General features: G+C 37.2%; 4 protein-coding genes, 2 long non-coding RNA genes and 2 other non-coding genes across 15 annotated transcripts; 5 read left to right on the top strand and 3 right to left on the bottom strand.

The window, feature by feature from the left end:
- Nucleotides 1-73380: 73380 nt before the first annotated feature.
- On the top strand, nt 73381-94510 carry ncf1 (neutrophil cytosolic factor 1). Its single transcript, XM_044141603.1, has 13 exons — nt 73381-73503; nt 73728-73793; nt 83966-84046; nt 84185-84265; nt 84354-84429; nt 88164-88329; nt 88453-88511; nt 88860-88982; nt 90814-90921; nt 91002-91119; nt 91493-91600; nt 93627-93787; nt 93873-94510. The coding sequence occupies exons 1-13, from the start codon at nt 73468-73470 to the stop codon at nt 94034-94036; spliced, it is 1347 nt and encodes a 448-aa protein (XP_043997538.1). The 5' UTR covers nt 73381-73467; the 3' UTR covers nt 94037-94510.
- A 725-nt stretch (nt 94511-95235) lies between these two features.
- Nucleotides 95236-95307, bottom strand: trnaw-cca. Its single transcript has one exon. It is a non-coding gene; the product is annotated as a tRNA-Trp (tRNA).
- Nucleotides 95308-95814: 507 nt separating this feature from the next.
- Nucleotides 95815-95886, top strand: trnae-cuc. Its single transcript has one exon. It is a non-coding gene; the product is annotated as a tRNA-Glu (tRNA).
- Nucleotides 95887-97270: 1384 nt separating this feature from the next.
- st6gal1 (ST6 beta-galactosamide alpha-2,6-sialyltranferase 1) lies at nt 97271-119369 on the top strand. 4 transcript variants are annotated; one of them, XM_044141598.1, is made up of 9 exons: nt 97271-97574; nt 101083-101168; nt 105557-105763; nt 105920-106288; nt 106371-106638; nt 109457-109554; nt 111792-111893; nt 112153-112327; nt 113132-119369. In XM_044141598.1, the coding sequence occupies exons 2-9, from the start codon at nt 101157-101159 to the stop codon at nt 113395-113397; spliced, it is 1497 nt and encodes a 498-aa protein (XP_043997533.1). In that variant the 5' UTR covers nt 97271-97574; nt 101083-101156; the 3' UTR covers nt 113398-119369. The 4 variants fall into 4 exon arrangements, with proteins under 4 accessions (XP_043997533.1, XP_043997536.1, XP_043997534.1 ...); XM_044141601.1 differs by lacking the exons at nt 97271-97574; nt 101083-101168 and adding an exon at nt 103995-104400; XM_044141599.1 differs by lacking the exons at nt 97271-97574; nt 101083-101168 and adding an exon at nt 104407-104507.
- LOC122845363 lies at nt 106531-107304 on the bottom strand. Its single transcript, XR_006373018.1, has 3 exons — nt 107171-107304; nt 106695-106733; nt 106531-106622 (listed from the first exon to the last, which is right to left on the bottom strand). It is a non-coding gene; the product is annotated as an uncharacterized LOC122845363 (long non-coding RNA).
- LOC122845364 lies at nt 114334-119859 on the bottom strand. The gene is made up of 2 exons (XR_006373019.1): nt 119484-119859; nt 114334-114542 (listed from the first exon to the last, which is right to left on the bottom strand). It is a non-coding gene; the product is annotated as an uncharacterized LOC122845364 (long non-coding RNA).
- A 5025-nt stretch (nt 119860-124884) lies between these two features.
- LOC122845278 (gap junction beta-7 protein-like) lies at nt 124885-126013 on the top strand (the record flags this gene model as incomplete). The annotated part of the gene is made up of 1 exon (XM_044141485.1): nt 124885-126013. A coding segment is annotated over one exon (564 nt), but the record flags the coding sequence as incomplete, so codon positions are not given.
- A 2009-nt stretch (nt 126014-128022) lies between these two features.
- uimc1 (ubiquitin interaction motif containing 1) lies at nt 128023-141092 on the top strand. Of its 5 annotated transcripts, none has more exons than XM_044141597.1 (24): nt 128023-128118; nt 128421-128507; nt 130576-130694; nt 130808-130892; nt 131126-131244; nt 133206-133344; nt 133431-133597; nt 133706-133836; nt 133939-134293; nt 134987-135044; nt 135128-135228; nt 135326-135450; nt 136316-136499; nt 136689-136793; nt 137669-137724; nt 137920-138080; nt 138175-138236; nt 138362-138461; nt 138571-138876; nt 139053-139134; nt 139307-139403; nt 139499-139547; nt 139779-139812; nt 140731-141092. In XM_044141597.1, the coding sequence occupies exons 2-24, from the start codon at nt 128468-128470 to the stop codon at nt 140897-140899; spliced, it is 2844 nt and encodes a 947-aa protein (XP_043997532.1). In that variant the 5' UTR covers nt 128023-128118; nt 128421-128467; the 3' UTR covers nt 140900-141092. The 5 variants fall into 5 exon arrangements, with proteins under 5 accessions (XP_043997532.1, XP_043997531.1, XP_043997529.1 ...); XM_044141596.1 differs by having other exon boundaries at nt 138175-138254; XM_044141594.1 differs by having other exon boundaries at nt 133706-134293; nt 135131-135228; nt 138175-138254.
- The last annotated feature ends 3087 nt before the right edge of the window (nt 141093-144179 follow it).

Raw genomic sequence — 144179 nt, 5'->3', positions numbered from 1 at the left:
GCTGTACATAATCTAACAAGGTCTCTGGGTGTCCAGTGTTGTTTTAATGCGAGGTGAGCAAAGCAGCGGGGGTGTACGCCTCATTTAACTCCTCAGATCCTAATAGATGGAGGAGCCCCGACAGCGCATCTCAGCGCACTCTGAAAGCTTAATCAGCCGTGCACCTATGCGTGCTACAGCCCACGCAACGTCCTCCACATGTAAGAGTATATTTCCGAAATGACGAAAAGCTCAAATCATCCACAGATTTTCACCAAAGACTTTCAACTTCTACATAGTTCAGAATGAAAGCATCATCTGAAGGTTATGAAAGGCCAATATTAAAGAATGCCATGTAGAGAGAAGTGATGCAAAAATGAAATAGAAGCAATACATTGGATACAAAGCATCTACAAGGATAGAAGGTATCCAAACATGGGAAGAACTTGATCTAGAATTACTGTATATCAAGCAAATGAAAACAACAGAGCAACTGATCACTAAGAGAAGACTAGATCACTAGTGATCTAGTGAAATCACTTTCACTATATTTTGACACATATAGTGAAAGTGTGCTATTGCAGCTTAGAAGCAGCTAGGAAGAAGATGCCAAAGTGGAACATCACTTCAACCTAGTAAGTTATTCATTATTCTTGCTATTTTTTTAAAGCAAAAATAAACTCAAGTACCAGATATATAAAGGGTATTGTTCAAATGGGCAAGAGACATCAATTAACCAGAACGAGTACAAACCGAACAAATTTTTATCCCAAGGTAATAATTGCAAGTGCAGCACAATGAACTGTGGGTTCTGTTTTCAGATGTTTGACAGACGAGAACACTACTATGTTTCTTAATTTAGCTTTTAGTCATATTACAAATAAATCCCTCTGTCTGTATGTTTGATTTGATTTTTCTCTCTTCATTAATTTCATTCCAATCAAGACCATCAATTTTGAAAAACTATCAACATGACTGTGACTGGTATTTGTACAAAACAAACCTGTGCATAATTAAAGATTTAATGTTTTGGGAGTGAAAAAAGAAAAACTGTTCAAACCATCACTGGTCTTCTGTAAAAATAAAAACTGGAACATACCGCATTGAAGGACAGTCCCATCTTTTCTATTACCTCGCGTCCCTGGAACATTAATAAATCATCAAATGAGGTGATGAATAATTTCTGACAGGTCACCTAATGCTGCATCACCAAGTTTCTGTCATGCTGAACTTTCACATATGGATTTCAAAGACCAATTTCTTTCACAGCCTAAGTTTTGGATGTTACTGAAGAGATTAGGAGGTTGTCATGGAAAAATTACAATAAGGTCACATCCGCTAGTCATGTCATATGAAATGTTTAAGAACTCTCACCAAAAGAACTATTTGGGTTTCATGTAGAAGGTTGGGAGTTGTTTTCTACAGCTGCATCAGAACCAGACTGTCTCGTCCCTTGTTGTTAATTCTTTATCTTTGGTATAAAACTCATGTGTTGTCCCTGCCTGACAGAGCTTTGCGAGCTATTCAACCAGACCTGCTTCATTACTGATTGTCCTACAAGCTCTCTGTATTGTGCACAATATATGAGTAAACCTGACTGAGTGATTTCACCTGAACAGTGCTTTGAAACAGTATTTTTTTCCATGACAAGGTGAAGAGTGACTATATTTCTGCTTTCCCAAGTAGCAAGATCAACTCAAATGAGTTCAATTTGAGACTCTAAATACATTTCCCAGAATGGTTTTTTTTTAACTCAAAGATGTTTAAACACACTGGACAAAAATATTTGCTTTTAGTGTTGGAATGGCATCATGGTGAGTTGAACATTATTTGTACCAGTCAGTTAGATAATTTAAATGATATGTACACTGGAAAAAATGTTAAGGTGGTTTGACTTGAAAATGAAAGTTCTCCTGTTGCCTTGAAAATACAATTTAAGTCAACAAGAATATTCTTTCGGTTTTTTACTCAGAAATTAAAGTTTATGAAGTTGATTTAACAACAAGAGACGAGGTATCTAAACATTGTTTTTAAAGTTTATTAATCTTGAGTTGTGAGTGTAACCTATATTATGAATTGATATGAATTGTAACCTGTAACACACCATATTACTATTAGGTGGGAGTAAATAGCTTCAAAGAGCCTAAACCTACAGTGGTGCTACAGCAGTGGTCCCCAACCACCGGGCCGTGGACCGGTACCGGTCCGTTTACCAATTGGTACCGGTCCACTCAAGAAATAATTAAATATGTCCGTTCTACATATTGAGTCTGGAGGAGCTTTTATTTTGAAAATCCTAAACCGGATGCTGTCGGTTACGTCTTGTGCGCCAACATGCATGAATGAGTAAGAAACAATGAATTAGCATTGCTTACTATGGCTAACTCACAATGGCTATTCTGCTGATATTGCGCCTTTTCCTTCTGAAATACTGATACTAATAAAGTATATAATGACAGTTAGTCAGTGACATTCTGTCAGGAGAGACAGGTGAGGATTGCACAACTTCTCACTAACTGCGCTGGCTGCCATTTGATTGGAGCATGTTCTTCCTGTCTGTACGTCATCAATAAAATGGTTAAAAACATTTAATATATGAATGAATTTTCCATACCTTAGCTAACCTATGCAGTGTTTGTTGTCACCAATTGTGTATGTAATGTGTTTCGTGTGCTGAGGAGTGATAAACGGCAGAAAACAGATTCGAGTGAGGAGGGCGTTCATACTTGGTCTAGTGGCTCCATGTCTGCAGAATAAGAGACAGCGAGTTACCCATGCAGTAAATAAGTCAAGTGCAGCAATGTATTTATTGTTTTCTCCTCTCTTCTGAGGAGGAAGACCACATTTCTACACTTAAACAGTTTTCTAAAGTGGATATTCAATCGAAGCAGGAAATTATCCTAAAGGCTGACCAACACCAGAGCTCAAAGGTTTGCTTCAAATTATGAGATGGAAAGGTACTGCTCGTTTCACATGGAAAGAAAAGACATGGTTTGTTGATGTTCTGACTAGAAACTGTGTTTTCTGCCTTCCTTCCTTCTTCAACTTGTGGCACTGTGTGGACTCAGATGGAATTTTGTGACTTAAACCAAACGTGCGGTCGACCACTCATATTCAAAACCAGGCCGTATTAGAAATGTTTGGCATGTCGAGGATAGACTTGACTTTAGGTGAAAGGAAATTTATGTGCAGAATGAGCGGTGCAAAGACTTCATTTATAAGTAAAGGTAAGACGGCAATAACATTTTTTGTTTAGTTTATTAATGAAATGTGATTTTGTGAGCTATAGTTTGTATGTGTAAAGAATGCAGAAAAGAAACACAAACTGCTGTGTTAGATTAACTGATAGCAGCGGTAGCTCTGCCACAGTGATCACTTATTAAAAATCGCAAAATAAATGTTAAACCTAAAACCATATCACTGCAACAGACTGAATGTTCTGTCCTTTGTGTGGGAAACATTTGAGTGTTTTCTTTTTGTTGAATCTTGAAACAAAGTGGCGCTGTTGTCAGTTGTTATGGCAACAAGTCTGCGTATAGATTGGCGATACAGAGAGTGAGAAAGAAATAATTTTGAGTTGTACTTCAACGGTTTTCCCTTTGCTGTGGGAACTACACTAAATTAACTAGAAAAGTGTTGAAGAAATTTAAACAGGGCCTGCCAAAGTGTGCCCGTCGGTTGGAACCCAGTGTTCTGATGCTAAAAGTTAGCATCAATGCTAAAGTAAGCTACAGTCTACTTGATAGAATGTGGAGAGTCACAAGCATGTTGACTAACATGGACTTAGTCAGTCACTGTCCTCCCTATGCATTGCTATGGCAGGTCCTAATAATACCTACATGTCCAAGTTTCATATTTAACGGAATTATTCTACTGCGGCAGTGCGGCTATGGATGGCATGTAAAACAATTGTCTTTTTGCCCTCCAGCGTTGTCCACATGCGGGAAATTCCCATATGCAGACAACAACATGCAAGGGGGCTATATTTGTAAATCTGATTTTGATTAAGTCAGTGCCTCACCAGCCATGACAAGCCTCTTATGAAGCGTTTTGGGGAAATTGTAGTGACGATTTTACAGAAGAGCTATGGATTCAATATTTTAGAGAGAATAATTTTAATCAATGATGTTTCTAAATTTCAAATCTCAGAGAAAAACCTCCTTACTCATATTTTAGTGTAGAAATACTTTTTTTGCCTTCTTGCAATTTTTTAACAGTCTGACTGGAGGCTTATTGTGTGTGTGAGTGCTTGGGTGGGTGCATGTGTTATAACACACGTGGTTCTCTACCTGCAGCTCTCAGGTCACTATGTAACTGTGTTAATTGCTTTCCTCTCTCTGTAATTCTGTTTTATGTTGGCTCATTAACCTGCTTCAAACTAACACCTTCTGCTGCTGCCTTCTTCCTCTCCGCTTACTCTTGCTTTGCTCTCTTCTCCAAACTTTTACAGCTTCAACTTCTTTTTGTTTCAGAAGTTTGTGTTTTGTATTTCACCTACCCATCTGTCTACCCTGCTTTCTTACCATGACGATTGAAGTGTCTCATTTGTTTTAAAGGCTATAATCTGCAGTAAACCCAGCTCTCATTCCTATATCTCCTTCCCATCAATCTCTGAATTCCTTGACCCAAGCTGATTTTCATATGGCTCTTAATGTTCACTCTCTATGTCCAACCTCCACCTTCTGTAAAATTCATTCCTGTTTCTGGCTTACTGTTCTCTCAGGTTTCTTATTCCTTATTTATCTTTGTGAATAAAAAAACAAAAATAGAATGTAGGACAACCGTTGATGTCTTCTCATTTCACCTTCTCCCCTTCACAATAAGAGTATACATTTGGGTGTGAAATACTTTGATATTTCACACCCAAATGTGAAATATCAATTTGGGTTATTTCTCAAACCTACATAAAAAGAGAACCACAGACAATGTTTATGAGTTTTTCAACCAAGCTTCTGCAGAAGGAGAAGACACAGCAAACCTCTTCTCCAAGGTGTTTACCATGCTTTCTGACTCTCTGCATCAGAACTGGTCTTTTATTACAAAACAGAGCAGGAATGGAATGTTATTATGAATAGAGAAAGAAAAAAAAAATACAGAAACTAACATTCTACACACAGGCCATTTAGAAAGTATCCCAAGATAAGAAGCAGCTGCAGCTTCAAGGTTTAGGGAAAAAGCAAGTTTTGTCTTTCACGTGGTTTAACAAATTCCTCCTCTCTGGGGTGTGAATACTAAACCTATGAATGAAAAGCAAACTGGTAGCTACTTATGTAAGAATGATAACAAAACAATTATTCTAACATATTTACATTGTATCCGCCACACAGGCCCCCCCTGAACACATAGAATGTCACAAACAAAAAACCACATTACAACATCACAAGTATATAAAACAACACACACACAAAGAAAAAACTAAACAGCAGTGACAAACAAAACAATTGAAATACCTAACGGTAACAACTAGGGAGTTTAATAAGTCGGCTACCATGGCTTCTTTTCACAGGAAGTGGTTGAAATTGAAAGAGACTCCCCAGATCAACTGCTACCAAGCTGTTCACCTGCGAGGGACAAACCAGCTGCAAGGGAAGGACCCGGAAGAGTGGGTAAAAAAACTGGGGGACGACAACAGCAAGGTGGCTGAGCCAACTCAACTGGATCCCCTGGTAACACATGAGCAGGCTTCAAACGGTCCACCGAAACACTCTCCTGATTACCCCCCAACTCCACCAAAAAATTCTTAGGTCTCTTCTCCAAAACATGGAATGGACCAATGTAAGGAGGGTGAAATGGTGAGCGGTGTTAGTCATGGCGGATGAATACATACTCGGCAGACATTAGGTCCTTTGTCCATCACTACCTTCCACCTGTGGAAGGCATGTGCAAGATTCCCCATTTATAACTGTTCTACTCCCCTGGGAATTAACCAATCCTGGTGGACCAGGAATTCCCTTGGTACCATCAAAGGCTGGCCCAGGACCAACTCAGGTGAAGAAAATCGCAGGTTCTCTTTTGGAGCCGAACACAGGCCCAAGGCAGGCGATCTATCCAGCTATTATCCACTGTGTACAAGGCCCACAATGCAGCCTTCATTGTGCGGTGGAACCTCAAACAAAGACCAGTACCAGTGCGGATGGTAGGCAACAGTACGGTGGAGTTTAACCCCAAGGCTCTCTGCCACTGCACTCCACAACTCTGAAGTGAACTGGGGACCTCTGTCGGAGGTCAAGTCCCATGGCACACCAAACTGAGACACCCAGGAGGAGATAAATGCCTGAACCACATCAACCGAAGTGGTTGATGACAGCGGAACTGCCTCCGGCCACCAAGAAGTTCTGTTCACCATCATCAGCAGATAGGTAAAACCTCTGGAAGGTGGAAGTGGCCCCATTAAGTCCGCATGCACATGTTCAAACTTTCTTTGCGGAACAGGAAAGTACTTCAGTGGAGCCCTAGTGTGCTGTTGCACCTTGGCACGCTGGCAAGCCAAACAAGAAGCCCATGTCCGTACATCTTTACGGAGTCTAAGCCACACAAACTTTGTGTGAAATGGAATGAACTGCATCAAAAATCTGCCGACCAAAGGCTGAGGTTTGCCAGTCAAGATATCGCAAAGATGGGTTGCGCCACACTCATAAAAGGAGACTTCATCTAAATGCAAACTGGAATCAGCTGCTTTAAAGGCCAGAACATCCCAGTTGGTCAGTTGGTCTGTGGCCATGGCGAGGTAGTCCACAGTTAAATGCAGAGAAGCAAACTTCGCTCTGGACAGACAGTCAGCCACCAGATTACTCTTGCCAGCCACATGCTGAATGTCAGTGGTGAACTCAGAAATGGTAGACAAATGCTGATGTTGCAGAGCCGACCATAGTTCAGAAACTTTTGCTATAGCAAAAGTGAGAGGCTTGTGGTCAACAAAAGCAGTAAAGTCCCTGCCCTCCAACATAGAGCGGAAATAGCATGTTGCCAGAAAAAGTGCAAGCAGTTCCCTATCAAAGGTGCTAGATTGTTTTTGGCATCCCAGAGTTTCCTGCTAAAAAAGCAAGGGGTTGCCAGGCACCATCAACCCATTGCTCACAAACTGCCCCAACTGCATAGTCAGAAGCAATCAGTTGTTAGAGCAACTGGAGATGGATGGGCCAAAAGCGCAGCATTAGTCCAGGCATCATCGAATGCCTGGACTAATGCATTCGATGATGCACTAGTCATCATCAAATGACTATTGCCTAATGACTATTCGGGTCCAGGCATCATCGAATGCATTAGTTCAGGCATCAACGAATGCCTTGACCCTCTCAGGGACCCACTCTATCTGCTGGTCCCCTATTTTTACTCTAAATGCTTCACACAAAGAGTAGATGAGGTGAGCTGCCTGTGGGATGAAATGGTTCTAAAAGTTTACCATCCCCAAAAACTCCTGCAGGGGCTATACTAAGGGAGGGCAGGGAAAAGTAGAAAGTTCTCAACCTTTGCAGGTAGGGGAACCACCCCTTGAGAAGACACTTTGTGTCCCAAGAACTCAACAGCAGGCTGTCCAAACTGGCATTTGCCTGGGTTCATTATCAGGCCATGTTCATTAATTCTAACAAACAGCTGATGAAGGTGCACCATGTGTTCTTCTGCAGAGGGACTAGCCACCAATATGTTGTCCAAATAGATGAACAAAAACGGCATACCCTGCAGGACCAAATCCATAAGCTGCTGGAAAGTCTGCGCCGCTCTGTCGCCGCAGCCATGGCATCAACAGGCTCCAACTCTCCTTGCGTCACACCTAGTAGAAATGCATTCATAGTGAAGTGCCTGGAAGCCAACAAAATCCGGTCCGATTTTTCAGCCAGGGAGCAACGATCCTTTGTCTGGATCACCAGAGAGCTGGCCAGTGCAGTGAAAACAGGTGGAGGGAGCTGGCAACAGATGCGTAAGAAGGAAGGAAACATTTCCCAAGCCAAGTAATGCCAGCATGTTTTCCATCTGCTCGGAGGGATTGTGATCCCCCAAGCCATTCGGAGAGAGCAAGCAATCGGCCCACTCCGTGTCTGACAGTTGGTAGAGCCAAAGCAGATTCTCCTTGAATGCATTGTATTTGTTAGCGGTTCGTGGGTTCCTCAGCCGACCCATCAGATGGCGGGTGGAAACAAAATCCAACGCAGCAACTACATGGAAGTACTTGGTCTCTTTTGTGGTTATCCAACGGAAATTGAACTATGTTTCCACATGCTGGAACCATGGCTCTGGATCGTGCTGCCAGAACTCTAGAAGCTTGATAATGGCAGCAAAAACAGAAGCAGTGGTTGGAGTAATAGCTGCCTGGCAAGAAACTGGGTGCCAAACCACAGCTGATGGAGAACCAGCAGCAGCACATGGTGAGTTCTCGTTAAAAAACATGTTCAGATGTTCGGCGTCACCAATGTGGAAGTCAGCAAAAAAAAGACGAAAAAATAATTCTTAATTCTTAAATAAGTCTTGTTTTATTCTCAATGTCTTCCTATGAACACCCAAAATAGAAAATGTTGGACAACCGTTGGTGTCTTCTCACCTCACTTTTTTCTCTTCACAATAAGAGTGTACATTTGGGTGTGAAATCCAAAAGTTTGGACACACCTTCTCGGATTTACGCTTCAGGTAGACTAGTACCTAACAACAACACAACTTTCTATATCAGAATCCAGCACCAAAAACACATGGCCCTTAGCGGCTGGTTTACAGAGGAGTCTTGAAGCAGAGAAATAGTGCAGACCAACCAGGTGTTTATTCTCCAACATTTAACATGTAGACAATCCTGCTTACAACGGCCATGGGTCTCAGCAGCAGCCACACCTACCAACTTGCAATTTGGTAGTGATGTTACGTGATGTGCCGAGGCTTCGAGGCATGTGTCAAGTAATGGAGGGGGCGTTTCCGTAAAGCGCGTATCGAGGCTTGCTTCATTTAGGGGAGGAGCCGAAAACGATGACGTCCGAAGCCTCGCTCCCCGGCTGTACCACGTGACTGCTTCGGGAAGTGGCTCCGATTTTGGCGCGGGGTTTAGAAACCCCACAGACTTCATTCAAAATGTGGGTTGTTGTAGGCGAGTTGCGGTCAGTTGAGAGAGTGGATAGAGTTTTGATAGTGTGAATTGTGGTTATTTAGTTTGAGACAGGTAGGGAGAATATATATATATATATATATATATATATATATATATATATATATATATATATATATATATATATATATATATATATATATATATATATATATATATAAACACTACAACTTCCCCCACCCAATAGGGCAGTTTCACTAGGAAGTCATAGGAAAGCACGGGCCGCAGCACGTCGTCCACAACTCCTCGTCCTCTGAGAGAGAGAGAGAGAGAGACAGAAACAGAGACAGAGAGACACAGATACAGAAAGAGGGAGAGAAAAAAGACACAGGCAAAGAGAGAGAGAAAGATATATAGATCTAGAGATAGAGAGAAACAGAAAAATAAAAAATAGATATTTACAGAGAGAAAGAGATAGATACATACAGACAGAAAAAGAGAGAGAAAGAGAGAAAAAACAGAGACAAAGAGAGATAGAGAGAAAAAAAAAAAAAAATCCTATCCTGTCCCACAGCTATCCTATTTTTAATTTTAATTTTAATTCTAATATTAAGGATACGTGAATTTTCACCACTTGATTTAACTTGAGTTACCTTGAACTCCAATACCATCATCACACACATCATAAGCAGATTTGCTCTGGAATAAGCAAGGTATTGATCTAAATTAATTTTTTTCCCCTTCCCCCTTTCTTTATTTTTCTGGGATTAATATTTAATGTTTTTAGACTTTATTATTTCAGGACTTATAATTGGGTTATTTATTTAATTTGAGCTTTTTACTAATAATCTCACTATTATAAATAGGATTGGTTAGTTAGTTTTAAAGTTCTTAATTTTTATATTAGGATTTTTAAGATAGCTGTGGGACAGGATAGGATTTTTTTGTATATATATTTCTCTCTATCTCTATATATCTCTTTCTCTCTCTCTTTGTCTCTTTGTTTCTTCACCTTTTGTGAAGTCATTCCCCAAGAGCCATAATAGACAAAAATTCAATTCATCACACGCGTTAAGATACAGCTGGTTGTGATTATACACCTGGCCAGTAGGTGGTTTTCTGTGCACATGAAGCCTCAAGAAATGAACCCTTTCTCGAACCAGTCGGCTCAAGTGGTTCAATGCCTCATGAGGCTTCATCTCACCGTCACTACAATTTGGCCAACATGCAGGTTTTTATAGTCCCTGGCTGCTCCAATTAACAACCCCACCAAGAAACAGGGTAGGACAAAATACCTATACACAAACAATTTTGACAAAAACAAGAAAATATTCAACATAATAATAACACTCTTTATTTTTAAGCAGCTATTTCATTTCTAAAATACCTTTCTATAAATATAAATCCAATCATTAAACTTCTAAAATGCATAGTTCCATTGCTCCCCCTCTTCCATCTGCATTTAGTCTCTTCCGGAACTTTTATAAGGTGTTCAGGCCCCCGGGGAATCTTTTAGCCTGAACTCCCTGCAGAGGAAGAGAAAGAGGTAAGCCATATCTACAAACATTTCAGTGTATTTCAGACAGTTGCAAAAACCATCCATTTGTTTGCTCTATTTTAACAGGACACGATCAGTTCCAGCTGAGATGCCACTGCATAAAAGCACAAACAATAAAATACTTTAATCTGTATTTGTCTCTTTTCATTAAACCCCTTTTATGTGATTTTATACAAGTAATGAAGACCTTCATTACACCGTCACATAGAACAAAACATTCAGTCCGTTACAGTTTTTGGTTTTTAGGCTTGATGTGTATTTTGCGATTATTATTGAATGATTGCTGTGGTAGATTAGCTGCTGCTGCTATTAGCCACGCTAACACAGCAATTGTCGATTAATTTAAACGCCTGTTTTACTGATGATCTGTCAGTTTGTGTGTAGGTCACCATTTTTATTTTTAAGCTGAACCAAAACACACCTTATTCCACAGCACATCTATTTAAGTCTATTTGCTTGTCAAAGTCAAGCATAATTGACCTACTTCCCTCTCCCTCGCAATTTTTTTCCTTAGTTAAAACTTATTTCTCTCCTTGTTATCTAGTCATAGTGTCGACAGTTCATAGCAAAACACTGCATTCCTTTTTATATGAGCTTACATTTAAGTTTAGCAGGGAAATGGGCATGGGAACTTGCATGGCTGACATCATGCTGCAAGGAGTCTAGCTTAAAATAACATTGGACCTCATGTAAGTATATAGCTACCGTGTATTGTGACATGGCAAAATTATATCAGGACATTAGACTTTCCTCATATCCTCCAAGTCTTAGTTTGATTTCCTCGAAAAAAGAACGAAAACAATCCTTCACATAAATGGAACCATTACAAAAACCTCAACCTTTGCAGCAAAACCTTTTGATGTTACATTTCAATAAAGATATGTATATTTTTGCAAAATAAAATAAGACTAGCATGATTTCACAATAGTAACAAACTTGAACTCTAGAAAAATACATTTTTTGAACAACCACAAAAGATTCAGAATGTGTACATCTAACATTTTGAAGAAAGATAGCATAATTAATCAGATCTTTTAAAACATAATAACCACATATAATAGACATGGATGGAAAAATATTAGAAGTTATTCATACACTTGCAGTATCTTTGATTAACATTTTAACTGGGATTTTAATGTAATCTCACAAATTTTCTTGTGGGAAAAAAAAAAGTATTCATTTGAATTGTTCTTTTTTATTTATATTTACCTTTCCTGATCTTACGACAGCCTCATCGAGGACTACTGTCTCTTCATGTGGGTTGTTCTCTACCTCTGTGCCACGATAAGAATATAACAGAAAAAAATTGCAAGATGTTTACAAGTTAGGCCCTAATACTCTGATGTATGACAAAACCACAGGCATACATGTGTTTGTTAGAAGTAGCATGCAGGCGTCTGTGGTAGATTACAATGTACCTTTCCAGCCGGGAATTTGAAAATATGAGAATTCCCAAATTACACTGAGTTGTCTGCAATGACCCATGAATGTGATCATAAGATGTTTTTGACTTTTGCATGACATGAAAGTTTACTTTTCTGTTCAAACAGATGGAACCCCCACCCCTCTTCTTTCTGCAGACTGTCAACATCACACTGTGGGACACCTGAAACAGAATCTAGTTGGCTCTTCTACTTTTTCAGCTGACTGTTTCATTACAGTTAATCTTTGTTTAGAAATCTAAAAACACTGAAAGAAAGTGAAGGCACATAAAGAAATGAGACAGCTTTTAAACTGATTAAAGACTCTGTTAAAATAGATCCAGACATTTTATTTTGGGAAGCAGCTGTCTAAATTCTTGAAGCAACACACAAGTTCAAAGGACTTTTGTGTTGCTTGAGCCAAAGGAAACAATACTTTTTTTTTTTTTTTTTTTTTCCCAGGGAATCCTGAGAAGGCTTGTATAGTTGGCTCAGAGTGGTTGAAAGTGAGGCTGTCAAGTGAGCGTCCTCACATGACTGTCCTCTGGTCATCATGAAAAACGAGAAGTCAGCAAAAGAAACATCTGATGTTTTATCCCCCATCTGGTCTGTATCAAACACACATCTACAGTCATTCATCTTCACACCAACAACACACACACACCAATATACATGCATGCACTTGCTTATTCAGTCAGACATGCTCACAGATGCTCCTTCCGATACACATAGGCAGCTACTATTTGGTGAGTTGAATGAATCCCTGTTTTTATGTATCTGACCACACAGTAACGGGCCATAGTTATTTAAAGACTCTCAGGGGAAAAGGAGATCTGGACAGATATTGTTTCTTTTGTACATTTGTATTGGTAGATCTCCACTGCATTCTTTCAAAGAGAGACAGCAATACAACCATGACATTTATTTTAGGCAATTAATGATGCATTTGGACTTCTTTTTTCCAGCATGGAATGATCATAGAACTTTAACCTTTAATTACCTTCAAAAACAAGACATAATCAATTATTGCCAATTAAAGCTGTAAATACATTTTCAGAAACATGGACACACCCCTCTAGTAGTTGGTTAATGCTACAGTATATGACTTTTATGTAAAACAACAAAAAAAATACTACATATTTATTAAAACTGTCATTGTGCCATGAATGTATAGCATGAGAAAAATATGCTGTAAATAATCAAGCTCCCCTGCACTCTCCCAGTGCTTACTTCTTTTAAGTAAGCACTGGTTATTTTATTGGTCATTATCAATAAAATAAAACAAGTTATTTTTTTCCATTAACCAAATTTATTTTTGAAGAAAGATCATAATATAAGGCTTAGTTGCTTGATGAAATTCCCCACACATCTCAAAAACTGCACAGATAAATGCAGCACATGTGGCTTGTGTTTTCAATGGATCAATCATGTGATGTGAATGTGAATGGACAAAATGATGATAGTGGCATATTTATTACAGAAGCAATAAAAGGGGCTGTTTGACTTTTAAAAATTTCTGTCAATGTGACTGAACAAATGAGTCCTAATCTCAATGAACCATAAAACTTTTCGCCATATGGCATTTGGGTTGTTTGTAAGCTTAGCCACAGATTTGCAGATTTAATGCTGAACAATAGTGTCTGCTAGTCCTGTGTCCCATTTTGTATTACCCAGAATATTTTCACATTTACTGTTGGAACTGAAAGTGATATTCTACATTTTCAGGGAGAGGCTTCTTCTTTGATCTCTCAAATATATATTTTAAAAGAATTTGCATTTATGAAAAAAATGCATTTGTTTTGCTGGTGTCAGCTGCTTGACTTCAGATCATGGCACACCGCACCGAAGCAAAGCAGAATCCTCAGAGTTTGAATTAATAACAATATACATGTGTGTCATATCCGTTGAGTTTAATCTTTCTGTGGTTGTGGCATGATGGTTGTTCAGGAGGTTCCACTTCTGCTTTGGGGTCAAACATGTACGGTTTGCATCTGTTTGTAGCCATTTTCACATCTGAGTTAGGAGGAGGGCTCGGCCAGTAGTGGCTTATTTGCATAATTGTGATGTAGCTCTAAAACAGTTAATTCGTAAATTAGCTCAAAATAGGCAGAACTGATCAGGTGAAATTTCAATATCTGAGAATGTTTTCTTTTTTATAAATTAAGTCTAATTAACATGTTTTGTATAGCTCACAGACGTATCGTAACTTGTTCAAAGAAGTATAATAGTGGGCCTTTAAGATAAAAACAAAACAGCAAGAATGACTGACACAATAGATGATCAGTTTCTTTATTTCTACATTTTGTTGCAGAAGCAATCCTTTGTGCCAATCCTCTGAGCCGTCTTTGGCTGTCTGTCAGAATGCCTTTCTGCAGAGGAAAGCAGTAACTTCAAGGTACCAACATACTGATTAATGACAGACTGAGAGCAGGAAACTTGCAAAGCTGAACAAATGTTACATGAACCTGACATCTGGCTAGGCAGCATTATAAAGAGTGTGAATGAAAGTAGATGAGTGCTGCAAAAAAGAATAATCAAGTAACTAAATGTCCAACACAAAGTAGCTCTATTACACAGTGCAACTCAGATTAGATCTGAGAAAATTTCACTTGAAAAAGTGATGTCAAGAAAGATTTATCTGAACCTGGCTGTCAGTTGTTAGAGCGGAAATACTATTTATGGAGTTGTTTTGCTAAAGACTTTTGGCGTCAGAAGTCGAATTAGACCAAATATGACTGGGAAAGAATGCTGTTTGGACAGATAAGAACAACACCCTTGTTATTCGGCATGTCTGAAATGGAGCAGATCTTGAGGTCAAGAGGTCTCAAATTATTCCAGGAAGTCTAACTCACATCCAGTGTAAAATGGAGCCAGAATTTCTACGCAAATGAAGGGTAGTAACGCCATTGGTCGAAGCTTCCCAATACACACCAGTAGAGTTGAGACTATAAAAAACCGATGTCAGAAGCAGAAGTCAAGAGATTTTAGATTTCTGTAACAATGTAAATGTGACGTTTTGGTTCCAGAGATGTGCATTAAATCTCTTGCCGTTTTGGCTATGAGCAGAAGCAATTTGAGTCATGTGTATCATTTCTTAATTTATATTCCATGAGTTTAGGGACCTTTAAATTCCTCCATACAGTCAGGCAATGACAAAGTACAGATTCAGCCTGAACATGCTCAACTAAAATATGACAAATTCAGTTCACTCAATAAGATAATAGAGAAAGATTTAGAGGTGTAAAAGTAGAATGTGTTTAGGAGTCTGGTCAAGTCTAAAAAGTCTTGACTCTCTGAAGAGAAGCAAAGATTCTCCACTCAAGTTACAGAGCCAGGTAGAACAATCAACATGCATACTGCAAAAAAAGTTAATCCTTTTCTTCTGTCATGACAGTAGTGTAAGTCTCAAAGTTATTGTAGTTCCTTTCATGATGCCCTGTACACCATCATCAACTGTATCTTGCATCCACTGTTAATATACTGTCTCCACTAAGTCCTGTCCATGTCAGCATGAAGCAGCTTGTATAGTACCCTCCTCAGTCACTCTACCTTTTGGTTCTCGAGGGTTCCACCAGTTTCAGTTCGTAAAATGTCTGCATGAAAAACCTTCAGGTCATCTGCTTGTACTGATTCTCTCAGCCTTTAATAAATTTAGCATAGTGTAATTCCTCTGCCCAAACGTACTTCAGTCTTTATATTCAAGAACTGCTAACAGCATAATTCTTGCTGCTATTACATTAAGTGGCACCAAAACCATGCTTGACATCACAGTTGTTTATGTTTAGTTTATGAAATCAAGTTAGGCTTTAAGGTGTATTTCACTTCCCTCATGCCAAAAGCAGAGTAACTTTTATTTGGTTTGTTCACCTACTGAGGCAGAAATTCTACACCTGCTGATCTTTGAACATGTTTCCAATAAGCCCTCAGCCCTTGTCCCATTTCTGCTTTGTTAGGAATAAATTTAGATTAAAATAATTTCTCCTTCAGGATCTGAAATGTTTCTACGTTATTGTAACAGAACTGAGTTAGAATATTTCCACCATTTTTCTAGTCTAAATATTCCATGAAGTCACTTTGGGGGTCTGTTCTCTTGGATGTTTTTCCCTGCATAATATTCCAGTAGCAAACAGAGATGGGAGATTTGGTAATATGTATTCATTATTAACAAAACTGATTTATGTATGTTTGAGAATCTGATTTTCTGAATAGCATGAAATCCATCTTTGCTGGTGTATATCCTTATAGACCAGCAAAAGCTTTCCACAAAGCATTTGTCAGAGAAATTTAACAACTTCATACATAGCAATCTGGTAAAAGTGCAGAATTGAAACCAACAAACTAAGAACTTTCTATTGCAAGATAGCCAGTCCCTTAACTAAATGTACAGAACAGACAACACCTGCTTTGGTACTATGTGACTATAAAAAAAAATCATCAATAATTTTTAATACATGTTGCTCCTTTAATAAATATAAACAACTCATAGATTATCAGATTAAGGCTGGAATGTTCTCCTTTGAATCTTGGAGAAACTCTTACTTACAGTTTTATGACTATTAACAGGTATGCCTGTTTTCTAACTCTGCACCAGTTTTATTCTGATAGACTGCTTCTTTTTTCATTTAATTAGTTGATTGTCAGAAGGCTGGAGAGTAAATGTACCACATATGCACTGATTCTAAAATGAATCACAGGTGACAGATTGCACAAAGAATTACACCTGCTCCTTATGGCAGAAATAGTTAGACTAGATTTGCTGGGCTAAACGAAACACACATTAACATATATCACAGAATATTCACAGTGTTCCATTTGTGCATTGTTAAGCCACATAAGAACATATTTGAATTTACTTGTGGTTGCATAGCCACAATGACACATGGCATTGTAAATGCAAAAAAAAAATAAAAGTTTTATACCACATTAGGTAGCTTCTATTGTGGAAGTGACACCATTGAGTTTACTATTTTGTTTTAGAGACAAGTAATGGACACAAACATGGTGTGCATGACTCCATATTCATCAGCTGCATATCTACAAGATTGTTAGTAGGCGTAAATGTCTCCACCTGATGAATCTTCAGCCTTCTCCACCTCCTCTGGGAAATATGTGGCTCATTTTGTTTTGGTAAAATGTTCCACTGTGTTCATCAGCTCATCTCTAACATGCCTCTGGGATGTACAGTGGCGTTTTAGAGCCCTCCCTTTGAAAACAGCTGCCAGATGCAACTAAAGCAAAAGCAGGGTGAGTGAAGCTGCTGGCTGGCATCATTACCGGGAAAGGATACATGCTGTTAAATTTTCTTAAAGCAAAAAGACATCAGATTCCGGTGATAATTGCTTGGGATCATGTCATAACAGTCTCATTCAATATGCTTGACTAAATGTCTGAACAGCTCTAATTGTGTGGCACAGACCAGAACTTTTGTAATGTCAGTGGACTGGCAGACAGTAATATAAAGGTGGTAGTAACCTCCAAGCAGCAGAAGTGTTTAAGCTTGATCTGTTGTTGAAGTTCCTCTTTCAGGTTTCATGATGTTACAGAACTGAGCTTTGTTCACTGAGAGATGTTGACTTCAACAGCTACCAACTCTGCAAATCTTATTCCTCTTTTTTAGAGGAGATAATTTGCGCAAAGTCAACTAATTCTTTGCAAAAATCCCTCATTGTAATAAGTGTTGCCTTTTATGAAGAAAATGTTGAGTATGTTGTATATGACATTAGCTGTGCTACCGTTGACCATATAATCATGCAATTTGACATTTCAAAAATAAATTTGCTGTAAAATAGTTTTGTTTGGAAACATGCCAATTTCAAGAAAACTTGTTTTACAATAAAAGGTTTTTGTGCTAGATGAGGTGTTTTTTTTTTTGTTTTTTTTTACTGTATCAAAATGGATTATTTCACAAAACTGCAATGAAAACACTTTTTTTGTCCATCACACGAGCCACATGATCAACAACTAGATGTTGGCATTGGTACAAATGATGAGGAAGAATAAGAAAATAAGTAGTTGGAGGATCAGCAAATGAGAAATCATTAAATAACCTCTGCCAATGCTATTCTGTTTTGTCTGGTGGTATTTATTGGACTGAATGATAGGTTTGAAGAACCGATTTAACAAACAAAAGTGTATTGTCATTTTTTTTCTTGGTTTGTTCTCTTCATTTCATAAGACAGTTCCTAAAACCACATTTTTCTATTTTATTTGTTAATGTCTCTTAGAGTTATGGACCGTCACAAGGTGGTGTGGAGGCGGTGAGGTAAACGCAGCAGAACCAGATGTGTGGTGATGAGGAGTTTAATAATGGTCAAATCCAGAAACAAAGTCCACAGACCCTGGCAGCACTGCTGAGCGGAAGGCTAATGCTCACAACAGGTAGCAACAGGAAATTATGCGTGGCAAACCAAACAGGCAGACTGAATGACGCAACAAACTAAACAGACGTACCAAGACGTTAGCAGACGTAGGACCCGACAAACACACAGAGACACAGGTGACATTAAATACACAAGAGGTAATCAGGGAACGAGACACACCTGGGAACTAATCACAGGGAGACAGGACAACACAGAGACTCGGACACACAAGAAAACTAGAAATAAATACACAGAAAAACATGGAACCTGACATGGACAGAAAAACATATCCTGCCCCTTAACAGATCTGGTGTGTGCTACAATAGTGTCTAACCTTTGCCTTAGTGTATGATGTACTGTATAAGCATGTTTCCTCTTTAACACTCTACTGGTGCAAGGCAGGTTTAATATCAGCCTCACAGACTGAACAGAAAGGGAACTGAAGAGATTAAGTTCATACCTTTAGACACGGTTTAAGCTCTTTGACTCTGAGTGGTAAGAATGACCCTGGTTTCTGTATCTCAGACATTGAGCCTGGTGCCTATGCTGCACTGTGACCAATCTTTCCTACAGAAGGAAAGATGCTGAAGGACAGAGTCAACCATCTCAATACCCAACCACACTGATCTATTATTAACCTTATCCAGAAGGATCTTTTGTTGTCTTTTAACTACCAAAAAGACATCAAGATATGGGTAATGGCAGTAATCAATGCATTTTTCTGAAAACACAAGAGGCTTTTAAACTCGGTAAGAGTGAGTCACTAGAGCCTGCAAATCTGTCTGGAACACAAATCCTTCATGAAAGGCTCCTCACTCTTTGGTGCCAACCAGGTTGCCTCTCTTTGCTCTTGTGCATCATGCAGCCATTTAAACCTCCTGTTATGTTCTGGGTAAAATTGACCCGTTTTAAAGTTAAATTTTGTTTTTTAAATAGTTGAAAGTATTTTTTCTGCATGAAACTTTTTCTATTGGTCTTAATAGTTCCACTCAACATATAAATTGAAAATGGTTCATTTTATACATTCGCACCACCCCCTGCATCTACATGTTACATAGATAATGTTCGGGTCAATTTTGACCCAGCAGTCCATCCATCCATCCATTTTCTAACACCCTTTGTCCCTAATGGGGTCAGGAGGGTTGCTGGTGTCTATCTCCAGCTGCGTCCCGGGCGAGAGGCGGGGTTCACCCTGGACAGGTCGCCAGTCTGTCGCAGGGCAACACAGAGACAAACAAGACACACAATCATTCACACACACACTCACACCTAGGGAGAATTTATAGAGCCCAATTAACCTGACAGTCATGTTTTTGGACTGTGGGAGGAAGCCGGAGAACCCGGAGAGAACCCACCATGCACAGGGAGAACATGCAAACTCCATGCAGAAAGACCCCAGGCCGGGAATCGAACCCAGGACCTTCTTGCTGCAAGGCAACAGCTCTACCAACTGCACCACTGTGCAGCACCCAGCAGTCAAGTTGAATAATAAAAAGGGTCAAAAAATGTCAAATTCTAATGTCCAATTAAGAGTGCTAAAAATTATATTGATATCAATTCAGTGAATAATATTTTGTGATGTTTTGTTGAACTAAAAGACAAAAGTTATTTATCACAGCTGGAAATAATTTTATCTACATGGAGTGAGGAGATAAAATTTCACTGAAGTGACTTAGAATCGCATATAACTCTATAGTGAAAGATGTTTCTGCTACATGCAGGTTGTTATTTTTTGTGTGTGTGTTGAGAGACAACGCATGAAGAACGGCGAGCCAGGATCCACAAGACCGGATTCATATCGTGTCCACGACGATGCCAAAGAAGAACCTTCTTCTGTTCCATTGGATCGGTGGGATTGCACATATTAACACTACCCGGGTAGCTACAAAATAACATTCAGATCTGAAAACTGAACTGAACTGAAAACAAATCAAAGGAAAAGAAACTCTTGAACTTGACTGACTTGACTTAGGACTATTAAAAGGAAACATTGACTATTTTGTTCTGTTAGTGTTATTGTCAAAACGTGTAATAAGTGTTTTGTTCAACACATTGTTTCCCTTGCTCCTCCTGAGTTGAACCTAGTTCTGATACACTAATTGATTATAAAGATTCATAGTCACTGATCCCCTTGTTGCAGGTGACTTACCAGGTTAGTAGATCTTACATACATATATTTATTTTTGTGGTATTTCTGATTTTATTCATTGTGTGGCGTTTACTATTACTACATTAAGACATATTACTTGTGAGTTGTTAGGATTCACTGACATACATACACTGTGTTTATGTTCCTAAGATTTTATTTTGTTTTTCTATTAATTTCTGATTCAAAAAACAGTGGTTGAATAAAATTTACTTTCAATACTAATCTTCATGACTCATTTGTCTTGATTTTAATCACCAGGTCAATTTGACACAGAACAGAATGTATAAAGTTAAATTATAAAGATCACCCCGTGAAAAAAAAAAGAAAAATGTAATATAAAGAAATTTACAAAAATCAATTTGAAGGATAATTATTGCTTTTTTGTGTGTTTTTCACACAAAAAACAAATGAGTAAATTGTTGTCATAGATACTTTATTTGTGAGAAATAAAAAAACACCATTGCACAAATATTGATTGAAATAGTTAGTATTGGAGTTAAAAATCAGATACAAAAATGGTTTGGAGGATTTTTTTGGTTTCTGACACTATTGCATGATTTAACACTCCCTGGGTCAAATTGACCCACGAACATTATTGCTGTACCCTAGAAATGAAAATACTAGGAGGGTTGAAGTTTTATCTAAGTATTTAGAAAAAATGGTCAACTGTTTATATCACGATCTGTGTTTTTCTGTGTATTTATTTTGAGTTTCTGTCTCTGAGTCTTCCTGTTGTCCTGTTACCCCTTGATTGCTCCCTGGTGAATCCTGTGTCCTTTACACAGGGGATACCCTGTGTATTTAACCCCATCTGTGTTCCTTGTTCCTCGTCGGGTCCTTGTCTGAGTTAACGCCTAGTCAGCGTCATTTTCTGTCTAGCCTGTTGTTCTGTCCACCCGTTTATCCAGTTGCTACCAGCGTTGCGCCCTAGAATCTGCTCAGGTTGCCTGGGATTGGCGGACTGTTTTTGGACATTCTTTCATCATTAAACATTTTCTTTGCATTCCTACCTGGGTCTACAGCGTCTGCCTCACCACCAACACCTGCACTTCATCACAGTTTAAAGTCATAAAGATTTTTGTTGTTTTGCTATGTGTTCCATTTAGGGCTGAAACTATTTCTCAAATGATTCGAGTATCTCGATTATTAAAATTCCTCGAGGAAAATTTACCTGCCTCAAAGCTTCGTAAATTTATGTTTTATTATTTAGCGCACCATGTTCCGGCCGGGACATTATTTGCGTTACGCATAGCTCTAACTTCCGCCTCTGAGTTGTTAATGAAAGCTAAGTGTTATAGCGGCATTATGTCCAATTTTCAAGTTCGGCCCGTTGAGATTTTATTGATTAATGATAATGTCTGGGTTTTCATCATTTCTGGGGATGTCTGGGTTTTCATCATTTCTGGGGGACCAATAAGCATCTTTAAAATGACTGGCGCAATGCCTGGAGTACGGCAGCCTTTCTCTTCTGGGAGCTGCTGGTTGAAAGCGAACGGCGGGAAGAGAGCTGCTGGAGTATTTATACAGGTGAGCAGATAGACTGAACACGGCAGGCAACTGAGTAGTTGATGCTTACAATGTAAATGTAACTTTATGGATGAACCACAAAATAAATTTTATATCATCCCAGTCTCAACAAATGGGTTGCGGAGCGCATCATGGTGGTACATGGCTGGTAGATGAGTTTCTGAGTGTGACTAACGAAGGTGCCGTAAACATCCCCATATTTAAAAACTTTTTTTTTTTCCCCACCAGGGGGTCCATTTTGTGGGCTCTAGTGTCCCTTATACCAGAGTAGGCTGACAGGAAAGGGGGAAGACATGCGGCAAATGTCGTCGGGTCCAGGAATCGATCCTGCAACGGCCGCGTTGAGGACTGGGGGCCTCCAGGCGTGGGGCGCGCTACCCTCTACGCCACCGGAGCACGCCCCTTAAAAACATTTTTACAACTCAAATTATGTTTACCATCAAATAGAGAGGGTTCCTCTTATCTGACCTCACCTTCAAACAAAATTATTTTTCTCTCCAATGTTTCTGAACCAGCTGTGTTTGTGACTAAGGATCAGATTTAGTTTCTTCAGCAAGGGCAACTACTTAACTTCCTGAGTGTGTTTGAGCCATCTTGCGTCCTGGTTCTGATTGTTTCAGCACCTTACAAATTAAATTAACATCCTCCTCCCTGGTCTGCATGTAGACCAAATAATGTTAAAGTCAAATCATTCCTTCTGGGAGTTACTCTCGTTGCTTGTTCTTGAGAGTGAGTGCAGATTTTCCTACAGAATTAAAAAGGTCTAGTAAGACAAAAAGGCGACAGGCATTTGGTTGAGTATTTATTTATTTTTGCTCAATGTTTGGTCACAGATTTGAAAGCTAAAGGTGCCGGCGTCCTATATTAACTATAGCAAAATGTCATGAATCCCATGAGGAAGAGACAAGCAGAATGTGTCATTGATGCTACAGAGCCCACTAGAGGGACACACACAGGGACTCCCAGAACTCTTTTTCTGAGGATTACCTCCAAGACCAACTTGGTTTTTTAACCTGTTTGTTAAAATACTGGAGGTGTTTCAGGAGAATAAATATATGTGAAACAAACCAAAGAAAAACATTTGGAAAGTATTTTGTCTCACACTGAATCAAGTCCAAGCACAGATACACAGAACTGAGTCCGCACTCTGTTCTTTACACTTTCTGTTTACTCACACTTCTGTTGAACACATGCTCAGCAGATCAGAGTCAGACAGTTAATGTGTGGAAATAAATTTTCCCACCGGCAGTCAGATTCAGCTGTGCTCAGTCTTTGTTGTGTTCAGGCACTGACAATCCAGCTCTAAAAGCAATAATTGTTATCTGTATATGAGGACGTCAACATCAAACAGGAACACTATGAGCCAAACTAAAACAGGGTGTGAATTAATATTTTTTATAAATCTTAAATTTTATTATCTATTCTTAACCTTTGTTTTCTTATTTCATTTTTTATTGCCTGAAACTTTGCTAAATAATCCACATAAGTCATACCTCTTACTGGTGCGAGACCATACTTTTCACCTTGTTTTGTTGATCTACCAAATTTTAATTTCTCTAAAATTCATTATTTCCTTAAAACCTCAACTGAGCACCAGAAAACAATCTTTGGACACATGCTTATGTTATAAACATCAACAACTTCTGAAATAAAACATTCTCCTAAAGGTTTTGGGCATTGAGGACTCTGGATTTTATTTCAAATCTAGTCATATTTCACAACAGTGGAAATATGACTAAATTTACAATATACTGTCCAGTTTGTTTGCTAACATGTTTGATTTCACTGGATGCAAAACATTTTGATTAAAATCCAAGCAACAACAGGACTTACTAAATATGTGACTCCTTTACCCCCCCCCCCCCCCCCCCCCCTTTCACAGACAGTGGGACTGCATCTAACTTTTTTTGTCACTTAGAAAATAAGCTCAAAGAAAGGTAAGCTCCGTTGACGTGATGTTAGCAATGCTAACTGTACAGAGACACATATGTTGAATTTGTGATGAACAAAGTTGTCATTCACCGCTGAATTATTGTGCGGAGGTGTTGACTAATGTGTCACCTATATGGGACAACACTGTGACAAAAGTCTGCAATATAGTGAGTGATGTGACATTTATGAACAATCCGATTCTTGTGAACAGCTCTTTATAAAGTACTGGAGATTGACTGTGGTCCGTTCTTTGTTCTTGCAATGCTCTGCGTTTTTATATTATATCCTTGATGCGCAGTATCTGTGATTGGCCGATACTTATATGTGAAGCCAATCTTATCCCCTGGTCTTATCTACCTCAGCAAAGGTTTAAAAATCAGCCACTGTTCTCTTCTGCTCTACAGTGAGAGGTTTGACTGCATATTTGCAGTTAACAATGATGACTCCACTGTTGCCAACTCAGCTACTTTCTTGGTAGCTAAACTGATACAGGTACCCTGTTGCAACATTGGCACTCATTACAACTACCCCAATTTATTTGCTTAGTTCAGGATTTCAACACCCAAACCAGATTTGTTTTATTACAATTTTGTTGCTCATACTGGACTCATTTCTCTTCCATCTGTTGATTGCTCATTGGTACTCTTTCCCATATCCTCTTTTTCTAAAACCCAAGATGCTTACTGAGCACACTTAGCTGGAAGTACTTTGGATGAGATCATCTTAATATCTGAGAAATAGCAGATAAGGGTTAATAAGACACAGAGTATGACTGGAAATTGTATGTCTTCAGAATGTGATATTTTTTTAATCCTGTCTGACTTCTCAAACAATGAAGCCTACCAGGAAATGAATGTTTAAAACATTTCCAGTGAATTTGTTGCTTTATCAAATTAAAGCTAATTAATGTGGGAATTTAAATATTGTTTCTCAAAAAATGTTATCAACATTATATTTGTTGTTCCTTGAAGAAATATTTATAGTCCTTGAACCTTTCACATTTTCTTGCAGTATAACTACTAACATTGATGTTCTGATGAGATTTTACATAACAGACAAACAAACTACATTATAATTTCAAAGTGGAAGGAAAATTATCTTCAACTACAAAAATGAAATGTGTTTAAATAAAACATGAAAGAAAGATACATTTAAATAAATGTTGATATATCACACAGAAGAAGCCAAAGAACTTTCAAAAACTTCAGTATCTAGTAAGCAAAGCTGGTTGAAACGCTCACTGGGATGAATGAATCCTTAGACCAAATGTAAAAAGTAGCAATTATTTGTCTTGAACTTCAGAATCAAGCATTACTTTATATAGTTTAAGTCATTAAATCCCAATAAAATACTCAGGAACTGTGGCTAGTAGTAAATTTGTTTCTATCTTTTCTAAACCCCCTCCTATCAGTTGCAAGGTTTGATCAAACCTGCCACAAGTGCAAGCAGTGCACAAAATGATCAAGTTCATAGTGAAAATCAATGAAAGCAGAAAAATGTGATCATCAAAATTCATCTCCATAATTCAAAACCAAGATTAAACAATTGAGACTTTTAAATGGACTGGGATGGATTGCAGACTTTCTCCAGTGGTCTTGAGGTGAGAAGAGAGGATATGACTTGTAAAAAGTAGACAGGTGTCTTGTCCATCATAGGGCAACCAATCAAATACAGCCATACATGGTCACTCATGCTAGGTGGAGCCAGAGCAGCTGAGGAAAACCCAGACATTCACAGTGAGAACATGTTTGGGGTTTATTGGTTAAATTGTCCATTAACCTGATGGAAAAATATTATGTCTTCCTAATTAATAATCTTCCTGTTGTTAAAATTAACAACTCAAAGTAGAGTTTCAATTAAACTCACTTTTTTATTCTGGAGTTTCCTGGCTTTCTATGACATTGTCATTGTCGTCCCTGCTTCCTGCCCTTCCTTTTGCAGTAAAAAAGTGACAGTAGAAAAGCAGCTATATTAAGCACTGTTCTGGAGCAGTGACTTGAATTATTGTTTCCTGCATGATAACTGCTGTCATCTGTGAGGACACAGCGGTGGAAAATCGTTCCACGCCTGTCGACTTCACTGTTAACTTACAATGTGGGGGAAGAAAGAAAGGAAGCTGAAATGTTAAGAAAGCTTAACACAAAGGAATCTGCAGAATTAATCTCATATCTCCAAACAAAAAAAAAAAATTATTTGTTTAGCACAGATTGACAGTAAATGTTTATTGATAAAGCTGTGTCTTGATAAGTCAATAGACGTAATCAAGTTACAAATAGGTTCATGTAAAATAAAATTCTATTTAAATTTTAAAGATCGGGAAAAACTGTCAACTAGGTTTCAGGCATAGTAAAGAATTTTCTTTACTATGCCTGAAACCTAGTTGACAGTTTTTCCCGTCATATATTTGTCATATATTACATATTTATGTAATATATGACAAATTTTTATTTATATGACAAAATCCAGAAGACATGCAGGTAAAGCAACAGGAGGATGACAAATTTGCTTTGTCTTCCAATCAACAGTCAGATGTATAGATCATTCACACACCTGCTAAACGTATTGCATCTCTGTCAGTGAAGCACACTGTTCAGGAAGGGTTTGATTATGTTTTTTAGGTTTATTTAAAATAATTTTAGGATCCAGTTAAGAACAGATCCTTGTATGATACAAGGATCTGTTCTTAACTGGATCCTAAAATTATTGGTTTACATTGTTTCTATAATGTCAGCAAATACAAACTGAAGTAATGAAACACAAGAAACAGGTGTTTGGAAGAAACAGAAATCAATCCATGCAGTCTTGCTGTGCATGGATAGCAATGCAGTCCAGCAATGCTTTTCCTTTCCAAGATTTTAAAAAGACAGGAAGTCACAACCATGTACAATAAAACAAAATCCCAAAATACAGTTCACCTGTGATAAACCTTTCACTACCTGCATCAGTTTGCATTTACACTTTTTACTTTTTGCAACTTTCAAGCTGTCTTTAGGTATTAGTAGAGCTGCCTGGACTCCTTGACCACCAGCAAACTCAGCATGAAACCATTTCCTGAAGTATTCTTTGTTGTGTCCTGCAGTACTTTCCTCAGTAGCTGCCTATAAAAAGTATTCTAATTATTAAAATTTTTGTGGCTGTGGATGACTTTCTGATGGAGCCAAATAATAAATCCAGTCTCCTGCAGAAAACAGAATTTATTTTATTGCAGAAATTCCCAAAGGACAAAATTTATTCAAAAGAAGACTGATGAAATGGATTTCATTTAGCATAATTTTATGCATTGAACATCTAATGTAGAAGAAAATTAAACCTGCAGAGCTACAAGTAAACTCCTGAATATAGTCGGAATATTTAGGTCTGGGAGTTTGGACAAAGCCAATGTTGTCCACAGATATGTCAGCTTCATCCAATCTGCCAGTGTTTTGTGAAACCTCCCAGACAGCTGTCAGTTCATAGCAACTCCTCTCAATATGAAGCCCACAATATTATGTGCACTTGGTGAACCATCTTACCACCCAAATCTTCAATATCTCCTGCTGTCCTTTTCTGCAAACACATTCAGGATATTCATTTAGAAGCTTCTTGTTTATTATTTCTGCTTCAGACATATCACAAAAATAGTCTGTGTGTGGTGTGTGTGACAGTGTTCTGATTGGATGTTTAGAGTTTAGGTAAATGAATATCATTGAATCATTAAAACTTATGAGTATTTTGAGTTACTACACTGTTGTAAAGGTCTTTGTTATTTCTATACTTTTGGCACTATTGTTTGAATATTTTATTGAATTATAGTTACACAAAGAATCAAGCTGAAGCATTTTATTAAAGGTGTGATGCGTTGACAGTGACATGAAGAATTTATTGGTTTGTACTCCATTTCTGAAACAACAGGAAAAAGCCTCGCTGGTGTTGTTAAAGAAGTGCTGCACAGATTAAACCTACCAATGCATGGTTTATGAGGTCAAACTTATGACGAAGCAAATAAAATGTCTGGGATAAAGCAAAAGCAGCCACTAGCACTTCATGTTCATTGTGGAGCCCACTGTCCTAATTTAATTGCACAGAAAGCTTGCTTAGCCTTAGTTCTGATCAGAAACGCATTGGATTGGGTCAACCAGCTTGGAGTCCTTTTCTCACAGTCAGGGAAGTTTAAAACAATTCATGCAGCAATAGCACATGCAGAGAATCCATCATGTGCTGCAGTAAAACCCCTCTGCCCTACAAGATGGGCAGTACAGAGTAAAGCAATGACAGCTGTTTTGTCACAGTATGGGTCAATACCGCCTAGCTTGCAGGAGATGGCAATGAGGACTTCTGTGAAAGTTGTTCAGACCTCACTCAAGGCTAAAAGAAGAAATGAGGTAATTTTCAATAATTTGTTTGAAAAGGCAATGGCTGAGGTTTAGTCATTTGGTGTTAAACCCATCGCAATTCCACAAACCAGACCACCCTCAAAAAGCTTCACTGAAGGAGCTAATGCACATCAACCATGTTGTTCTACTGCTCAAAATTGGCATTGCTGAAGGATATTTGTCATCTATTTCATTATTATATTTTTTAAATCTTCCAAATACTTGACTTGTCATGATTTTTGTATAGTGCACATTTTAACTTGCAATAAGCAGGTGAGCAATTACTTAATAGTGTGTGTCTGACCTCTTTGATCACTTATGTCAGGCTGTACCTGTGTGTACCTTAAGATTTTCCTTTAAGCAAAAAAAAAAAAAAGAAAAAAATACAGTTATTGGATTGTTTATTATCTAACCCTCTTTACTATTAACAAAATTGTGGAGAAAAAAAAAGATCTTGTGTGTCAAAACATCTGTGTGAGTCTGTGGGGTCGAGCACGTGTTGCTCTATCACTGTATCACTGTGTCAACTATTTATGAGATCTGCCAGGGCCGTGCAGAGACTTATGGAGGGGCAGAGAGTCAAATTTTAAAAAGGGGCACATTAAGCAAAAACTCAATACAACAAGATAGCAACAACCCATACTAATCAAGAATCTAATTGGATCCTACTATATCATTGCCATTATGCAGGGAAATGCAAAGCAAATCTAGTCTATATTTTCCCCAACAGGCATAAAGTTTCTGTTTCTGCTGCTAACAGTCCTGGAGGGCTGAGTTGATCTGAGACTGTAGCTGTTAAACAGACCAGAGGAGAGAAGGTCTCTGTTTATAAAGTTATGAAATAAGCTAATTTGCTGCCATTTTACTAATAAAACCATAATAATATCTATTTAACCTCTAGAACAACCTGGCAGCAGACTGATTTATAGATCAAAAGCTCAAAGGAGTTAATTCTATATAATAGTTTGATGTTAAACCTCTAGATCTAGAATTATAAGACTGGAATGTCAAGGCAAAGAAAACTCAGTAGCTGCTGGTAGGGACCATTCAGGGGCCTCCAGACACTCAGGGACCGCTAGAAATGGTTTAATTATAACAGAGACCATACATCTTCTTCATACATTCCAGCCTTAATCTGATAATCTATGAGTTGTAGCATTAATTTATAGAGAATAAAAATGTTGTTAAATTTTATTCAATGCATTCAGCTGAGAAAAAAGTACATTTAGGATTTAATTAGGAAGTTTACTTTATGAAAGTTTAAAGATTCATCTTGATAGTTTGTTGTGTTACCATGGCTACAATATGGTGTAATCTTTGTGTTTGAATTAGGTTTGTTCACAAATACATCACAGCAAATAACCAATAATCAGTGATTGATTTTAAACTAGGCCAATAAACCTGGTCTCCCTCTCACAGATTCACCTTATTAATATTTAAACATGTTAGTGATGCTGAGGTTCTTAGTAGGACAGGGGGCAGGGGGGTTCTAGGTAAGAACCCCCCTGCCCCCTGAGGCCTTATGAACCCCCTGCGGCTGTTCATAAGGCCCCATATTACCTCGGCTGGCCCCACATGAACAGCCGCTGCGATGCATATCTCTGGAATCTACCTGGAATCCCCCAGTGGCCCCTGTCAGTCCATGGATGCTTAAGGCTTAAGGGACATTTTGATTCATTTCATTGTGGCATGTTTTCTCAATATTTTCTCTCATGTTCATTTTGTGAACTCTAAATGCTCTGGGCCGAATCTTCCTTTAACACTTGAGGTTCTGCAGTAACTTCTATTTACAGCCGCAAACCTCCAGCCCAGATCCCGTCAGCAGCGGCTTTAACCCGCCAGGTAGAAACGTTAAGGAGAAGCAGATCGAACAGTCAGCAGGTGGTACCACCTGGTACCACATGGTACTGGATGGTACTGGGGCTTTGAGCTGCGCTGCGACTCGCGGTGACAGTCTTATATCAGGATGTCTGATATAAATCAGATATTCTTTATATCTGTCGGTGGACCAACTCAGACTGCCTGTAGTGAACCAGGCTTTTAGCAGAATGATTAAGTTAAAGTCAGAAGTTTTTTCTGCAGCTGAAGCATTTCTGAGTTTAGGGGCGAGGCGGGTTTTATCCCGCTATTGCAAGGACGATTATGAAAATAGAAATAAAAAAAGTTTTTCTAATGTCAACATCAGACCTGTGTTTTTATTCACAAACCAGTGTATGAAAAAATATGCTTGCCCATAATTTGATAGTTAGGGGGCACAGATCCGTCCCCTCCTCCTCACCATGGACCCGGTGTGTGAACAACATGGAGGCTCTGAGAGTCATTATTAGACTGAGGGCAGCCAGACTAGTTTATTTTTACTGAATTATTATATTTAGCTAAATATTATTGTTGAGGGGCACAAACAGGCCTTCTGCCATACAGATTAAAAATAAAAAATACATTTGTTTGAAAAAAAAAGGGCACTAGGGGCATCAAGGATAAAAAGGGCAAGGGCTAAAACCCCCTTGACCCCTCTCCCCCCACTCCCCTCTGCACGTGCCTAAGATCTGCTGAAGGCATCTATCCAACTTTTAAATTTTTCCAAACTCCAGTTTTGAAAATGGAACAAATTCAATCCTGTCCTCTAAATCAGGGTTTAGATTTAGAGGAAAAGGATTGGGTCAGATATCAGGCTCAAAAGCTGTGGCGTTTGGATGAACAGTTTGAGCAGGACTGTAAAGCGGATTTTGCCATAAAAGAATGTCCTTATAAACGGCAGCTGGATAGGTAATTGGCTATTATCTGGCATAGTCTGATGCTGATAGACTGGTGGCAGATGAACATGACGCAGTGATTGGATGATACAGGTGAGGCTGGAGGATTTTCCAGCTTGAATTTACGCCTAGACTTCATTTTAGTCTAACGTCTTATATCAGAACCTTTACTGAACAGTTTCTCCAAATATTTCTATGAATTGAAACTTATTTCTGTTTTTATTTCTGATCCCTGAGGAGCTTCAGTTCAGAATTTAACCCCTACTTTCCCACACTCAGAAACGTTTCTAAGGCCTTTCCTTCTTAAAATGTGATGAGGCGAGACTGAGACTTAGTTGCTGAAAGAAATTTTGTTTCTCTTCTGTCTCCTTTCCTCCCCCTCATCCCTCTCTTTCCTTTATCTCTCCTCTTCTTTTTAAATGTAATTTTTTGTCCCGGGTTTTCCTCACTGCCGTTTCTTTGTAGTTTGCAGAGCTCAACTTTCTTGCAATTCCCTGCAGCGAGCTTTAATAAGACGTGATGATGCCGACATTTTTTGGCTGAGGTCATGTTGGCCTTCATCTCTCTTCCCTTTGTCCTCTTCCAGCTTTCTCATTCCCGGCACTAATATTTCATCCGATAGTTATGACATTTTCTTGGCCACAGAGCTGCTTTGAGAGAAACTCTTGAAACCAGACTTTACATGGAGATTTACATGCTTAGTAACTAATAGCTCCAAGTGTATGCACTTAATTGCTGAAAACCTCGCAACTATCTAGAGACAGCTCACCTTTAAAATTCCTACCATGACTTGCTTTAAATGTAAATGTGAAAGTATTTGCTCTGTTGTGATTCATGAATATTTAGCAGCACAGTTCTATGAGCCTTTGAGTTTCCTTTAAGACGCTATCCCAGGATTTATCTCTTTTTTTATGCGATGCAGCAAATGGAAAGTGGTATTTTATAGAGCAATGTATTTCAATTAAATGTTTGCTTGAAATTGTCATTCTTCTTTCAACTGACACTGATGTAGGTTTGAAGGAGTTTTATGAACAATTTGTGACAAACATTTTTAAAATATGTAAAAAAAACTATAATGTAGCAGAAAAGGATTTTGGATACATTTGATAAGATGTAGGTTTCTACTTTGCCACAAATCTGAAATAAAAGTTTTAACTGTTCAAAATAAATTCCGATGAAGGTGAATATTACTGTAAGTGCTAACTCTTCAAAACTTCAGGAAGACAAAACGGAAAACATATTGTAGAACTGATCTCCACAGGGCTGTCATTGTTTGGTTTTTTTAAATTCTTTTTTTAAACCGGCTTATGCATCTGCAGTTGATGCATCTGTATGCACCAAAAAAACCACAAAATCTTGCCAAACATTTTTGCTTAGTTTCTCATGTGAATATCTTCTTACTCTTGAATTAAGACAAAACTAACTTGCCAATAATTCCTTAACATTGATTAAAAAGTACTACTTCCACTGGTAGATTGTTTCATTTTTAACATGGAAAACATATGTGCAATAATCTGCAGGTGTAACTAGTACTTTTTCCATTAATATTAAGAAATGATTGACTTAAAACCAGCTCCTAAATCTTGCTAGTTAGTTTTGCCGTACATCAAGAATGGGGTGGTTGGACTAGAAACTAGACTAGCTAGACTAAAAATACTTGGTAAGATTTAGGTTTTTTCTAAATGTTTTTAGAGAAGGGGGTGTTTGAGTTTGACTCTTGAACTTGCTACCTTCCAATTTCCTTAGGTATTTGAATACCACAAAGAATAAATAGTCCCTAAAGTGGGTCTGCCCCTAGAGACTCTTCTTTGCAGAAAATTTTCCAAAGGTAGGATCATCATAAACAGATATGCTGGCTGACTTCAAGTCGACAAGTACTTCAGTTTGTCAGATTTAAATTGACAAAAAAATCAAGTAATTTTAAAATATGCATGTATGTTTTTTTAATTAGATACATTATTTTGTTTTTGTGAGCTTGGTAAATTAAGTTGCAAGTTCACATTTAAATGTAAAAGAGAATGGACAACAATTTTGAAAATACAGTTCTTTTGTACCTTTTCTAATTGTTGAGTGTTCTTTCCACCCTTTCGCCCAGTCCTGTCTTAAAACACTTAATGTAATGTAACTTAAAAAATGTTTTTGAATTAATGTAATTAAATCATGGAAAGGATTTCCACACGATTAAATAGCTTTCTTCCAGGATGAAGCATGTTTGTTGAGGTAACTTAATTTTCATGAGTTGGCTCAATTTAATTTATTAAGGTTGATTCAACTCTTTTACTATAGTTGGACCCAATGTAATTTAATAGAGCCAGCCCAACTAACTTAAAATGTTTCAGACCAAATAATTTACTTTACTTGATTAAGATTAATGCAAATTTAGTTGAAACCATCTTATGTTACAGTGATACCTTCACTCTACTTGTTAAGTTGATCCATGAAGATAATGAAGAGTTTTTTTCAGTGTGTTGGGATGTGGTGGCCATCCACCACCAATCCAGTACTGTGTCCATCTCGACCATCCAGGGTTGCACAGCAGTCATCAGTGAACAAGTTTGTTTGAAAATTAATCTTCATGTATGGCTGGGGCCCACTGTGACCATTTCTGCTTGTGAGCACTTCTTAGGGGTGGCCCAATAGTAGGTTCATGCACTAGCAGCTTCAAATAACTGTTTGCTAAGGGCATTTTAACAGCTGCTCTCTTAATCCGATGAATTTGTCTACCAGAAACCTTCCTCATTATGCCTTTATCTGTAGAAACCCATCTTTGTTCTGAGTCAGCCACAAATCTCTTCCCGTTGTGATAATGCTTCAGTTTTCATTAAATATCTAATGTTTTTATACCTTTCTCTTTCCCATATTACTTGAAACCTGTGGCCTGCTTAATAATGTGTAACAACCTTCTTAAGTAGATTTTCTTTAATTGAGCTCACCAGACAAACTAATCAACCAGCTCTCTGAAATTAATTATAGTGATTAAAGAGCCCTGACACACAATACCATCTATAAATTTAATAGCACAACAAAAAAAATAATCTTTGTGACACTTAAATCCTATTTGCATAATAATTTGGAACATGGTGTAGTTGAAATTCTACCAATAGGTAGTAATCATAAAGAAGATTAGAGATTGATTTTGCACACACTTCACTAAAAATCAGACAAATCTCCTACTTTTAACAAGTGGAATAAAGAAATACTTTGTGTTCCATTTGGAAACAGTAAGTTGCAGCAGAGGCAATCAGCATGAAAATTTTAAGACAACCTGGTCCTCATTTAAAGAATACGTCAAACATTTAAAAGTGATAATGAAGTGTGTGGTCTTGTCTTCCTGTTCAATAGGTGCATGATAGATGTTTGTGAACTGTGATTTATGATCAAATCTGAATGTTTGCATTTCTAGTTTATGATGTGAATTACTTGCTGCCATTGGCTGCAGCTATCTGTGGTTTGATGACGACGACAACGATGATGATTATTATTATTATTATTATTATTATTGTCTGCATGGTTACTATGTGTTATTACTCTGACAATGACATGTTGTCTTTTACAGTATATCTTCAGTTGGTGTTATCTGATTTATCCGAAAATGTCTAGCTAAAATACACAAATTGATTGTGGACAATATCTTGAGTGTTCACAGTTGACCTACTCATTTAATTTTCCCTAAACTATTTCGAAATTTGCTTATCGCAGATAATATATTTTTTGTGAACCGGTGTGGAAAACACACTAAATTGCAGACTTTAATATTGATTGCTAGTATGCAGGGTTTCTGAAATCTGCTTTTAAGGCTGATGAAGACATTCACAGTACATTAAATTTTTTCTCTAGGTTTCTAACATCAAGCTTCTCAGTTTGAATATTATAACTATTGTTACAGAAAAAGATGCAATTGATCTTGTGTTTCTAAACCACTACAATTGGAAATTAAATGATTTAGCAAATGTTCCTGATTTAGGAATAACTGCAGGTATTGACTTAGTGACTTGGACTTCAGATAGAAAGACCGGGTAAGATGAAATCCTCACCAGCTGCACAAACAAACACATTGTAAGAACTAGAACTTAGCCCTGGTAACAATCATTGAAGTTTCCCTGATCTAACACTCCTTTTAAATCTGATCATGTTTTAACTCTCAGTCAGGCATTTGTGGGACTGCAGATATTGATTTAGGTTTTGAACTTCTAATTTATCTTCATCATGATTGAATTAAGGGTAATAAAGTTAAACCATTATTTTTGCCAGCTTGCTTTGTCACTGTGGCAGGAGACACTGTAACAAGTCTCATACAAGAATAGATTATAGCCAAAAAACTAGCTAGAAAGACACAACACCACGGTGCGAAGAGCTGTGGATCTCATAAATGTTCACCTGCAATTCTGTCTTTTGTCTAATTGAGTGATCATATAAGGAACAAACCTAATTATGCTGCTTTTGTCTCTAAATGTTTTGGATTAACACCAACAAAAAAATTTAATTCAATTGACTCATTTGATCAAATTACAAAGTTTTACATCTCAAATGTGAAATTTTTGGAATAGAATTGAATAGAAACAAGTTTTACTATCTCGCAAAAAGTAAATTCAGGTATAAAAGCAGCAACAAATATGAAGGTTCACACTGAAAATTTTTCAAGTGTTAACAGCAATAAATAAAGAATAAGATTAACTATACCAAGTTTTTTTTTGCTAGTCAGCTGGCAGAGTTAATCACTAAAGCTACACTGAATAAAGTTCAGTACTTACTAAGGACTAATGCAGCCATAACCATTTGTGCTCTTATTTTGTTTTAGCCAGCGGCCTTGTGTTATTGCTCAAATTAGCAGCTAAAGTCAAACTTTTAAAACCAAAATTTGCGCATTTGTTTTAATTAAGAAGATACTCTATGGACTTTTATTTTTAAGAATAAAGCAAGATGGTACATGCTTAAACAAATCCCAAGTTCCAGGCTGAAGAAAAATATCCTAACCTCCATCTCTCAGCTTTACACCTTATACATCAAACAAGATTAAAATGGTGTGTTAGTTTCAAAGTTATTTTGTTCCTAATACACAGCATATGATCAATAGTATGACATAATAGTTCAATGTTCTACACAGATACTTCTTCAATAATGCATGTCATTATCAATTTGTGTTGACACTGTTCTGAAACATATGTATTAAAAGAACCATCTTCTCTGTGTGCTTGCTTGTACATGAGGGCAGGAATAGACAAGCCAGCTAGCTATCTGCTTAAGTTCTGTAAGTCACAGATAATTTCCCACATATTTCTGTCCTCTAAAACTGGAACTTAGAAAAGTATTGATAGCAGTCTACAGGTGTCTCCATTCTGAGTGGTAATCATTCTACCCTAACAAAGTCTTGGTCTTTGCAGTGTTTGGTCGCCAGCCAGCCAGACAGTGTTCACATAAACCTTTTTCTCCACATCTTTCAGTCTATGTTATATAATTATCTAAAAATTCCACCTCCTCTCATTGTATGCAAATATGCTTACTGTGCATGTAGAGTGACAGATCAATAGCTTTTGTTCTGCCAAAAATCCAGTTCTCAGGATCAAGATGAGTCCAAAATTGTAGGAACCCTGAGTCTACACATACATGCACGTGAGTGCACCCGCGTACACTCACAGGCATACATTTAGCAGATGGTACAATTGTCACCCCTCCTACACACCTCTTTGTGTGAAAATCAGATTAAGCCAAACATATTCCATGTGGCCCACATATCTGCAGTTGCTCTGTTTAAATTCTCATTTGTCAGCAGCTTTCTGCACCTCATCAAAGTGCAGACTGTCTGAAATGTCTTTGGGTTTTAGCTCCATGTTTGTTGATAAATGTTAAATTGACCCAGCTTCTTCATGAATCTAAACAAATCTTGTCTTCATTCCAATATTCTAAATCTTTTGGCTGGAATTTGCATGTTGGCCTTGTGCATCCACTGGTTATCTCCTGGGCCAAAAGCATGCAAGTTAGGTTTACTACATGCTTTAAGTTACTCTTAGGTCTCTGTGTGTATGTGTCTTGTCTATCTATGTTGCCCTGTAATGGACTGGTAACCTGTCCATGGTATACCTCGTTTCTTGCCCATTGACAGTTAGAAACAGCCCCTCCAATGACACTGAAAGGACTGAGAAGGTTCAGGAAATGGATGAATGGAAACAGAAATTTATGAATTAGAGGTTGACAGATCAACCTAAAAAGTGAAGGTTAAATATTAATTATAATGCTGAGGCTCCAGGTGTTTGCCAAAATTGTAAGGTGTGCATATAAATAATTTAGAATTTAACAATTCTATCTTAATGATTAATAAATGTACAGAAGTTAAAGATTTTAAAGGATGGATTTTTCTGCATCAAAAGATGATTTAATTTTTGAGGTTTTTTTCTTTGTGTTTATCAATGTTATCACAAAGAAAACTCCTAAATGCTGTCATAAAAATTGGCAACTTTTTTTTTTACTGTGGATCATCAAGTTTCCTCAAAAATGTTTTCATCTGTGATAGCTAAAATGTGTTTTAATGCTTCCACAACTTTGGTTAAAAGAAAAACTTGGCTCAGATCTGAGAAAATATAGTATGCCTCTCATGAATGCACTCTTTTATACCTTCCCAGCAGCATATAAATGCATTGTTATTGCTGCAGATTTTTAAGAGAGGCCTGTGTGTTGATTAAATTTGTTGGTTTATGTGATTTGGATAATACACAGAAAGAAAAGGACCCATTCCTGTATTCTGAAGGTTTCACAATGTCAAAATTCCACAGGATCTCCCTGTAGTTGTGTAGATTTTATTGTTCCAAAAATCAGATAGTCTCTGATATTCTTCATAGAGAAATATTTAATCTCCTGGTTCCATCATCACTCCACCAATGAAGTCTTTCTCATCTGGTACCAAACGCAGACTATCTGGAGGATACAAAGAAGCTAAAACCCTCTAAATTAGGTTGAACATTCTGTTCCACATCCTTTTTTAAACAGGACAAACAATTGAAATGAACATAAAAGTTCAAACTCTGTTAACTTCTGTAATTAAACTTTATCCAGAGTTACAAATAAATGTGTCACGAGAGAATTTGCATGTTCTACCTTCAGTGATTGAATATTTGTGCCATAAAAACACAAATAGGACCAATTTTTAAAATTTACATTAAATTAATTTCATATTTATTTGAAAATTGTAGCTACATTTACCTGATTTAAAAATAGGATTTGCAGTTATTCTAAAGTTGGAGATTCACATTTGGTTGCAATTAAATTAAACTTTATTAATTCTTGTCTTTTAAAAATGTGTCTATAATAATTTAAATTACACTTAGTTATTTTGACTTTTATTTAAAAAATGAACACCAAACAATATTTTCCTATGCTGATCTATCACAGGAATCCATAATAAAACACATTAAAAACTCTAATGTGCTTTGATTCTTTAGCAATGGAGACAATGTTCACATCTAATCATTATTATAATCTTTCATTAATTTATAGAGAGATTATAAATTATCTTTCATGTCATAGAATTGACAAATGGTACAGTTTAGCCCATAAAATAACTATTACTTGTTATGAGGTGGTGAGGCAAGATGCTGCGGGCCCAGGTTGAAATTAAAGAAACAATGATTTTAGTGTAAAATCGGCCAGTACTGGTCTGTGGACCAATTGGCACCGGGCTGCGCAAGAAATAATTAAATATGTCCGTTCTATGTATTGAGTCTGGAGGAGCTTTTATTTTGAAAAATAATATCAGGCCCAGTGGTTGGTGACCACTGCACTACAGGATGATCGGTTGCGAAATCGCAAGCGACAATCTTAAAACGATTAACATTCTAAGATTGTCAAGGGGGAAGTGTGTGAACTATTGCATCAGGTAGTCAGATGTTCTCTATTTAAATCTAATGATTACTGAAGGTTAATATGGTGTACGTACGTATGGTGTATAATCTGCACTCTTTTGGTTGAATGCAGTATTTATTTCCACTTTGGCTTTATGTTTTTATTCAAGTACGTTTTTTGTTAATGGAGACAGAGAATCAATTTTATTTTTGTGTTTGGTTGTTTTGTTTATTTTATCAGTTCCAGTGTTTAGTGTTCTTTTGAAAATAAAGTGTATCTATCTTTGGCAGGAAATTGCATGACAGATCTCGGCAAACGTGGAGTGGACCAGCGGAACAGGGTCGAAAGCAGGAACTGGATCTGGAGCTGTGGACTGCTGAACAGAGTTTTGCAAAAAGTTAGTCAACTCTGATAATTGCTGATTAGTTTCAGCTTGACAAGTGCTTAGTTCCCGAAGGCGGAATCACGGGACTGTATTAATGAATGCTGTTCTGATAAAGTTCTCCTGATAATGTCTGCAGGGTTTGACTGTTGGCCTGAGTGTTCTGTCATGATGGGTTCCAGTTTTTTAACCCACATGCAAAACACTACCGGGAGAATGGAAAATCAGATAAATAAAGTTTATTTAAACAATATGAAAAGGTTGATTGAGTGGGTCTGGTCCTTGCGGTAGGCAGACAGGATCATCTGCACACTGAAGAGCAGCAAAGGGAGATGGTGAATTCGAGGTTTTCTGAAATGGGAACTTTGAGCGAAATTAGACTTATCTGTTCAACTTGTGATGGCCTCATTATGCAGACAATTCATCTCCCCTTGTGAACATGCAGACTGAGTTTTATTTCAGCATGCCATCTTGGCAGAGCTACAGGCTTCAACTTGGTTGGCTCAGAATGGATGTATGATTACACAGGCAGAAACTGTGGTAATCGCTCTCTCTCCTGGCAGGTCATGGAAAGTGTTGAGTTGAGAGAGACATTTTGGGGATTTCTCAACACCACTGAGAGCTGTAACCATGGCAACAGACATAAAAGATAATAGCAAGTTGCTGTGCAGGTGATCATAGATACACATGTACATACATAATGTTACAAAGTAAAATTCTACTTAATCCAACCCTCAATAACTATTTTATGGCTATAAAACTTCTACTGTGGGTACAGCTGCAACACATATAAAAAAAGAATCAAAAATAACCACGTAAAATTGCAATATTATTTAGGAATATAGCGACATTTTACTCACCAAAAATCCTGATTATTTGTACACAGAATCCATCCTCCTTTCTTTCCTCAAGAAGATTTCAATTATTCTGTTGTGCAGATTATCCAGGCGTTTCAGTTCCATGAAGAAGTCCTTTTGGTTGAATGCAGTATTTATTTCCACTTTGGCTTTAGCTTTGCCATTGAAGCTAATGCTGAAAGTCGAGCCTGCCCTGTTGTATTTCTGGCATAAGTTTTAATTCGCTTAAGGGCTGAGAATGTCCATTCTACAGAAGCAGTAGACACAGGGATGGTCACCGCCAAACACACAAATGTGTATAGCTGCTTCACACTCTCATTCAGATTTTTCTGCTGAAGGATGTCAAGGAGATCAGTGGAAGATTTTCCTGTGAAATCATCCATGGCATACATTACAGTTAGTTCTGTTCTTAGCCAAGGAAGATCAAAAAGTGTTCCGCGGCTCTGTGCTAAGTTGGAAAAGGCTACATGCGGGAAATTTTTCTGGTATTCCCGAGACCTCTGGGGGTCGAGGAGGGTGACAAAGATCAGTTTTTTGTGGTCTTGAAATCTGGTCTGTGTCTGGCAAATAATATTGTCAAGAATCCTGCCGTGGAGTTGGTGGTAGTGCGCGCGAGGATCTCGCGCTGGACTTCTTTGTGCTCTCGGAGCGCCTGCGGTGCATTCAGTAGCCTCGTAGATTTCTACGTATCGGCTCCTCTCTCTTGCTCAACTGTGTCACAAAACTCCTTTACCCTTGCCAGACAAAACTGTACATCCAGTTTTTTGTCTTGTAGTATTCAAAAGAGCACATATGAGTGCTCAAAAATGCCATTAAATGTGTGAAGCAAAAAACTAAACTCAAAATCATCCAGACCTGCTTTAAATCCATCATCATAGTGCACAGAGTTCTCATCATACTCGTCATGATGCTCCAGAATGTGATGAAACAGTTCCTTTAGAGCATCTCTCTTCTCAAAGACTGTATTGACCACTCTGGATGTCTACTGCCACCGTGTTGGTGCCACATGAGGGAGACGTCGCTGGCAGATTTCGTCCAGTAGTTGCATGCACCAAGGCGATCTAGGAAAAAATGCAGCAAGGCCATTGAGGTGGGCGAAAAAGATCTTGCATTCTTTAAGCTTTGAGGCCCCCTGAGTCAATACTAAATTGAGCCAAAGTGCATAGCAGTGTATTAATAAAGCCAAAGGTGCTCTCTCCATAACTTTAGCCTGCACCCCATTTAATCGAGAAGACATGACCCCTGCGCTGTCAAAACACTGTGCTACAACTTTACCCAAACATTCATTTTCCACCAAAAATCGGATGATAAAATCCGCAATGTCATTGGCTCACTTCCCACTGGTTACATCTTCAAATCTGACAAGCCGCTCCCTAACACCTGTGTCCGTTACATAACGCAGAACCAGTGTGAGCTGCACTGCTTTACTCGCGTCTGTCGTCTCATCCACCATAACAGAGACAAACGGTGCTTTATTAACTTCCCTTCTGATCTCTTCCCCCATCACTTCAGCAATAGCACTGATCAGGTCATTTTGTATTTTGCCCGACGTCCCACTAAACACTTTATTAGTGGACAGGTGGTAATGTAAATCCGTGTTGCTTTCAGCAATGAGAGATGGTATGAGAGATCCACATAGTTTCCTCTGTTTTTGGATCAGCGCTTTCATTATGCCCCCGAAATGAAAGTTCCTGCTTGCCCAAAACATGACACAGTCTATCAGTCTTTTTAAGATTTCCATATTTTTCTTCAGCTTTTCATTGTGGAGCTCCGTTTCCCTGCGCACTTGCTCGCTCAGCTGTAGATCCACTCTGGTTTCCCCGAAAGGTTTGGAAAGCACCATTGCTTGTAAGTGTCCGGCAGTGCTTTGATGTGTCGTTGCTGGCTTGGTTAGGCAAGTCAAATTTACAAATCCAGTGTGGCTCCAAACACCATGTCGATCCATTTATTGACATGGTGTAAGGCATACATGTATGATAAATGTATGCCCTACAAATATGCAAAAACCGGAGAAGGTCTTCCAATTGATTCTAGATGTAGAGAGCTTCTTGTCATGTTTGTAAAGTTTTGCTATGCTCTCTGGTACAAAACCCAAACACTGAACTAACAGTTAGAAAGACATGTTTATTCAATAAGAAATGGATAAAAACTGTGGTTCACTTAGTGATATAAGTAGAGCCTGCAAAAGGGTGAGGAAACTTTGTGGGGTATACCCAACTTTGTGGGGTATATATATATATATATATATATACATATATATATATATATATATATATATATATATATATATATATACAGTGGGGTAAAAAGTATTTAGTCAGCCACCAATTGTGCAAGTTCTCCCACTTAAAAATACTTATTTTCCACCATATTTTGCAAATAAATTCTTTAAAAATCAGAATGTGAATTTCTGGATTTTTTTTCTCCTTTTGTCTCTCATAGTTGAGGTATATCTATAATGAAAATTACAGGCCTCTCTCATCTTTTTAAGTGGGAGAACTTGCACAATTGGTGGCTGACTACTTTTTTGCCCCACTGTATCTTAATTCAACACCAGTATTATGTGAACATCATATGGTTAAAACAAAAAATGGATTAAAGGTTTGGTTTGGAGTCTACTCCCATTTACATCTGGTATTTAAGTGGATAATCTGTAACATTCACCTTTTGTATTTAATCGACTTTACAGTGACTGCTTTTTAGGACACGGAAGACAGGAAATAGGTTGTCATTTCCACAAGTCCAAAGTATTCAAATAAAATACACTTCGAAATAACAAAAGGGAGAGTAATTTGCGTACAGAAAGCACAAATAAATGCTTTAATTTTTGAGTTTGACATTATGAACTAATTAACAAACACCTGTTTAAAAAAACTGCATAACTCCTTGTTTCCAAACTCTGACATTAACTTGGAGAGCATGTTTTTTTTTCAGAGGTGAAACTACATATTATGCAGTTTTTACACCCTCAATTAGCATACATCAGCCTGTGGCAGTGTTATGTGTATGTGGATGTGTATGTGCAGCCAGGTGTCCACATATCCCTGTCAGCCAGCTGCCACAGAGCAGCAAAAACACTCAGCAATAATTATAGGAGGAAAAGCAGAGGAGGAAATGTGTGTTTCTGCCAACAGCTGCAGACACACTTAATAGCTACATAAAATTCACACACACACACTTAGATTATTGGCAGAAAACTCATTTCTGGTGCCAGAAGAGGCACAGAACACCATTAAATCCCCGTACACACGTGCATTCACTTTAAAGATGCAACGTTTCAAAAAGACATGGAGACATTTGACAGGAATCAGTGGTGATAACTCCCTTGTTGGGAGTCAGTTTCTTTCTTACCTATAAAGCTCCACTTTGATCTGCAATAACGTTACATAAAATATAACACCGTCTGACAGTTTTAACCTGTTAAGAGTTCTGACTGATCTCTAACAGGTAAAGTAAATAGGAATCTCAAATGATTGTGCATTTGTTTGCATAATTTTTTTTCACAATTCATTTTTACGTTTTGTTTTTTTTTTTTTTTCAAATTAAATTTTGTTTCATGTTCAGTGAAAACACAACTCTCACTTATGATGCTGCTGTTTGTGGTTGGCTTTATATCAATTTGAAGATGCAAAAAATTTAGAATTTGCCAGGTTGGATAATGAAAGGAAGTTGCCCTGCAAAAACACAAAATCTAAGTATTTTTTATCTAGTTTTTAGTGCAAATATCTCACTACATTTGAAAACTAACTTACACGTAACAAAATATAGTAGCTTGTTTTAAGTTGTCTGTTTCTTACTATTGATAAAAAAGTACTAGTTCTATTGGCAGATTATTTCATGCATATTATGGGCAAAATGTATTGTTTTAATGAAATAGTTTAATATGTGAAATAGTTGAAAAGTTACTTATAAGTTTGTATTGTCTTATTTTGAGTGCAGTAAGATATTTGCACTAGAAACTAGACGAAATAATACTCTGTAAGATTTTGTGTTTTTGCAGTGTTTGTTTACAGAGTTCTTTATTCAAGTATATTAATGGAAAGTTGAGTAGAAGGAAAAAGTGAGGTAGAAAAAGAAACAGAAGCGCCAGGGATTGAAATGCTAAATTCTTTCAGGCTGCTGCTTTCTTTTTCTGTCCAACCAATGCTGACCCACAGACAATGTCAGAAGTGTCTTACCTGGGCTAAGGAGATAAAGAACTGGATTGCTACTCAGTTGTCCAAAGTCCTCTTTTCACATTAAAGCTAAGAATGTATTTATTTAGAAATCAAGGTCAAATGGTCTGCAGAAATAGGATTGTTTGAAGTCCAGTGTGAATTTCTCAATTCAGTTATTTATTTGGGGCATCATGTCATGTCCTGGTGTTGGTCCATTCTGTTTTCTAAGGTCCATGGTCAACACAGCCATATACCAGATAATTGTAGGGCCTCCATGCTTCCACCTACTGGCAGCTATATAGTGATGATGCTTTACTGTGACAAACGCCAACACACTTCACGTGCGCGCTTTGTCAATGGCACCTGCCAGTAACATTTTATAAGGTCAAATTTACTGACAAAGTTAGCAGAACCCACCTGGTCGACGCAATCATCCATTCTCGGCAACGGGAAACAATCTGGTTTTGTAACAGCGTTAAGCTTGCGAAAGTCTGAGCAGAAACGTAGAGTGTTATCAGACTTGGAGACCAGAATACAAGGCGATGCCCAACTGGACATACTTGGTTCTGCAATCCCATTTTGAAGCATGTAATCCACTTCTGCATCCAAGCGCTTGCGCTTCTCTAGATTCACCCTGTAAAACCGCTGCTTTATTGGTTTAGCGTCACCCACATCCACGTCGTGTTCAATCAAATGTGTACGACCAGGCGTGTTTGAAAATAGACATGTAAAATCCCTTATCAATTCTGCTAACTGTTTAGCACGACCTGCAGGTAAGTGAGCCAACAACGTGTCCAACTTGCCCAAAGTTTCATAGTTCTTAAGACGCCCATGAATCAGAGAGCTGTCCAATACATCCACATCATTGTCATTCCCCACAGGTGACAGTGCGCTGTCCGTGGTGCTGAAAGTCTCACTCCTCCCAACAAGGTTGTTTACGGCACATGCAGGCGTGGCAACATTACACTGTGACTGAAATAGATCATCACGAGCATAATATGGTTTTAATATGTTGACATGACACAACTGGATTTTCTTTCTCCGCTCTGGCATAGATATTAAATAATTCTGATCGGAAACCCGCTCCAGAACTATATATGGACCAGTGAATTTTGCCTGAAAAGGAGAAGTCATAATTGGACACAAAGCCAACACTTGGTCACCCGGCAGAAATGTGCGCACCTCTGCACGCCGATCAAACAAGCTTTTAATTTTTTCCTGTGCCACAGTCAACTTCTCTTTAACGAGTTCCCATGCCCGATACCAGTTAAAACCATTAACATAATCTACCAAGTTTTTTGGTGGAACAGGCTCTTTCAGCCCGTCCGCCACCACAGCCAACGGACCCTTCACGGAGTGTGCAAAAACCAGTTCATTTGGGCTAAACCCGGTGCTTTCCTGGGTTACCTCCCTGGCAGCCAGCATCAGCCCAGACAATCCTTCCTCCCAGTCACCTGCCAGTTCTGTACAGTAAGCGCGCAGGAGAGTCTTCAGAGTCTGGTGAAAGCGTTCTCAAGTAGGACATAGTACCTACCCACTCTGCTAAAGGTACCAAAAGCTGGTTCAATGGTTGTACAAGAAAACTGCTCTGACCTGAACTCCATATATAGTCTACAGAGTATTGTCAAGAGGAAGATGAGTAACAGAAAATCCAGCAATTAACTACAGACATGTATTAAATGCATAAAAATCTGGAGAGCTTCCTTCTTCTGGTTTTAATTCAGACAAAACAAACATTGTTGTTTTTAGACCAGAACATCTTGAGAACAAGCTGTTTATATAGTAATTTACTGGATGACATTAAATTGGCTTGCAATAAAAAAAAAACGTAGAGAAATTTGATGTTATATTAAAGAGGACAACCTTTTTAAACAAGATTCTAGGACACATATATTCTACTTGTGCAAGATTACCAAACTTATGAACATTAGGAACATTATATCTCAATTTGTGTTTTGTTTGTAATTATGGAGACTGAACAATTGTAGTTGTAATCTCAAAACCTCTAATGTCATAATTTATAATTATTATATGACTAGTTTTTCACAGTAGCTAATAACATTATTAGCTATTATTTCGTCATTCAGAACCATGATTGGAAGGAGAGATAGACATAAGGAATGAAAAAGAAGAACATTCATGATTTTTTAAATAAAAGATATTATTATTATTTCATATAGGTTCTAGTAAACTGAATTTACTTAAATGTAAGGGAACAATTCTCAAAAAAGGAAAAAAGGAGATTAGATCATGTTGAAGAGAAAAGGGATAAGAAGGAAAAAGAAAAATATGCTGAGAAAGAAGAAAACCGACAGAAGAAATTGATATTTTCAAATTGTGCTTTTTAATCAAATCCTCACAATCATCAGTTCATCACAGCTGACAGCAAAGACACACCATGAACCTGGTGATTACACAGCCAACATAAACTATGACAGGAGCACACACACCTGACTGAAAGTACACACCATCACACACACAAACCTACTGACAGCACAGTCCTAGGGCTGATCTTTGCTTTCATTTCCATTTGACAGAGTGATACACTGCCACTCAGCTCCTGCAGCATTACAGCAGCCGATTAAAGAAAACAAGGACTGAATTCACCCCTGTTACCATGACAACCAGAACAAAAACCAAGGATGCATCTTTGTGAAAATCAGGGCTGATGCCAATGCATTAAAGCTAAACAGTAGAGCTGCAATACATTTCAGTTTTCAAACCTTATAGTTGCAATGCTTTTCTGGCATTTGATGTGTAAAGGGTATTTTTATTTTGTAGTACATTGAAATCATGTTCGGTTGTGAGCTCTTTACAAAACTTATTAGTAATGCTTTCCTTAGTTGTAGTAGAAAGTTGTCAAAAAACGATTAGCTTGTTGGAAAAATAAATCTTCACACAGTGCATTAGATGTAAAACTTCATCAAACTGCCTCATCAACGGATTTGCTCCCTGTACAATAATAAGTCTGCAATGACAATTTTCAAAGAACTATGACTCCTGGACATATTACAATAACATATTACTGTATAACTGATGCAAAATACAAAAGTTTAGACGGTGGACTAATTAGTTGGAGCATACAGTATCTGCCAACTTGACATAAACAGTGGTCTCTAAATGAAGAACAGACATTGTTGGGTTTGACTTCACAATTCCAAACTGTTGCCAGCAGGCCTTGTCCAAGCCTCCTTGGGGCCCTCTGCTAACAACATGGACTTGCTGCAATCAGCTGCCTGATCTTTAGATTATTCACACACCTGCTATAACTTATTGCAACTCTGTCAGGGCTGTTTACATTATATACATGTATAAAAGGATATATTTATTGCTTGGCCAACTGATTTATCAACCAGTTGATTTCTGGGTGCCAATTTTCTTAATTTTGGGGAATCGTGATTCCCTGATACTTACACGTGAATCCCATCTCATCCTCTAACCTTATCTACGTTAGCAAAGGTTTAAAAATCAGTCTCTGTCCTATTGTGCTCTAGTGAGAGGTTTGACTGACAGACCGACCCACCAGGTCAAGTTTGTACGTTTGCAGTTAAGAATGTTTGCCCCACTGTTGCCAACTTAGTGACTTTCTTGCTATATTAAGTGACATTTCAGACAAAAAAAATGTATATCTGCCAAAATCAAAATCGGCAGGTCAGCCTTTTTAAAGATCGGTAACCAGGGATCGGCCAGAAAACTGCAATCAGTGCAGCCTTACTTAACATACACACATATTCATGACATTCTTTGATTAAATCAATTTCTCATAAGAGTTACTCCAATAGCTAAAAATGTAATTTATACCAGGTGAGTCTTTCTCCCCTGAGAATGTGGATTGATACTGGACTGATTCTGAGCCTTCAAATGATTTTAACAGAAGTTTCACATAACTTAGAAGTTGATGTAAAAATAATGTTTGTTTTAGCCACAAATGCTTACTTAACTTCTGACCGGAGCTTTCGACATTTGGATGTGCACTGCACATTGCACAGCAGCTCATGTTGCCGATGAAGTGTGCAATTCCTGCTAAAAAAAAAGTCAGCTCCACTGAGGGGGCCCCTTAGTGGCTGTGAGGGTTTTGCATAGACCAGCTGAAGAGTCGTAAAAGAATTTCAAAGAATAATCCCAGTTTATTGCAAAAAATATCCAAAAATAATTCAAAAATGACCAATTGGGCCCAAAAACTGAGGTCAACATAACAAAGTATAACTCAGGTGGTAACAAAAGGAACTCAAGCACAAACTGACCTAACAACAAGACATGAGGGGAACTTAAATAGTGGCTAATCAGACCACTGCCAACACACACAAGGGGGTAACTAAATACATAAGAACCTGACAAATACTGGTGAGAATATTATTAAATCTTTAAATTAAATAAATATCAAATTTAAACGAACTTTCAAAAAGAAGAAACAATAAATAAATGGTCAAAATAAAGCATAAGCCAAATGTCCCCTTCCCCTGGTGAACAAATTGACCGGCCTGCTGAGGAAGTCTGACAGCCATGAATGGACCTCAGTCAGCTGGAGCTCATCTGTAATTTCCAGGGGCAGGTCCAAAGGAAACTAATAACTCAAAGGGAAGAAATTAATTGTTTGTCTTTAACAAAAAATACAAAGAACTGACAAATAAAGTTAACTAAATGTGTGCACATCAAATAGTTAACTAAAAAGTCAGACTAATCAAAATAATTTCAAAGATAAAGATAAATCTAAACTAAGCACTAATTAATATGTAAAGTAACATTAAGGAAGAACAGAAAACCATTACCAATTCTGTGTGACAGCAGGGACAGCTGGTACCCTAGGTGGATGCTTAGTTTGCCGGCCATGGTTTCCAGACTCTTAAAATCTTTCAACATAGTGTTATTTCCCACAGCTACGAACAATTTCCTTTTTAGCTTTTTTAAAAGTCTAAAATCAGACTATGATATCCTATCAGCTTCCACTGCTTCAAGTATTTATTTACTTTTACTACAATTTCTTGGTGATATGCCAGTCTTCCATAGGCATCAGTTCCTCCATTTGCTGTGATGGAAAAACAGCCGTCATTTTGACAAATTACAATTCATATTCTTGATCACTTGGTGCAGACGCACAGATATTTTCAACTTTGCGCACAGAATACAAGTAAATAAATTAATCAAAAAATATTCCCATCAGAGCATTTGGTTCATTGCACCAAATGGTCTTTGGTGCATTGATGTACATTCATTCTTTATACTTAGTTACTGGAGCCTCAGTGAGATTATTGTAACTGTGGAGAAAAAGTTCCATGTATTCTGCTAGATGTGTCAAAGCACAATGTAAGTGCTATGTTTAGCTTATTCCAATTGAATATTAATTAAAATTATTTAACATTAAATACTACTGAATATGTCATTTTTATCATTTAAAAAAAATCAGTCAAGCAACAAAAAAGTCTTGTGTAACCTCTGACTATGGGTAAGGGAACAATTACCAATAACAACTCTATAGAAAATCCCTTTAAAATATCTGACCTAACCCTTTAATATTTCTTGTATGTGGATATGTATTTTTCTTCTAATGTAATTTTCAAGTTAAGGTGCAGGATAGCTGAGTTCTCATAATAGGATTCAGCTGGAAGAGTCAACCTTTTCTCCATACTGACTTGAAGCCAAAAGGAAGCGATAAGGTGATGAGTTCAATTAGAAATTCCATCAATTATTTACTAATGTAGATGGTGTGGTGGTGACCGTAACTGCCTCATGAGATTGAGAGCTTCTGCTGTCAAACCGCATTTGCAAGCAGTATTCCAAATGTTGTTAACAAAGTGTCTGAAACTGCAGCGTCAGTGGATTTATAGAAGTATCTACAGTACTTGCTGCTACATCAAAACTCACTGTCTTCACTTGAGAAAAACTCCCATTTCAACTTTGTCTTAAGGCTAATAACAAGAATCATTAGCCTAGTCTTCAGGCTAATGTCTTCTGGTTTAAGAAAAAAGCAATATCAATATCAGTTTGGAACAGACTACAACACTACCCTAAGAAAACCCAGAGAAAATGTTAGCATTGAGCTTTCGCTTAGGCTGTACTTTTCACTCACAATTTTATACTCTCTGTCTTATGGGGAAAAAAATGTTTGCATCTTAGACTAACTGAGTGTGTCACAATTTCTGGAGTTGTCTTCTCTTTGTAACATCACAAACCAACTGGCACTGCCCCTCACCAAGTAACAGCAGCATAGCTCAGGCCCGTTATACCTAGCAACCCAAGCTGAACTCAAGGTCTTACCGTTGTTTGCCCTATACATGGGCTGCTGGAAAAGATAAGTGTTTTGTTGACTTACCATTCAGAAACCACTTGCTGTATTCTTGTTGGTTGTGCAGGAGGCTCCACTTCTGCGTTTTAAAAATGTAGAGTTGTGTAATTGCGCAACTGTTTGCAGCTATTTTTGCATGTGAATGTAAACAATAGATTGGGATGCATTGTCAGCAGCAGCTTAATTGGATTTAAAGTGACAAGAGGCCTTAAAATAACTCATTCTGAAAGGACTGAATGATTCTATGCAAAACGTTTAATGAACATATTTTGTATAGCCCATAGACCTAGCCTAATCTTTTCAAGGAAGCATAAGGGGTCACCTTAAAAATATCTATTGTCAGATCAGAAATTCTGCATGAATGTATCACATGAAAACAGCTATACTTTGCTGTAGTTTTACCATATATAAAGGTTTACACAACCTTTAAACGATGTCAATTAATAAACAAAAACACAGAGAATATAGTTTGATATGACTTTAATTCCCTAGTGTAACGTCGCTCATTATGACTTACTTGTTTTAAGTGGGCAGCTGTCAAAAAGTGACAACAATGTCGCAGCTAAAAATACAACAAAGCTTTGTCAAAGAAAACATATTTTCAGGTGTGTTTGTGTTTACCATAATGCATCTCTCAACCATTTATGAGCCTGCGCAGTAAACAACTTTTCCGCTGCTCCTTAATGTTTGATAGGTGGGGAGTGGCAGCAGCTGCCTCATGTATTTTTAAAGGAAAAGTTACCCAGGCGTGTTTTTCATCCTTTGTTCTGTCTTTATGCTGCCCTACTTTAAACTTTCCTACAGCAGCCGCACAAAATCACGTCGACTCGACCTGCTGTCGGCAACAATATTTTCACACCTCTGAAGCATCCCTGTTCATCAGGAAAAATATATATATAAGTACAACTGCCACACTAATTAGATATTCTACTAACTTTAATTAGACTACCATTTTTGAAAAACCTTTTTGTCTGTTATTTTTCTAATGTCAGGCACTCTAGTTGCAGTTTACCTTAAATAGATAATGTTTGATTTGTTTCCAAGAGTCAATGTGAGTATCAAGGGGTTTGATATTTGCATAGTCATTTAAAACAAATTGTGTCTTGTCTCTTTACTGCATTTTAACAAGACATTTTCATGACAAGTGTGTTTTTTCCATTTGCTTCAGTATTACTGTTGGATTTTCAGTCTCTTTTAGATATAAACACACTGAAAAAAATAACTCTTTGGATGAACACATAAAAATCATGGAAAGGATGATTTCCTTTCCATGAGAGGAAATCTCATGGAACAGCAAAATAAGAGGATGATTTCCTCTTATTTTGCTGAAATAATGATTTCAGCATTATTTCAGCAAAGTAATGCTGAAATAAAGCATTACTTTGCTTTATTTCAGCACCATGTAATTCCGTTATTCCTATTTAAAGCAAATGTGTTAGGTCAACTTAATTAATTAAGGTTATTCCAATGTAAAGCAATTGTGTTGGCTCAACTTATGTTATTATGATTATTCTATGGTTGATTCTAAATCAAACGTGTTGACTGAACTTAATATATTATGGTTAATCCAATTTAAAGCAAATCTGTTGGCTCAATTTAATTTATCAAGGTTGATTCAACTCATTTACTGTAGTTGGACCCACTGTAATTTAAAAGAGCCAGCCCAACTACTTTGCAATACTTTGGACCAAATAATTTACTTGACTAAGATTAACAAATTTAGTAGGCAGACAGGGTGAGGACATGTGACAAAGGTTGCCAGGACCGGGAGTTGAATTTGTTACACACACAAAAACACATAGTATGAAAGTAGCTAAATTATATATCTTGTTTTTAAATTACTTTTTGTGTGATTTTCTACTGTGATAAATTATCCAGACGTGATACATAACCAGTCCAAGAACACATTGATTCAAACTTATGATCTGTCATGTGAACCTTTAATCCCTATAGCAAATTTTGTTCCTCTAATTCACAACTTCAGAAGCTCCCTCTCCGTAACATAGAAGCCCCACTGAGATATAAGCCTGGAGTTGTGATCATGTTTCTCTTTTGACTCAGGGTGATCTGGAGAACAATAAACCATGCCTGAATGAAGCTGCATGCCAGCCTGTGGGGTGATGGAGGAGGAAATGTAAGAATCAGCAGGATTGCAAGCGCTGAGATTCAGATATAAAAACGAGTGTTGTCAGTAATCTATAATGTAGGAAAAAGTCAAACAGCAAACTATGCCTACATAGAGATTGTAGCAACTGTGTTCATCAATGTGTGAGTCTGTTTCTGAAAACAGTAACACACGTGTAATAATATTAATTTATTTATGTGTTCCCACTTTTGTGATTAATGTGGCTATAAATCATTCAGCTATACAAATGTAAATGCATTAACTTGTGTCTTTTGTGTATAGTCAGCAAGTTTGTAACTTTACTGTTAATAACTTTGAGCCAGTTTTTGTTCCCAAGCATAAATTATTTAAACATAAAAACACACCTTTACAGCTTTGGGATTTTGAGTAATTCTCTGTATTTATTAATACTTCCACAGGTTAGCTGTGAATAGAGACTGTTTGATCCATACAGAACAATTATTCTTTATTGATCAGGTAATAAATAAAACAAATTGCATCCCGGGGTGCACGATTATGATAACTATTAAACCACAATATGTTTTTTGTTGTTATTTTGTAGGCATTTTTAAAGTTCTTTTTAAATGCAGATATTTGTGTCTTAAAAATGATGCACAAATTATTGCATTAATAATTTGCAATGATTATGTTTCCCTCATTTATGTTTCACTCAAATTAAGTCATAATTTTTTCAGATTTAAAATCTGCATAACATCCACTTAATCTATGTCTGAAAGAAATAGATCACATTATATTCTTTTTACAGGAATTTTTTTCTGAAGGTATTTAGATTAAAGTTTCCAGGGAGATAGCTTACCGAGGAAAACCACAGAGTCCCTGTTCCTTAAATCTAAAGTGAACTAAATTGGTACCAGAGTTTGACCAGGATGTGCCATGTTTTTCACGCTCCAAAAGATTGAGATCTAAATTTGAGCTGAGAACTCAGAGGAATAAAACAGCACTTTGTAAAAGTAATATATGTTGGAAATTTTCACTTCTGTACAAATGTCAGTGTATTTTGTGGCACTTAGTTATCAGACAATATATACTAGCACAGATATATCATATGGGATAAAAAGATCTGTGTTGTTAGTTTTTTTTTTTTCTTTTTAAAATTGAGATTTGAATATGTGAACCTCTCCCCCCAAGGTCAGTGATTAGCAAAAAAATATCTGTCACTATCACTGTACTGCTATTCTTTTCTTGTTTGTTTCTTCAAGCCTTCAACATCTAAGGAATGCAATTTTTATCAACTTCTCTCAACAAAATAATTTAAGCCATGAACACAAATGTTCAGGTCTTTCTATGCATTCTCAATTCTCAGCATTATGGTGCCACTACCATGGAGTTCAGAATAATGTGTAGTATTAGTTTTACACCACCCAAACTATTGTTATAATATTGCATTGCACCTCTATGTTAGGTCAAAACAGACTGCAAGCACTTTACTTTAAATTAAACTAAGATAAATTTTGTATTCAGTCAATACAGCTGAAGTGTAAACAAGTAAGCTATGCAGTTGTTTGAAAAACAGGTTTTGGTACTATAAAAAGCCACTGTTGGGTGTGTTAATAAAAGCCTACACAATAGGAGCTCCTATGAGTCCAATAGTAATGTTCAATTTAAAAACGACCTCTAGGGAGGAAGGTTTCTTATTATAATTTTAAAAAAACATTTCTAAACATAAACTGCTTACTAGAGATAGTTGTCTCATCTCATTGATTTACAGGTTTAATTATGCTCCTATTAAAACTGTCTGAAACCAGTTGCAATTAGCCATAAAAGCCATCATCACCTCTCTTAAACTGGTTTGGGAGTACAGATATCATAGTAGATGGAAAGTAATGAGAAAGAAATGACATTTACCAGAATATAATGTACTTTCTTTAAAGAATTGTGTAAAGTGCCTCACAATAACTAAACATAAACTGCTTACGAGAGATAGTTTATATATAGATAGATAGATAGATAGATAGATAGATAGATAGATAGATAGATAGATAGATAGATAGATAGATAGATAGATAGATAGATAGATAGATAGATAGATAGATAGATAGATAGATAGATAGATAGATAGATAGATAGATAGATAGATAGATAGATAGATAGAGATAGATAGATAGATAGATAGATGATAGATAGATAGATAGATAGATAGATAGATAGATAGATAGATAGATGAATGGATAGATATAGATAGATAGATAGATAGATAGATAGATGGATAGATAGATAGATAGATAGATAGATAGATAGATAGATAGATAGATAGATAGATAGATAGATAGATAGATAGATAGATAGATAGATAGATAGATAGATAGATAGATAGATAGATAGATAGATAGATAGATAGATAGATAGATAGATAGATAGATAGATAGATAGATAGATAGATAGATAGATAGATAGATAGATAGATAGATAGATTGATTATGTTGGGACTATGTTGTCTTCTGTTGAGTGAACAAAATCCTCCAAGATCAGAAGCTGTTAGTGAATAAAACAATAAAACAATAAAAATATGAGCGCGAGGAGAAGTTTTGAGTACAAGCGTTACAAGTTTTGAGAAGAAAGATATGAAGTCCTGCTTTCAAAATAAAAATGTAAGCAAAAGTATTAAAAGTTTTGAGAGCAAAAGACATGAAATCCTGTTTCAGACTGAAATGTGTGCTCTTTGATTATGGCAGGAAAATTCAACCAAGCGAGCAGAGTGTTTTGCAAGTGAAGATTTGCTCTGAGCAGAGACTAAGTGTGAGCATGAGCAGACGTTTTGAGTACAAACATTCCACATTTTAAGAAGAAATACATGAAGTCCTGCTTTCAGACTCAACATGTGTGCTCTTGGATTATGGCAGAAAAATTCCCCCATACAGTCCTGCTAATCGTGCAAGGACCCATGATTGTTCAATAATTGTCAGTTACAAAAATACTAAGATAAAATGCTTAGCTTAGAGTTAAAAGTAAAAATAAAAATGTTTCCCCCTATAGGGAAACATTTTCCTTTGTAGGGAGAAATAGAGCAAAGATAACTTTTCTCTATTTGTTGAGAGAGAGCAAAAATAAAACTTTTGAAATAAGTGAAATGAAAGTCATCCAAATTAGAAATCCGAGTAGAATTTAAATTCTGTGTGAACTGACCAATAGATTAATTCTTTAGTGTATTGCTTAAAACTCATAATGGATGTTGGGTACCACAGAGACAGCTCCCTGAAAGTGCTGTGAATGTACTTAACAAGAAGTGTGACTGAATATTTCATCACCTCTGCCCTCCAGTGTATTATTCCAGCTCCAAATGTTTGACTCTGCTGCTCAACGAGTCAGCTGACTGTTTAATCAAGCTCCTCCCATCATCTTGACACTTTTGTTTACCTGTCACCAGAATATTTGTGGGTCTCGGCGGGTGAGATGAAACAATTAAAGCAGTCGGGCATCCCTCTTAGCTGTTAAAGTAGGAATGTGCAGTGAAAGCAGCCCTAAATGGGAGCAAAACTCTTCTGGCAGTTTTTTTTTTCTTTTTGCTGATTGCAGCATATTTGCTGTAAGCACAACAAATTGTGTATTCCCTCTCCTACAAGTGATTTCCCTGACACACACTTTCTGAGGGCTTCACTGCTGAAAGTGCGGGTTTGTGAAGTAAAGCATTATATTAAGTGGGACACTGTATTGTGGTTTGGACAAAAGAAGTAAAAAGTATCAGTGAAGTAACTCCCTCTTTGCATTTAAAGTCATCACTAATGTAGAGGAATTGAGCAACCTTCTGGTATCCTGGTATTCAATGTATGGAGCCTGTACATATATGTAAAATGTAAATGTAAAATGTTCAATATTTCTACATAGCTATGAATTTAAACAGCATGTTATTGTTTGATGTGGGTCTTTAATGTAGAAAAATAACAAGGCATAAATATTTCATGCTGCCACTTCTTGGCTGGGCATGGTCAAAGATCACTCATCTTTAAGTGGGAAAAGTATGTGGACTTTTAGTTTTGATGCGGAAATAAGAGAATATTGACAATATTTTAACCTTTTCTTACACACAGAACAGGTGAACTCCAATGGCTGTCCACATTTTCTTAACTGAAATATATTACAACTTTTTAAAACTACACTTGCAACTGAATATTATGTTATCTACTCTGAAGCATCAAACCTATGAGACACCCAAAGACCTGTGAACACGCCTTAACGACGTGTATAAAAAGTGGAGATTCCAGAGAAGACAAAAGAGCAAATAGGAGATGTCGTAGTACTAAAGGAGTTTCTTAGAGTTCTCACTGTACTGAAGAGATGTGTGTGCTTTCTAAGGCAGCTGTGGAGGGGCATGTGACCGCTTCTTACCACTGTGCCACACGACCTTCGAACGATCTCAGTTGGTAGAGCAGTTGGTCCCCAACCCCCGGGCCGCGGACCGGACCACGTAGAGACCAAGCACCCTGTGCATAAGCAACACTTCGGGTGTCATTGTGTCTCATAGCTCCCAGATGGGACCGTCTCGTAGCAGAGAAACAAGCTTAGCCCACAAAAGGGCCAAGACAATGTTCAATATGCCCGATTTTAGATTGGGCATAACTGCCCAATATAACTGCCTGTAAATATCCATTATGTTTCCTTCATTTCCCAATATTCTTTTAAGACTCCATTCTTTTTCTGTCCTTCCAACCATTCTTCTAAATTTCTCTCTTTCAGGTTCATATGTCTTATAGGTCATCAGTACGTGTTCTACATTTTCTTTCTCTCCACATCTTTCACATTTATCATTATTTTTCCTCCCTATTAAATATAGAATGATATTTAAATAAGTATGACCTACTCTTTATCTAATAATTATTTCTTCCCTTCTGTTTCTCTCATTAATATTTCTAATTAGTACTTACTCTTGTACTTTATATAATCTTCTTCCTTTCTTATCTTCATTCCACCTTTTTTGCCATTTTTCAATTTCTTTACTCTTAATAAGTGATTTCACTTCCCCTTTCCCAAAAGGAATTGTAATCATTATTTCCCCTCTAAAACCCTTTTTGATCATTTATCTGTCTTTTCATTGCCTTTTACACATTCATGTGCTGGTACCCAACAAAACCAAATATCAATGACACCCCTATATAATCTAAGTAGACCGTGCTGAATTTCTAATACTAAATCTTTCCTATTATTTTCTTCTCCCTGAATACTTTCTAAAACTGTTTTGGAATCTGTGCACACCACCACCCTGTCTGGTTGAACCTCCTCCACCCACTGTAAGCTTAATATAACTGCCACCATTTCTGCTGTAAAAACAGGTAGTTGATCTGATATTCTTTAAGAAATAGATTTTTTAAACTCTGGTATATATATGTATATATATATATATATATATATATATATATATATATATATATATATATATATATCTATATATATATATATATTCCCACCTATCCTTTTAAATTCTTAGAACCATCTGAATATATTTTAAGGTAATTATAAGGTAATTATTTAATTCTTAAATATATATTAGTCTTTATCCCTATTTCATTTAAATTCCACTCATTTTTCATTTTAAGAAGTCTCATATCTACATTTACCTCAGGAAATAGCCATGGAGGAATAACACTAATCAGATTAAATTGAGCTATTTCCTTGTCCTGTAGTCCATACATTTTAATCAATTTTCTTACAATCCATCCAAATCCATTACTCTGGAACTTTGAATATTCCCAACAGATATGTAAATTGTTGAAGTTACATTTTCTTCTTTTCTACTTTTAAGTTTTTATAAATACACTAGAGCTAATTTTATTCTTCTCATTTCCAGAGCATTAATAGGTGTCGTTTTCACTGCTCCTGTACATATACGTAAAGCCCTACTCTGTAATCTATCTATCTTTTGTAGTGTTGTTTTAGCTGCTGCTCCATATATAAAACTGCCATAATCTATTATTGACCTCATGAGAGCCCTATATATGTTTAATAATGAATGTCTATCTGCACCCCAATTATTTCCATCCACAGCCTTTAGTAGATTTAAAACTTTCTTACATTTAGTTTCCAAGTTATCTATATGAGTTTTCCATGTGACCACTTCCTACAAGTGTTCTTTGTGCAGGACCTCCGATAGCTCAGTTGGTATAGCGGAGGATTGTAGAGTACAAAAGTGGACATCCTTAGGTTGCTGGTTCAACTCTGGCTCAAAGGACTCAATTTCTCTTTTCTCCTATGCTTCAGAGCAGAGATCTCCAATCATTGGTCCATGGACCAATTGGTACTGGGCTGCGCAAGAAATAAATAAATATGTCCGTTCTATGTACTGAGTCTGGAGGAGCTTTTATTTTTAAAACAGTAAACCGGAAGCTGTCCTTTACGTCTTGCGCACCAACATGCAGCAGAATGAGTAATAACCAAAGGCGTTGGTGTCGATCTTCAAACCCCCCCCCCCCCAGTGAGAAATAAGGGGAATGGCGCGCACCCCCCCTCCTGGTTCGCAGAAAATTTATGAAGGGTTGACCGGTCTGCTCCACTAATAAGGTTAGGGACCACTGCTCCAGAGGACAGGATTGATATGAGTAGCTGGCGAAAGATACCTACAAGTAAGAAGTCGTGATGGTATAGTGGTTAATACTCTGCATTGTGGCCGCAGCAACCCTGGTTCGTATGCGGGTTACGGCAATCGGGTGGGAAAGCAGAGTGGCGCAGCAGAAGCGTGCTGGGCCCATAACCCTGAGGTCGATGAATCAAAACCATCCTCTGCTATGCTGAACTTCTTATAATACATTCAATGTCAAGAAGCAAAAGAGTCTTCTCCAAAATATTTGTTCTGAGCTCCATCAAAACTTTTCTTGCAAATGGATCCTTCTAACATCTTTCTGAGCCACATAAATGATAAGTATTACTCCAACCTCTGCTCCTCCATTATTTACTTGACCCTTGGGGAATAAACAGGTCGGATCAAGTGGCCCTCCTATCAAGGGTTTGGGACAGAGATGAACCCAAGGACTCTGGACGGGCACGCAGCAGGTGTGGATGACAGAATAAAAGTTACTCGAGCTAGCCGGGAGTGGAACCTAGACTCTTCTGATCCGTAGTCACACACGTTATCCATTGCGCCACTAGCCCATTTTGCAGCTAAAATCTCCTTGTAATCGTGTAAGAACACGACTAACTGGTCAGAGCATGTGGAAAAAAATTTGAATTAATTAAAACACATGCCCCGTGTGAGGGTTGTACTCACGTCCTTCAGGTTAGGACATGCTGGCTACTGCGCCAATGAAACTCTGCAAAAGCTTAATGGAAGAGACCCAATTTGCTTGCCATTGCAGCTTTGTAGCGGTATGTGACCGCTTCCTACTGCATCTAGGACCTTTGATAGCTCAGTTGGTAGATCGGAGGACTGTAGAGTATAAAGGTGGACATCCTTAGGTCGCTGGATCAACTCAGGCTTGAAGGACTCCTTTTCTCTTTTCTCCCAAGCTTCAGAGGACAGGATCGTTAGGAGTAGCTGGCGAAAGAGACTTACAAGTAAGAAGCCGTGATCGTATAGTGGTTAGTACTCTGCGTTGTAGCCGCAGCAATCCAGGTTCGAATTCAGGTCACGACAAGCTGGGAAAAAGCAGAATGGCACAGCGGAAGCGTCCTGGGCCCATAACCCAGAGGTTGATGGATAGAAACCATCCTCTGCTATGCTAAACATTTTACAATACATTCAATGTGTCTGATTGACCTGCCCATCTCATTCCTCTTGTCTCTGTGCTCTTTTGTCAAGAAAAAAAAGAGTCTTTTCCAAAATCTTTATTCTAGGTTGCGTCAAAACATTTTTTATAAATGAATCCTTCTAACATCTTTCTGAAGTGTTCCAAATATTTGAGTCACATAAATGATGACTATTACTCCAACCTCTGCTCCTCCATTGTTTACTTGACCCTTGGGGAATAAATAGATCAGATCAAGCGGCCCTCCTTCTCAAGGGTTTGGGAGGGAAATGAACCCGAGGACTCTGGACGGGCACAGGGTAGGTGTAGATGACAGAATAAAAGTTACTAGAGTTAGCCAGTAATCAAAACTAGACTCTTCTGATTGATAGCCAGACGCATTAGCCATTATGCCACTAGCCCATCTCGTGGCAAGGATCTCTTTGTCATCGTGTCAGAACACGACTGACTGATCGAAGTGTGTGGAAAAATAATTGGATTAATCAAAACATGTGACTGATAACTCTTTGATATGCACAGGTGTTTTTTGGTGGCTCTTTGTCCACCTGGCTGGCATGGACATGTCTGTAGTTCCAAACAAAGTATTTCAACTATTGATCCGGCTTGGTTTTTAAAAAGTGCCTTTGGGCAAATGCACTCTCGTAGTCTTTGTACCATGCACCTGACAACTATGTGTTGAAAACCTTTGGCCCCAGTGGTCTGATGGATAAGGAGCTTGTCTCCTAACCCGGGGATTGTGTTTTTGATTCCCATTTGTGGCACAATCAGAGTGGGGCAGCAGAAGAGTGTTGCACTTTCAAACCAGAGGTGAATGGATCAAAACCATCCTCTGCTATGCTGACCTTTTGACAATGTTTTTGATTTAGCTGTCTTTCTCATTGCTCCTCTTCTTGTGTAAGGGCTTGTTAGCCCTTTGTTGTGTGACCTACGATAGCTCAGTTGGTAGAGTGGAGGACTGTAGAGACAAAATTGAGTCATCCTTAGCTTTAAACCTGATTTCAACCCCGACTTGAAGGACTCCTTTTCTTTTCTCTCAAAATCCAGGTTACTGCAGACTCCCCAACACAAAGGCGCTGGCTTTCTCTGCATGCTAATTAGAGAAGGTATGAAAATCCCAGGCAGGGGTCCTGTCCACATTTTATTGGAAGGTGTGTGGTCACAAGGCCGGCCATCTCACCGCTTCCTGAATACGCAATGCAAGTCTTCGTCTCTGCTGTTACTCGTTTTCATAAGAATGTCTCCCAAATTTGTGGGAAGTGAGAGCAATTGCAGAATCACGTCACAGCTCTCTTTATGCTTCGAGGAAAACGTAAAGGTTTCTAACCTCCTGCTACTTCACAACTTTTTCTGATAACACTTGGATATGCGCAGGTGTTCATATCAGTTAAAGACAGACAGGATGAAAAGGAAAGATTTAGTGGACAGACACTCTCTCTGACCTTTCTTCATTGTAGTTGTCCTCCTGTCTGTCTATTACAAATGGACAGAACAGATACAAAGAGACAGGCAGAGAAAAAGACAGACAGGGAGAAAGATGAAGTAAGAGAACTGATTGTGTATAAATGTGTAATTTTACCATTTTAAAAGTTCCAGTGGTTAATGAAAGAGAAGAATGGAGACATGCGGGTTCATTGCTGTGTTTTGCAGAAGTCGTCCTGTTGGTTGATGTCACTTTTACGTTTGCAGCTTTTGTTCTTCTTTCTGGGTTGAGGCCTATGAATCACCTAGAAACAAATGGGAGACAGTTTAAAATTACCCTTTTGTTTTTAAGTACATATTACATTTTTAGATTAGATGCCTGTGAACTACCAGATATGTTTTGTAAAGGCATTACTGAAATACTTCTCATAGTTCTCACCTATGAAACAATACTCTAGGTGCCAAAAGGAGCTGCTGGACCCGCTTGGGCCCTTGATGCTGTTTCCTGAAAAATAACAATGTTCCGTGATATTAGTTTTAATTTTAACTTAATACTCAGGTACACAGAGACATTTCCGTAGATACATACATTCCTCTGTTTCTATCCATATACTATGTTTGCAGACAGAGACACCTTCTGTACCTTCTGTGCCTCTATCTGTAGACCTAAGGTTGGCAAATACAGTGAGATGGCAATATCTCACTGTGTCTTCCATCCATTAGTCTATGGACAGAAGGATGGAAGTTACAGTGAGACACAGACAATTGGAGTATCTGGGGCGGTGAGAGGTGTGAAGGGTCGGTCTTGTCACCCCCACAAGATGCTGCCCTGCAGAATCTGGCACTGGCTGATTACTCATAATTAATCACTATGCCTAACTTTGTAGGCTTGAAATATAAATATGCACACAGCTGTGCAAACCCCTCTTGCTGCATGTCAACAATTTAAAAGGAGCCAACTGATAGATAAGATATATTTTATTAGATCTATTTTAATTTCTAGTTCTTGGATGCCCCACTCTCTTACAATATCATGAAGCTCGTATCAAACATACACATTTTCAAAAAATGTTTTGTCTCAAACCAACCATGTCTGAAGATTCTTAGTTTTACAGGTTTTTATATTCAGGAAGGTCTAGAGAAACTCACTTTGTTTTAAACGTTGGTTTATAAATGTTCCTCTGTATTCATTTCCTGTGACGAAGCAACACTATATTGTCTGTATTGCAGTTATCCTGGAAAAACAGACTCCAACTGCTTTCTGAGCCTGCAGCAGCCTGCGAAAATGCCAGAATTCATTTTAGAATATGCACGTTCTTAAGGAACTGACTGCTAGACAAAGTTTTAAGGTATACTTTCTCACATCCAAACATCTTAAAACTACTTTTTGTGACAAATTAATCATTATGTAGGACCAATACGTTTCTCTACTCACTTTCTCTGTTGACTGTTATAGTGGGACAATGCATTGTGGGATATCTTGCTGTCTCAACTCTGCAGAAGGATGCAATTGTGCATCTTCGTGAAAACTGACAGAGCAAGAACACATCTGAATACTTTGTACTTGCCTTGAATTGAACTGTTTTGAGAATCAATGGCGTTTGCATAAATACGAGTACTAGGGGTTGCATCAACTAGTCAACTTTTAGACTTTTCAATTCTTTGCTCTGCACAAACCTTTTACAATCAATCAACTAACCAGACTTTTGGAAGAACATAAAAGATGAAGAAGTAAGCCTGTTTGTCAGGTAGTTTGATCTGTTTAAAAATATTAAGCAATTTACCAAAGGTGTACGAACTCTGGCAAAAGCTACTGGAATAATGTGTGGCAGGTTGCATGTCGAGCTCTTTTTTTCATCCATCCAACTGATCAGTGTTACTATGAATGTTCTATCTTCGGAACTGACAGCCTTATGCTTTTATAAATGTTTTCTGACATCAGTTTTTTTGTGAGGGAAAAAAGCAGGAGTATCAATTTACATTTAAAAAAATATTTAATTTACGGTTTCAAATTTGAAACAAATTCAATTCAACTGAAAAATACATTAGTCATTATGTTTAGTTTTGAAGAGATGATAGATATAATTTCACAGAATGCTATCTTCAACAAATCAGTCGGACCCACTTTGCACCCCTCCACCCTACTGAGACAGATAAACAGTCAGCCGGCAGTCAGCTTGGATTTACTGATTAGCCTTCAGCTAACCTCTGGAAGACAGGATGCACTGGCTCATGTCTGTGTGGATTAAGGTTGCCTTTTAATTCAGCCTGTTGCTCCTGGCAAAATACCAACTGTAGAACACAGTCAGAAAAAATGAGACAGCAAATGGTGCATATGTATGTAGAATGAGTTCCAGTAATGCTCATATCTATTTATAGAAAATTGTTATTTTTGTGTCTCTTTTATTCAACATCGTCTTCTCTTTAGGTGTGTTTCAGGGAGGTTAACTCACATGAATACTCAGTCTGTCACAGAGCATTCACATAAAAATTAGTTATTGGTTGGATATTTTAGTAAAACTTCCACTGCAGCATGAAGTCTAGAGATAGGGGAAGTCTTTTGAATCAGTACATAGCTACATATATTACAATGTTATATTTTTTTTTTACGTGCCTCTTTTCGGTAGTGTAGCACTCATCATTATTGTCTGAATGTCAAGGAGAAGCCCAACAGATTTACTTTCACAAGTGGACCATTATGGCTTTCACTATAATGTGTCACTTGATAAAAAGATAAAAATAAATCTTTGTTAGAAATTGCTTTAAACCTGATTTGAAGTTTAACACTGTGAAATACGTAATAAGCTGAAAATTTGATGTCAAACATGCAACTAAGTTCTCAGTATTTAAATGAGAGTAAGAGTTTCCAGTACGTATAACTAAATGGGACCATTTCATAACACAATCAAGTAATAATATTACCTTCAGTTGTTAAGAAAATGCTGTATATATATAAAAGTAACTTGAAAGACCTCTGACTTAGCATCACAACTGTATCTGACCCCTACAAAGTGGCCTCTGTCTCCTTAAGAAGCTACTACCCTTTCTGACACTTTGCCTTCAGTGCCTCATCACAACAATGGTGCTTACAGCAATTCAAGTGTCAGACTGAGAAGCTCAGAGAGCAGAGTCTGCTGATAGGGTCAGCAGACTTAGTTCCAGTTCCACCAGATGCTTGCTAATTGCTGCTACTGCTAGTCTGAAGAAGCTGTACAGCAGAGACAGGATGCAAGGGGAGCTCAGCTGGGCTGAAGATCCAAGTTGGAGCTTTGGCTTCCCCAAATAGCTGCCATGGGATTCATTCAAAGATGCATAAATGAGTCAAAGCAACACTCTGGGTTTGCTTTGGATGAACACTATAGCATAATATAAAGCTAAAAAAATATTTTGACGTATTATTCTTCCTTTATTCATGGTACTAGTGAAACAGTCAAGATCTAGAAAAATGGCTATATCTGAAACCATCTTTCAACCACTTTCTATCTATTTACAAGGAAAATTTTAATATTTTATGACTATTTTTTAATCATTAATATCTGCACAGCAGGCAGCTCCACATATTACCCTTAGAAACACAAGTAGCTCTGTTCAAAGTGCTTTCATAATGCAAGAAGAACATGTAGGCGTGGAAGATTTGAGACACAAAGTACAGTTAAAATTGTGAATACTGAAAATAATTTAGTTATATATTCCAGCCGGACATAAATAATAAACAACAAAAGTAGAACTATTGCAAAAATCAGGTAAAAATAGTTAATAGATAAAAATACTAATTTCACAGCAAATTCTAGTCTATTTAAGCTTGATTTGCTTTGAGTTAAACTGCAGAAAATAAGTGAAAGTTAACTTGTAAAATGGTTGTAACTTGTAACAAAAGGACTGTTTTTTCCTTTATATTTATAACATCTAAGCTTTTCTGCTCAGTACTACAAATATCTGTAGTTTCAAAACAATAGGGGAAGTTTTTAAACTCCAATTATTCCTGTGTAAAATCTCTGTGTATTTGTCACACATTTTTTCTATTCTCACAGGACTGCTCATACAGGTCTAGATCTTCACTTTTCAGTACAGTCTCTAGTCTCAATGTAGCTTTCAATTTACCTGAAAGTCTGTAAATTACAACCGATAAATTCAGGTAATTGTCATCACTTTATATCGAGCTTGTCACCTTTAACAATGTGGTGGTGAGCACACCGGAAGTGCACACAATTTCAGCAGATGTTCGCTCTTTAATGATTTTTCTTCTGCAACATAAAAGGAGAATTAACAGAACAAACCCAACTGAATGTAAGATCACCCTTCCATATAACTACACTAAAACCTTTCTTTCTGTGCATGTTCGTGACAAACAAATGCATGTGTGTTGGCATGTGGCAGCCAGTTATCAGGTCTGTTCAGCTACTTCATGCACACTAAGCTCTTTACCAGCCGACACAGCAGACTTGGAATATCTCGTAAACACACTCATCTGTTAACCTTGAATCCATATAATAGCAATTTTCTGTTTCGGCTTTTTTCCTCAGTTTAACAGTTGTTGTTTTTTTGTTTTTTTTAACATGAGTTCAATATGTTGTTAACAAGTACAATCTTATGCTTTAAAGAATAAAAGTCATTAAAGTTTTATCTTAGTAAGAGTTTGAATTAAAAAACAAGTGGAAAAAAATAACCAGCTGTATTTTGATCTTAGGTTCAAGGAAAACATGTCTTGTTTTTCTGTTTGAATTAGAAAGTGACCAGTAAAAAAAGAGGTTAGGAGATGACGCCATTTGTTGTCCTCTCCTAACCTCTGGTCATTGATGTCATTGGAAATGTTCCACAGTTTGTACTCCGGGAGGAAACCAGAGGATGTACATTTACGTTTACATCCTTGACTGACCTCAGCTGTTAACTAATGTCTGTCATCTATATTCACGTATACTTGCAGTGTTACAATTTAAAGAAACCAATTAAGTCATTAGTCATGTTTTATGACTGTGGAAGAACTCTAAAGAACACAAGCATGCACAGGCAGAAGAAAGTCTGTTGGTTCTGGAATTTGAACCAAGTAAATATTTAAGAAAACATTTATGAAATATTTTTTTTATGTTGAAAATATTTAAGATACCAGGGCGGGCACTGGTAATGGATCTTTTAAAATGAGGGGAAATAGAATGAGTAGAATCCTAAAGAGGATTAATGCAAAGCATTGTGGGATTAATAGTTCTTATCCCAGCCTTCTGTAGTTCAGTCCCTCATGGATGGGGGCCAAACATGTTTTATTTTATCATATTTAAATGACAAAATGATGCTTTTGGCCACTTTCTCTTTGGTTTTGTAGTTTATACTACCTCATTACAAGCAATTGGGCAGCAGAAGCACCCATTGAAAAGGCAATCTAACTGAATCTCATATAGACAATATAATCTTTATGATATGGCTATAAAATATCATCAATATTATTGACATTTTTTTCTTTACAAATATGTTTCTACTATTTGCATCTTTCAAATATCAAATATAGATATCAAATATCTTTCAAATGTATAAAATACATCAAGAAAGGTTTTTTAACAAAAAAACCAGAAGTCCTAAAGTGTTACAGAAGTTTCCTCAGCCTCCATCATTTCACAACTGTGAAATGATGAGATGTGATGATGAGAAGCCCCTTTTCCTCGAGCAAAAAAAAGCCAATGAGCTAAGATCACAGCATGATAAACATCATCCATCTACCCATAACCACAGTAACTAGTAGCCCAGGGACAGAGAAGAACATTTAATGAGCTGTACCTTCAGATGGAAAACATGTTTTTTTTGCATGTATTTTTTTCTCTGTGAAATCTTCTGATTGTCTGCTGATACTGACCTCCTGACAAGCCACTCACCACACTGCTGATCAAGAAACTCCTGTCATATTATTGTAGATATCAGAGCTGCAGCCTCTGGAGGTCTGTCTGAGGCAATCTTCGATGGTGTAGCTGCAAACACTCATCTGCTGTGTCTGAATTCTGCATTGCTGGACTTTGTCAAAAAAAGAAAAATTAAATAAAATATTATTATTTTACTTTAAGGCTGCACAGTGGCGCAGTTGGTAACACTGTTGCCTTGTTGCAAGAAGGTCCTGGGTTCGATTCCCGGCCCGGGGTCTTTCTGCATGGAGTTTGCATGTTCTCCCTGTGCATGCGTGGATTTCTCTCCGGGTTCTCCGGCTTCCTCCCACAGTCCAAAAACATGACTGTCAGGTTAATTGGTCTCTCTAAATTCTAAATAATGTGTGTGTGAATGGTTGTGTGTCCTGTGTGTCTCTGTGTTGCCCTGCGATAGACTGGTGACCTGTCCAGGGTGACCCCGCTTCTCGCTCGGAACGTAGCTGGAGATAGACACCAGCAACCCTCCTGACCCCATTAGGGACAAGGGTGAACAGAACATGGATGGATGGATGGATGGATTTTTATTTTAAATTACACATTAGTTCAGGTTGGCATAAGGCTTCAAGAAATAAAACTTACACAGTGTAATGTAGATTTACTTTGCATACCATTTACCTTACATCAAACCAAATTAAATATTATTTGTATAGGACATTTCAGCAACAAGGCATTTCAAAGTGCTTTACATCATAAAAACACAAAAATACAAAGCCATGCAACACACAGTCAACAACTTTAAATTTCGAAATCATTACATATCAAATTATTTATTAATGTTTCATTGATTAAGTTTCAAAAGGAACTCTAAACAGCTGGGTTTTTAGTATTGATTTAAAGTAACTCAGTGTTTCAACTGTTATGCAATTTTCTTGACGTTTATTCTAGATATGTGGTGCAGACGGGGTCACCCTGGACAGGTTGCCAGTCTGTTGCACATTTTGTTTAGTTTCTAGAGCAAATGTCTCAGTATTCTTCAAATAAGACAAAAATAACTTGAAATGAGATATATTGTGAGAAACACCAAATATATTACCGGTAGTTTATTGGTTTATTTTACTGTTCATGGTTATTATAGTTCACAAGTACCCCACCCAATTTGTTTTGTTTATTATAATAAGTTCATTCATTCTTCATTGTAGCTTGTTTAGTCCTTCAGAACTTGATTTTGTGTCTGTCTTGTGCCTTGATCTTTGGTACTGATATTTCCTATATGTCATTGAATGCGACTGTTTTACCTGTGTTTTTCGAACATACCGTTTACGAGGCAGTGCACTGTTTTCGTTCTGCTGAGGAACATTAGGCACAGATTGTGACAAGCTGAGTTTGTATAATAAGGTAAATAAAAGCATTTTTTTATTCGCAACGACAACTATGGATGTCAACTGTGCCTGAGCCCAACAACATATACCAGCTTGTTTTAAGTAAATAATTCTTTAATATTGATGGGAAAAGTTCCACAATTTAAATTATAACATGGGGAAATGTCTTGCTATAAGTGAAATTATCTGCTAGTAGAACTATTACTTTATTAAATTTAAGAAATTATTTATTTAAAACAAGCTTCTGGGAGATTTGTGAAAAAGGTTTTAAGATCACTCACAGGTTGGAATGAATTTGAAGATTCATTCAAAACACCTTTCAGTAACACAAAAATATGATTGAAATGTTCTAAATTTGTGCTGGAGGAATAGTAATCAGATTGGGGATCATGTTCACATTTTCTGGGACTGCCCAGTACTGATTCCATTCTGGCAGGGGGTTCAGGCGGAAAGTAAAAAAAATATTTAAATCCAAGTTACCAATGAACCCACTCCATTCTATATTGGGTTTGACCTCAGGAGAAAATATTGGGAAAGGGAAGTCCAGTTACTACAGATTCTGCTACTGGTTGCAAGGAAAATAACTCTGTCCTGGCTCAAGGTTTTGCCTCCCACCCTTCAACAATGGGAAGAAAGATTGAAGAATGTGTAAATAATGGAAAAGATAAAGCAAAACTTCATCTAAAAATTGACATTTTTCTGTGTATGGACCCCAGCTATTTCCCACTTTGGATGGCCACACAATAAAGATGCTAAGGGTTATAAAAAGATGCATTAGTCCCCTTTGTATGTTTCTCTTTTAATGGAAGGTGCTGGATATGTACACCTCCCTTTCATGTGAGCCCATGAGGACCTTTCTAAGAAATGCTGAAATGGATTTAAACACCTTGTAGAGACCTTTGGAGGGGCAAAGGCTCAAAGTTGAAAAATAAGAACATATAAAAAATTGGCACATAAGATCTTAAAACACCATACAACCACATAGCAACAATCCATATTGATCAAGAATTTAATTTGATCCTACTATATCATTGCCCTCATGTGTGAACAATGCAAAGCAAATGTGGTATATTTTCCACAACAGGTATAAAGTTGCTGTTTCTGCTGCTAACAGTCCTGGAGGGCTGAGTTGATCTGAGACTGTAGCTGTTAAACAGACCAGAGGAGAGAAGGTAGCCAGTTATGACGTTGTGAAATAAGCAAATTTGCTGCCATTTTACTAATTAAGCCCTGATAATATCTATTTTACCTTTACAACAACTTAATTGCAGACTGCTTTATAGATCAAAAAAGCTCAAAGGGTTAACTCTTTATCATTTTTTGAGATCACCTCTGAGATCCAGAATTGTGAGACTGAGATATCAATCAAGGCAAAGAAAACTCAGTAGCTGCTGGTAGGGGCCCTCCAGACATTCAGGGGCCCTAGAGATGGTCTAATTGTAACACAGACCATAGATCTAAATCTGTAGCACCAGTTATAGAGAATGACAATGTTATTACATTTTATTTGATGCATTCAGCTGAGAAAAAAAAGGTGTACATTTAGGATTTAATTAGGAAGTTTACTTTGTAAAAGTTTAAAGAATCATCTTGATAGTTTGATTGTTGTGTTACCATGGCTATAATATGGTGTAATCTTTGTGTTTGTTCACAAATACATCACAGCAAATAACCAATAATCAGTGATTGATTTTAAACTAGGCGAATAAACCTGGTCTCCCTCTCACAGACTTCACCTTATCAATATTTAAACATGTTAGTGATGCTGAGGTTCTTAGTAGGACGGGTTCCAGGGGGTCTGGGGGGTTCTGTCTAAGGCCCCATTTTACCTTAGGCCAGCCCTGCCTGAACAGCTGCTGCGATGCTCATCTCTGGAATTTACCTGGAATCTACCTGGAATCCCCCGGTGGCCCCTATGTCAGTCCGTCGAAGCTTTGGGGACATTTTGATGCATTTAATTGTGGCATGTTTGGCTTTATGCTGCCGTTCTAATTATTGCTACAGTATTTTCTCTGATGTTTTTTTTTTTTTTTTGTGAACTCTAAATGCTCTGGGCTGAATCTTCCTTTAACACTTGAGGTTCTGCAATAATTTCTATTTACAGTCGCTCACCTCCAGCCCAGATCCCGTCAGCAGCAGCTTGAACCCACTTGGTAGTGACGTTAAGGAGAAGCAGAGCGAACAGTCAGCAGGTGGTATCGAGTGGTACCAGGTGGTACTGAGGCAATGAGATGTGTCACGACTCGCGGTGACAGTCGCAGTGTCTTATATCAGGATGTCTGATATAAAAACAGACATTCTTTCTATCTGTCGGTGGAACAGACTCAGACTAGAGAAATTTACTCCACTATACATGCATACAAGTGGTACCAAACTTGTTCAGGAGCCATCTGACAGATAAGATCTATTTTATTAGATCTATTTTAATTTCTAGTTCTTGGATGGCCCACTCTTTTATGATACCATGAAGCTCATATCAAACATACGCATTCTCAAAAAATATTTTGTCTCAAACCAACCATGTCTGAAGATTCTTAGCTTTCCAGGTTTTTATATTCAGGAAGGTTTATAGAAACTCAGTTTGTTTTAAACGTTGGTTTATAAATGTTCTTCTATATCAAGGGTGGCCACTCCTGGTCCTCGAGGGCCGGTCTCCTGTAACTTTTAGATGCATCTCTACTTCAACACACCCGAGTCAAATACTGAGGTCATTAGCAGGACTCTGGAGAACCTGACTGCACTTTGGAGGTGATTCAGCTATTAGATTCAGGTGTGATGGACCAGAGAGACATCTAAGTTGCAGGACATTGGCCCTCGAGGACCAGGAGTGCCCACCACTGCTCTATATTCATTTCCTGTGATGAAGCGACACTACATTGTCCTCATCCAGCCAGCAAAGACCAGTGTAATTCGTGCACTTGAAACTGCGAGCTAGTAAACTTGATGTGCACAACGTTTGCTGAAGACCCAACAGAAGAAAGTTGAAACTGTTCAGCTCTTGTTGAACAGTTTCAACAAGAGTTGAACTGTTTCAACTCTTGTTGTAAAATACTTTTTCTGTAGTCGTAGAAAAAGTATTTTGCTGTTCGTAGCTCCCTGTGTGTAATGTGTTGCTGTGAACTAGATACCACTCTGTGGGAGAGAGGCTCTGATCGTCTGATGTCAAAATAGATGATTCGATTGATCTGTGTTATGTAATATTAACGCATTAAAATGTTTTGGTTAATCGCGTGCGTTAACACGTTAATGTTGACATGAGCGAGAGAGAGAAAAAAATATATAACAGTTGAGACATCCCACCCTCAAACAATTTCCGCAAAAAGACCAGATTATAGCCATCTAAGTATTCTAGGTGAACCAAAAGCACTTGTGTTGCACACTTGTGTTAGCTGAGAAATAACCAAAGTTATCTTTAGCAAACAAGCTCAATATAACCACATAAAATATATTTTTGCACACAAAACTGCAATATAATATATTTTTTAAAAGTACTTACACGGTGAAAGTCATTGTTGGCCCACCCTCTAGCCTGTGAAGGTTCGCCTCCAGCCGGTAAAAATCCCACAATGCAACTGTACATTACAGATTTACAGTACATGTGTAAATTTCCGCACGTGATCCAGCAGTCCAAACACGTCCCATATACTTTCCATATGCATTTCAGATCACAATCAGTGGCGGAAAAGGTGGCTATGCAGTGTATGCAACGCATAGGGGCGCTGCACTAGAGGGGGCGCAAAAACGATGTGGGGATTTTTTTTTCTAGTCAGCATTTTATTTACTTAACAGCTGTTTGTGTATGAAATGATCAATAACAGAGGAACAGCACTGATTACGCGCCCCTCTCTCCTGCTAGCCGCTCTCCCCTGCAGGTAGCTTGAGCAGCGTTGTAATGCCTCGACAACAAGAAGCTAAAGATGGGGCGCAGAAAAAACTCCGGGGCACAAAACAGAAAATGGAAGAGGGGGGAAAATAAAGATGTTGGGAGAGATGAAGAAAAGCTTTTCAAAGTTGTTGAAAGACAATATGTAAGGAATGTCAGTGTATCAACAAGAGAGTTGTAAATATTCAGGCTAGCCTAAAATGACAGGTGGTTGTTGTTGTCTCCTCCCGTATTGAACCAATACGGGACGCGATTTATTCCGTATTGCTATAAATGTCTGATAGACACACCTACCACACACATCTCAACAATAAGTGTAATAATAATGACCAAAACAAAACACGGGAAAGGGTCAGCTAAATTGTTTTTGCAGGACCTAAATAGGACCCCACGAACTGACGCTGTTGTCATGGTTACCTAGAGATGGTGAAAGTCATTGTTGGCCCGGAGCTGCACAATATGAAGAAAACATTTAATTGCCAAAGTGATACTGAATAACCCTATGTCAATATTGATAATCTTTAACTTCACTGAGGTAGAAAGCTTTTGTTATTCTTATGCAAACAGATGTACTGGATTTACTCTCATCTGAAGTAAGTAATTGGATTAGTTACTTCTTCTATTAACAGAACATTTTAATAGAAATTGCAGGAGCAGGTATTGTTTGGCTTTATTGTTATGTGATGTCAAAATTTAATCTAATAAACCACCCCTAAGCAGAACATAACTGCATTTTTCTCCACATAAAGTAGTAAAATAAAAAGCTACTGTTGTGTTGTACCTTCTAACTCTCATGTTTTTATTTTTTTTTCCAAAGGGACAAACAGGATTCAACGCCACACTGCTGCAACATGATTGTATGAGCCATTGCAGTGATAAGCAGGTGAGTGTGTTCTCTAGTGGAAAAAACAGAGGTGTTATTGACCCAGATTTAACCTGCAGACATGACATGGCCTCACCTTCATGACAACACACTGCTACATGTGTGTGAGTTACAGTACAAACTGCCACAGCCAAGAATCAGTTCCCCCGGCAGAGGCACACTTCAACCCTCCCGCCCCCTCCAAGTGTCTCATCTGCACTGACATATGGACATACACACATCACCTCTCCAGTTGCTCTCCCATACACACACACACACACGCACGCACACGCCCACACACACACAGACATTTGAAGGATATGGTTTCTGTTCTAGGACCTCGTCCATTTATAACAACACACAAATCTGCTCGGAACTGAACAAAAACGAGAGAAGGAAATACATTAAACTAAAAGACATCCTTCCACAAAGCTTTTGCAGAAATGCTGCTATTTTTCCAGAGGTGCTTTAACTTTTAACAGCCTTCCTGAATCCCAGGCTCACATTAACAAAAGAATATCATGTACTTTTAACTAAATAATTTCATGTTTCAAACAAAAACGTGATGCAATCATGTTGGATAAACAAGAAATTCAACAACTTAACGTTTATGAAATTTAATTATGTTGAGATAACATGATTCATAATAGTCAGACTGATCTTTTGCTGAAGACGATGAGTGAGATCACGGGATGTCACCGGAGTTCATGCAAGATTTTGGGAAATCACGGGACATCATACAAGATCACATGCACATGTAAAAGAGAATGGACAACAATTTTGAAAATACAGTTCTTTTGTACCTTGGCTTATTGTTGAGTGTTCTTTCCACCCTTTTGCCCAGTCCTGTCTTAAAATATATTAATATATTAATATATATAGTTAATATATTAATATATTAATGCATTAATATATTAACCATAATAAATTAAGGTTTAAATTAGAATAACCATGAAATATTAAGTTGAGCCAACACATTTGGTTTAAATTAGAATAATCATAATAAATTAATTTGAGCCAACTCATTTTTTTAAAATTAGAATAACAATATATTAAGTTGAGCCAACACGTTTGATTTAGAATCAACCATAGAATAACCATCATAACATAAGTTGAGCCAACACAATTGCTTTACATGGGAATAACCTTAATAAATTAAGTTGACCTAACACACTTGCTTTAAATAGGAGTAACAGAATTACATGGTGCTGAAATAAAGCAAAGTAATCAGGTGAAAAACCTTTCCATGATTTTTTCATGTTCATCCAAAGAGGTATTTTTTTTAGTGCAGGGCAACCGTACTGTTGAGACGGGTGCCACAGTCATTGATGATGTGATTAGTAGTATTAGTCATGTGACATGAATACCGTAATTAGATGCTAATTATCACTACTGACAGAGTTGTTTAGCTGCTGGTATATTTCTATAGCTTGTTAATGTCTGTTTTATTCTTAATGTGTTTGATTTTTATTAAAACTATCTAGCATTTAACCATTAGTTTTGAGCTTTGACCAGTTAGACCGAGTTTTGCATCATTTAAATTTAAACAGCACTTACCCCAGAGGGAATTAATGCTGATGTTTTTTTACTTGATGAATTGTTATAGTTCCATTTTTTGCAATAGTATTTTTTTTTTCCCACCAGGGGATCTTTTTGTGGGCTCTAGTGTCCCTTATATGACAGCAGGCTGACAGAGGAGGGGGAAGACATGTGGCAATTGTCGGCCGCGTCCGGGAATCAAACCCGCGACGGCCGCGTCGACGACTAAAGCCCTCCAAATGTGGGTTGCGCTATCCCCTATACCACCACAGCACGCCCCTGCAATAGTAATTTTTAACCTTCATTTATTATTTCTGTATTTTCAGAAACTGCTTCGATTTATTTGCACCGTTGACATAATTCTTCAGTAAACCTATTTAATCACCTGATGACCAGCGTGCTTTCTGTAGTGGTCAGTAAACAGAATCCAGCAACAGAGGTCAAAATACTCAACAACGGAGATGTTTGTTTTCTCTTCATATTGAGCATGTCATCAAACAGGTGTTCCCTATTAAATATTTGACCAGCTTATCAAGCTGAAATGAAAAACAAAGAGGAGTACTAAGTTAGTTTCTATGGTAATTTTCTGGTAATGGCTTTGTACTTGTATAGCGCCTTATCAAGTCCTGAGAACCCCACAGGGCTTCACACTTCAGTCATTCACCCATTCACTCACACACTCACACGTTGATGGTGGCAAGCTACTGGATAGTAGCCAGAGCTGCCCTGGGGCAGTCTGACAGAAGCTATGAATGTTTTCCTTATGAAAAAATAGAACAATCCTGTATTATCCTACTGTGAGAAAATTCTGGTGTAACTACAACAAAGTGACAGGCAAACAAGGCATGTAGGTTAACCTACCGATAAAAGGATGGAATTATACAAAATATAAAAAAAATAAATCAAGCATGAACATACTGAAGAGCAAGAGAAAAATTACAACATGAGCAGGTATCATAAGTAGCATACAACAATCCATATATATATATATATATATATATCCATCCATCCATTTTCTTTACACCCTTCTTCCCTAAATGGGGTTGGGAGGGTTGCTGGTGCCTATCTCCAGCTGCGTCCCAGGCGAGAGGCGGGGTACACCCTGGACAGGTCGCCAGTCTGTCGCAGGGCAACACAAAGACATACAAGACAAACAACACACTCAGAGAATTTAGGGAGAATTTAGAGAGACCAATTAACCTGACAGTCATGTTTTTTTTGGACTGTGGGAGGAAGCCGGAGTACCCGGAGAGAACCCACGCATGCACAGGGAGAACATGCAAACTCCATGCAGAAAGATCCCCGGCCGGGAATCGAACCCAGGACCGTCTTGCTGCAAGGCAACAGCTCTACCAACTGCGCCACTGTGCAGCCCCTACATCTATCTATCTATCTATCTATCTATCTATCTATCTATCTATCTATATATATATATATATATATATATATATATATATATATATATATATATATATATATATATATATAGATAGATAGATAGATAGATATATTTTACTGTCTTGTGTGGCTGAAAACCTTTTGTTGTCACAAAAATTTCACAAGTTCTAGTTTTACCAACTGTCTCTGCAAATACAAATTATTTTTTTAGGATAAATAAGAGAACATAAGATTAACCATTGGAAATTTTGCCATATCTAGCAAAATTTTAAGACATTTGGATCCCTGCTTAACGCTGTCTTGTCAACGATGTAAAAGACGGGAATTTGGCCCCATCTAGTGGACACTCTGTATTTCTTGATATTGACTAAAACAAATGTAATAAGGCTGTAACGAACAACTGCTTTTAAATGATCCTAAAACTAATCCTTCAATCACTTAAACTTCACCCTGGATCATACAGGCTAATTTTGGTATGTATAAACATAAAATGTATCAATCTTGCCCCTTATTATCATATTTATATAGATAGATAGATAGATAGATAGATAGATAGATAGATAGATAGATAGATAGATAGATAGATAGATAGATAGATAGATAGATAGATAGATAGATAGATAGATAGATAGATAGATAGATAGATAGATAGATAGATAGATAGATAGATAGATAGATAGATAGATAGATAGATAGATAGATAGATAGATGAATAGATAGATAGATAGATAGATAGATAGATAGATAGATAGATAGATAGATAGATAGATAGATAGATAGATAGATAGATAGATAGATAGATAGATAGATAGATAGATAGATAGATAGATAGATAGATAGATAGATAGATAGATAGATAGATAGATAGATAGATAGATAGATACGTATATATGCTGTTCCATAGTTCTATATAACATTCTCCAAATCTCGGATAAGCCATTACAGTTAAATAAAACTAGTATGTTTGAAGGCTTTACTTTAATCAATCAAACCGATTTGCTCAGGAATACATTAAATACTTTAGCAAACCAAACATTTTATAACTAGATATTACCTGTCTGAATAATATAGGTGTTTAATTCCACTCATTGGGGAGCAAGAGTTTTTAAAACAATGTGCCAGGAGTGAGGCGTTCTCCTCTGGTATACCGAACCTGAATCGCCTGGCCAGCCGCCAGCTGGCGGGGCCTCTGGCTGTTAACGCAGCAGGCGCAGAGATGTCCGAAAATGTCAGAGCAGGTTATGTTTTGGTGAACCAAGCAGATATTTGAGACTTACACACTTACATTCTCACCTAAAAACCTTGTACAAAATCACATTGTGTCATTTAAAGTGTAATATAACCAAATAATTTGCCACTCTTCACTGCTATTGTGGCTCTGCCTGAATGCCCAGTTTGGACCCGCAATTAATTATGGCATATGGAGGGCCATGAAGGATACACTGGACCCATCCTTCAAATCTGGGTAAAAGGAGAACGTATTTGCAGGCCACATGTGAAGGAGTCTGCGAATTCGGACAGGCCTTGTCGCCACGCTATGACATAATCAGCCTACAAATCTGTCCTTCGAAGGATGCAGACCCTGAATTTGGACACAGCTTATGTCTGAGTGCGAGGAGAAGTCTTGAGTACAAGCATTACAAGTTTTGAGAAGAAAAACATGAAGTCCTGCTTTAAAAATAAAAACGTAAGCAAAAGCATTAAGAAGTTTGAGAACATTGTTGGTAACCTCTTGGCCAATAGAATGAAAGTGTTGTACTGCATGTGTTTATTTCTTTCTAATGGGGGTGCCTGTGTATGGGCGTCAAGTACACAAATTTTCTTTCAAAATGTCAACCGAACGCCATTGCACTCTGGCATTCAAAGTTTTTCAAAATGTAAATAAAAATGTGGGGATAAACTTACAGCCAAAAATACTCTGGGGACCGGGTCAGGGCTGGCTGACTTCATCTTCACCAGTGAGTGGCAACTTAGACTCCACCAATGAGTGTAGGTTAATGACAAGTTGTCATAAAGAAGAAATTTTGAATAATATCAACTTTGATATAACTTTGCAGATCACCTGTATGTCTGTTAACTTGGACTATTTCATCATTAAACTCCACCACTATTCATTTTACCTGGGTCTACAGCATCTTGCCTCACCACCACACCCCAACTTCATGACAAACTTAATATTTTAAATGTATGTCTTCAGACAGCCAAAAGTAAGTTCTGTGAAAATTGTGTTGTTGTTTTTTTTAAAAGATTAATGGCACAATACTTATACAAAAAAATAGGTTCAGAGACTGGTTCTAGACCAAATTTACCATGGGGGCAGTGATGTAGTCAGTATTTTTTCATGGGGGTAACTTAAAAAGAATGAAATAAAAACAGGCCAATATTTCATCATTTAATATGTAAGGGAACCAAAGAGCCACTTGAATCAGCTCCCGTCTAGAACCACCCATGGACTCCAAGTCTGTATCTGGTGCTCAATAGATATTTTTTTAAAGTCCAATGTTTTCCAATGTGTAAGGGAAAATATTAATGACACAATGTAATGGCCTCGTGAGGCCTGTGTGTGTGCGTGTGTGTGTGTGCGTGTGTGTGTATGTGTGTGTGTGTGTGTGTTATTACATTACCACATTCATAGGGTAATGTAATAAAACACAAAGATTCATAACTAAGTTTGATCATTAATGCCTGTAAAAACCTATTTACGACAGATGATGATTCTTTGTTAATGACAAGCTATCATAACAAATATATTTTAAACAATGTCAACTTTATATGCTTTATATGAAAAGTGTCATTATTTACCGAATGACATTTAATGATAACAGTCTTCTTCATGTTCATGACACATGCTATGTCATGTTTATGATAGTTCCGTGTAAGTATTATGCACACCCCTTCAAATAAAGTATCAGCAAATTTGTGGCTGTAACAAGAAAAAAGAATTAATAGGTCTATATAAATTTCAGGAAATCCAGTCCATATTTTAATGTTTGCAGTCTACTGCATATTATTCCTAAAAATACAAATTCATTGTGTAAATACAACAAGTAAGGAGCTTAATATGAGGTAATTCATACATTGGTAGATTAACATGGTCGCAACTGATTTTAATATATAAAATTTAATATATATATATATATATATATATATATATATATATATATATATATATATATATATATATATATATTTATATATTTAAATATATATGGGTTTGTTCCTCTTTCTGTTGCAGAAATTGTGGAAAACACAAGTTTAGTTCAAAGCCCACACAAGTGGCACACACAACAAGAGGACGCTGTGAAAGAAATGTGTTAAAGGCTTCCTGACAAATGACAACTTCAATTGGAAAATCCCCCACTTGCAGCATTCTTTGCATTATTGCTAAAAAACATAAAAACAGAAAACAAAAGCTACTCCAGCACCAAATGTTTATTGAAAAAAAATGTAATGTTGTGAGGCATTCCTGATTGTTTTTGAGTTTTTCTTTTTGTCTGAAGAAGTTTAACCTGAAAGGAGGGGTGAGAAGTACCAGTTAGCGAAAAATGTACTTTAATTTGAAAAGATTACATTTGGTTCAGGAATGGATTAATGATGAAATTGTGACAGCTGTAGCCCATTTTCTGTAAACGTCTGTATTTGTTGAACCTTGTAACATCGCTTCAAATGCCAGTCGAAGCCTTGCAAATCTCCCTTTAAATATTGATAGGTTGTGGCTGTGATGTTATTCTGACATATTTAGGTGAATCCTTAAGTACAGAAATGATCACTGATTGGGAAAATGAAGAAAAAATACACAAAAATCAAATAAAATTTTATTTGTATAGCACATTTCAGCAGCAAGGCATTTCAAAGTGCTTTACATCATATCAAACACAGAAACACAATGCAACATAGAATCAACAATCAAAACACAACATTAAGTCTGGTGCCATCAATAAATTTGTAATTGATTACGTTTCAAATACAACTCTAAACAAGTGGGTTTTTAGTCAAGATTTAAAAGAAGTCAGTTTTCAGCTGTTTTACAGTTTTCTGGAAGTTTGTTCCAAATTTGTGGTGCATAGAGGCTGAATTCTGCTTCTCCTCGTTTGGTTCTGGTTCTGGGGATGCAGAGCAGACCAGAACCAGAAGACCTGAGAGGTCTGTAAGGTTGATACAACAGCAGCAGATCTTTAATGTATTGTGGTGCCAAACCATTCAGTGATTTATAAACTAACAACAGTATTTTAAAGTCTATTCTTTGAGCCACAGGGAGCCATTGTAGGGACTTGAAAACTGGTATTATGTGCTCTATCTTCTTGGTTTTAGTGAGAACGTGAGCAGTAGCATTCTGGATCAGCTGCAGCTGGATGATTGATTTGTTGGACAGAGCTGTGAAGACGCTGTTGCAATAATCAATGCGACTGAAGATAAATGCATGGATGAGTTTCTTTAGATCTGCCTGAGACATTAGTCCTTTAATCCTGGAAATGTTCTTCGGGTGATAAAAGGCCTACTTTGTTACTGTCTTTATGTGGCTCTGGATTTTCAGGTCAGAGTCCATCACTACTCCCTGGTTTCGGGCCTGATCGCTAGTTTTTAGTTGTAATAACTGAAGGTGTGCACTGACTCTAGATCGTTCCTCTTTAGGTCCAAAAATAACCTCAGTTTTGTTTCTGTTCAGCTGGAGAACGTTTTGGCACATCCACACATTTTTCTGTTCTAAGCATCTGTTCAGTGATTGGATGGGTTCAGAGTGCCCTGGTGACATCATAATGTAGAGCTGTGTGTCATCTGCATAGTTATGGTAGCTAATATTATTTCCTGTTATAACCTGAGCTAGTGGGAGCATATAAATAATGAGTAAAAGGTGTCCTAGGATTGAACCTTGGGGTACCCCACATGTGATCTTTGACCTCTTTGATGAGAAGTTTCCAATTGAAACAAAGAAATCCCTGTTCTTTATGTAAGATTCAAACCAGTTAAGCACTGGACCGGAGAGTCCGACCCAACTCTCCAGTTGATTCAGTAATATATCATGGTCAACAGTGTCAAAAGCTGCACTGAGGTCCAACAGAACCAGAACTGTGGTTCTCCCACAGTCCGTATTTATATGGATATCATTGAACACTTTTACGAGGGCAGTCTCTGTGCTGTGGTCTGCAGTTGGTTAGTTGGTTATCATTAGGAAGCTATTTAACTGTTTACACACAACTTTTTCAATAACTTTGCTGATAAATGGGAGGTTGGAGATCGGCCTGTAATTCTGCAGTAGTGATTTGTCTACATTGTTCTTTTTTATCAGTGGTTTGATTACTGCCGATTTCAAAGCCTGGGGTAAACACCTGATGAGAGGAATGAGTTACTATTTGGATCAGATCAATAGCAACAACAGGCAGGACTTTCTTAAAGAAATGTGAGGGTAGAACATCCAGACAGCAGGAACTGGAGCTGAGTTGACTTATAATTTCCTCTAGGGTTTTATGATTAAGTAGTTGAAATTGGATCATTTTTCCTGTATTTGTTTTGGTTGGGCACAGCAATGGTACTGGCTTTAGAGTGGATGTGCAGATTAATCTTATGATTTTTAAAAATTTTCTCTGAAAAGAAGCTGGAAAACTGGTTGCAGGCGGCTTTGGATTGAAATTCAGGTGGTAACGTCATAGGAGGGTTTGTGAGCCTGTCAACTGTTGCAAATAAAACTTGAGCATTGTTAATGATTTTGTTTATGACATCTGCAAAGAAGGCCTGTCTTGCATTTTTGAGTGTTAAATGATAGTAATGTAGTGTTTCTTTATAGATGTCATAATGAACGTGAAGTTGAGTTTTACGCCATTTTCGTTCAGCCCTACGACAGAGTTGTCTTGCAGATCTAACTGTGCATTTCTCCATGGAGATTTCTTCTTACCAGACACAACCTTCATTTTAATTGGGGCAATGGAATCAATAATATCTGAAACTTTAGACTGGAAATCATTAACCATCTTATCTATGTCATTACAGCTTAAGGGTGAGGAAGAATAGATTTGATTAAATGTTTGTGCTGTGTTTTCTGTGAGAGAACGTTTTGTGATGGTTGCTGTTTGTCCAAGTGGGTTAAAAGATAAAGAACTTTCAAAGATAACAGCAAAGAGATCCGACAAGGCAACATCAGTTATAGAGACATTGGAAATATTCACACCCTTACTGATGTGTCCTTGAGTGTGTGTTGCTTGTTTGACATGTTGTGTTAGACCAAAAGTCTCTAAAATATTAGAGAACTTTTTTGCCCCTCTGTCTTGGGAGTTGTCAACATGAATGTTGAAATCACCGACAATTACTAAACAATCATAATCAATACATATGAGAGATAGAAGCTCATTCAAGTCAATAAAGAAATTTTCCACAAATGTTGGAGTATAGAGTTACTGTCAAAGTTTGTTTGTGGCCTTTAACCTCAATTCCACAATACTCAAAAGAGGTGAAGTGACCCGAAGATATTTTATTACTATTTATGGTATTCTTAAATATTGAAGCTACACCTCCTCCTTTTTTATGTTTTCAACTCTCACTTCAGAAATTGTAGTTATGAGGCGCAGATTCAATTAGTACGATTGCTTCATTATTGTCATTCAACCATATTTATGTCAGAAACACAACATCGATATTATGCTCAGTGATGAAATCATTAATTAATAGAGCTTTAGCACAGAGAGATCTGGTATTTAAAAGATCCAGTTTTAGTGACTTGGAGGCCAAAAGTCTAGACATCAATGATTAGTCAGGCTCATATATCATCCATGCCTGTAGGAGTTAACTTACTGAATAGACTTAATGTTAGTCATCATGATAAAGTTAGCATTTTTATCAGCTTTTTTTTTTTTTTTTTACTTGAAAAAGCAAAATGAAGTTAGTTGGTAACATTGTTGCCTTACATCAAGAAGGTCCTACGTTTAAATCCCAGCCTGGAGTGTTTGTATTGGGTTTGGGTCTTCTGCCTGTGATCTGTGATATGTACAGATTTTTTCTTTGGTACATTCTCTGGCTGCCTCTAATGGCTGTCCAAAACAACCATTAGATTGAGTTGCTATGCTTAATTTCCCCTAGGAATGAATGTGTGCATGTCTTGTTGGTCTCTAACTGGCCAGTAAATTGATTTTTTTTTCTTTCTGTGGGATATTAAGTTATGCCACGCCCAAACACAGACAAAGAGGAAGTGATTTCTTGTGGTGTGTTGACGACACACAGACTATTTAAGCAAAGTTCCTGCAACTCTTTTGACTTCAACTTTTCAGCCCTTCAGCATGGAGGAGATCTACGTCAGGCATGTGGAGCTGCTTGGCTTCGAGAAACGATTCTTTCCAAGTCAGCACTACGTGAGTCAATCTAAAACACAAAATGTGCCAAAAAAGACTTTATTAAATCTTGAAGTCAGGGTTTAAGGAAAAAAATGTTAGTCTTCAGCAAACATTTTTTTAAGGCATTCATTTTTTATGTGTTTAAATGTCATGCAGGTATACAGGCTGATGGTGAAATGGAGTGATGAGTCAGAGAAGCTGATCTACAGGACATATCCTGAGATCCACACTTTTCATGTCAGTTCCCCTGACGTTTGTTGCTAAAGCTCTCCCAAATTTAAAACATGCACAGCTTCTGAATGTTCCCTTTGGTTTTCCCTTGCAGAAATCTCTGAAGGAAATGTTTCCCATTGAAGCTGGACAAATAGATAAGAGGGACAGAGTAATCCCATCGCTGCCAGGTAAAAAACAACAAAACATAGTTTAAACATTTAAAGTTGTTAATTATACTTATTATAAATTATATGTCTTCTACTATTGGAGAATATCAAAATAAGTTTGCTGTATGTAAAACCCCCTCGTATTCTGCAATCCTCCTCCAGGAAGCACCTGCGATTAACAAACATGTGGCTGAATTCACTTCCCTTTTTCTTTCATGCACAACTGAGATGAACTAGATGAGCTGCAACTAATGTTTAAATTCACCCAGAAATGAGGGAAAATAATGCAGAATATAGCTCAAGGGAGTTTTAGTTCCTACATGAGTTGTTCATGTATAAAGCTGCACTTTTCTGAGGTCAGGGTGTTACAATAAACTGAATACCTCATATATCTTCAATATATTCTGGACGGTTTGGTTTCAGTCTTGATTTTGTTTTAGGGGCCAGTAGAAGTGAACTTTTTCTTCTGAAGGAATGTGAAATATTTTATTTTCACCCTCTGCAGCTGGCTATATTTAACAACTGATCAAAGTCACCATACAAATAAATAAATAAAATTTAGTATCATTTAAAGGGCCTGTTTATCTTAGAAATGAACAGCCGGTGATTTTTATTTATTTCTGAAATTTTAGAGTTTTTCTTCCCATTTTTTTCTTTTTTTGTTTTTACTTCAATAACCGTGTTTGTTAACCTCCTACGGATGAGTCCTTCATGAGTTCCTCTGTTTCTAATCAACAGTCATTCTGTTTAAGATGACTCATAGAGACTCATATAATCTTCTCAGAACAAGGCCATTTGTATTAAAAAATGTCTACTTTGATTAATGACTAATTTAGAATAGAATAGACCTTTATATCCTCTGAGGGAAAATTCTTGCATACAAGCAACAAAGTGACAAAAGTGAGATGAAGCATGTAAATTTACACAAAATTTACAATATAAAAATGAAAACAGAACATAATCCATAAAGTTGGCAAATGGACAGCATAGGAAAATACTGTCAATATTAAAAAACATGACAATATTGTTCATTTTTGGGTTCAAACATGAATTGGAATTTACCATTGCCAGAGATACATTTTTCACGATAAAGAGAAATATTATGATAAATGCCCATCCCTCCATTTTGCTGCAGTTATCCTCATTAATAATCCTCACCTTTGATGAAAATGTTGAACTAAAAGAGTTTCAAATGTATTATTCAAAATTTATTCGGCATTAGAACTAAACTGAAATAGTGTCATGTGAATCGGTATGAGGCAGACTCATTTAATGATGTCTGAAATATCCATCCATCCATCTTCTTACACCCTTGTCCCTAGAGGAATCGGGAGGGGTGCTGGTGCCTATCTCCAACTAACGTTCCAGGCGAGAGACAGGGTACATTTTGAACAGGTCACCAGTCTGTTGCAGGGCAATACCCGAAATCCAAAAATCCAAAATCCAGACAGCACAGATTGAGCAAGAAGGCTAAGGCTCAAAAACTGGTAGCAACTGGTCACACTAGACATCTGACGGCAGACAACTGTCTTGACTCAACAACTAGACAGCAAGACAGATTAGACAAGGGCCCGACAGAGAACAGGTATACACTTGTTGTTGGTGTATACCCACCCACAACCGGTGGGTGTAAATACACAGGGAGTAATCAAGGGAACTAGACACAGCTGAGATCAATCAAGGGTAGACAGGACAACACCGAAATTCAACTGACACAGAAAAACTCAAATCCTTACAAATAGAATAGTTTTAAAATTAACTATTCTATAGAACTATAGAATTAGAAACGAGACCATCACCCAGCAAATCTTGTGAATCCAGACTTCTTTCTTATGATTTCCAAAAAGGATACAAGTTAAATGAACATCTGGGTGTGATTTTTTAGTAATACTTGTTATATTTGATTCAGACTGAACACTGATGCCTCTGATGTTTGGTGAACTGATCTATTTCATACAGGAAGCTCTTTATGGCTGCAGGCAACTATAATGGCATAGCTCAGTACTTCTGTTTTCCATTTGCATCCTAACTGTCCTAAAAATTATTTGGGACATAGTGAAAACGGATTTATGTCATTATCTACTCAGAAATGCATATCTTTGGCTCCTTTCTTCTTCTATCTTGTTGTGTTTCTCTCCAATAAGGAGAGCAAAGCTGTCAATTGCCTCAAAATATAAAATTTTCTGTTTATGTATTCCATAATTATCAAGAGCTCTGACCATATTTGCAGTTATGAGCAAAATGCGTGATTGCTGCATCTAATCTTCTTAAATGACAAGAAAAGCGAATAGGGGACCCAATTATATGAGCTATTAAGATTTAGAGTAGGTCAAAATGTCTCGTCAACATGTTTAAATCCCACTTTTATTGCATTTTACTGAAGCAGTTTAACGTCATTCTGAGTCTATTGCAAAGGCTCAGAACCAGAGTCAGAATTAGATTGATAATGAATATTAAAGGCAACATTTGTATGTATTAGAAAGAAAATTAGAAGTTAAATGTTACATGTACAAGATTTATTGCACTGTTAAAATAGAGTAAAAGCAGAGTATAGTATAGTAGCTTTCTGCATATGGTTGTCAAGACGACAACCATATGCAGAAAGCTACTCCTGTATTGCTGCTCTCTTTAGAAAACATATTTCTTCTTTTGATACATTTTAATTTAAAGACAAAAAGAAATTAAAAAGAATTAAATGCAGGGATGATACTGAATTTGATAGAAAATAAATATCATGCTGTTGTAGTTAAACTGTAACCTTCCTCCCATCTCCTATCTTTTTTACTGCAGATAGAACAAAAAATAAATAAGAGAAGTGAAATTAACTGCTGAGCATAACAGAAAATATGCAGACTGTATTTCCATTCAGTATTTGTGAGCATTTCCCATGTTTCAGGTGTTGTAGTTTCAGTGTTTGTAGTTGCAGTGATAACCTGCACGTCTAGAAACGTGCAGGTTATCACTCTTTTCTTGGTTTTGAGTTCCTGTTTAAACATTCAGGACATTTTCTGGTTTAAAAAAACAGAACTAAACCTTTACACATTCCCGTTGAGAAATGTTACCAAACTTGTGGTTGCAGAAAGGAAAAGAAGAAGCAGAAAGAAAATTCAACCCTGGTGCAAACTGCAGCTTGCTGCTAACTTTTCATCACTCAGAACCTAAAGCAGCTGGAGAGTAATGTTTCAAATAGCTCTTTGTTTCTTTTGTTGCAACAGCCCTTTTTTTTAGAATTAAATAGAATTTGTTGGCTAATAGAAAATGCTGTTCAGGCTTTTGCAAGATTCTGGTCTTGAAAAGCATAGTTTCAGGTCTTATTTTATCTCATTTTTCCAGCAAACGTGTGTTCACTTAAAGCAATCTCTGAAGTTTCCTCATTAAAGCGGTCATCACAGAAGTGGAAAGGTGCTATGTCACTGAAGAAGCTATGTCACTATGTCCATACCCTCCTATCACAACCCAAATCGCTTTGGGTTGGGAAAGGCTTCAAATTTTCTAAGAAATATTTACAACATTGAATTATCTGAACATATGCCACATTTTAACTTGGATGCCCCTGAACTTCTTGCAAAGAGGCAAATATGACAAATCTTAATGCAGGTCTGTCTTATGAATCTAGCGTGCCCGAAATTTCTCCAGATTCCTTGTCTGGCTTAAAGTGCAACTCCATTCCAGTATTTCCTTGAGGAATATTGTTAATATGTTCAACTACAACTGGACAACTAAACCTCACCAGAGTGGTCTGTTTGTCACCTCAGCCCCACGATGGGTGGAAAGCCAGAAGTCCAGAGAAATCCGGAAGATCACCTTAGCCGAGTATTGTGAGTCTCTCATCAACTTGCCGGCTCACATCTCCCGCTGCAAACATCTGTCCTCCTTCTTCAAGGTCCGACCCGAGGACGAAAACCCACCTGCACCAAACACGTTAGTTTAAATCACTCACAGACACACATCAGCACCATAAAATGTTTTTTTGTTGTTGTTGTTGTTGTTCTTTTTTAATTTCGGGGAAAAAAACCCCATAAAAACAGAGTACTCTTCCTACAGAATGAAAAGAAATGACACATTTGTGGAGTCCAGGGAGCTCACCAGAGCCACTGCATCAGGTAGGTTTTGATTCAACTGCTTTAACAAAAATCCTTAGAAAGTTTCTGAATTACAACTTTTATTCACTTTTATTACTGACAGAAAAGTCTCAATTATTTTTAAAGGGTGAATCTGAGCATTTTTGCACGTCTGAAGTCAAACCACATGAAAACAAACTGACTAATTTATGACCAATCTCTTGATGACAACAGTTTTTTGGTTTAATGAAATAGGCCATTTAGTTGGAAAGACAATAATAATAAAATAAAAAAACACATGGAACTAGATGTTTTTTGGTCTCTCAAGTTAGTCAGATTTTGCAAGTGTAAGCCAACTAACTAGGGGAACCATAATCTTTCACCCTGCAGAAATTTCTGGACCCATCATCCTGGACACCTATAGAGTCATTGCAGACTTTGAAAAGACGTCGAAACATGAGCTCAACCTCTACACTGGAGACTTTGTGGAAATCGTGGAGAAAAATCAGAATGGTGAGAGAAGCATCAAAGTGTTTGAGTAGGATCAACTCTATATAATATCAAATATCAAACTACTAAATGTCAAAATTCATCTAAATACACTGAAATCTGATGACACTCAGTTAATTAGACTAAGAAGCATCAAATCCAATGTTTTTTTTCCCCAGGATTTTAATATTTTACTGTTTAAACATAAACGATGAAACTGAACCGCATTCATCCTAAGACAATAACATAACACGCAGACGAAAAAAGAAAATAAAAATAAAAAGATGTGAAAACTTCACTTGAATGTAAATAGTACTTTTCCTCAGTTTTTGTCTCATAAACATGTAACGCATCTTTATGAGGCGGAGCGCATCTGTGGGGTAATTTCATTCTCAATTTTAAAAAAAGAAAACAGATTGGATTTTTTTTTTCTTTAAAATGTATCATTTTTATTTTCGTGAGGTGACCTTGTGTCCTGAAAGCACATTTTACATAAAATATAGGATTATTATTATTATAAATATTTATACTTCTACAAACAAGGACGTTGCCATGATGGCAGATTTTCGGATATTTATACTAATTTAGATATGTATTTAAGGGTGGTGACAGGGCTGACGAGCAGCTGTGCTCTATTTCCCGCAAATTTATGATTTATAAAGGAAAGGTGCATAGCCACGTGCTTACACATGGCTTTATGCATTCGATTTTTTTGTGTACACCGCACGTTTCTAAATTTTTTTGTACGCCAAGTTTTAGTGTGAAAACTGCGCACTCTTTTATGCACAGTTTAAAAGAGTGCGCATAAAAGAGTGCACACTCTTTTATGCGCACTCCAGGTAAGGTAATATTGGCAAGAGACGGTTACACAGAGTATTAACAGCTATTATACTGTATCAACTACTGCTTCCATTTTTGTGTTTATAGGATTTCATGGGGGAAAGTCTTAAATCTGAGGATTTAAGACTCAGATTTTCACGTGTTTTCTGTGATAAACACGTGTATATTTATTAAGCTTTGTCATGAAAATTGCCTTTTTTCAGCCAAAACAAAAACACCACGTTATTTTGCCAAAATAACTTATTTAACATAATCAAATATTAAATAAGGTCATTATGGTTACTTAGATTTTTAGTAGATCCTGACCCGTAGATCTTAAATTTAAATTAAAGTGGTCTTAAAAATGACTTACCTAATCCCCTTTTAAAATACATATTTCTTATCAGTGGATTCTTCCCTCAATGAAAATGCTCAAATCAAATTAAACATTGGCTTAAAGAAAATTCAGTATGAGATAATTCTGCTGAATTAATAGATGACTGATTATTAAATAATGCTCTTTCTAAATGCAAAAGGACAAAATATTTTCTTGTAGACTGAAAAAGATGAGATTGCATATAAACTAAAAGGGCAGGTTCAAAGAAACCTTTTAAGTTCCTTCTCAGAACTTTACTTCAGTTCCACTTTTCTTGAGTCAGTCATCTGAATGCTGTTCTCCTATCAACTTATTTTATTTAATTTTAAAAGAGTAGTACATTTTCTTGAGCTCTTCTGCCCTAATTTTCATCTGTTACAATATGTAAACACATGACATTCACTGATATGTTCTCAGCTTCTTCAAAGAACAAATTTTACAAAAATAGACTTTTTAACTCCTTAAACTTCACCATTATAAACTAATCCAAGCAAGTTTTTAATAAGATTAACAGCAGTAAATGTGCTTAAATTAACATGATGTTTTTGTTCTTTTACCTCATTTACAGGTTGCAAAGAATATATTTGCAACTTCATGTCAATGAAGTGTTACTTGTAAGGTGGTTTTGGGTTGTTATGAAGTTGCTGCTGTTGGTTTCAGGTTGGTGGTTCTGCCAGTGTGAATCCAAACGAGGCTGGGTCCCTGCTTCCTACCTGGAACCCCTTGATGGACCGGAGGAGGCAGAGGAACCTGAACCGGACTATGAAGGTGAGAGATGTACGAACAGCCACAAACTGCATGGTGGACATTCAGAGTGCTTGTTTGCTGATAGATGTTCATCTCTACAGGAGAACTACATGTCATCATCCAAGCATACCAGGCAGAGGAGGAGGATGAGATTTCTCTGGAGGTGGGAGACAGTGTGGAGGTCATTCACAAGCTGCTGGATGGGTGGTGGGTCATCAGGTAAAATCTGAGCAAGCATTTTTTTGTAAACTGTTCTCGTTGTCTATTAGGTTTTTCATTCAGTTTTAGTCCAGACCTCAACATTTTCTCTCTATTGGTGTGCTAAGAAACTTTTTGAGATAGTTTTGAAGTTTTCCTTTCAACATTAGGCATGGTTTCTGCAATAAACCAGTCAGGATGTTGCTGATTTGTATATCAAACATCTTTTAGCTTCATATAATTAGCTGCAGATGCTTTTTAAATACCATACTTCTACTCCTTAGGAAAAGACAGTTAATGTATACCAGCATTTGTGTGGGGAGAGATTCTTGCATAAAATGTTTTTAGTTTGTTTACCCATTTTAAAATAACTTTTTTGTTGTTTATTTGCCAGAAAAGGAGAAGAGACTGGTCATTACCCTTCCATGTTCCTGCAGACGTCTGACAAGAAAAATGAAACACACAGGACAAGCCTACGAGGACAGAGACCTCCACCTCGCAGGTATGCAGATGGACATGTGTGTGTAAGCTGAACTTCATGGCGTAAGATTAGAATAATTTCTTTGAAATCCATTCTGAGAAATAAATTAATGAAGCTGCAACTCATTAAAACAGGAAGAGGAATGTTTGTTCATAATTTGTCTGTTGTCATCTGTGGCTTTTCTTATGCAACTTCTGAATAAAGGGAAGTGGCTTTCCTTTTACACTTCTCCACACACAACTTTTTCATCCATTAGACTGCAATAAATCTACTCAAGTTTTAGTACTTACTCGCTATATATCTAAGTGCATGGTTAAATGTTTGCAATAATTAGTCTTTGCCTGAAATCAAATAATCTAGATCAGGGGTGGTGAACCAGTTCAGCATTAAGAGCCAAATGAAGCTCATCATCACTGTAAAGAGCCACACAACAATTTCAAGATTGGCTTTGTAGCATGTTTCTAGTTGAAACAGCTTTTTCCTTAGTCCCTAATGCTTTAGTGGGACACCTGACAGTGTTCACTTTTTTTTCCAAGTGTCTAGATTTGGTTTGTACTCTGTTTTAGCTACTCAAAGCAACTCTTTCAGATGGATCAGTGAAAACAAGACAATGATTAGATTTGTTTAAATGTAGTAAAAATTTATTCACAGACACAGAAAACTTTTGAGCTCGGTCTGCCAAAGTGGCGGGTGTGGAAGTGTCTGATGCAGAACATTTTTGAAACATGTAGGACAATTTACTCGCATGGCTCAGATTTGTACCTATTTGAGGGAATTGTGGTGACCTCTACTATTTGCATATTTTATACTGTAGTTTAACAATTATTTTTGGTGTAGCAACCCAAGTACATCGCTACCCCCGTTTTAGCCCTCTTTAAAAAAATTCCTGGATTCACCCCTGCTCAGTAGTTTAAACCCTACTTAAAGATTGAACACAGTAGGTCTGACATACCATAATAAATATCGTTATTAATTTAATCTCTCATAGGAGTCTGTTTCTTACTGATTTTTCTCACTTTTGTTCTGCTTTTTTCCTGCAGTAAAAAAATTACGAATTATCTCAAATCCATGAATCTGCCACTCTGAGCATCACCGTGATGAACAGCATTGATTGTGTTCATCTGATCAGACTTAGTTTTTCCCCTATATGGCACCAGAACCTGCTGCGCATACTCTGATATGTTTGCTTCTATCTTATTACTTGTGCAACACCAGCTTGCTCTGCTTCACTCCCACCTCTGTGCCACAATTCTCTGAGCTTTATTGGAAACAGCGCAATAATGCAACCGACAGAAATACAGAGACCTGTTGAGGAAAGCGACCTGTCCAGTGTGCAACCCGCCTCTCACCCGGAATGTAGCTGGAGATACGCACCAGCAACCCTCCCGGCCCCACTAAGAGACAAGGGTGAACAGAAAATTGATGGATGGATGTTGAGGAAAGCTTTTATAATGGAAACAGATTTTATTCCTAAATGATTCAAGTCCTTCTATCACCTAAAGCACAGGTGTCAAACTCCAATCCTGGAGGGCCACTTGCCTGCTACTTTTAGATGTGGCTCTGCTGCACCACACCTGAATAGAATAAGTAGGTTATTAACAAGGCTCTGGATAAATTATCTATACAAGGAGGAGGTAATTAAACCATTTCATTCCAGTGTTTTGTAGCTGTGGCACATCTAAAGACTGCAGGATAGTGTCCTATGAGGACACTATTGACACCCCTGACCTAAAGTCTCTCCGCCTCTTGTAGGGCTAGCTTAAAATTTGACATCCTGCGCAGCACGTTACACTGCTTTTGTCAGCACTCACACTCATTGAAGGTAGCAACACCTCTTTTTTGAGATTTGAAATGATGGCCCGTTAGTATAGGCTTCTGTTACCTTTGATTACTCATAAAAGACACTCGAAATTCATTTTTGGATCAAAAACAGCCAGTCGAAAAAGTGGTACAACGGTACTGCGTCGAAGAGCTGTTTGCGGCTTGAGAGACGCAGGTTCGCCACCCCTGATCTAGACCTACCTCCTATCTTCTGTATCTATTTTAGGTCCACCATCAGAAATGCCAAAAGCATCCACAGCAAGTCCCGGCAGAAGCTAAGTCAGGACGCCTATCGCAGGAACAGTCGGCGTTACTTGCAGCAGAAAGGTGTCACCCCTCCAAAGCAGAACTCTGGGAAGGTGCCACTGAAGGAGAGGAAGAATGAGGGTAATAAAGAACAAGTTTTGATATTTGCAGCTGGTTCGATCTGAATGGCTCCACATAATCTCCGTCTTCTGTATTCATTCAACAGACAACATTCCCGAAGTGTCTGAATCCAGTTCAGAGAGTGAGCTGAAGAAGGAAGCTCCAGTCATCCCACCGCGGCCCAGCCCAGAGCTCATCCTGGAGCGCTGCACCGACAGCACTCGCAAGAAAATGAGTATTCATAAGTCGAGCTCCAGCTCTTCCAGCTAGCACCAGGATTATCAGGGAGGAGATCTTTCTTTTCAGTGCTTTAAGTCAAGATGTGGTGAACTGTTTGCTTCTCATCACAGCACTTCTGATGTTTTGGACTTTTCATTTTGTAGCTTCTAGCAAACATGTTTTCATAGGCAAACTTTTAGAGAAACTATAGCTTCACACTGATTACACTGTGGTGTTTTATTTTTTTTCTTACCCAAAACTTGTATATTTAGTTCTGCATCCCACAGACCTCATTCTAATTTTAAGTGGCCCAAATATACTTTTAGATTGCATGAGTTAATTAGGCCTACTTTCATTTTGGCACAGAAACAAACTCAGTGTTTAACTCCATTTTTTTTTTACTTTCAAGGCTAAAAAAACAAGCTAAGAAAATACATGGGCCAGTAAATGTTACTTGATCTTGTGTTTTTGTAAGCTCTGCTTTTATTTATTTGCTCAATAAATTTCTGAAACAATGAAACAAAGTAACATTGTAGAGTGTAAAATGGGGGAAAATTTGTGTTCAGTTCTTCAGTTTTCTTTATTTTCCAAATGCGAAATGAATGTTGGCATTAAGAATGACATATCGTAATTTATTGCAGAATCTTTATTATAAACAGAAAAAAAACTTTTGCTTAAAAACTTAAAAGATCTTGTCGTGGTTTTGGTTTCTTTTTTGTGGTTTAAAACTTAAATTGGCAAGAGGATAGGGAAAATAATTCTAGAATTCTAGAATTGCTGCTGGTCAAAAAAAAAAAACACATGTTGAAGTTGCTCTGTTATGTTAGTTCTCATTTTTTTCTGTTTTTAGACTTTTATCATTTTTTTTATTTTTTGGCTAAGGAATTTCATGCTTGGACCATTAGTCCCTCTGGTATTGGATGCTAATCCAGCTAGAAGAATATTTGCCATTACTTTTTTACTTTTGGACAGTAAAAAACTTTTACTTTTGGAAACTCAAGATTCACTGCATTTAATATACGTACTTGGATGATATAAGTAACGGCAACATTTCATTTCCCTTAGAGATAAGGTATTTTTGAATTTAATGAAATTTTTAAGAAAGTTATATAGTGTCTTATGCCTAATATGTTGTGCTTGGTTTTCCAACATTTATAATAAAATATACTAATGTAATATTTATCATTGTATAATAATTTATTTAATGTTTTTCAAAATATTAAAAGAGAAACAGATCAGAAGAAAAACATTGACCCCGACGTGATTTGAACACGCAACCTTCTGATCTGGAGTCAGACGCGCTACCGTTGCGCCACGAGGTCCTGTCCACAGTCTTTTCAGACATCTGTATATGAAGGAAAGCAGATCTTGTGGTTTCTGCAACGTCGTTTTGATTGTGTACATTGCTCCGTCTCTATTTGAAACGCTGGAAAATAATATTCGACATTCGCTGATTTAGACAACTTAAAACTGTCAGCATTCGCAAGTCAAAGAAACTAGTCATCTAAAGAAAGCTGAATTCTAACTGTCCGAGTATTATTGAATAATAATATTCAATAATTCAATAAGACAAGTAACAACAAATGCCTACTGGGGTTACTTTTTTTTAAACGGAAAAAAAAAAACAGGTACTTTTGGTCGTGAGTACATGCGCAGCCAATGAATGGTTAGCTTAACACGTAACCGTCCTCCAGTGTACATTTTAGGACATCCAGGAAAACATCTGTACTCAGCAGAACAGACGGCAGTCATCGCATAAACTATCAGAAACCGTTCAGATCTGAAAATATTTCTTCAGATATGGTTATTTCCGAGTCGGCGTATTGCAGTCCCTGGTGGTCTAGTGGTTAGGATTCGGCGCTCTCACCGCCGCGGCCCGGGTTCGATTCCCGGTCAGGGAACTTATTTTCACAACTTGAATGTAAGCTAAGAATTTGACTTTTTGAACTCAATATTTATGTATTTGCGTCAACTGTTTTAGTTTTTTTTTGTCATTAAGCATTATATGCTTAATTTCACTCACCGTCAAACAAAAGCTATGCAACTGCTGATGAATGGTCCACAGCTACATCAGAAACTGCTATTTAAATCTCGTTTTAGGAATCCCAAAACATTAACAGTTTTGAGGGAATTTATTCAAGCAAAAGCATGTGTGGACCAGTAACAGACATGCCAAATGTGAGAAGACAGATAATTCTCCTGTGTATCTCCATCCTCATCCATGTTCATGGAAGACCAACAAGCAGGGGGATTTAGAATAAGCCGGATGTGAAGTGATTGCTGAATCCCTTCAAAATAAAATAAAATTGGGTATATTGGTAAAAATGTACTTATGGTATAAATTTGCAAGACTGTCACCTCTATTTTCAGTCCACTATTTGCATTCATGTGCAGAAGCATAAATATTTTGTAATTTAAATTTAATTGGCTGAACCTAAGGTAAGCTACAAAAACATAGCCGATACATGACTGGAATTTATCCTTAATTAAATGCATTTCCTCTCACAGTGTGGTGTTCAGAATCCGAATCCTTAGCATTTTTCTTTCAAAGAAAATGTAGATGTGGATAGTGGGAGAGACAATCTTCACAAAGACTCCAGCAGATGTTCAAAACCAGGTGCTTCCTGCTGCAAACATCTGCATCACTCCACAGCCGAGGACAAGATTAAGTTAGCTGAGTTTGATAGAGTTGCTGGACTCAATCTTAAAAATCCTTTAATCTGGATGTCACCTCTTATTGGAAGTCTTCTGTGGACTTCTGTCATGTTGTCATGGATTTTCCTGATCCACATACAGAATCAGTGCAGGACACAGAAAAAAAAGATTTAAAGGAGTTTATTTACAATAAAATAAGAAAACATGCACAATGAAGGAAGGCTTCACAGTACATTCAGACATTCACCCATTCATTCAAACATTTTCATGCTGTTAATGGCAAGCTACTGGAGAGCTACTGGACAGCGAGGCACAGTTGCCTTGGAGTGGTCTGATGGATCAATGCCATGCACGGGCAGCACTGGGCCCTCTGGCCACCACCAGCAAGAGAGGTGAGGGAAGTTTCTTGCCCAAAGACACAACAATGGAGGCAGATGGAGCAGATGCTCTGTGATAACTGTTGCTGCTGTTACACAAATATGTTGAATGGTAATTGTTTTTCTGTTCATCCTTAAAATTAATGAATAGTTTAGATTTTCATTTTTTATAAAAACAATTTTCATTAGCCTGACTCTTTAAGGGTGCTGACTGAGAATAATTGCCAAAAATAATTTTATTCTGAAAATCCCCTGGGAAACAGACTCACTCCTTGCTTCTGCTTGCCACTCTGTCCTGCAGTAGCAGCAGGCAGTGCGGTAATACTGAAAGCTTGGAGGATAAGAACCCGACGTTCCCTCGGCCTCGTTCCTCTAAATGCCAACACCGGACACCGAGGGAGAACTCGGATAGCACGCCCGGACAGCGAGGCGGCAGGTCAGGACATTCAGCGGGAACATGGCGGCGGCGGCGACAACAACAACGACCTGCTCGGTCCCGTGGCGTCAATAAATCAAAAGGACCGCGCGGCATAACGGACGAGCATCTCTTAACCTGGGTCAGCGAAAAATAACACAACCTCTAATAGAATGATACTGATACTCATGATTTGTCTGTCTCCTTGTGTATTTAGATTTAATATCTAAAGCTTGTTTTACTGCATGTAAAAATTGTCCTAATTATTACCATATCACTGTTGCCTAGATATAATTTCTTATCCATCCTACTACCTCAGTAAATCCTTTACTGTGTCCTCGTCCGCAATTTAATTCACATCTTTGTAGATGAAATTGCCCACAAGAACCCTTCAATCTTGAAGTATGTCATATTTTGCATAGAAAAAATAGATGAAAGGAAATGACCTATTCTGAATGTATTATGAATCCCAATAATAAGATCGTATTTTCCTTTACCTCCAGGTTTGTAAAACATAATCTGAACAGTTAGCAGTTATCTGATTTGCTCACTTTTTTAATTTAATCTGACTATTCTGAATGGTGGTGAACTGCATCATCAGTATTGTTGACTACTTATATTTATACATTAATGCCCAGTTTTCACTCTCTGGAAAAAATGGGCATTAAGACTTCACATGCATTCTTGTAGATACTTCAGCAATCATAGTTCACATACTAAACTGAAATATTTTAGAGTAAACTTTATTGCATCATAAACGAGTGCTGGTTGTCAGGGATTTATGTCTCTTTCAGTGGTTTTCTCCTTTTCTCCTTTTGTTTCAACCACAGACCTGAATATATTTCATCCAGGCTTCTTCAGGAAAGCACCTACTTAAAGAAGTGAGATTCATATCAATAAACTGCAAACAGTAACTACATTTAAATATGTTTTTGAATTTACTGAAATTTATTCACGTTCTTGTGGGAAAAAAATAGCAGAGAAGACAATAAAAAAAAAAAATGTCCAAAAATACAGTCAGTTTTATTTTGTATTTAACATCATTAAATATTGTTGTTTCAAAATTTATCTAGACAACAATAAATCAAAATTCTCATCATAGTAAGACATTTTTCACAGTAAACGATGAACCATAAGATAAATACTATTGACTATTATCATCTTTCAAGTTTAGCTACAGACTCTCAATTAGATGTAGATTTAAACTAAGTCCTGGACCATTATAATAAGTGAATGGTCTTTTGTCTAAATCCTTCCATTGCCGTTCTTGCTGGATGTTTAAAGGTAAAGTTAATTTTATTTATATAGCACATTTTCTGCAACAAGGCAATACAAAATGCTTTACAGGAATTAAAAGTAAATACAAACAAAATAACAAACCAAAGGAAAGAGCAAAAGAAGAAAAATAATATAATGTTGATCTATAGTATGTAAACTAGGTGCTCCTGTTCAGGGTTGCTAAGAATCCTCTGGTCTAATTCCATTTATGGGTTGGAAGAACAGCAGTCTAAAAAGTAGACTAATAATGTTGATCCAAAGTATATAAATTAGATAAACTAGATTCTTCTATTCAGGGTTGGTAGATAAGTAAAAATAAGTATCCTATGGTCTAATTCCTTTTTTGGGTTGGGGGAATAAGAGTCAAACAAGTAGTTGCTAAGGTAGTTTTTCTGGTTTGGTTAAGTTCGTTCTTATCCTGATAACTATTGGGAGTAGTCCCTAACATTAATATGATCAGGCAGCATACTCATATACAGGTACTTCTCAAAATATTAGCATATTGTGATAAAGTTCATTATTTTCCATAATGCATAAACTGACAACCCGCCAGAACTGCACACGGTAAAATTCTCCACCGGGATCCAAAGCGCTCTTAGAACTACCGGAGGTTCAAACTCTGCTCATTCCTTTTTAGCTTACAGAAAATGCACCAAGCTGCCAAATAAACAAAAGCAAACTGACCAATAAGATTTGAGCTTTGGTGTGCTCTTTGACACCCGCAGACTCAGACGTGTGCTATGTACAAGATGTTTTGACACATAAGATCTTTTTTCTCGCCACAATTTTTTTAATTATAAAGAGGGTTCGGTAATAAAAATTTGAGAAATTATTATTATTTTTTTTTTACTTCAAGGAAAATCTTAAGGTAGGCAGAGTGGGTGCAGCTGTACAGCTGCAGGCGTCGGCTGCTCTCTGATAAAACCCTGCAGGCGTCTACGCAGTTCTGAATTTTAACTATAGAAAAGAGTTTTAGGCATAAAGCAATTTATTTTTAAAAATGTTTATAATTTACTTTTTTTTTAAAATCTAAGTACAAACAAATGTTATTAATTCAATGTAAAAAGATTAAATTAAATCATTTCTTTGGCAGTGCTCCCTAATGACAATGGCTATTTTTAGAACTTGCTCTGCGGTACTAAAAATCTGCTTTACAGTGTGCACGGTTTTGGGGGGGTCGCCGGTTTAGCTTTTTTTGTGGTTTTGCGAACTTAAAAGCTGACAGGTCACCTGTTGGCTTATACCAGCAGATGTCGAAATAAAAATGTCTCACATTTTTATTTCGGGCGACCGGGTCCCCTCGGACGACCGGGTGCCCGCGGGCACTGTGTTGGTGACCCCTGGTTTAGATATCGTCAAGGAGATTGGAAATATGCAGCCCTTCCAAGACATCACGGGAAAGCCAATTCAGATACAGGATGTCCTAGGTCGGGTAGATTATAAATTTCAATCTTTCCTAAAGTCTCTCCGATACAGCTCGGTCCCCAATTATCGAAATTAGTGTGGCCGTTCCACTGAGCTGAAACTAGCAACTTCTCCAAGATCGATTTGATTCTATTGGTGAGTTTTGGAGTCCTCAGCTGGGCTGCAAGTCTCAGCAAAACTCACATCCATCTTGCGTCTCTGTCCACACCAACAGTCTGAATGTTCACTAGTTTGGCCAAGTCCGACACAGATTTGTCAATAAGCCAGAAATCCTGTTAGGAAAAATCCAGGGGTAATCCCGCCGGGTGTGTTCCCACAGGACAAGAGGGCTCTACTGAGAAAAAGACAGGACAAAAACAGAGCAAGCAGGGCAGGCATGGGCAGGGAGGGAACAGAGGAAAAAGTGTCTGCCTTCACCGAGAGCAAGAAAGAAAAAATGGCATTAAACCATAATGCAAAACAAAGGTTTAGGGATATGTTGGTATCCATAATCCTTATTTTCATATAATAGATTGAACTGTGGGCTGAACTGTGTGTAGCACTATTGCCTTGCAGCAAGAAGGTTGATTCCCCACCCCCGGGTCTTTCTGCATGGAGTTTGTTCTCCCTGTGCATGAGTGGGTTCTCTCCGGGTACTCTGACTTCCTCCCACAGTCCCACAGAGAGGGACACAAATGTCTTTGCCCAAAATGTTAATTGTCACAGAGTGATGGAAACATAGAAGAGAAGAAATACTTAAATAGGGATTTGTTGCACCAGATATCACCATCACAAGGGTTTCTTTAAATATTCTGCTATCCTAAGTAAAACTTTAATTTACTGTTAGGAGGTTTAGAGATAGATATTCACCAATACCATTTTCTCAGCATAAATAGCCTTGTTATTTCCAATCCCCCCAAAACATTTGTATAACAAAACTGTTTTTTTGTGCTTTTTTCCATCTGCAGAGAAGATGAGGCAAGACCTGAAGGCTGCAGTGTGTTTCTAAGCAACAACAATACAGCGTTCGCTCAAATACACCATGGGCTACAAGGTAAAACCTTTGCCTCTTTGAACATTTAAAATAATCACACTAGTGTTTAAGATGAAGATGGTTTTCATTAATGGATTGTGTGAAAGCTTAGCTGGTTCAATGTGGATGAAGATCTGGCTGATTCACTGCAGTAGCAGATGCTACAGATGTCAGCTTGTTTCTTTGCTCTGCATACATGTGGTTGTATGAATCACTCAAGTTTAAATGGAAGAGTGCGGAAAATAGACAAATTATTTCATTTTATGTACAGTATGTTACAGAAGTCAAGAGGAGCTAAAGAATAGACCCTTTATTTTGTTTGCTTGCTTTATTATCAACAAGGAGAGAAGAGTGGAGAGGTACAGAATCTATTTTAGTAGAACTCTATTGGGAACCTTTCTCAGACATTGATGATTTGTGTCTCAGTCCTCTGGGTTTTAACAGCTCGGGAACAAGGCAGCATCCAAACACTTGATGCTTCCGCCTGTTGATAAGTTTATGGAAATTAAAGTGATATTTTCCAGCAGGACTTGGTACCTGGCCATACTGTCATGACAATGGTGTCAATGTGACTGGATGACCAGCAAATGGGTCTGACTTAAATCTAATAAAGACTTTATGGAGTATTGTTAATAGGAATAGGAGCAACACTAGAGCCAACAATTCTGCAATGATTCAGCCATTTCATATACTGTATTTTATTGGTCTTCAGCAATATTGTCATTTTCCAAGAAACTGATTTCTAACTTTTCTCCTGCTGTAAGCCACAATCAAAATTTTAAGTGGGGTTACACTGATAAATCAGCCTCAGTTTCCTTGACTTTGAGAACCCTATCTTATCCACTAATCTTATCTACCTCTGCAAAGGTCTGAAAGTCAGCCACAGTCTTCTTCTGCTCTGTTGTGAGAGAAGACTGAGAGACCCACCTACCAGGTCACATCTGCACATATACAGTTAACAGTCACGCCACTGTTGCTAACTTAGCAAATAAATATCATGTTGATTTAGTGGAAGACTGATTCTTCTAAATTGTACCACAGAAAGCGATTTCTATCTGTGGCAGTTGAATTGTACAGCTCCTCCCTTACTCTTTGACGACACTTAAATGTGTTTTTAAATTTTCTCTATGTCACATATTTGAATTATTATTTTTTACTTTACTCTTAATAATTTATGTCATGGTTGTCGTCTTATTATTTTTATATTCTATTCTTTTCACGGTTTTATTATGGCTTCAGCTGCAACATTCTGAATGTGATATTTAGTGACTTTTCAGAAAAAAAAAGTTGGTACTGTTAAAAATCAAAATTGATTTTTAACAAATTAATCAGGCTTTTAAAAATTGGCCAAAAAACTCTTATAATATGAAAAAATACAATTGAAACATATCACTGTTTGTAGCTAACCTATAGACATAAATATTTGTCTTAATACTTTATTTGCTGAAGCAAAAATCACAGTATCTGAAACTATCACAGTTTACTGTTTGAGTAATAAGCACATTCAGGAGAATAAGGCTACATTTGCAGAGCAATTTAGTGTAGATCATAGTTAAACGCATCATTTAACTACAATTTCAAGTAACAGTTGAAATATTTAACTTCATGAAATCCTGTGCTGGAAATGTTCACATATTAACCAGGTTCATTTAAATCATCCTGTATCCTGTTGAACTCCAGTTTCACAGTTTCATAGGGTGTAAAAAAAAAAAAAAGAAAGAAAGAAACGATGCGCAAAACTCTGAAACAGGAACGGAGCAATGGACTAAATGTGACTCAGGATCAGAGAATCTGGCAGTGAATAGTGAAAAATCAATATGAGTGGTAAATCAGGTGGAACACATGACGATTAAGTGGCGCAGCAGGTGAATGGCGTGATGATGAGTGAAGGTTACTGGTAGTGAGCGTCAATACAAACGATAAAATAAAACTAGCAACAGGAAAGAAACTAAAGAGGACATAACAATAAACCAAGAGAGGATAATACTAATCAAAGATTAGTTGTTTGTCCATTCGTTGCCTCCAGTTGCTACCAGTGCTGAGCGCTGGCTTTCTGCTCTGCCGTGCTGCCTGGTTGTTGGACTTTTGTGCTTTATTATATACAAGAAATCATCATTTTCTTACATCTACCTGGATCCTCAGCATCTGCCTCACCACCTCACACCGCACTTCATAACAATAACACTTTCAATCTGACTCATTAGGATTTCATTAAGAGCCTGCTTTGGTCTTTGAAATTTCTGTTCAGTAAAACTATTAATCTATAAATCAATAAAGTTTATAAAAATATATAATCCATGTTTTTGTCCCATATTTGTATGGCATTGAAAGGAATCTGGAATTTTTGTTTTTCCAATGAAAGCACTGGTTTGCACAGTAAATGCTGTGTGGGTGAAATTTTATGAATGATACTTTGATCTCTCATTGTCCTGAAGGCAGCACAGGGCTGCCCCACCAGAAGCTGACAGAAACACTGTAGAGAAGAAGTTCTAATTGTATAGTTGCAGTTCTACCCATGTTTTAATGTTGCAGAGCACTGTCTTTTTGAAAATAGTTTAAACTTTAAACTGGCATTGTTGTACATCTTTTATCTGGTCATTTTGAGAAAGATTTAACAACTAAAATGGCACAGAACAAGAATATGTTTTCCACTCTGATTGGCTGCTGTTAGGTCTACCAATTTTAAGTTGAATGTCAATTGTATTTTTTATAGATGCCTGTAAAAATAATTTCTAATCACATGGCTTTTTTGTTCTCTGGTAAATATTTTTTTATGATAAATACATAAATAACCATAAAAATCAAAACATCAACAATAGTGATAGTAGTATTAAGAATATAATACTATTCAGTCCAAAGTAGCCTACAAATTCTTTGATGGGGGTGGTGAGGGACCTAGATAATGGATAGGGGGCGCTGACCCAAAAAAGGTTGAGAAACACACCTTCAGCATGTTGTTCCTGTGTCCCATGGTTCCCTCCCTAATGGGCATTACTGGAGAGTCTCTATGGGGAGGTGTTGCTATAATAGTAGCCTGATTGTGTTTTCAATGAACAGTGTTCTGAATAGAAAACAATTAATCACGAGGCAGCTCAGTCAAAGACGAAACTAAGAGTGGCTAACCAAATCTATGTAGTATAGCCAAGAACCAACAGTGTTACCACGGAAACGGAGAATAGAGTTGATCAGCCAAGAGGAACAAGTCGAGTCTTTCTTGTTTTTAAATGCTGTCCACAACCCAGCAAGATTTCCTGTGAGACTTTAGAGACTTCACAGCATATAAACCATATTTTCCACTTTCAGAGAGACCCTTCACTGGAACAACATGCAAAAGAAACTTCTGAATACATTGCCATGGTGGTCTGTAAAAAACCTCTTTTTAAATTAGGTAGCCACGAGCAGACAAATAATGAGAGTTTTTACATGTTTTTACATGTTTATATGACACTGGATATAAACAATGTCATATAAACACTGTTTATATCCAGTGTTTGTTATTCTTTTACTATAAAAGTAAAAGAATATTTTACTTGCTGTATTTACAGCAAGTTGGAATATAACATAGAGCTATTACATCCCTATTAATTTGTCAGCCACAAAGGCACATGCAAAGTACCGAGCTATAATGAAATTGATGCATTAATTTTTATTTTTATTCTATATTTAGAAAACGGTATCAACATTATTTATTAAAAAATATGCATAACATTTTATTTTCCATCATATGATCATTAAATAGAATCTATTTGTTTACTCCGACTGTCAATCAAAATGAATCATTTCATCTTAAATTTCATATTTAAGCCGATTTTACATTTTTGACCATCAAATGTCACTATAGAGTATTGAGTTGAGAAGCTTTGAGTCATGAACTTTTTTGATACAAGCTTTAAATGCTTCAGAAAGCTTTGTTTCTGTTTGGGATTGTTTATTCTTTCCCTCGGCTCTTTTTCTCTTGCAGTTTATTAGGTTTTATTTAGTCTTAGAGTTTCTTTAGTATTAGAAGTACTTTCAGCTCACTGGCGTTTCTCCCCTTTGTATTTTCCAGGATATTTTCTTAGCTTCCTTGTGCCGCCTTCTCCCCGTCTTTCAGCTAGCTCCTGTGCCACAATTTGAAATTTTTAATGGTTATTCAAAACTGCAACATTCATTTTATTTATGTAATGGTTCAATTTTAGTTTTTTTTAAGTCTCTAAAGTCTTTTTAACCAATTTCTAGAACAATTGGAATTGGGAAAAAATATCTGAAACAAGAAATGTTGTCAGTTGGTGTTGATATTATTCAAATGTGATGTAAAAGAAATTTCTTTGTTGTTTTTATGGGCATATCCTTTATGAAAAATTCTCTTACAAAAAATGTAGTTTCTCTTCATACAATTTACTTTCTGTTAAGTGATATTTGTTGTTTAGATTCCCGGAGCAGCGATGGACAGGGTCAGCTTGCTGTGGCGTCTGAGGCGTCGCGCTCGCCGTGGAGCCATCTGCATGACCTTCTTCTGCATCTCCATGGCTCTTCTTTATGCCCTGTGTGCTGAAAACAGTGTGCCTGTCACAGACGCCATCTTTGGAGTGAGGGCACGTACCAGGGCTCAGCCTCGTACACACTCAGTCGTCAAGGTTTGTTGCCATTCTTTATTCTCGCTGATATTAAAGCTCCATGTCTCCATGGAATATAATAAAAACTCTGAGGAAAAACTTACAAATAATCAAGTATTTTTGGATAAACTACCTTTATTTGCTTGAAGTTTGTCCTCATTACTGTGACCTGCTCAGGTGCTGCGAGGCGGAGCAAAATCAATCTACGCAGACCCTCAGAAGCACCCGGGTATAATTGCAGGTGACCCTCATCGCCCAATCCCTGTCTTGTCTTCATCCAACCACACCAACGAGGACTGGGAGTCTCCTCCGAAACGAGCAGCAAAAATGAAAGAGTCCTCAGGTTTTTTCTCTCACCTGCTGCCAGGCCCTTTCACACGGGCACTGGAGACTCTATTTGTAGGCCGCCGTAAAGGAGAGCTAAGCGGCAAATCGGGCGACTCTGAATTCTTTGGTTCTAAAGGGATTTTAGGGGATGTGTGGAATGACGAGATGTCCAGCAGCATGCTGGGAAACAGGCTGAAGAAGGTGGTGCAGAACTATCAGGTGAGTTAATGCTGCCTCTACACTTATCAGATGAACTTATTTCTTTGCGATTGCTTGCAATAATTTGTGGATGTTCTACCAGGCGATGAATAAATACGGCGTAAAGGTGTCCGGACCTGGTGGCACCTCCAACCGGCCAAAACTAAGCGGCAGGGAGCTGCTCTGCCAGCTCAAGGAGAAGGTAGAGGTCACCACTTTGACTTCTGATCATCAGCCTTTCCCTGCATTGGCCTGGGCTCCCCTGCTGCTACCCTCACAACAGCTGACCTCTGACCTCGGGCCATACAAAAGCTGTGCAGTGGTGTCGTCTGCAGGGTCGCTTCGTAACTCCGGACTAGGCAAGGAGATTGGTGAGCTGTCTCATTGTAACAACAAATTGAAAATTCTAACCTGAAATTAGGATTACCAACGTGTCTTCCAGGCAGCAGCTGAACCGGGTGCTCCACTGTTGAAAGAAGAAAGAACCCAATTCATTTAAAACTATTGAATCAAAAAATTACACAGAGTTCTGGTCCATTTCCTAAGGCTTGAATATTCAGACCTCTAAAGCCTACTGAGAAAAATGTCTACATTATGTCCAGTATATACATTGACATGGTTTCCAGTTGGTCTCTGTTGGGGTTTTTAAAGCATGTTTTTATTTTTTTTCTTGTTTGATGAACTGTTGTGTCAAAGTTAAAAGCACCCTGCCCAAACAGTTCCACTCAGATGAACAAAGTTTGTGTTGCAGAGCAACTCAGAAACCACCAAGGATTGATTCTGAAATAGAAACTACATGATTGCCATTGTTGCAGCTTTCATTAAAATGAATTTAGAACGGGATTGTTATGCTAAACCTACTTTAAGGTGTATATTATGTTATATTATTCATCAAAAACATACCCAGAGTGTTGATTTGATTCTTTCATGCATGTTTTAGGAATCCTCGAATTTCATTTGCAATAACTCAGAAGAATCTCTAATACAAGTTATATTATTGTTTAGAAAATATAAGTTATTTTGAAATACTGCTTATGTGCTTAGACAACAAATTTAGAGTTGGTAAACTTTGAAAAACTAAAATATCTAATGTTTACATTGTGGCCCTTGGTTACCAGAAAATACTGTCATCTCTTAGCAACTGCTTAACAACAAGTATTGTTATTGTTCAAAAAACATAAGATTTCTTCTGCACTTTTGAAATACTACGTATCTTATAATACTTAAGAATCGTCACTTTGGTGAATTTTACAGAAAAGTTAGTTAGTTTTGTTTTTTTTATCATTGATGGTAGATATACTATAAAACAGTAATTGAACATAAAAGTAAAAATCTGATTTATGCTTCGTGACAGCATATTACCAGAAAAAGAAAAAAACGCTCATTTCTTAGCACCAAATTCATAAGTAATATTATTGTTTATAAAATATAAGTTATTTTTAAATATTGCTTATATGCTTACAAAACAAATTTAGAGTTGGTAAACTTTGAAAAACTAAAATATGTAATGTTTACATTGTGGCCCTTGGTTACCAGAAAATGCTGTCATCTCTTAGCAACAGCTTAACAACAGATATTGTTATTGTTCAAAAAACATAAGGTTTCCTCTGCTCTTTTAAAATACTACTCATCTCATTCTACTTAAGAATTGTCAAGTTGGTGAATTTTGGAGAAAAGTGAACATGTTTTATTTACCATTAATGGTACACAGACATTGAACACAAAAGTAAAAATCTGATTTATACTTTGTGGCAGTTTACCAGAAAAAGAAAAAAACGCTCATTTCTTAGCACCAAATTAATTAGTAATATTATTGTTTATAGAATATAAGTTATTTTTAAATGCTGCTTATATACTTAGACAACAGATTTAGAGTTGGTAAACATTGAAAAACTAAAATATCTAATGTTTACATTGTGGCCCTTGGTTACCAGAAATCGCTGTCATCTCTTAGCAACAGCTTAACAACAAATATTGTTATTGTTCAAAGAACATAAGATTTCCTCTGCTCTTTTAAAATACTACTCATCTCATTCTACTTAAGAATTGTCAAGTTGGTGAATTTTGGAGAAAAGTGAAAATGTTTTTTATACCATTAATGGTACACAGAAATTGAATACAAAAGTAAAAATCTGATTTATGCTTCGTGACAGCTTATTACCAGAAAAAGAAAAAAACGCTCATTTCTTAGCACCAAATTAATAAGTAATATTATTGTTTATACAATATAAGTTCTTTTTAAATACTGCTTATATGCTTAGACAAAAAATTTAGAATTGGTAAACTTTGCAAAATTAATTTGGTTAATTTAATTTATGAGTTTCACTTATGGACTATAATAATAAAAAGTTCCAGTATTTGTCACCTGGATAACAAATTGTGTTTAATGCATTGGCAATGTTATATGTTACTTTAGTTATGTAGCATATAAATGTAGCATATGTAGTATATAAAGTGGAACTATTTACTCGAGCAAAACCACTCCCCTAGCTTAGCTCGAGGTTATCCACCAGCGCATTTATATGTAACCCGTGAGACAAAAAGTCACGTTCTTTTCCTTAACACCGAGTTGAATCCTTTATTTAAATATACTATGTTGGAGTAAAGACACAACAACCTGAATATTTACAACTCTCTTGTTGATGCACTGACATTACTTACATATTGTCTTTCAACCACTTTGAAAAGCTTTTCTTCGTCTCTCCAACATCTTTATCCTTCCCCCTCTTCAGTTTTGTGTTTTGTGCCCCAGAGTTTTTTCTGCGCCCCATCTTTAGCTCCCTGTTGTTGAGGCATTACCACAAATTTAAAAGAAAAAAAACTTGCCTCAGCGCTACCTGTATGGGAGGGAAGAGCGGCTGGCAGGAGGGGAGGAAACAGTACTTAAAATGCTGACTAGAAAAAAAATCCCCCTCATCGTTTTTTGCGCCCCCTCTAGTGCAGCGCCCCTAGGCGTTGCATACACTGCATAGCCACCTTTTGCTCCACTGTCCGAACCAGCAACATAAATGTTTGCTCAGACAAAATGGCTACATGTTGACTCTTTCTGAAGAATCACAAGACATTGTGTGACATGAAACCACATTGTGGTTCCTGTTTTTGCTATATCTGAATACAAAATTAATGTGTTGCATCACTAACTCCTGAAGTTTACTTCCTCTGAAACTGTCTGTTGTGATTAAACCCCAGACACTCATGACGCGGTACTACGGTTCAACGCCGCTCCCACCAGCGGCTTTGAGAATGATGTTGGCTCCAAAACAACTGTCCGTCTCATTAACTCACAGGTAAGCCTCCAAATGGTGGCCGGTACATGAAAGATGTGCCCATGTTTACTACTTCATTACTTTCAATTATAGTAAATCTGCGGCTGAACGTATTCACACTCGGTGCAAAAACTGGTCATAGCCAAAATATTTATCCAGACATGTTTCAGCCTTTGTATCTTCAGTTTCAGATTAGATGCAGACTGAATGCAAAGAATTTTTGTTGCCTACATTGAGTCATGAGGCAAGGTGACGCTGTAAAAGATTCCACCTATCCATTGATTCATTTATTGTGATAAATTTCTTAAAAGAATTTAGTTGTTATTGTAACGATAAATTCCAATTGACGTTCAAAACACCCCAAAACTGTCTGGATTGTTACTGTACTATTTTATTGACTTCTTGTTCGATGAGTATTAATAGATTTAAAAATATGTGTGCAATTTAGTTACACAGATCACATTTCTTTATATGACTGATGCCCTAAAGAATTGTATTACAAATGGTTGTTTTTCAAGAGCAGTATTTATTTGGGGAGATATTAATACTCTGACATATAGTCACAGCCAAAAAGAAGTAATAAAATCCCTATTTTCCAAAAATTTTATCTGCAAAAACAGAAATATTGCCCCATTGTTCCTCTTTCTGTATGTTGGTCACAGAAGACCTCAGATAATATTACAACTCATAAATCTGACTGGTTCCTATAGGAGCATTCAGATACTTCCTCTGTTTACTTGATCAGCATAAGAGCACAAAATTTTAACCTAATACAGCATAAATGAGCTGCTGTTGTTTTTTTAAAACGTTTGGACTTTTGGGTTTGAAGAGACTCGTGTAGGTGTTTGGTTTGTGGGCGTTAAACTGCAGAGAGGATCTCGCCTTGAGTATTTTTAGCTGACACAAGAAAAAGCTTAGGTGCATGAATCCTCTCAAACAGTAAAACTTTATGGTTACAGTGAAACAGCTGCAAGTTTTACTTTACATATAATCACATATGGGTTATGGGCTTGTGCATGCGTGTAAATATTTGCATTTCCTGTTTTGTTCACTAAAGCACAAAAACATTTTGTTTTCCCCAAGTCTTTAATATTTATTTTTCCATCACAGAAAATCAAATTTTTTCATACAAAGAGATTATAGTAAATAGAAACAGATTTCTTTGCATCTGATGATTTAAATAAAGAGGAACTCAAAATTAAATTCATATTTATTTTTGTCACACAGCTTAAACCTTTTGTCAAGTTACAACCAAACTTAAAGGTGTTATATGTTATATGGCACAATGTTTGACAATCATGACCCACAGTTTGTGCTGAGTGTTTATTTTTGCCAACTTTTTATTTGTGAAAGGACAGAAATGGCAATTGCACAACAAAAATAATTATCACATTGTGATAATTACGCAAATAACTTTTTTTTTAAATCTGAGTACTCATGAAATAAACTTGCATAAAGCAAAAAAAAAAACTTAGCCGAGAGAGATTGCAAGCTATATAAAAGAAAATGCATATTGTACTCCTTACTGGGTGAAAAAGGAACAAAGAAAAAATACATACAAACAGCACGGACAAGACATTGTCTAATCATCCAGTTCCTTCTTATAAGCCTCAGTATTTAGAGATAAAGAAGAAACTCACTTCACTCTCAAAGGAGTGGGAAGAAGACTTGTTTATTACTATTTCTTTAAATCTGACTTCGTTGCCCTTCGACATAAAAAATATTCATGGCTTTCTGTTGATCTATGAAATATATATCAATTAAATAATTTACTGTACCTATGGAGTTGCAACAAGAACCAATGTCAGCGTTCAGGTTAACAATGTTATGAAATCTTAAAACACTAAATTAGCCAGTTTAATAAAAATATTTTATTCCTGATTCATCCCTCACTTTTTAATGTCTATTTGATTTCACAATTGTTTTCACTGTAGCATGTGGACATCTTTATCATTTGTATTTTTTTAACTGGAAAGAGGTGAATCTTTTCTTACTGTATTGGAGGTCTCGGTGTAGTTTGTAGTACCATCTTGAACATGCTGATATTACTCATTTAGGTGAAGTTTGTTTGCACTTTGCACAAACCTATTTATTTTAAAACTTATTTATTTTATTTATTTCATAAATAAATTTTATAAATAAAATAAATAAACTTATTTTATTTATAAGTCAAAATACGTTCACTTATTTTGTGGTAGAAAAAGCCTCTGCCCTCAGCAGGAAGTGAAGAGGATTTTAGCAAAGTTTGTGTCTTCCAGGTGATGGCATCTGATGACCATCGCTTCCTGTCCAGTTCTCTGTACAGCTCAGGTGTTCTGGTGGCCTGGGACCCTGCCCCTTTTTCTTCCAACCTCAGTCAGGTGATTTAAAAAAAAAAAAGTTTTGTCAGTTTTCTCTTCATTCTCCTTTTCATTTAACCCTTATTGACATCCGGCCTGTAGTTGTTTCCTCTGGCAGTTTTACTTTTTATTATTTGTTTATTTCATGATTAACAGTTTAAATTAACATGTTACATGCTGACACGAAGAAAAGTTTTGAATAAGAAGGAGTGGTTTGAATAAGAAAATCTGGCAGAATCTGTCTAAACTTTTCTCCATGTACTGTTCCTCCCTCCTGCAGTGGTACAACCACACAGATTATCCCATCTTCAATCAGTATCAGAGATATAGGAGGCTTCACCCGCAGCAGCCCTTCTACATCCTGCATCCTCGCTTTGAGTGGCAGCTGTGGCAGCGGATTCAGGACAACATGGCTGAACCTATACAGAAGAACCCACCCTCCTCTGGTCTGCTTGGTATGGGAACCACCAGCTGTCTTGCCATTTCCTGCTTATGTTCTGTCCACTTTGATTCTGACATGTTAGATAAAAATAACTTCCTCATCACAAATAAATGTGGTATGAAACCTCAACATGCAAACAGAATCTCTAGCTCTAAAAGTGACCATTTTTGAGAGTCTAAGTCTGGGCTAATGACCATTTCGATATAATACTGGAGTCTATTTAGTTTCATTTCTTGCGGTTTCTGTGAGGGCACAAGCAAGGTCAGGAATCATAATAGTAACAAAACAATCTTTTCAGTTCTAGTTCAGTTGTGATGGGTCAGTGATTACCAATGAAACTAATGAAAAGAGCACAACTAATGGACTTGGTGTCTAGAGGAGCATTGCGTCCAACTTCTGTAAAGTGGTTTGTTGGGATGTGTAGTCAGAACCAAGAATGGTGGCATTATCATGTAATGCACCTCAGTTGAACAGTCCTCATTAGTAATTTTACAACTGTCATTGTTTACATCTGGTCTGGCTTCTTCTGGTGCAGAACTATGATCCATGTCTCATGGGGTGAAAAGATCAGAATTGAGTCTGAGTTGCATTTGAGCAAAAAGAAAAAATCTGATTTCGGTCACATTTGCTTGCATTATAAACATTTTCTCTATTGGCTTGAGATCTGGGAAAGTTGGAAGTCAAATCAGCACCACAGTGACTAGCATTTCATCCCTCACAAACATCTTGGTCACCTAAGCCCTCGTGACCCTTTCTTAGGCCATTTTTGATGTACATTTTCTCAAGTTCCAAGAGAAATCTCCTTTTGTCTGTGCAGGCACCATCCTGATGATGTCACTGTGTGAGGTGGTGCACGTCTACGAGTTTCTGCCGTCTCGCCGGAAGACGCCACTCTGTCACTACTATCAGCGTTTCTATGATGCCGCCTGCACATTCGGGGCTTACCACCCACTGCTGTACGAGAAGAACCTGGTCAAGCGCATGAACCAGGGCTCCAATCGGGACATCTACAACCACGGGCGCGTCACGCTGCCTGGGTTCAGTGCCATGAATTGCACAGCAGAAGCGGTGCAGGAGCACTGAGTGAAACGTGCATGACAAGTGAGGATGGACGCATGTCAACCTCATATTTGCTGCTTTTCTTTATGTTGATATTAAATGACGATCACACAGAAAACACTGGTGTAAGATGATAAAATCTAGCACTAGCATTTATATGTAAGTAATCTGTTCCAAACTAAGAATCAAAACCTAAACCTCTGCACATTCCTTACTGCTGTTTTACAAAATTTGAGAATCCTTTATAGTACTAAGAAACATTAGCTAAACATATAGAGATATCAAATTATTTTAAAAAGTACCTGCAAATTCTTTCACTCTAAAATCAGGATTTTTGTCTGTAAAGAAATTGGACACTGTGTCCTAAAAACTAAAATGATATACCATGTAATAAGTCCATTTTTATGGAGAACATAAAACCTACCTCCAAAGCAAAGGGTCGTGAATAACAAAAATCAAACTTGATCCTCTAAGCTCAACCTGATTTAGTTTCTACTTTTTAAATGGTAACTACATTTGGTCCAGTTTTTGACTAACCTGGGTTAAAACATTCTCAGAAATTAGCAAGTTAGTCTTCACTTGACTAATTGTCGTTTTAAGCCAGATGTTCGTTTCCTGTAACTACCTGACCCTCTTTTCTTTGAAGTTGCTTATTTTCCACAAGCATGAACCTTAATGGAAAATAGATCAATTTAGGATAAAATTGAAATATGACTTGTCTCCTAAACAAAATGCTACACACAAATATAAACTTCCAAGTTCTGTTCATACCTATAAAATTATATTAGTTTTATCTGACCTTTCCGATTTCTTCTGTGTCAGCTGCTTTTGTTTAAAACAAAAGGACTAATTTTTGTTTTTCGGTTAATTTGAGCATTTCTGAAGTTAAAAAAGGCAAAGTGTCAACTGTAACGTAAAAGCAAACTCAGCCAGAACCCAAAACGCAGCCAAGACAAGATGATGAGTCACCAAAAGTTTATTTACAAAAATAATGGTGTAGAAGCGTGTGGTCACAACGGTGGGTCAGGGATGGGGGATCCACAGGGGTCAGGCGTCCAGCCGGGGAGCTCAGAGGACAACCAGAAGACAGGGACAAAATCCACCATCCAGAAGCTGAGTCGAGAAACGGTCCAGGGTCATGCATGGGAGGTTCTTACGCAATGAAAATCCTGTAACCAGAAGGCAGGAGGCAGGGTCAGAGGCAGGCAGGGTTCAGCAACAAGACTTCCAACAGCAAAAGGATTAGGCAAAGATCTGTGGTCAAAAACAGGCAGGATCAGAAAATCAGAAAACTCTGTGGAACATGAGACAAAGCTTGAAAGCTGTGACAGCGGCAACAGATGATCTCACACTGAGCTGGTGAAGAGCAGCTGTTTAAATAGGGACCAGCTCAGTGCAGGTGAGGGCAAAGAGCAATCAGCCCAATCAAGGACTGAAATCATGACAGTCAACATCTGACTGGGTGCCATCACTCGGCTCAGTTTACAGCTAATTTTACACATGTACATGTAACTTTCTTGAGCTTTATTATTGTTTCATTGCTCATTTATCTCTTGGGCATTATTGTTTGGGGAGTTTAACTGCCCTTCTTGCCAAGGCTCAGGGAGTCCCACTGTCCAAGTGACGGAATAAAAATGTAGAATGTGGCCTGTTAACTGACTGCAAATAAAAGTTCATTATCTCTGAAAAACACTGAAAAATTCTATTGCCCTCAGAATAGAAGTTAGTGTTGCTTTGATTTATTTATTTATTTTTTCCATGCATGTTTGAGAAATCATTGAATCTCCCTTGGCAACTATTCAGCTGTGCAAAATGGTTGGGTGGGCTGAGGAAGAGGTTCCTCTTCAGAGCTGCAATTTTCCAGCTCCCATCTCAGAGAAGCCCTCCCCTTTGACTCCTACATTCAGCTCCTTCAGACCAGCCAGCAGCAACTTTAAAGCACTTAGTGGAACTTCACATCAGCTGAGCTCATTATACAAACTACTTCTTAGTGCAATGCCTGTAAAAATGCTGTTAAAGGCTTGATAGAGAAGAAGGGTTCCTTCTTCCTGAAGCCGGCGTGTCACAGCAGGAGTTTGGAGAGAGAGAGAGAGGCCCAATTTCAAGGCGTTAAATTACAAAGTCAAATTAATTTTAAATTATATTTGATACATATAACATTGTTATAATGAATGAACTAAAGTCAATAATTACTCAAATGTGCTACAAAATAACCATGTGTGGCTAGGAAACACAATACTGCCTCTTTAAGAGCATGTAGAAAAATTGCCAATTGCCGTTTTGCAGATATATTCAGCAACGTAAATCCGAATAACCAATGTAAAGCAGAATAACCGATGTAAATTACACATTTTTAGGGGATGTGGTGAATCATTGTTCAATTGGAAAAGGTAAAAATAACTTAGTATTAAAAATACTTCATTTAAAAAAAAAAAAAAGGTAAACAACTGAAACTAATTTAACAAAAGCTAAGTTTGAGTCTAGTTGGATTCTTAATGGTTTTGTTTTTAAAGCAGTTTTAAGTATTGTTGGCATACAATCTCCAAAAAATCCATTTGAAAAATACCTATGGAACTCAGCAAGATGCTTCTGTTTTTCGAATCCCAGACTGTCAATGGTACGATCTGTCAATGGTACGATTTGGAGGGGATACCATAGCATTTATATTGGACAGTGAGACAATTATGTTTTGCATTAAAAAACTAACTTCAGACTTTCAACCAGCATTATCGACTTGGTGCACAACTCAGATGAGTGTGTGTTCCTGCCCAGCTAAGAGGACTAAACCAGGAGGAAGTGCAGAGCATACACATGTCTGCTTTCTGAAGTAAATCCACAGTATTCACACTGCTCTATCCAGTGCTACCATCTAATGATTGGTAAAAGACCAAACTTAAGTTATACTAAAATAGCATCTTTATCTGCGTCATGGTAGCATCCAGAACATATAGCAGCTATACCCAAAAATAACTTACTACGCAAATCTCTTGTGGCATCCATCTCTTTGTTTCTTGGGATACATTTGTTGTCTAAACATGGAGTATGAGATTGTGAGTCTGGTTAGGAAGAAAGACTTCAGCACCATGCATGTTTATAAGCATTTAAAATGTACCAGTTTTACAGTCCTGTAACAAACTGCTTGCCCTTATTCTTTTTAAGTATTCTTGCACCCTATGGAGCTAGAAGAACAGGGAGGAAAGTGTCTGATTCTTGGCTATGCAAAGAAAAAGGGAGTTTAAGTTTCAAAAAGGGTTGTTTTACAGAAAATGCCTGAATTTCATTTATGAATGATTCTTTTAGGCCTTAGTGTATACAAGGTGTATTACATTGATGGTATAAAAAAATTAAGTTAAAAGCCAAACGATGGCACACAAGATTTTGTTTAATGCCGAATAGAATTTTGGATGTTTGCAGATGTACAGGCTTCCTGCTTACTTTCTTTAAGCTTACTACAACCATAGTAAGTTTAGCTTTTCATAAAAATTGGATTAGTATTTTATACATTCTTTAAGATCATTTTAGCCAGTAAGCCAGCACTGATTGGCGCAACAAATTGTGTCCTTAAGGTCACAATTTCCTAATTTGTAAGCTTATTAGACCGCCTAGAGATGAAGCTGCAATGAAGATAAATGTGTGTAAATGTGAAAGTTTCCACTCCTGTAGTGATAGAACAGTGAAGTGTCACATTTGCAGCACAGGAACTAAGGTCTAAAAACGTCTGACCCTTAACTTCAGACCAGTTTAGACTGGTCGCATTATATTCTTACCTTTCTGTCTCTGAGAGGCATTCCTAAGTATTTAGCAAATCTGCTGTTTACATTTTTTTGTGCATGTGTGAGCATTCATAGCATACCTCTGCTTTAGTTTGTAGAAATCACAATAACTATTGCAGCTTTTCGCTGGGAACTAAAATTTCTGTTAACCTGGCTATGTTTTACTGTGAACAGCCACCCAGTTGTACTTTCACCTTCTGTGCATGTGGAATGTGTAAAACGTTTCTCGGAGGTTGTTTTTTTTACAAGGAAAAGCATGTTACAGCATGGCAGCTTATGCAGCTCTTTTTTTTTTTTCTTGTTGCCATGAAAACTGACAGTAAGAACCTGCACAGAGCTCCTTGAACTTTAAACAGCATGTCTACTTAACTGGACTGCAAAGTGAGGCTCAAACTCAAGGCAAACACACAATTGTTCTGAGAAAGTAGCCATTTTCTTCTGGCTACTTTTTAGGATATTTTTATCCTAAAAATACATCTTTACACATCTCACATCAAAAGTCATTTTGTATTTCAGTTTTACACTGAAATACAAAATGACTGAGTTTCTCACTGGAGTCCTTGAAACCCACCCCCCAATACTTTCACCAGTATCTGACTGGTAAATTTTTTGAAGCGTCTCATAGTGTGCACCACTGATGATTCTTTTGTTACTTAGTAGAAACAAGATGGTGGGTCGACCACCATATTGTGAATGGAAACCAATAAAAGTATGGCTGGAAATGGTCTTCCTTTAATAAAGAGTCCATCATTATTGGACTAAGGAGATTAAAAGTAGTAGTGGTAAAGATATGTTAAGTCTGGCTGATATTTCATTTCTTTCCTGTATAATATTAAACAGATTAACTTTGTGCTACTAATTCACAGTATCATAGCAGACCACGCAGCTGGCCCTAACCTTATTTAGAACTTTTCATGCTGTTGTGCAAACATGAACATAGGACCCCCATTGCTGATGTACCATCTTTTATATTCAGACCCTGTAGCACAGTGGTTCCTGACAGGTTAGGTTAAGAACATTTCATTTAATACTATATCTGTTAAAATGAAAAAATAAGTTAAATTAGACAGAAATTATATTTATCATTGATCACATTTGCACTGTGGTTCCTTTGTTTATTTTACCTACTTAATGTTGATTGAATCAACAGTCTGGGTCTCTTCCTTAAAATTCGGGTATCACCAGTGTAGCATGTATAAATTTAATAAATAACTTTAATTAAATGTTTGGTCTATAAATGGTTTCCAAATGCAAAAGAATAGCATGCAATTAGAGTGCATACCGTTAACCTCAGAAGTTTATAACTGGACCTGGGAATTATAATTGTCTTCTTCAGTTACAAATGAAAGACCTGGGAGATTTTGCTAAGAATTATACAATACATTTTCTTGTGTTTTTCCCATTTAACCTATGTAGAAACATGTTTATCTGTAGATCATCAAAAGTGCAAATACTACTATGTTGAATATAAGCAGTCAACTTCGCTGGTGATTAACCTTCAACTGTCCAAGTTAGTAGTATGACTTTACAGAGCGCTCAAGTTGATCTTTTTTCTGTATTTATAACTTGGAATTTGGAAATACCAACCTTTGAGTCCAACTGGAATGCACTATTAATTGTAGCAGAAGCTGCCTCCCCAGTGAACTCTGCCTAGCCATGTAGCTGCTACTGCAGTCTGATTGACATGCTGCATTGTTGTTGGTTTATAAAACTACTGATTTCTGCAACAAAATGTTACGTTTAAAAAAAACTATGTAGTTTTTTTCATGAACTATCAGCTAAGAGAATGCTGGCTTAAATTTTTGTGTTATTTTTGTTTTTACCCAATACATAGATCTTTTTGTTGGTAAAATTAAAAACATTTCCTATGCAGTTGCACTAATGTCTTTAGTTAACATGTGTCAGAAGATTTTGTTGTTTCAACTAACCGATGTACATTCATTTCTACTCTGACTTTATACTTTGAGATTCTGAGAGGCTTGGTTGGACATATTTAAGTGTTTTTTATGTGTTTTTCCTCTTCTGTGTCCTCTTGCTACCAAGTTGCAAAGTAAAATATAAAATACAATTGATTTATGTTTAGCATTGAAGAACATTGTCACAAACATTTTTTAACCTCATTTTGCTGTTTTTGATGACAGATCTGCAAAAAGTAGTTTCCGGCACCTGATTCTGTTCTTTTTTTTTTTTCTGAAGTGTAAATATAGACTGCTTGAAATCAAAGCCTGAGTTCAGTTGTACATTTTTACTAGATTGTAATTATCAATGCATTTGCATAGTTCTCCCTCAGCAGGCCAGAATATCATTAATACCAGTCAAGGAAAAAATTCAACTCACCTGCTGACGGATATAGATCAAGAATTTCTATGAGAATCTTGCTGCTTCAAGCTTTGTGTGCAAAGAAGCCAAATGCTGACCACAGCCCATTTCTTTAGGCTCTGAGGCATGACAGATGGACATGGATCAAATGGGTGAGTATCCAGCATCTTTCAACAAAACTGAAGCTGGAAAGGAAAGAGGCAACAAGGTCATCAATGATTATTCATAGTGTAAGCAGTGTCTTCTGCAAAGATAATTTTCACTTCTGTGATGGTCCAGCAGAGATTTATGAGCAACTTATGCTGTCTAAGTATCTTAATGACAACCTAAGAGAATATTTTGGAACTTTTTGGACGTTTTTTAATTAGATTTTCATATTTACCATTTTATGCACTCATGCCACAAGAGGGCATCAGTGATTCCATGACTGGTTCACATCTAGACCAAATAGGGCTGTTTCTTGGAGCTGGGTTTTTTATTTTTTTTTATTTTTTTATTTTTTTTAGCATGAAGCCATTTTTTGTATAAACAGTGTTAGTAACAGAACTTACACCTGCCTGAAAAGGTTTGCTTTTAAACTCGAGAACACTCACAACTGCTTTGAGCTCTAAATATGTTTTTTTCTCCAACACCTGGAGGACTTCTGCCAACCAAAGCCAAACTAAAGGTGCTGCAGAAAAAGAGAAGCAAGCAAAAGATAAATTTAGCTGAAATAGAAAAATGTGCTAAACATTCTTAAAGCATACTACCAGAATCTAGAAAAGAGGGGAGTGAAAATACAGGTGCACAGAGAAAGGGGCGAAATCAGATTTAGTTTTAATGTTGAAAAACAGAACATTTAACAAGAAAAAATATTTCACATTTTCTTTTTTACAGCACAGGAAGGAAAGGAAGGAAGTGTAATTCAGTTGTAACAATAGGGTCAGTATTATGTATTTTCCAGGCATGTAGTGCCATTTTAGAGCACAATCAAGTAACTATGTTTTCACCAATTGTTATAAAAATATATATCAGAAATGACTTTTAAAAAATTTTACTTTGTAAATTAATGCTTTGAAATTTGTTTAAAATCTCCTGCTCTTTCAGGAATTCTTCCCTAATGAAGTCATTACAGCATCACTGCTCTATTAACCCTTTAACAAAGTTTTTATCAGCATTGCACTGAGAAGTATATATAATGAGCTCCACCAGGTGTCTTCCTATTGCAGCTGGCTAGTCTGAAGGTGCTGAGTGAGGGAGTTACAGGGGCAGAGTGTTCTGTGAGGTGGAATCTTTTGAAGACGGAATAACATTATAGGATGATGTAAAGCTCAAAAAGGTCAATTTTATATAGTATTGTCCCTTTTATAGCCAACTTCTTTATCAATGGCCTTTTGTTGCTCACCTTCTTTGTGGAGGGAGTCAGTGTCTGTTAGCTGTATCTGTTTAGGAAGGCAATGTTGGGATATAGCAAAACCTAGTGAGGACATTAGTGGCAGGAATCCATGACAAAAATGGGCATAAAACAACATGAAGTCAGAAATAAACCAAAACTGAACCAAGTCAGAAACAGACTTATTTGATTCATTAGGTGCTGACTGGTTCTTCATTGCTAATAAATCATTTATTTATAAATGTTTAACTTAATTTAATTAGGACAGTGCCCATTAATCAACATCACCACAATTTGTGGCAGTGTAAATATGCAGGACTTGGCACAATAGTTAAATTTCATCCTTTGTTCCAGGACAAGTAAGCACAAAAAACTTAACGCCTCACTATACAGAACACAATACACTTCCATTAAAAGAAGCAAAAAAAAAAACAAAACAAAAAAAAATCAAGTGTGCAGGACCATAGAGGACCCATGGACAGTGCATTATTGCCTCAGATACGATGTCCATATTTTTTATCAGTTTACAGCCAAACTCCAACAGATGAGCAACAGGACGACTCTGACCCGAGGAGGTGACATGTATAATTTACTCATCAGCAGAGAAACACGATCCCTGTGTCATCAACCAGCAGCAGGTAGGTAAAGGAGGAATGAAAGCACAACCCACCTGGACTGGTGTGGCCATGAATGAATTTTATTTGCATTACTGATGTTGTCTTTGTTCACACCCACAGAATTTCCAGCAGGTGAAGCGCTCAGGTGATATGCTGTGAGGGGACTGCTGGCCACATTTTACAGGAAAGGCAGAGTGCTGTAAAGAAAACAGAACAGAAAGCAGACTGATGTGAGTCTGATATAAAGCTGCTGCATACAGGAGTCTGCTTGGATCAGGTGTGGCTTGCAGAAGAAACCCAAACCATCTGGGTCTAAGGATAAACCTCTCCCTTTGGACATAACTGGTAAGTTCTAGTCTCTGTCTACTTCATAACATGGCTTTAGACTTTCAGACTGATACAGAAGAAGCAACAAGAAATCTAGTTTGCATTATGTTATTAATTTTGTAGAACATTCTGAAATTCCAACACACCAGAAAATCATGTGATATAAAAAATTACTTTCCAAAGATGTTAATTTCTGTAACTTTATTGTTTTGTTTCACTGGGCATGGTTTTCTGTCTGTATCTGTGTGACTTGTAGCCTGGAAATCTGGCCTCAGGCTGAATAACCAGATCAGCAAGTCAAGCCATTTGATTATTTGCAAATTTGATTCCACAGAGATCCATATCCCCAAACTCAAATAACTTATATATAATGTACGTTGGAGTAAAAACCAAATAACATAAACACATAGATTTTACTCTGTTCAATGAGATCAGGTAGTTATTGATGGAGTTAAGGAAGATCTCAATGTACACCCTCATCCAGCAAGATCTTTACTAATAATCTATCATCTCCCTAATCTGCTTCGATTTATAAAGATCTGCATTTATAAAGATCTACATACATTTGCACCCAGAAAGACAAGCCCTCTTCTTCTTCTGGCCATTTGTGAATTTCAAATCAAGATGACATAACTGAATGAAAACAAGAGGCATTGAGGTAAACTCTTCAGGGTCACAACAGTGTTGTCCGGAAATGAGAGGTAAATAGCCCCCATTCTAAAGGGTTTAACAAATTCGTTCAGTTTTCAAATATTAAACTTCCACAGAAGAAGGAATTTTGCCACACGACAAACACATCTCATATTGGTAATTGATTATTGCTATACCTCACCAGTCCAGCTGTATTTTTCATAGTTTGGTCTCGCAAACGTTTTTATATTTCTCCATCACAAATGGTGTTGAGTGGCTGACTCCCACTTACACAAGTTGGAAATGAGACTCACATGGGAGCTCAGATAAACAACCACTTTAATCTGAATTCTAAAATCCTGGGCTTAAGTGTTTTGTGAAGGTGAGTAATTACTGTAATTCCTTCAGCTACAAAATGAGATTAAATCCTAACTCTTCCACTACCGTGTTTTACAGTTAGTATGATGTGTTACTACTTATGTGCTGTGTTAGCTGTTCTTCAGACAGGAAACTGTGGAATATGGTCAAACGTCTCACCTAAATCAAAGTTTAGATGAGACCAAAAAAGTCATACTTGTTCAGGTGTTTTGTCATTTTCTGCCATGAAACTAAACGTTTTTGGAGGTATAGGTTTTATACATTATTTTTATGAAGCAATTTGATATATTAAACTGTCATCCCTGACATTACATTTTAGGCAGCAATGAAGAACAATATTTTTTTCTCAAAAAGTTGAAGGACTAAAATATAGTGCTATATAGAAATATAGCATTAAAATTGGGTTTTAGCGCTATGTTTCATTGAAACAAACTGGGATATACTCAAAAATTAATTTAGAAATACTGCTTATTTCATAAAAGTAAGCTCCCTCAGGTTTGGAGAGCCTGACATTGGATTACTTCTAGCTTGTCTAAACATGCTAATTTGGCAACAATTCTGACAAAGCATCTAAGTGAAGACTGTTCCTGCCTAACAGTCTTATGACAGTCATGGGATGCTAACAGCTCAGTTGTCAAGCAGTAGAAACAATATTTTACAATATCATGTCCTGTATGACACCATCAGTAGTTAGCAAATACTGCTAATCCACCTGGTTTGCTTTTGCTGCTCCACTTTGAATCTCTGTCTGGTTGTATGGTTAGAGAGCTATGGTGAGATGTTAGAGTAGGGGATTTGATCCTTTGCTCTTTGGTCCTGGGCCAGAGAGACATTGAAGAATTCCAAAATATAGTCTTAATTTATTACAAAAAAAAGTCCAAAAATAATTCAAAAATGATAAATTGGGCCCAAACTGTGCTCAACATAACAAAGTATGTTGACCTCAGTTTGGGAGGTCACAAACTGACCTCCCAAACAAGACATGAGGGGAACTTAGAATAGTGGCTGATCAGACCACTAACACACAAGGGGGTAATTAAACACACAAGAAACTAAAAAATACTGGTCAGAATATTACTAAATCTGTAAATTAAATAAATATCAGAACTGAACTAACTTTCAAAAAGAAGAAACATTAAATAAATGGTAAAAATAAACTATGAACCAAATTTCCCTTTCCCCTGACAAACAAATGGAACGAAAGTTTGACAGCCATTTATGGATATCCGTCAGCTGGAGCTCATTTGTGTAATTTTCAGGAGCAGGTCCAGAGGAAACTGGTAATTCAAAAGGAAGAAATTAATTGGTTGCCTTTAACAAAAAGTATAAAGAACTGACAAATAAAGTTAACTAAATTTAGTTAACTAGAAAGTTAACTATTTGACTAATGAAAACAATTTAAAAGATAAAAATCTAAATTAATCTCTAATTAATATTTAAAGTAATATTAAGGAAGAACTGAAAACCATTACCATTACTGTCTCGGTGTGACAGTAGGGACAGCTGTCACAGTCTGGCTGCTCTAATCCATGATGCCTCCTTTTCACAAACATCATGCTATTACTTGAATTTTTGAGTTACTAATCAGCTGCTTCCAGTTTTAAAAGTACCTTATTGTCTTGGTTGTGCATCATAACAACTGTGCAAAAGTAACAAAGTGAGACAAAACAATATTTTTGACTGGACAGCATCCAAAACAGATGAAACATTCAATGCCTGGGTCAAAAAATGTTATTGCAAGCTACCCAACATGCTGCCACTATTCTGGAATATGTAATTAATTGATCATTGCCTGCTTAATTGAATGTGACCAGGGGCTGCACAGTGGCGCAGTTGGTAGAGCTGTTGCCTTGCAGCAAGAAGGTCCTTGGTTCGATTCCCGGCCCGGGGTCTTTCTGTATGGAGTTTGCATGTTCTCCCTGTGCATATGTGAGTTCTCTCCGGCTTCCTCCCACAGTCCAAGAAAAACATGACCGTCAGGTTAATTGGTCACTCTAAATTCTCCCTAGGTGTAAGTGTGTGTGTGAATAGTTGTGTGTCCTGTATGTCTCTGTGTTGCCCTGCGACAGACTGGTTGCCCTGTCCAGGGTGACCCTGCCTCATCATGGTGTCCACACCATCCCTAATGGTGGCCCTTCATGTGGGCTACAGGGAGCACCGGGAGGCCAAGCACAAGAGAAAGTTCTACAAGGACAAAGGGAGCATTGATGGTGGTCTTTTCTGTACCTATGTCCTCAGTTTGATATTTAAGACGGGCTTTGAAGTGGGGTTCTTACTGGCTTTTTACTACTTGTACAGTGGTTTTGAGGTGCCCATCCTCATGCAGTGCACACAGAAACCCTGCCCCAACACTGTAGACTGCTACATAGCCCGAGCCATGGAGAAGAAGATTTTCCTCTACATCATGGGCTGCACCTCTATTTTGTGTATAGCTCTCAACTTCTCAGAGCTCCTTTACATTGTGTGGAAGAAGTTGTGGAGACACTTCAGCAGGCGATATGTTCCTGTGGAGCAGCAGAGTTTGAAAAACAGCCAGCTTCATGTTTCAGCTGACAAAAGATTCACATCGTCTGAGCAGCTTGAAAACATAAAGGTCTCCACACCAGAACCCGCAGCTGATGCAGTCAAAAAACCCGCCAGTCCAGTTCTGCAGAGCTGAGAGGAACCGGGCAAAGACAAATGCAGCCTCTTTTTGGCCTGAAATATAACCGACAATAAATGTTTTTTTAAACATATCATTGGATCTATAAAATTTTTTTTTTAAATCTCTTCAGAGAATCATTGAAACTTATTAAAATATCTGTTGAATTGTTGACGTCTTGAATGGAAATATGTTACACAGCAATATAACTGCCTCTTATAGATAACATCCTTTTTTGTTCCAGCTTGCTTGTATGATGGTACACTGCTCTGGTTTTGTACTTTGAGATTTCTTTCTCTCTATTTCAGTAATATGTGTTGTGTCTAGTGAATTTGTTTAAAAACTCTTGGTTCTTCCAGCACCACCAAACAGTCCAGAAACAGGTAACACTAGAGCTTAATGTTTTCATTGCTCAGGGCCTCAGGGCAGCTTTTTGTATCCTTGAGTGTTTATTTCTTTTTCAGTGTTTTAGTATTATATAGATTTTAATGTGACCTTTATTAACTGTCTTCAAAGAATGTGATTGGAAATTTTATGTAATTTCCGATCACAAAAAATATGTGATCGGAAATGCCACCTTTGACATTCCAGCTTACTTACATTTGTTTGTTTGATCTGTAAAATGTTACATAAAGTTGATTTCTGAGATTGCATCATGTATCATTAAGTTTAGGTGTGATGGAATTAGGATTATAACTTTGAGATTGATTTATTTAAACAGCTTTACTATATGCATAAATTGTAAATTATGTAAATAAATTATATTTTCTCATAAAAAAATAAAGTCATGTTCTGCTTTCTCTTTACCAGACAATTTAAAATGAGGTCTGAATAGCTTTACAGTAACACAGAGAGCTGATATGTCCCAGGGCGTGAAAAAAAACCCAAAATAAAAATATTACAAAAACAGACTTTATTTTTCTTTAAGTTTCTGCTACATTTAGAGGCCAAAGGGTCAGCAGCATGTTCCAATAAGAGTGTGTCTCTATCATTGAGACTTAAAGCTGTGAGATTCTATAAACAGAGAAACTGTGATTTTAAAAAGAAGAGTAAATGATTTGAAAATGATTTGTTTAAGTGGAGTCTACGGTGTCACGTCATTCACTGCCACCTACTGTCCAACCAATGTAAGTACACAAAAAAAGTGCTGAAATTGACATGACCAACAGTCATGCAGCTAAAATGCTGAGCAAGCTGAGAATTTGCCATCAGGCAAAGTTACCATCATTGGTGGTTCTTGAGGGTGAGTCTCTTATTCTGAATGTAACCAGGTTCTGCTTCACTCCACTGTACCAGGCCGGCCCAAGTAACCCCTCAACTTTGCGTTGTGTAGATTTTTAATGAAGACAAGGAGTTTCTGGGTGATCAGGCAGTTTATTTCCTGAATGAGAACATATTGGGGGTTAGAATCAGTGCAACGGCTCAGCTTCATTCAGCACACTCTCGTGCAGCTTTCACAGACTGGCCGTAATTACAGTAAAACATTCATATTTACAATGTACAATGAAGAATACAATAATAAATGATGTACCTGAATGAGAACATATTGGGGGTTCACATCAGTGCAACGTCTCAGCTTCACTCAGCACACTACAACAGAGCGTTATGTTAGCTTTTTACTTAGCACAAGAAGTGTTTTACAATATTAACAAAACTGAAAGTACAGAAATTGGTGCCAGGCACACATCTAGTAAACAGTCATTATACACTATTTGTCTAAGTTGGTAAAAATTATGTTTTATTATGTTGCTAACACTTTTCTACTGTGTGCTGAAGAATGCAACTCACCTCTCATGCAGCTTTCACAGACTGGCACTGAGTGCAGGGGCCAGCAACATATAACCAGCCACACAGAGAGGGGGGCGCTATTTCCCCTTTGCACTGATAAATATAAAGCAAGTGGGATTCTACAACTTAAACCTAAACACTGTTACATGTGGATCCATTGATTGTTCTCAAAATAATTCCCAAACATTTTGAGAATCTGTGTTCAGAATGATCATCTTCAGCCCTGGTCAATCTAAGTGTTAACACATTACAGTAAGCAAAATAAAACTCAAAAAAGGGAACAACATACATCCATGATTTATTGTTATTTTTTCTAATTAAGTATTTGTGCCGCCCTTGATAAAATTGTGCTCTGGGCATTGAGCTACATAGTCTGCATCAAAACCCACCACTGGCTTAGGAATAAAATGAACAAAAAACAAAACAAAAACAGACTCTAATATCTGAAGTTCTAAAACAATACGATTCAGTATTTAAACGTGATAGTGTTCTTTAGTACAGTAACATGATTGCAATTAAATTTATAAATCACTGTGGTAATGTAGGACTCGAATCAGAGTTATTTATAAATCTTATGACTTTACTGCAAAAAGGAATCCCCTTTTAGGGTAAAGTCATAAACGCTCTTTTAGGAAAGGATTTTTAAAATACTCTTTTGGCCATAGATGAGTCTAAAACCATAAAAGAAAAAAGTAGTCAAAAAGGTATTCACACATAAAATTATTTAATGCAATTCTAAAGAAGCGCAATATAGAACTGTGTTGTCTTTCGCTGTGTATAGTAGTTATTTGACGAAATGAGACTTTGGATTGGAGCGTGACATACGTCTTACGTGGACATCACGTGGTAGCGTGAACTGAAACAAACATGGCGCCGCGAAAGTGATAAAAAAAACCTGCGGTGAGTGTTTTAAAACTGAAATTGTCGTACTTTGCTGTCGTCTTTGGTAGATTTCAGATTGAAATAAAAACACACACAAAAACAAATTAAAAGTTAATTTGTGCTGTAACTTGATAGTTATCTGATCAGGAAACTGAGCCAACGAACTTTATTTGAGGCTTTTTGGTGTGTCGTGTGTTCAGTTTGTTTCCATACCATCCGTCGTCCTCGCGCGCTGTCATTTAACATTCAGCTGCCTTATTCTGCTTAACGGGACTGTGCTTTTTAAACATTAATTTATTACGTTTGTTTGGTTACTTTAGGCCTTTCCTGTCAGTCAGCGCTCAGGGTTGGATGATCCCACACGCAGATGAGAGGAAGAGGAAGACACTCTTCATCGCCGTCGTCAGGTAACAGCTGCTGTGACAATATAACATAAAAAAAATCGAGGGAAAGAAGCGGTTGGTCTGGATTCACCTTTACCGTTTCAACATACCTATCCACTGCAACAAATCTTAACATTAGGGAAAAGTTAAATCCAGTGATTCAGTTGAAAATATGAAAACCAATATATAGATTTGTTGTACAGTAACTGATTCAATTCAATTCAAAATACTTTAGAAAGGGAAATAAAATGCAACTCGTATCACCCAAGTACATTCAAAGATGGTGTGAGAAAGAAAGTTATCCAGTAGCAGTTAATCTTGTAGGAAATCTTAACAGGCTTCTGACTGAAGACTGCATGACAATCTTATGACTTTCATGACATGCCAACAGCTCACTTTCTGGACATTGGAGATGAAACTTCACAGGAATATGACCTGGATGATGCAAGCACTGCTAATCCACCTCATTTGCTTTGCTTTTCTGAAGTCTGCCATCTTTGTTTCAACCAATGTTTTCAATCCTGGTTCCAAGCACAACTGATTTAAATGACCATTTCAGCACTGGCTGTATTTCAAGTGTTGCAGATGCTCTTTAAATCAGCCACTCATTTGAATCAGGTATTTTGTCAGCATGGGGACATCTGAACAAGTTTTTTTTTTCCTTCTTATGAGTCAGTAATGAAAATATTTCTCAATTACAATATTTTTTACTTGTCTTATTTAGTACTGGGAATCAAAAGTTTGAGTTTAATTGGCTGAAAGCCTTAATCATAAAAATTAATGACAAAGCAAAACACTTAAAAGATATCACGGTATGTCTGAGTGTGATGAATCTATACAAAATGAGTTGTAGTTGCTGAAGCAAATTGCTTGAGTTAATTAATTTTCAATGATTTTTCAAGTATGAAAGTAAAATAAATCTAACATCACCCTGCTTTAGTACAAGCATCTCCTGAACTCATTTGATTGCAGTTTAACTGATCTGTCTATCCTTACACAGTTGTGGATCATGACCCAAATACAGAGATACTGGATACATAAAGCTCTTTTGTGATCAAGTAGTTTTTAGTACCTTTGATAAAAAATTAGCAAAGATTTTATGTATTAAGTCAGTAGGAAATATTTTTTAGCATCTCTAAACATCTGCTTAGAAGTTCAACAACAAAATATCACTGATGGTACATAATAGATGTTTGCTTTTTAGTACTTTGATGTCATTAAACTGCTACAATATGTGATTTGTCATCTTATCTAAATATAGAAGAGCCTCAGTTGGCGTATTTCTACTGAGAGACTTATACTTTTAAACTTGGAAAGACTTGATGTGTTTTCTTTGTCCTGAATCCTAAGAAATAAAATAAAAGTAGTTATTTTCAAAACATTGCAGAGGAACAATATACTAAAAACATCTTTAATTTCAGGCAAGAGGATGCCTGCTCTAGATTGTGGTTGTCTCTTGCCTGAAAGAAAATTAGGAACAGTTATCCAATAGAGATGTTGCTCCTTTAGATTGAGTCAGCCAGCATGCGACGTCTGCCTCTTTTTAGAGGTTTTATAGGCAGTCTAAAATATTATTCATCAGAATGGAAATTATTGAGTTAATTTTAATTAATCATCTGATTAATTGCTTATTTCAACAGGCTTAAAAAAATACTTGTTTTCTTAATTTTGACTAGAACAGGAGTTGCATTTTTTTATTTTTTATTTATTTTTATGATCACTTGTTTTATGTAATTTATTTTTTAAAGTTTTTATTAGCTCCAGTGACCTTTATTTGAGAGTGGTTAAACAATAAAGTGCGTAATGAGAGAGGGGGGCAGACAGCAAAGGTCATCAGGCTGAAGACTGAAGTGGGTTTGTGGGTTTTGCCTTACCCCTGTGTCACCACAGCACCCATGTTAAATATATTTTATAGTCATTATTTAGTTGAAAACAGTTTTCACATTTAAGAGTTGTTTTTGTCTATTTTCTTTGTCAAAAGCCACATTGTTGGTTTTGATTGATTTGTAAAGGGTAAAACTTCCAAGAAGGTGAATACTTTTGATATTCAGTTTGTAGAAACTCTCAAATGTCATTTTTCTTCTTGTCACAGCGACTCAGCAGCAGAGCAGGATGGCTCTGAGGAAGAAGCTGGCCCAGAGCATTTCCTCTGATAGCCAACAGGATGAAAACACCCAGGAGGACATAGCTTCTACCGACGCAGAAAGCAAGGTAAATATGTTTAAAATCAAAACTTATAGTTTAATTAAAAACTGAACCTAAAACATGTTTTAGGTTCAGCTTAATCAGCTTAATCCATCTGTGGTTTGGAATCTGTTTTTCAGGATGACCTCTCGTCTTTGCTTCGGTCAACATCATTAGCACGAGAGAAACGGCGAAGGGAGAGGAAGAACCACTCCAGACAAAAAGGTGGATAAACGAATAGTCATTGTTTCCTGTCGCAGGCTGTTAATCACTGGAGAATGTTTCAAAACATTGGAACTTATTCTTTCAAAAGCTTGCTCTTTCAAATGCATTCCTGCTTCTGTATTTTCTAACCCATAGAAAACGTTTTTATGTACTCTTGGTACTCAAACACTCTTGGCCCAGTGCTTCGGATTTGTTTAGGTCAATTCTGTTGGTTTTGTCTGTTTGCTGCTCAGAGATGACTGAGGATGAGGAGATGGACCTGGCGCTACAACTCAGCAAACAGGAAGCCAGCAACACAGCACTGAGACAGCAGCAGGAGGATGAGAATGTGATGAAGGCCATTCAGGAGAGCGTGAGTTCAGATTTGACATTATTTTCTGCAGAAAACCTGTCGAAACAGATTTATGAGTTGTCTGGGCTTTAATTCAGGTAAGATAAGAGAAGAATAAAGTTAGCACATCCAGGGTATCCACACTTCCCTAAAAAACCTTAAATTAATTTATCTGGAATAAGGTTTTGAAATGTCTTAACTTTATTTTAATAAAGTAAGTTGTCTGTTTTGTCTTGACAGGACTAGTTCGTCTCGTATATTCAATGTATTTTTTTTCTCGCGGGATTTTTCTATCAAAGCAAAGTGAATTGCACTCAGACATCTTCATTGTGTTCTGTGAGGCAGGTGGGTTAATATACTTATGCTTGCTAGCTAGCATTTTTGCATCATGGGTAAGTGCAAATTTATCATCAGCTGGGAAAAGTTTATAAATTGCTGTGACCATTCACAGTGGTCTTTAAAAGTCTTAAATTTGAGTTGGTGAAACCAGCAGAACCTCTGATACCTGGACAAATAGTGAAAATAATCCATGATTTTTACTAAACCACCTTTTCTCTGTGTAAATCTCAGTGTTTTCATATTTACAGTACAGACCAAAAGTTTGGACACACTTTCTCATTGAATTCAAAGAGAAGGTGTGTCCAAACTTTTGGTCTGTACTGTAAATACAGGGAGAAATCTGTTCTCTCTTGTTGAAATACTTTCATCACATTGGATCTAGGCCTGTCACGATAAACGATAAATGAATTAATCGAACAATAAATTAAAACTATCAACGTCATTTTAATTATCGCCTTTATCGTCTCTTCCAGCCTTTTCATTCAGTGTTGAGGACACTGAATGAAAAAAGGCTCAACTCCGCTGCTCTCCACTGACCCTCCCTTCCTCATTTCCTTAGTGTAATGCCCAGCGCACACTACATGATCTTAGAGAGTCGATTGTCGGTCCATTTTCAAAACCTGAGAGATCATACATTAGCCGACAGAAATCCTAGGTATAATGGATCGATAAGGTTAGATCGTGCCGTGTGGTGTCCAACAATAGACACAAACTAATGGCTACAAGTCCAGTTGACTGATTTTAAAACTAGGCATTAATCAATGCTTTACTACAATCTACCTGCAATGCATGTGGCTCTAGTGTCAGCATAATGTCCTGACTGAATGAAAATCATTAGAATCTATTTATGTCATGTTAACGTAGAACAGCTGAAAGGTTACCGGGTTCATCAACTGCTAGCAATTTTGCTCCAACTCCTCCTCTTGTCATTTCTATATTCTTTGAATGAAATGTTTTATAAACGTTAATGTTGTTTCCACATATCATCTCCAATGTCCGCTGGAATTCGGGTTGCACCGTGTCAGCTGTTTGGGATTCCCTTATGTAATTTCCCCTCAGAAAGCAGGAGGAGAATCCGGCTTTCTGATTGGCTACCTGTCACATTCAACAGGCTGCGTTAACGCTCCCAGTCGGGGAAACCCCTGATTTATATCGACGAGGATCTACCGTAACACACCACACACTACAGGATAATAGGTTATAAAATCACAAGCGACAATCTTAGAACGCCCAAAGTTCTAAGATTGTCATAAGGGGAAAATGTAGGTGTGAACTGTTCTTTTGAAAATAAAGTGTATCTATCTTTGGCAGATTGATACACTATCTTCCAAATCGCATACATTATTATGTCATTTCCATTAAATCAGTGTACAAAGGTCTTCAAACAATACTATCGTCTATCGCAATAGTTTTCTGAGACAATTAATCGCTCAGCAAAATTTGCTATCGTGACAGGCCTAATTGGATCTCACATGTTCCACCTCACTTTTAAATATCTTCCTGTTCAGAGGTGAAGCTTGAAAAGTATGAACTTAGACCAAAACCTGCACAGAGAACCAGAAATGATCCCAATGAGAGGAATCATCGGGAGAGTAGACCTTAACATTTGCAGCTTTAATCAAAAAAGCTTTTCTCCCTCATAGATGGTCAACCAGACACAACCTGGTCTGAAGTCTCCAAATAAGCATCTGCTTGACGGCGTCCCCCAGAGCACCGGCTCTCGACGAAAACTCTCATACTCTAACGGGGAGAGGATGCCAGAGGAGGGTGGCATGAACTCAGGTGTGTCTGAGGATTTCTTCCTCCTGTAGTTATTCCTTCTGTATAAAAAAAGCTGCTGATTGGTCAATTGTGTTGTTTTTTTCCAGGAGCTGTTAGACCAGGAGATGAAATTATTACCAGGAGAAAAAAGAGGAGAAAACAAGCTGGGAGTCCTCTAATGGAAAAGCCTGATTTGTCACAGACTCAGAAAGTTTCCTCTCAGAATTCCTCCAGTATCACAGAATCGTTCTCCACTCATCTGGACTCTCCGCAGGTCCATTACAGTTTCACCATCTTTTTTTCTTTCCATTCACACTTTAGAATCAGTAAAGAATCCAAAGAAAAGTGATAATTTACATGCTTTCTCCTGTTCGGGAAGCAGAGCTCCGACTCAATGGATATTGAAGACTCCCAGCTCCAGATGTCTCCAGTCTTCCCGCTGACCGGCTGCAGATTGGATGTTCATGTCAATCGCCTCAACCTGAATCTAGTGGAAACCTGCAAGAGCTCTGGGTTTGTCTTGTGTTCTCAGGACAGTTTGATTTCCACTCAAAAATCTGCTCAGCCCAGAAGCCCCGTGTTCCCCCAGAGTAACCCCATATTCTGTCCCAAAAGTCCTGTGTTCCCAGGAGATGACATGGGCAGTGAAAGACACCTGGAGCAGAGCCCCACGTTTGTTAAAAGTCCAGTTTTTGGCAGGACTGCTGACTGCTCTCATCATCCTGCCTGTGAAAATACAGAGCTCAGCTTCTCCTCTCAGGAGAGTTCAAGTCCCACTGTGAGGTCTGGCTCCCCCCAGAGCCCTGTGTTCCATAAAAACCCTTCAGGACAGTCTTCATTCCGTAAAGACCCCCGTCGAGGACAGGTGGAGCTGAGAGATGAACGGTCAACAAGCCCCGATGAACTGCTGAGGACTGACCAGCAGCTCCGAGCTTCTGACCGTGACCAGAGTCCTTCAGGCTGCAGGAAGGTCAGCTGGTTTTACAATGATTCCAGGTTAAATAAAACTGCTAAAAGTTGCATGATGTATATATCTTTCACAAAATATGTTTTTTTACATATGTATTAAAACTACCATCATGCAGTGACATTGTAACATAAGAGATGCTCATCTTTTTCCTGTTTAGTCTTCAGTCAGAGGCCTCTTCAGAGTGGTTCCTAACTGACCGCTATTGGAAATCTTTCTTTTTGAAGATATTTGAGTTACAGCAACATTTCATTTCCCTTTGGGATCAATAAAGTATTTTTGAATTGAATTTGAATCCTAATCTTCCTGTATGGGATGAACCTTTTCTGGAAGGGCCAGAGCTGAGATTCCTGATAGTCTAATTACTCTCTCCTGTCTCCTTTTTTAAAGAAATTGTGATTATTACTAGGATCTCCATAGAAAATTTAACATGTTTGTCAATGGAACAGCTGCAGGAGTTAAATCAAACAAATCTGATGTGTGGTGTAAAGAGGCCAACACAATGCCCCATGTATAGTTTCTGTACGTTTAGAGCAGCTGCTTTGGGATGCTCAACAATATTTAAGCAAATATTGTGAAACTCTTTTCAACTAGACTGCAAGAAACAGTTGCTTATTATTTTTTGTTATTACTCCACATCAGTCACAACCTATTCCACTTAAACTGCTTCTGGTTTCCTTCCTTTTTTATCTAAAGGACATAAAGTCTGGCGGCTGCCCAACTGCCGAGTGCAACAGACATTCGCCGAAGTCAGGTATGAAGTAAGGTCGCACATTAAAAAATGAAATGTGCGATCAGCAATTGACTTGCAGTGTTTCGGTAACTATTAACCATTAGAAGAGGTGAATGAAAACTGCGAAGGCTGGACCTCTGCAGAGACAGAGCTGACAAGCGACATGACGCTAATCTGGTCAGAACAGGAGGAAGATGACCTTACGGTGCGTAAACATTCAGATTAAAGCTGTTTTTGATGGTTATGTTGTGTTTTCGGTGTTGAACCTTTGTCCTCCTCCTTGTGTGTGTGTTCTGCTGCAGCCCGTTGGTTCTCCCAGCCCAGTCTTCCCTGAGGAGAAAGCTGCTGTTCCAGCAGACAACCAGTTGAGATCATCCCCGAATCATGTATTGGCGGCTTCCCAAGAACAGTCCGGGCCAGACTGCAGGTACATCAACTTTACATATAAATTTAAGTTTTCTAATAACTGTAAGAAACATTTTTTATTTTATTTTTTTATTTTGTGCATGCAGGTGATCAGAAAATAAATAAAAATGTATAGTACTCCATGTTTTTAATAGTAAACATTAAATCATTTTGCATAAATAATTTATGACTAATAAACTTGAAACATAATCTGTGACAGCACACTGTGTATAGAAATATACAAAGTACAGTTTGAGTTTCAGTTTTAAACCCACAGTAATCCTGTATTACTCCCCTGCTGTCCAGCAGAGGGCGTCTTGACCTAGTGCTGACTCATAGAAACTATTATGCAACTTCACCTTTTTACAAAATTTATTCTAAATTTAAGATTGCCAAGAAAAAAAAAATCCAGAATAATTCACATTCAGCGTTCACTGTTGAAAATGTTTAACCTAAATTAGTTTCTTTATGGCGTTTCCTCAATCTTCTAAAATAACGTAGCTTTTTGCTATGTAATTTTTAGTCATCTTCCCAAGTTTTTTTTCTCTGATAATCTAGAGAAAATTGTTTACAGCAAACTTAAAGCCTTTTAGATGAAAACAATCTTATAGAGATGGTTCATGGCATAGAATTGGTATAGATGAGGGCTTATACTGACATGCTAATACCTGAAATTTCAAGTCACTTGAAAGAAAATAAACAAGCAGCTTCATTTAAATATCCCTATAAATAAGCCCGCAGCTTTTAGGTTTATGATTGATGCCCATTTTAGATAATATTTTCTATCATAACTTCATAACTGATTGATTCTCCCTGTAAACTTCCAAAATCTGGAGCCATTTGGCTTATAATTGAAACACAAACATCTCTGGTCTTTCTGTTTCCAGCCTGAAACCCCAGAAATGTTCATCACAGCTTCCCACCTCCTGTCTGCTGCATCCTGTGAGCGGGCAGGAGGAGGTCTGCAGGGCGTCGCCCCAGCGTGGGGAGCCTTCAGACAGACGGACCATCCACTACTACTGGGGGGTTCCTTTCTGTCCAAGAGGCCTGGACCCAGACACGTACACCAAGGTGAATCTGATTGTCAGTTGGTCAAACACAGTATTTAAATTTTAGACAAATTTGAATTACTTGATTATTCCTAATTTTTTATATCCAGATAATAAGCTCATTAATTATCAAAATGAATAATATTTAAAATTCTAATATTAGCATAAGTGTTAAATCTCAAAGATGCTGAACAACTCATGTTTTCCTAAGGTGATTGTGGCTCAGATGGAGGTTTATGAGAAGAGTCTGAAAGAGGCTCAAAGGGGTCTGCTGAGGAAGGCTGAGTGGGGGGAGGCCATCCAGCCGGAGCCACAGGTCAGCCAAATTAAAACAGCCTAACATCATAAAATATACATCAAACATCCCTGTATGCCCACTTCCTCCAAACAGTATCTAAGTTGGTTATTTATTTTCATATACACTGTTCATAATAACTCCATTGTTGTTTTTTTTTGGTTTTTTTTTAAATTAGAAATTAGAAACACCTCGGCTCTATTCCAAATCAGAAGTTTATTAAAGTTGTTTTCACTCCACAGGGGTTGAGGAACATGAATTATTCAGCTGCATCTGGGAATTGTTGAACCGTTTATTTCCTGTCGACCAGCTTCTGATGCCTGTAAACAGCCATTCCAGCTCAAAACTATATTCACAAATCCTCTGAGTCTCTTAGTGTTGCCAGAGAAACAGCATTTTTTCTCTTTGACCATTTGTTGCTCTGGTGATACTGCTCACTTTGTGGTGTTCAGTGCCGTCATCTTGTTGGAAATAGAGCACTTTAAGGGTATTTCATCTTCAGCATATGACAACTAAAACCTTCAAATTATTCCAATCATTCTGAGCCATGATTTCTTGAATATGAAACAAATTCCCAACATCATCACAAGAAATGAACTGAAACTTTTATTTTTCTGAACCATGTCTGTGACATAGTGACAGTTTCAACAAATATGTCAAAAATATATTTTTTAGAAAAGTTGCGTACTGCAGATCATCAAATAATGATGTTGACTAAACTCCTTAGTGCTGTTGTTCATTTCCCTTGACTCAGTTAAACAGAATCGGTCATCAGTTTTCTGTTACTCTGCTACATCTACAATGAATGATTTGCCATGTAGAAACAAAAGTCAAAGCAGTTATTAATGTAGTTGGGGATGTTGGTCTGCTCTTATTTTAATGTTTTTTTTCCTCAGAGGTCCATGTCCCCTGAAGCATCAGCTGGATCACCTCAGCCTTGTGTTTCTCGAAGGTAAAACAAAATCTTGAAACTCTTTAAGAAAGAACGTCTAGCGATGAAATGTATTCAATCCAAGCCCATGTGAATTTCACACTCCAAAATTCTCACCTGACAAAAAAACAACAACAAAACTATAAAAAATATTTTTAATTGTCATCTGAGAATCTGGATCTTTGTCACTCTGATTGGTTGTTTCCTGTTTATCAGGAGAGGTCTAAGACTGAGAGGCAGCAAAAGGAGCGAAGCTGCTGATTTTCTTCCAGAGGAGAGAAAAGATGAAGAAGAGGAGCAGCAAGAAAAAGAGGAAGAGGGGAACAAGGAGAGTGATGAAGTGCAGATGGACACTGATGACTGTGAGGTTTGTCCAGGTGAAGTAGTTTACTGTTATGACTTTAGCTCTCAGGTTTCCTCTCATATCTGAGCTGCTGACTTGAACAAATTTCTCCTGTTTGAAACAAACAGAAACTCAACTGAGTGACGACAGCACTAAAGACCTGAGCTTGGATGTTGATGCTGAAACACAGGTCAGCCCCCTGCTGGAAGTAAATAATATTACTCTATTTCAAAGTTCTGGTCAGGAATCCTTTTAAGGCTTAATGCATAATGATAAAAAAGCAACCTGCGATGTATTTATTTTATCTCCTCACAGCCTTCACAGAAAGATCCTGAGCTGCCTGAGATCAAGATGATCCTCAGAGATGATTCTCCGATCAGAGACGAGTCTCAGGAGCCAGAGCCAAATTTGAAAAGTAAAATAAAACAGAAAAGCAAACATACTAAACCTTTTGAGTTTCATTGTCATTCTATAAATTAACTGCTGTAGGTTAGTTTATGTGTGATTTGTTTTATTCACAACAGACTCAAAAATGGAGGAAAACGTCTCAGGCCGCGGTGAAGATGCCGGTGGACAGACTGCACGCAGGGTAAAGAAAGTCAAGAGCAGAAATGATCCAGAGGTGGAGAAGATGGAGGACCGAAGTCTTCAAAGATCAGAATGTCCTGAACTGGAAGCGGCCGTCATTCCTCACAGCCCTGAAGCCTCTGTCGACTGCCCCATCTGTCAGGGATCGTTTCCTGTGAGTGAGATTGAAATGCATGCGGCGTACTGTGATGGAGAGGTGGCCGTGGTCGACCAGAGGACACCTGAAAGTCAAGGTTTTCAAGGTAGTGTAGAGATTAGTCCTTGGGAACATTAACTAATTTTACAATTAGTTTGTTTGATTAAAAGTCAATTGGAAATTATCACAGTTACAACATAAACTTTGACCAGCACAGAACCTAATGCAAAGGATTTCCTGTTTTCCTGGTTTGTTGTGCTGACGTTTTTTCCTTGTTGACAGATTTACTGAAACCTCGTAGGAAAAGAATGAAGAGAACAGAGGTGGTGTCGGAGGAAACCACCCAACCCTCTGATATTTTCAGGTCTCTAGAAACCACAATCAGATTAGCAGAGTCTTTTCCAAACTACATTATCTGACACCTTGTCATTTTTTTCTCTATGTTGTGATTGTATAATCCAAGCCATATGAAATTGGTCTCATTAGTATCACTTTGCCTTTTAAAAGCTCAGTAAATCTTGTTCTTTGCTCCACAGGAACCAGGAGAAATGCTACATCTGTCAGAAATCTGTTTCTCTAAGAGATTACAGCCGACATACAGAGCTCTGCCTTCAGCGTGGGACAGTGAGCAGGGTAGGAGTAACCTGAAAAAACCGGCTTTATTTACACATTTAAATCCTGTGGTGAAAAACAACTGTTTAATTTGCTCCTTTGTCTGTACACATCAGAAGGAAAATTTGTTGTCGGCTCTGGAGAAAACAGAAAGCGGGGATTCAGGTCAGTGGTAAACAAAACTACATTTGAATCCTGTTTGGTAACACCTTTCTCTGGTTTTGGTCTTAAGTTTACTGCAGGGAAACCAAAAATCAATATTCAGAACTCCCTGTCAGACGAGTTGAAGTATCTCTAATTATCTCTGATTTTGGGTCTTCTTGCAATCTTCACCGTTATGATGGATTTTTTTTCCTCAGAAACAAACTCAGGTTTGATGTTTAACTGTTTTCTCAGGTGCTGAACCATCTGGATCCAAACCCCAACCTGAGTAAGATTTATTTCACAGAACTACTAAACTTTCTTCTGCATATTACATGTGCTTGGGTTCTTAATTTCTCAAGTTTTGATGTTGTTGTTTTTCGTTTGTTTTTTTTTTACTTTTTTGTCTCATGCTTTTTAGCTGAGCTCAGAGGTTTTTTTTGTTTGTTTTAACACAAGGCCTTTGTAGGGTCTTGAAGTTCTTGCAGAGCACATACAGATTTTCTATTTTGTAATATTTTTACGTGTCAGTATTGTAGGGCTGAAACGATTAATCTGATTAATCGTGATGAAAAAATTGTTGAAATGATCATCAACTAATCTGGTAATCAATTAATCTTTTCTTTTTCTCTAAACGTGTTCTACCCAGAACTCAGCAAGTGTCAGATTTAGTTTCTCCTAGTTCCAATTAGTAAAATAAATCCTACTAAGCTCCTTTTGCAATTCAATTTTTAACCGGTTAATCCAAAAAATAATCAACATATCAGTCTTGACATTAAGTCGAGCAGAAAGAGCCAAGTTTTTCACGTTTATGTTTAGCTTTGCTTCAAATGATCAAGAGTTTACTAAAGAAACTGTTATTATATTTTAGGCAATAAAATATTTATTTTCTTATTTAAAAAGGAATTGAATTGTTCATTTGCACCTCTTACTGTATTTCTAATATTGTATTAAAAAGTCTGAATTGCTGAAATGAAAAATCTGCAGAATGCAGCAATTTTTTAATCCAATTAATCATCAGAATGATCCATTACTAAAATAATCATTAGTTTCAGCCCTGCAATATTGTACATTAATTCATTCATGTGTTCTGTTGACATTTTTAATTGTCTGTCATATCTTGACATAACTGGTTTTGCATCTTTTTTTCTGCCTGGTTGGTTTGGAGTCCAACAGCTCTGTGTGTGTGTGTGTGCCTGATTTTCAGAGCAGTTATCGATCTGCGGGACGATGATGATGAGGATGAGGAGGTTTCAGCGTACAGAATCAGTAACTCTCCCATCAGATCCTTCACTCCCATCTCTGAGGCCACTGGATGCCTTATTGACTTCAGGAAACAGCAGCGACCCAAGAAGCCGAGTCAAAGACGGAGATGACGTCATGAAGAATGAGTCAGAACCCTTAACTGTCACTAGGCTGCCAGGGTTGTGATGGAGCCTTCTTCAAGATGTTTTATTTAAAAAAGCAAACAAACTGGGCACTCGAGAGGAAGCTGTCTTTGACTCTGTTGAAACCACTATTGTCAAACTACCTCCTCCTTTGTATAAACATTCCTGTTATGTTGCTGTAGTTCTGCTTTTTATTTACATTTAATGTCTTTTAATCAAGCAAACTCATCTGCTTCAAAATAAAGATTGATTTTCTGTGAATAACAGTTGAACTGTAGTATAATATAATAATAATAATAATAATAATAATATAAATTTAAGAATTAACTAACAAAATTCAAATGGAAAAAGAAATGAAGAATAAATAGCTCCAACACTGACAAAGTGGAGCAAGCAATACCTCTGGCTGTCTCTGTGGAGTTTGGTTAAGCGCCGCTTACTGTTTCAACCTCTTCTTGAAGAGAGATGTAGTTTCCGTTCTGCTCCCTGCAGAGAGACGCAGCCAGCTCAACAGGAAAATACACAAGTAAAATATAAGACTATATACACCGTTAAATGATTTAATCAACTATCTGATAAAAGTAAACACACTGAATAATTATTTTATTCCACAATTCCTCTCTTTTTTTTTTTCTTGAAACAACTTAAAAATAATTATTCCTAAGGTAAGATGAATAAAAATAAGGATGAAAACACGTACAACAAAAAGTTTCGAAAGAGTTAGAAACTTCATATTTCTTCAAAATATAATACAACGATACTTACAGCAATAAACTTGGAGTAAGTAATAATTTCTCATCGTCGCTGCCTGTTCTGACTTCCACCACAGTTAATGCACATGCCACGAAGAAACACCAATACCAGATGGCATCTGTGATCCAGAGTCGCTGATGACATCATCTGGTTTCCTCCATGTTCTTAATGCTGCCCAAGCTAGGTACTGGGTGACCTACTGAGTGAGCTGTCATTGGCAGTTTTGTCCTTTAAAGGGCAAACTAACTGATTACAAGCTTGAAAACACTTATAATGTAATGCTTATTAAAGGACAGGCCTTGGTCCATTATTGCCGTGTTGCGTGTTTTGAAAGTGGACCCGAGTGCAGAGATGACGAGACAGCAGGTGATTTTGGAGATCTAATGAAAAGATGATGAAAAAAAGCAAACTTACAAAAATGCAAAAATCCAGAGTCAAACAAAAGTAATCCATAATCAAAGCCAGCAAGGAGAAACTGTGAAACTGATTTTTTTTGTCTTTCACATTTACAGGCCAGCAATTATACCTCTTCAAATTCTGACACAAACTATTCTTGAGTCACAATTTTAGCAAATCTTACATTGTGGCCTGATCCAAGAGCCAAGGTGAAAACAAATCCACACCAATGTGAGAAAAAAAACAAGTTGAATATTTCTTTATGACTCACAAACACAGAACTCCTGTTACACTCCACAGATTCTGCAGTGCTGTGTACACTGCACTGCTTTGATATTTTTTGCTTCATTAATTCCAGAGTTATTGTATAAACTTGTATGAACTCTGTCACACAGATACATTTTTTTTAAATAAAAATATTCATTCTTTAACACAGAGACATCAGTGAATGCAAGAAAGAAACTACTAATATGACTCACAAATCCTGTCTTACAAGACACACTGTGTGCTTGACTTTTGCACCATTTGTCACGACACCCCTTTCGGGAATTTAGTGCAACGTACCGTGAAGCTGGCGCTGTACGGGTCTGTCATAACAAACAGAGAACTGGGTCAAAAGCAGAAGCTCTGGTTACCTGTTGCAACACACATCAACTATGGTGATGAGATGTGGGTCGTGAACGAAAGAACGAGATATTTATTTTTCATTTACTTCTTTCACACCTGAGCCTGTTGTCATTTTATTGCTATTTTGTTAATTACATTATTAGCATAAGTATTGTTGCAGAATATATATATATATATATATATATATATATATATATATATATATATATATATATATATATATATATATATATATATATATATATATATATATATATATATATATATATATATATTATATATATATATATATATATATATATATATATATATATATATATATATATATATATATATATATATATATATATATATATATATATATATATATATATATATATATATATATATATATATATATATATATATATATATATATATATATATATATATATATATATATATACAACTAGTCATTGACGAGTAATATATATATATATATATATATATATATATATATATATATATATAATATATATATATAATATATATATATATAGTAAAGTAGTAGAGTTGTTTTTTGTTTTTTGAATCATTGTGAGGAAGTCACACCTTTCACCTTTACATTCAGTTAGTGAGTGGTGCTCACGGAAACGATGTTCTCAACTTTCTATCACGCATGATTATTTCGGGAATGTTTGCCCCTCTGGTAAATCTGGCACTTTGACAGCACTTTCTGAATGTGTGTGTCGACATTCTCTAACTGAAGATAATCGAAACAAGGATCTGTACTTTGTTTCGATGGATATCTGCTGAATTGCCTAAGGCTTGCAACCAACTGCCTTGACTTTGTTGTTTTCAGCTGTTTAATACTTTAAGCAGAAAGAGTAAGATAAATCCTTTATTATTAAGGAAAATAATCTTATGATCTAAATTTTAATCTATAATTTTAAATCTCAATTTCCAAATTATAGTGGGCATAAGAGTAGAAACTTTTACACAATTTAAGAAAGTCCAATATTTTGCCTTACATTCAGAATAATTTTTTCCCCTTTTCTTTTAAAAGCAGGTGACAAATAAATTCATCAGCTTTGAGGAGCATCATGCAAATTAAATTGAAAAAACCAAAACAAAAAACTAGCAAAAACTCAAGGGTTTGCAGGTAAACTTATCAATGGTTCCAAAATCAGAAGAAATTATGGTTGGGATGAACAAGAAGGAGGTCAGAGGTCACTTAAATAGAGAATCACTAGTCATGTATGTTTTGGGAAGTGATTTTGAATAGTAGAAGACATCTACACCAATGGTTTCAAATATCAGACATTTGGATCTTAACATTGCAACATCATCAGCCTCTCATAGTGATGAAAAGGAAATTGGTGTAAACCTGTCAATCAGCGCTCACCTTATACTATATAAAGGAAGACACATCCTTAAAGTTGGAGCAGTGCATTGCAGGACACAAAGGTGAGTTTTTCCTCTTTGCTGTTTCTTCTTCCTTAGAAATTCATTT

Source organism: Gambusia affinis, linkage group LG15 (assembly GCF_019740435.1).
Source record: "Gambusia affinis linkage group LG15, SWU_Gaff_1.0, whole genome shotgun sequence".
Lineage (NCBI taxonomy): Eukaryota > Metazoa > Chordata > Actinopteri > Cyprinodontiformes > Poeciliidae > Gambusia > Gambusia affinis.
Note: the sequence above shows the minus strand (reverse complement) of the source record. Positions and strands in the feature narration are given on the sequence as shown.

What these genes read in the sequence shown, in the direction of transcription:
- ncf1 (XM_044141603.1), top strand. Translation starts at nt 73,468, where the DNA reads ATGCAAACAGATGTACTGGATTTACTCTCATCTGAA. An exon ending in TGGATTTACTCTCATCTGAA is followed by an intron (nt 73,504 to 73,727) that starts GTAAGTAATTGG and finishes TTTTTTCCAAAG; the next exon opens with GGACAAACAGGATTCAACGC. An exon ending in TCTTTCCAAGTCAGCACTAC is followed by an intron (nt 84,047 to 84,184) that starts GTGAGTCAATCT and finishes AATGTCATGCAG; the next exon opens with GTATACAGGCTGATGGTGAA.
- st6gal1 (XM_044141598.1), top strand. An exon ending in GTACACACTCAGTCGTCAAG is followed by an intron (nt 105,764 to 105,919) that starts GTTTGTTGCCAT and finishes TGACCTGCTCAG; the next exon opens with GTGCTGCGAGGCGGAGCAAA. An exon ending in TTTCTTCCAACCTCAGTCAG is followed by an intron (nt 111,894 to 112,152) that starts GTGATTTAAAAA and finishes TCCCTCCTGCAG; the next exon opens with TGGTACAACCACACAGATTA.
- uimc1 (XM_044141593.1), top strand. Translation starts at nt 128,468, where the DNA reads ATGAGAGGAAGAGGAAGACACTCTTCATCGCCGTCGTCAG. An exon ending in CAGCCTTGTGTTTCTCGAAG is followed by an intron (nt 137,725 to 137,919) that starts GTAAAACAAAAT and finishes CCTGTTTATCAG; the next exon opens with GAGAGGTCTAAGACTGAGAG. An exon ending in AACAGAAAGCGGGGATTCAG is followed by an intron (nt 139,548 to 139,778) that starts GTCAGTGGTAAA and finishes CTGTTTTCTCAG; the next exon opens with GTGCTGAACCATCTGGATCC.